General features: G+C 40.5%; 2 protein-coding genes across 2 annotated transcripts; one reads left to right on the top strand and one right to left on the bottom strand.

Annotated features, from left to right (window-relative positions):
* The first annotated feature begins 42,296 nt into the window (after window positions 1-42,296).
* On the top strand, window positions 42,297-53,167 carry MRAP2 (melanocortin 2 receptor accessory protein 2). The gene is made up of 4 exons (XM_010565736.1): window positions 42,297-42,376; window positions 43,542-43,675; window positions 48,975-49,074; window positions 52,603-53,167. Exons 2-4 carry the CDS (start codon window positions 43,549-43,551, stop codon window positions 52,994-52,996), a joined length of 621 nt encoding a protein of 206 aa, XP_010564038.1. The 5' UTR covers window positions 42,297-42,376; window positions 43,542-43,548; the 3' UTR covers window positions 52,997-53,167.
* A 6,865-nt stretch (window positions 53,168-60,032) lies between these two features.
* Window positions 60,033-107,428, bottom strand: CEP162 (centrosomal protein 162kDa). The gene is made up of 28 exons (XM_010565735.1): window positions 107,265-107,428; window positions 106,211-106,296; window positions 105,260-105,350; window positions 100,090-100,228; window positions 91,350-91,502; window positions 90,895-91,081; window positions 89,845-89,897; window positions 87,598-87,713; window positions 86,594-86,624; window positions 86,079-86,201; window positions 85,196-85,387; window positions 84,930-85,011; window positions 83,821-84,088; window positions 82,399-82,666; window positions 80,496-80,638; window positions 80,010-80,237; window positions 79,148-79,285; window positions 78,126-78,238; window positions 77,232-77,337; window positions 75,582-75,708; window positions 74,560-74,723; window positions 72,928-73,032; window positions 71,587-71,811; window positions 69,755-70,425; window positions 68,722-68,863; window positions 65,874-65,972; window positions 62,742-62,876; window positions 60,033-60,276 (listed from the first exon to the last, which is right to left on the bottom strand). Exons 3-28 carry the CDS (start codon window positions 105,317-105,319, stop codon window positions 60,058-60,060), a joined length of 4,287 nt encoding a protein of 1,428 aa, XP_010564037.1. The 5' UTR covers window positions 105,320-105,350; window positions 106,211-106,296; window positions 107,265-107,428; the 3' UTR covers window positions 60,033-60,057.
* Between the last annotated feature and the right edge of the window lie 36,751 nt (window positions 107,429-144,179).

The raw sequence follows: 144,179 nt of genomic DNA, 5'->3' as shown, positions 1-144,179 counted from the left end.
TTTACCTTACTCTGGCTGATTTGTAATAAAGTGAGCTAATTTTCCCTAAGCTGAGTCTGTTTCGCCCGTGATGGTAATTAGTGAATGATCTCTCCTGTCCTTATCTCGACCCGCAAGCTTTTTGTTATATTTTTCTCTCCCCTGTCCAGCTGAGGATGGGGGAGGGATAGAACGGCTTTGGTGGGCACCTGGCGTCCAGCCAGGGTCAACCCATCACAAAATGTTTTACCTTTGAAAACTTGGGAATGGTTGCTGTTGGTAATTAGTTTCTGATTCATTCATTGTCAGTGACTATCAAGCACTGAATTCAGAAGTGTTTCTGTTCATAACAAAAATGGAATATCTAAATCTGATGTAGTAAAGGGGAGAGGTTGGTGATTCCTGGACAAGATCATCCATGAATCAACATAAAGTTATCATTTGGACCAGTGCTCTGCGAGGATCCCATTGCACTGCGGGAGAGAAAAAGGCTGATGATCCTGGGGTGTGACATCTTGAGCGTTAAACAGTGAGTTAGTGTTTGTGCCTTCTTTTAGGATCATCATGGAATCACAGAATGGTTTGGGTTGGAAGGCACCTTAAAGATCATCCAGTTCCACCCCCCTGCCATGGGCAGGGACACCTTCCACTGGACCAGGATGCTCAAAGCCCCATCCAACCTGGCCTTGGACACTGCCAGGGATGGGGCAGCCACAGCCTCTCTGGGCAACCTGTTCCAGTGCCTCACCACCCTCACAGTGAAGAACTTCTTCCTTACAGCTAATCTAAATCTGCCCTTTTTCAGTTTAAAGCTATTACCTCTTGTCTTATCACTATAGGCCCTTGTAAAAAGTCCCTCCCCATCTTTCCTCCCCTTTAGGTAGCGGCAGGCTGCTGTAAGGTCTCCCCGGACCCTTCTCTTCTCGAGGCTGAACAACCCCAACTCTCTCAGCCTGTCTTCATAGGAGAGGAGCTCCAGCCCTCTGATCATCTTCGTGGCCCTCCTCTGGACTCACTCCAACAGGTCCATGTCCTTCTTATGTTGGGGTCCCAGAGCTGAACGCAGTACTGCAGGTGCAGTGTCAAGAGAGCACAGTAGAGGGGGAGAATCCAGCTTTATAGCTAGCCGCTGCACACTACTCATAGTGAAAAGGGATGATAAATTTTAACAATAACTTGCCAGCTGTATTTTTAAAAACTCAGCTTCTTGGGTTTTCTTGTCTTTACTAAATGTGAGGAAGACAACTGCTTATAGGAAAATCCAATTTACAAATATATCAGTTCTAGTTCTGGAATACTTACATATTCAAAGCCTGATTAAAACAAGGAGGAGCTGATGTGGTGTAGTTGATCATTTCTCTGCTGCTGCTCAAGGGGATGTTTGTATGTTCATTAAGAGATAATTGTTTATAGAAAAGCATCCTTAATAAAACCACCCAGTATATAAGGAATTTGAAGAATGCAATCAGTCAGTAGGTCTTCATTAACCAAAAAACAGATTCTAATGTTTTGTTTACACAGTGTTTATTATTTCACTGCATCAGTCATTCTGACTCTTCTGGAGGGGATTCATTACATAGTAAGGTGCAAAAATTTGCTCTGTTGTCTCCTCCCATGCATTTTTTTTCTGAGGTAAACTGATTTTTGAGAGTAGCCACAGAAACCTCCATGTAGATGTATCTTTTATCATACTAACCCTTAGCTGCTTTTCTAGAAAAAACCCTGCATTAAAAACTGTACAAAACACCCACCTTATTTTAAAAGATGGTCATAATCTTTACGAGTCAGTGACCTCTTAACATCAGTGGCTTACGCTACATGCGGTTGAAATAAACAGTTTCTTCTCCTCCTTCACGAGAAGGTATATTATCAATATCTTGGAAATATATCTTCTGCCCTTTACATCAGACTGCTGCATCCTGATTTTGCAGTTTTAAAAAACAACCAACCAAAACCTAAGTTAAAACACAAACAGACCACACAGATTTGTGGAAGTTACATGCACAAAGTCTCCACGTTGAATCACAATTTGAATGGGAATTTTCAGAAACACACTACTTTTTATGAACTCACTATCTCATAAAATGCTGTTGTAGAAGACTGACACATTTCCCCGCTCTCATTCTTCCCTTGCAGATAGGTCTGTAATGTGGCTCCTTGAGCTGCATGGTTTGGAAAAAGGAGAATAGTCCCCAAATGTTCAATTCCACCTACAGTCTTCATTGCTCTGACCTTGTTAAAGATGGTATCCCTATGGTGATTCCTTCTAGACCACTTCTGGAAGACCTCTGTAAGCATGGCATTCTACATTTCCAATTGGGAAAATACCTATTTAAGCATATTTTTGCAACAATCGAAATCCAGATCACATCCAAGTGTGTAGTTGAGAGCAGTCATAATTTGGCATCTGTAGTGGAGTTGAGGAACACTCGTTTCCAAGTTTCGAAGTGGACTTTCTAGTGAGATGAGCAGAGTTCCTTGTTTCCCCCAAGATAGGCTCTCAAAACTTCAGGCACTTTCAGGATTTTTAAGATGTAATTTAGGATGAATTGTCATACTTCTAAAAGCCTCTGATTTCCTTTTGAAAGTTTTGAATAGATCTGTTATTACTCATAACTTGCTTTGCATGAGTAGCTTAGCAACAAATGGCCATTTGACATTATTTCAACTTTCTAATCTAGATATGACACTATTTGTTAAAAGTGGTTGAAGTGTAACTTTAAGTTTTACTTATAATGTTCTAATACTTGAAAGAGTTGTTGCAGATTATAAGTTTTATAAAAAATTCCTAACATGATGGACATCAGGCTGAAATCTAAAATCAAGGCTAATTTTTATTAACAAGTGAAAATGGTTTTTTGAAGGCAGTGATGCTTATGGTCTGCCTGTTTGCATTAGGTAGCATCACAGCCTTATGTGGCTGTTAAAATGGAGCTGCTGACAGTCTGGTTTTCTCTTGTAATTAACCTTTATTGCTGGTCATGCGATCAAACAGGCACATTCCTGCAACTGTTCTGCATTCCTCTGTGAGCTGGTGTTTATAAGATATATCGCAAAGCAGCTTCTGTGACTTATAAAACATGCCAGAGAAATAGAGTACTTCAGATCTTCAGACAAATGCTTCCAGCACAGTTCTTGAATAGTATTCTGCAGAAACTTTGGCTGGAAGAGCCTGCTGGAGACTTGATGCATTCTTCGCCCTCGGGGGCTTTCCAGATCTGGATACAGCCCTGAGCAGCCTGGTCTGGACTAGAGACTTCCTGAGGTTGCTTCACACCCAAATTATCTTTTGATTCTATGAATATGTGTGCAAACTTACTTTTTCATGGTAACAATTCCTGTTAATCCATAGTTCAGTTTCATGCAGATTCTGTTGCTGAAGAGCATAATCCACCCATCATATTCTGAACACTACACACCTCCTCTGTTTATCATGATTTTCACATGTATATTCACTTAACCTGTTGTTTTACAGTAAGGACGACAGCAGCAGTAGCTGATTTTTCTCCTTGAAGCATACAGCCATTGCAGTATTGTAGCTATATGTGTGGTTTTGTAAATAAATAAAAAGCAGCTTTGCCTACAGTATTAGATTACTGGACAAAATTTGTAAATTTGGATACTGGAGTATCCAGCAGTTTTCCCATACCATCCCTTTACTTATGGTGTGGTAGCTAGTCTGCTTAGGAAAAAATACATTCATTAAAAGGGAGGAATTCTTATGATTTGGAGTTGTAGGGATATTCAGTGGCTGTGTCTGGCTTGTTTACTCTTTTTTAATACCTGCGAATCAGATTAAGACTACATATCATATTTAATGGTTTTAGAGGTAGAAATAGTTAATAGAAGGTAGAGAAGTACTCTTTAGGGAAATTAAAAAAAAATCAATTCATTCACAATTCGAGTCATTCTTGCTTTGCTAAAAGTAATAGAGTGTAGATGCTGTTTATGTATACTGACCACAGGTTTTTACAACAGGAAATCCTAATAGACCAGAACTGGGTGATTAGAGATGACAGATGAAAGCTTGCAGAGACAGTAATAATCAAATAATATACCTGGAAAGCAGTGTGTTAGTTTATATGAAACTATACTCATCTAATACAAATAAGGGGGGAGGGGAAGCCTTATCAGTGAAGTCACTGGACTCAGCCGAACAGTTTTTCTTAGATAAAACAGTGAAGGATAAAACGTGTGCACTTTTAACGAGTAGGTGAAAGCAAAGATGACCATTCGTGGCAACCCATGGCAATGAGCTGCAGCAGGGGACCGGCTGCCCGCGTTTACTCCCATGGCTGCGCTGAGCCCATAGTTGGGTGCTGGGGAAAGGTGCTGTCCCCCACGGCCTCACCGGCAAGCTGTGGACAACTCTGCTTGGTGAAGCACCTTGAGGAGGTCATTTAGCTCCTTAAACTAGTGATTTTTCATCTGTTTCTTTTCCTGGATAAGTTCTTACCACCTTGAGTCGATTCAGCTTGCCAAGAGGAGTGAGATGAGTATCAAGGCTGACACAAGGGGAAGGGTGAATTACGTAGCTGGGGTTGCTCAGATACTCTTAGTGTTTGTTAAAAAAGAAAATGTAATTTAGTGGGAACTTGGCTTGCAGTGGGGAATTGGATCTCCCAGCCGGGACAGTCGGTTGCTGACTGGATGGTGACAAGAGTCTCTGTTGCAATGGGCTTTGCGGCAGCATTAGCAGCTGGACCAGGTGAGGCGCTCGGAACTGGTTCTGCCCAGTTCTTGTAACACACAGTCCCATGTGAACACTCCAGAACGTGCATGACGCATTGCCGTTGATTGTATTCAGTACAGACAAAGCATCTCTTGAATGTCTGAACTATGCAGAAAAGACTCTCCTTGGTCTTACGTTAGTGTTTCTGTAGGAATAATTTATCTTAACTATTTACAAACATCTTATCTATGTATAAGTTGATCAATTCTGTAGCAGGGACCACCCCTGATGTTAATCAACACATTTAAGCACACAAACAGGATGAGATGCAGTGGGAGCTGCCTGGGGGAATTTCGAGAACTGTCCCAGATTCTCATCCAGTGAGCTCCCATAATGACGAGTCAATTAATTGTGCCAGTTCAATTACAGAGGGTCAAATGCACTGGGTGTGCACACAGGTACTGACACCCTGCTACACCACAACTGTAATTAAAAAGTGAATTTAATTTTCATGCTTATAACTCAGAACTGATGTGCTGTAGCTCTTGCCAGCCCCCGGTCAGGCAGAACCTGTCCTCTTGGCAGTAGCCAGTTTTTAGGCAAGATGGTCAAGCTCATCTGAGGCTTTCCCAGCCTTAGGATCCATGGTCAAAGTCTGATGGTTCATCACAAGCCCAGGAACAGTGTAATTCCAAAGAGGAAAGGAAAACTAGGCAGGAAAAGCCTGCCTTACCAAGGGCAGGAAAACTAGCAGCAGGCAGGCAAATTCAATGCCTGTTCTGCTTTTTAGTTGTGCTCTAATCGATTTCACTTTGTGTGTGTGTGTGTGTGAGATGTTCTGTAGTTAGATATATTTCAGCATGTGTTTTACACACAAAACAATTATATCTGCTCATATAAGCACTAACTTGTAATGATTTTTTTTTTCTTTGTAGGATGATGTTGGAAGTACCATAACTCTTTTTGTCAAGTTGAGATATTTTTCCCATTCTTTCATCCATACACATTATTAGATGTTTAAAAGTTACGGGGCAGGAGGGGAATGACAGAAGAAACATCATTAAAAAAATGTAAACGCCTTACAGTTCAGAGTTTTCATAGAATCATAGAATGGTTTGGGTTGGAAGGGACCTTAAAGATCATCCAGTTCCAACCCCCTGCCATGGGCAGGGACACCTTCCACTGGACCAGGTTGCTCAAAGGCCCATCCAACCTGCCCTTGAACACTGCCAGGGATGGGGCAGCCACAACATCTCTGGGCAACCTGTGCCAGTGCTTCACCACCCTCACAGTAGAGAATTTCTTCCTAATATCTAATCTAAATCTACCCTCAGTTTTGGCTGTCTATTTTAACAGTCTCCCCAGAGCAGGATTTAGCTTGAAACTGAGATGCCTAAAATGAGGTGCCTGCAGCTGAGCTAAGTGTCTGAGCTCCCTTTGTAACCACTAGAGCTCAAATCGGCACAGCCCGTGCACAGCTGAGAGTTGGTTCCGCCAAGCTGGGTGTGGGGTTCAGGGTGCCCAGCGCCGTTTGAGATGTTTGGTGGCAAGCCAGACCTATATACGGGGTCTTTTTTTTTTTTTTTCTTCCATTCGTGCCTGTCAGACAATATTTTCTATACATCTGAAGTTGGTTGCCTAAATCTCCTGTCTCATTATTTAGGTCTTTGATCACTAGTGATACAAAATAATAATATCTGATTAGAACTGAAACAGAGATTTTTCCAAGTGTAGCTGGAATGTTTCCTTTGGAGTCTTTCTATGACAATACTTACAAAGTGCTGCAAAACTAGTTTTAGGTTTTCTTTTTATTTTTTTTTTCTTCAATGCAGATTTTTCCTGTATATATCTTTTTTTTTTAATGATACACTACTAAAAGAGTAACAGTTTTATGATTTTCCTGATCTTACTTTAAACGATCTTATTAACGTACATGTTTTCACACAATCATTAGCAAGAATAATCTTGCTTCATTGTATTGCTTTTTACAGGTATATGAATCTACTCAGGGGCTATGTGATTTTCCTAGGCTACCAGCATAAATGTAGAGAAATTTGGATTGAAAAAACCCAAACTCTCTGTACCCTGGTCCCATATTTCAGCTTCTTGAACAGATATTGTAACTATTAAAGTTGACGATCACTGCGGGAAAAAACTCAGTTCATGTTTTTATAGAGCTGTCTTAGTGTGTGTGACATCAGTAACTTGACATTCTAGTCAGAGTCCGAATTTACTTAGTCCTGGGCCAGAGTAAATGTTCCCTGGCTGTCTCTCCATATAGTCCTATGCGTATGCAATATGGATTCTCCTCTTAGTTAACTACCCGCCTTTCATCCCTTGATTTTCCCTTTATTGGCCAAATTTCATGTTTTCCCTAGCCAAAGTTTCAACGCAGGCCTGGATGCTTTGTTCTCATGGAAACACATTACTGTCTTCACACAAGCTGGGCATGCTGAGTTGCTGTGGCAACACAGGTAAGAAATTCTAGTAGGTGCAGAAAAGTGTCAAGCCTGTGCTGGCTGCTAAGTCCAAACATCTGGCATCTGCCAGGAGCCGGTGCCGGATGCCCCAGAAGGGAATGAAGAGATCCCTAGGATGCAGACGCTGGTATGAAACCTTAAACTGGCAGACTATTCCTCCCACCTTCATATCCTTCTGCATTTAACCATGAGGGGTGCACTGACCTGGTGTGTTTTGTAGCTTCTCAAGGGATTTATTGATTCTGTTATTGCTTGGGCTTGTAGAGGTCAAAGAGGAACGCCTGGGTTTTGTCATCAACTTGCAAATGTTTCTAATTGAAATGTACGTGCTGGCAAGCCTGTCTGTATTTGCATCTGCAGGTAGAAAACAAGGTCCTGTGGGAAATATTTTCTCCTATTTGAAATAAAGAACCCGTTTAAAATGCACTGAGATGAGGCGAGGAAGATCTAGTCATTGTGAATTTAAAAGCAAGTAAAACAAAAAGTTCGAATCACTTGTGGAAGGTACACAGATACGTATATATCCACCTGGCAGAAAATGGGGAGGTGGGCAAGAGGCTCGAGATTATGTGGCAGAGGAATAACTTCATGCTGCTCAAATTGACTAGACTGTTAGTCATGCAAGAGAAGCTGTTGCCAATGCCTGTTTGTCCTGGTTTCAGCTGGAATAAAGTTAATTTTCTTCTTAGTAGCTGGTATAGTGCTGAGTTTTGGATTTAGGATGACAGTGATGTTGATAACACACTGATGTTTTAGTTGTTGCGGAGCAGTGTTTATACTAAGTCAAGGACTTTTCAGCTTCTCATACTGCCCTGCCAGCAGAGGCTGGGAGTGCACAAGAAGTTGGGAGGGGACACAGCCAGGGCAGCTGACCCCAACTGGCCAAAGGGATATTCCAGACCGCATGATGTCATGCCCAGTATATAAACTGGGGGGAATTAGCCAACAGGCACCACAGCTTGGGGATTGCTTGGGCATTGGTCAGCGGGTGGTGAGCAATTATATCGTGCATCACTTGTTTTATATATTGTTTCATTATTATCATTATTTTCCTTTCTTTTTCTATCCTATTAAACTGTCTTACTTTTTTTTTCCGCAGTTCTCTCCCGCATCCCACTGTGGGGGGAAGGGAGGGAGGAAGCAAGTGGCTGCGTGGTGCTTAATTGCCAGCTGGGGTTAAACCACAGCAATATCTAAAGCCAGATATGTTAGTTAAAGCACAGTATGATACAAACTTTCTGCTCGCTAATTCAGAGGAAATGCCTGACTCATTCCCAATAAAGATGCAAAAAAGTTGCTAAACTGCTTGACCAGCTCAGGATGGGGAGAAGGGGGTCGTCTTGCTTCCCCTTCTGGCCTTGTTAATCTCTGCTTTCAACTGTGTCCCTCTCGATCAAAGGTAGGTCAATGCAGAACACAAAGCAAAACGCTGAGCATCAGCTCCAAAAGAGGTGGAGACAAACCATTTTAGACAAGAGTCATCTGCTTCAGTTAAAGTTGTGAAAACTACACCCGGAATGGTGACCATAGCAAGGAAAAGCGTTCAGGAGAAGCCAGGGTGGTGCTGCTCCAATGCACGCTCCCAGATGGCAATAAGGGAGATACGAGTGACAGCTCTAAATGTCAGCTGTTTGGGAGATGAAAGAAATTATGGCCAGGAAGGTTATAATCTAGGGGCTTCTGTGCACTATAAAATGAAAAAAAGCCTTTACTGTGTAGAATGTTCCATACAGTTGTTAATGCTCTTAATGATGAAAGACCTCTGCAGATGCTGTTAGACTACTGGGAGGAGGGAGAAAGGAGGTTACATAAAACGTAACTGTGTTAAATGTTGGGAGTGAGACTTCTAAAAATTAGGAACCTGAAGGTAGGTACCTAAGTGCAGGGGCAGGAAAGCTAACTCCAAGAGGCACAAGGAGCAGCTGAGTGCCTCGGTGCCCACCGGCTTGAGCAATTGTCATGTGTGACTTAAGGAAGAGCTCTCTTCCACCACCGCAGCAGGCTGAACCACTGTTCAAAAGTGCATCCAATGCCTCTGGTAACTCAGACTGTTTGGAGCAGTGGGGTTTGCTCCTAAATGCCACAGTTGCTCTGAGTTTCAGGTAAGGTGGTCTTCACCAACCCTCTGCCCTTAGCCATTCAACAAGATGAATGACTAAAAGCAGAGTAGGTTATACATGGCAGCACGTTTAAATCCAGAGAAGTATTTAAATAACCATCTTAAATCCATCTACTGTCCCTTCAAGATTCTACATCATTCCTTTCAGGAAAAATAAGTCTATTAACAGGACTTCAGTACACTTGCTAAATGAACAATGTTCTTTTTCAGTGCAGAAAATCCTGTGAAATTATTTTCCTGTAAAGAATACTGAACATTGAAATCTTAAATAATAGATTTCCTGGGTAGTAGGACTTACATGCAGAGATTCTTCTGCATATTTTGAAACCAGTGAAACAAGTTTAATAATTTAATATGTTCCCTATTGTTTTTTCACAAACTGTAGAAAACTTGCCAGCAAAGCTTCAGAATTTACATACTGAATTACTGCTATGTCCTCTTCTTGAGAAACAGCCAGGGACTTGACCAGCCCTCCCAAGCGTGCAGCCTGGAAGCCATGCAGCTGTGTGGAGGCTGCTTTGACTCTGTTCAGGCTCTTAATGTGAGGGATACTGGTACTATAGGACAGGTACTCCACTAACTTTAGACTTTGTGAATACAGTAAAGATGGACCCTGCCAAAATGCTTCTGCAAGCCTTGCACCTCCTCTTGCATCTGCCGAAGAGTGGTCAGTTGTGTGAGAAGTGCAGGGCTCGTCTCGCAGACCGCAGGGGCTACGGGCCGATGCGTACTGGAGAAAAGGTGGAGTGTGCCAGCTCCCGCAGAGAGCCAGCTTGCAGAGCAGGTGTTTGACCCACCATATGCTCTGGTTTAAGCAAACCACTCATCCCTCCAAAAGAGCAGACCTAATGGATTTTCAGTCATATAGCTTTGGTCTTCCGCTAATTGAAGTCAGCTCATTCACGCATTTCTCTTGGTTGATGATGCAAGCTGCTACCAAGGCCTTATCAGGTGTTATATTCACATTAAAAAAATACATCTGTTATTTCAAACGTGAACCTATGAGGTTTTGTTTGTCTTTTGAACTCATCTCCTAGACTCTCACAAGGACAATTGGAGAGATGTTTTACAAATTATACTGTTTACCTAATATTAAGTGACAAAATCTGGGGAATTTCAGTAATAGGCTTTCTTGACTCCTTGGATATACAGGACTGAATCCTCTTAACAGGCTAAACCCAATTGGGGTAGGCAAGAGTTGCTGAAAGGGCTTTACGTGCTGCGTGGGAGAGGAGGCAGACTGGACTGGCTGGGCAGTCCACCATGGTTTTGATGTTGTATCGATCCCCTTTCTGAAGGAAATTGTTTACCTTGCTTCTCCTCTTTTTGCAGGAGAGTAGCACCACATTGAAAGCAGTTAGGATCTTCTCCGAGCTTTCGCTTGGATGGAAAGAGTTTCTTTCTTTATATTTGAGACGTAGCCTCTCAAAAACTCCACTCAGGAGGAACTTTGATCAGGCCTTCACAATGGCGTCCTGCAGAACCACAAATGGTCAGTGAACAAGGGCAAGGAAGGAAATTCTGTATCGATAACATACCAGTTTCTGCTTATACAGGATGTTTGGTGAGTCATTTTTCAGACTTGTTGTTTCTACATCAATTTGTCCAGTGAGACTAATCTCTAGCTTAGCTTACCTCATCAGTGCTGTTGTCTCAAAATGTCTCTCTGCACCTACTCCCTCCAATTTAAGGGCTCCAACCACCTCATATACATGAACGTAGCCCAGATGCTCAACGGCACTAATGACTTGTGTGTGTGTCTCCGTCCCCTGTGACTAACACAGTGCTCACCGTTCCTCGCGGCAGCGCTCTCCTCTGCTCCACGCTGCTCTCTTTCCTTTCCCCTTAAGCTGAATAACTGGTGAACAGAATCAGTAAATTCAGATCAACCATCTCAAATTTCAGCCTGAAGTCTGTATCTGTTTCAGACATAAAGCTGGTGTGCCCTTATTTTTTCTCCTATTTCAGTTTGTCTAAGAGAAGAAATAACATCTCCCAGCAAACTACATCTTGTTAAGATTAAAAAAAAAACCACAACCCTTTAGCACATGTTGAAGACATAAGAACATGGTGTCTTGCCTATGTAAGGGAGAGATTTGCCAACCTCTCTCTTGATAAGGCCTTGTGATGAAGATGTAACTTATCTTGGTGAACACTTAAATGTGTAGCATTCCCCGGCATTCTTTTAGTAAAATAAGAATAATTTTGTAATAAAATGCATTGGTGTATCTATGGCTACTAAAGAGCTTTTCCCAGCCCATAAAATAATTGCTTTGGAAAATAATTTCTTAAACATTCATAACTAATAAAGATCTGGCAACAAAATTTGTAAGCAGAGGCTGAACTTTTATGTAGTCTCTTCCTGATTATTACTATGACTACTTCAAAGTGACTGCAAAGAAAAATTCGATGCGGCTCCTTTCCTTTTTCATCCTTTGCCAGAAGTGAAGAAAGCCCATGGATCCTGTGCATAATTGCTTATTTTTAAATTACAAATTCTAATTTTGTCTATTCTTTAAGGTAGCAGAAGAAAATAATGAAATCTGTATACTGCACACTAAGGTTGATTAAAAATAACTGAACATCTTGAGATCAATTATTAACCTTTTAATGAATACTAGTACTACAAAGACACCTGTTTCAGCTTCATCAGCCCATCTCTTGCCATTGAGAGAACTTACGGTGAAATCTACTTTGATATCCCAATGTGTCCTCCAGCAAAATTGGGCAGCAGATTTAACGCTCCTGGTTTTGTCTGTGCTGCGTCACAGGGGTTGGGTTTGTGGTGTCACTGAACTGTAGTTGTTATACCAGAAGCCATAAACTGAGACTGATGGACAGCTTGGATTGTGCTAGAACAGTTTAATCTATTAAAAAGCCAAATGGTGTATCAGAGCAAGACAGTGAGGTGTCCTGATCTGACAGGCAAGCTTGTTTTTTAAGGTGTCTGGCTTTGATTCTCAGTATTAGTTTCTGTAGTCCAACCCTGAAACCAAGTTTAAGCCATGAACCTGGAAAATGCACATAGCCTTGCTTCTGCGTATGGCAGAGATCCCTTTGACAGCATGGGATGTGGGTTTCTTGCAGGGTTTGTTTTTTTTTTTTCCTTTTGCAGGCATGGATATATAAAGGTTCAGTAATTAGTGAATATCTATGCCCCCCCAGAACATATGTAGATATAGCAGTATAAGCAAGAGATCCCTTTTTGAGGAAATTAAGAAATAATTACCAAAAGTGATTTGCTACCCTAATCCTGTAACAACTGGATAGTTACCATAGTAATGAAAGCGTTGTTCAGTATAAGAGAGAAAATAGCTGAACCATGCCATGGCTGGTTTGGAACAGCACTTAGTTCAGATTCCCCTCACTGGGAATAAAGCCAACAAGAAGAATGTCATGTTTAATAAAACAGGACACTGACAAGACCAGAGTATGTCTCAGGTGGGCAAAATCCTACAGAAGGAGGCACAGAATACAATTTTTGTCTGTATTCCGCACACAGTTGTATTGCTAATGGCATGCAGTGGTTTTGGCAGTCCAGCCAGCTTCCTAAGTGAAAGCATGTTTCTTTTATTTCCTCTTTCAATAGACTAGTATCATGGCAGTGTTTGCAAATAAATTTTATGTACTCAAGAGAGTATGAGTGTGAGGCAAGTTCAGAATTTACATCCTTTTAAGCTGTATACAATGAAACCCAAAGACTGAATTTTTACTCAATAAATAATGACTATATACATTTTTTAATGCAGTGGAATCTCCTCTTGGTAAGGCTATTAAGAGTTAATCTAATTCTAAGCACGGCACCAACGGTTGTGAATTGTGTATTGGGATGCTCACACAACCTGAACGCTAGAAAAAGGAGCTAACAGACCAAGACCCAGAGAAGTGGGGTTGTCTGGGAGTATCTCTTAATGTGTGCTGCTTGACAGGTAAGCGTGCGCCTCGTGCAGGATAAATCCATCATGCAGGCACAGGGGTTTCTCTTTTCTTGTTATACATTGGAGGTGACTGACCCTGCAACCACAGAAAGTCCCCTCGTTGTTTAGGCTGGGGCTCTATGCACATTCAGCTCAAAGCACATTGAGTCTTGGAAGCAAGGGTTATCCCCGCTTTGATGGGGTTTTCTGACCTTGCTGGTCTTTGGTGAGGCCACAATGTCAGCAGGACATTCCACTTTCATCCTCAGTCCTGACCTCCTTATATCTCAGATTTAAAGCTGAGAACTTGGTTTAATGAAGATGCTTCAGTCTCCTCATACTTCCCTCATGAAGTCAGCTACTTGTTCCTGACAAAATGGAAAACTGCTGGCCATCCCTTGCCCAGCAGGTACTGGGGAGTTTTGCCAGGATGCCAAGAATGTAAGAGCCCTCTGACAGCATGCAGGGTACAACTGGCTTAGCCTACTTCTATGTCCACAACTCATGCAGAGTGGGACCTGCATCCTGTCAATGAACTTACATGAACATCTTGGGAAGCAAACCCCAGGCAAAGATTTTAGTAGAAAGATGACGGGTAGTCTCTTGGGAAGAGGGTCCATGAAGACAGCCCTGTTGTAGAGAAGGCCTTTCCCCTAGGCTTGTTAAAGACTGCTTCCATTAGCCCAAAGAAGATAGTCAATGCTGTTGCTCAGGAAAGCTGCCTGTCCTGTTTTTGCTGTAAATACATAAATATTACTCAAGACTTTTGTAGAGTAGCTGTTGTACTCAGTGCTCTATATGATGGAAGATACGGCTGGCCCACACTTCTTCTTTGGCACTGTTTTCGGAAAGGGATGGTCCTGACTAAATAAGGATGCAACCTATGTGTTGGGTACCTCAGCAGATGCTTTGGCTTCAGACTTTTGGAAAAGCAAACTGAGGTACAATTGGCTTAGCCTACTTCTATGTCCACTAGTCATCCATCCCTTTGGAATTAAAAGATGCTCCTGATCATAAGGTTTAGTGAGTGAAATTTTCTTTCCAATCCAGGTTTGTGTGTTGCAAAGTGTTGAAAATAGTTTTAGCAATGGTGGCACCAGCAAATAGAATGTGAACTCCTAGGCACTGGAAAAAACTAATTCTGGCTGATGCTGTGATAGTGTCTATCCTAGTACTTGTGAAACTGCTCAGTTTGAAAAATGCTCCTTCTCTGGGGTAAGAAACCTATTAGCCACTAGTGAGCAGGGCAGTATCCTTAAATGTGGGAGACCTTCAGTCCTTTCTGCTTGTGGACGAGCAGGATCGGCATGTCCTGCTTCTCAAAGTAGTCCTGGCCACTGAGCTTTAGGGCAGCAGTGACTAACCTGTGACCTTAAAACAGTCCAAGTGTGGCTTCTGTCCTGGGACTGTGCTGGCTTAGACACGGAGAGCTACGTTCAGGTGAGGCACCATGGCCATGACTCCTTAGGGGATGCAGTGTTCGCTCATTTAGTGCCTTTTTGAGAGGGGCTGGCTTCATATGCATCTATGGGATCATCAGCCAGGTTGTTTCCTGCTGAGCACACTGATTTTGGTGAATCCTTTTTGGAGAAACACAATTGACTGTATAGATGTCTGTTCTGGGACTGAATGTACTACCCAGCCTGAGTGGTAGTTAAAACTAGAATGAACTGATGAAAGCTGCAGTGCCCTTATCTGAAGTTGACTTGGGCTCTTCAGTATCTGTCACTTAGGAAAATGTGGACTTGAAAATAACGCCCGTTGTCTTATTACTAGCTTGGGATGATTTCATGTGTTGGTGGAGGTGAAGAGCAGCAAATGCTTTATTCCCTCTCTCTTCCTCCCTCACCTCAACCTTCACTGAAGAGAAGGAATGGCAGCATAATAGAGAAATACACGTGTTGAGGAAAACATGAACTTGACACAACCCCCAATTGCAGAGTGCCTCAAAGCACCTCAGAGCATTACTTGAAGAAGTGCCAAGCTAAATAACCAGAGAAAAGAGCTGAGCTAAATGTAAATGATTTGACCGGTGGGTGTTATTTTGCTGACATGTTCACAAGGGTATTTAGAGATGGGAATGTGATGCTCTAAGAAGTGTTTGAAAAAAAAAATAATGAAACCGGCATGAAATTCTGTAATATGCCTGCAGAAATCCAGAGCTGATGCCAAGGTGCAAAACATTACCTTCTTTTTTCCTTCGGTTTCAGTGAGCCCGAGGTCAGGCCCTGAATGCATATTCTCCCACTGTCACCTGGCCCTGCAGGGGACTCTTTTGATGAACATAAGCAGTAAATGTATGTCTCCTCCTTCCCCTCTTCCCATTGGGCAAAAATATATTTGGCATGACAGAATTTAATCAAATTGCTAATTTGTTTCAAATCTCCCCTGCTTCTTTTGTAAGCATGACTTTTTTTTCAAGTCTAGGTTGCTATTGAAAACAAATCCCGAAACTGTTTTTTAATAAAAACTATCTTGTCCGTGAAAATAATATGTTCTGTATTGCAGAGGTATAATTACCACAGACACTGTCACAATTGCATAATTTAAATCCTTTAACTCATGGAAGAAAAGAACTAATCATTACAAGCATTCCTATGATTTAGGAAGTACAGACTTCTTAAAACAAATTCAGTTCTTTGGTGGCAAGTGACTTATCCCAAGGAGCATTGCAAAGCATACATGTACTCCTTTGTGTGAACCCTAGGGAGATGTGGGTGCAGGGCCTTGGTTTCAGCTTTTGTTGCAGGTAAGTGCAGGGATCTGAATGTGTATACGGTGTTTGCAGAAAACAGGCTCTATGTATATTATCTTCTAAAGCAGAGTCTCTGCTAGTGCTCTGAGATCATAGTAAACCATGTTCTCCTGGAGCAGAGGCAAGTAGGCAGTCTAGGGCCATAGCTGCTTGTAAGTCATGTTTGGGCTGAAAGATGGAAGATTTCATTAGGTAATACATTCCAACTTCCCTTCAAATCTATTGTTGGAAATTTTATTGTATTGCTGCTGTCAAGAAACTCTGATCTGTTTAAAGTTCTGAGATCTGTTCTGGAAGTCTGAGGTGAGCATCTTGTGTCCTGCCTGTCTACCGTTGGTCATTGGCCTCTGTGTCTCCACGAGGGGCTAGGTCCAAAATGTCTTCATTCTGCCTTTCGGCTACACCTTGTGGAAAGCTGTCTTATATTTATTCCAATTACTCTATGTGTCTCTCCTACACTCCTCACTCTCAATAAGGTACTTAACATAACAGAGCAAATTTATCAAGACTGTTTGTGCAGCTCTTTGCTTCTACAACCTGCCATTGAAGAGTTATGCAAAAACCAGGTCATAGTGACACTATGCACTTATCCTCGCTGTCTGTGCAAGTTACTTTCTGAAATATCGGTAAATAAAATTACTTGGCTGGTATTGCCATTAGTTCTGTTCAAGGAGCACCAGCTTGATATTTATATTTAAATTGTTGTTTTATCTGCTATGCAGCATGATACTCTTGTAAACCAGACTCTGGTAGGTTGCTGCTGAAGAGTGGCAATAAGTTTCCTTTTAGCTAATTTTTTTCTGTCCTCTTTCAAGACAAGATATTTTTTTTCCAAAGTGATCATTGCCCTGTAGCATAGACTATTGAAAAATTCCTTATTATTGACTCTTGCCAACCTGGTGCTAACTGTTCTGGAAGTCTGTTCCCCAGTGAGCCTTCAGTGACAAGGTGACCTTAGTTTGGGGTAGATCTTCAACCATCAGGGTTTTCCTGGAGCTTACTGCTATTGCTTCTGGTTTCCATGTTCCCTCCTCAGCTGTAATTTTTACAATCTCCAGAGTGAAAAGAGTAAGTACAGAACAGACTGGTCTGGACAAGGAGATGGGATGTAGGCAAGAAAAGGCTGAAGTAGTGAAAATGTGCCAGGACAAACACAATCTTTTTATCATCTGTTTTTGACACCTTCGAGATTTTTCTTATTTTTTGTCATTTGTATCCTGTAGTTATTTCTAATGGCTAACACCTATAAATCTGCCATTGCTATATGTTAGGCAGTACCCAGACACTGTCCATTAACTTGGTTGATAAGTGGTCATATTCGGCAAGCACATGAGTAGACAACTGCTGTTTGCTGTTAAATTGGAAAGATATTTCTGTGTGAAACTACTAGCTGAAAAGCCCAATCTGCAAGATTTAAATATCTGTGAGTTAAAGTTGGCATTGCTGGATAGGCAAAAAAGATGCTTTTGCTGTAATAAAGCAATGATTTAACAGAACTATAGCTTCTTATTCTTTACATCACAACTTAAGAACAACTTACCCTCCCTTTGGGATGGGAAAATTGTACGCTGTACAACATACCCTGTTCCTTTTTAAGTGTTACAACATCCCTAACAGTAGCAGGGGGAGTGGGAGGGAAGGCTCATCCAGGAGTAAATCTAATAGTACTCTCCCCTTCTGGGAGGGTATGATTCAAACTTTAAAACTTCTTCATCAGTTGCATAGCAATGTAATCTGCTTGCTATCACACAGTGTGTGGGCCTGAGTTTTTCATTCAGCTTCTGATTATGAGTGCCCCAAAACAGGGACAATCTCATCGTTAAGCATGTTGTAGGAAGTGCAATTTCTTCCACCCCATGCATCTGTTTTTTCAGTAATCACCATTGTTGATCTGCCTTCAAACAAAAGCATCAATGAACAAAAAGATGTTCTAACTTTATATGTAGCTGGGGGTGACAGAAAGGTGAGAGGCATGATTCATCTTCCTTAACTATCCAAAGCTAAGTCTAGGGTATTCAGCTCTTATAGTCAAGGGGAAATGGATGGGAAAGGGCGCCCACAGAGCATGTTTCACCTGATTGCAGATGGACACATTTCCACTAGACAATGAGTGCCATCTTTCCCTCCCCTTTCCCTGTAGGGCAAACCTAGATCAACTGTTCAACTGTTAAATGCAGGATTTAGATTAAACCCTTCCAGAATACAGAAGTATTAGTGCTTGCTGAGATCATACCAGTGTTTCAGAAATTTAGATAACTCTATGCTTCAAAAAATAAGTTTTACATTTACATTTACTTCAGAATTTTGTTGTCGTCTTCTGTTCTTGTTAGGACACAATGGGGAAACAGAGGTTAGAGATACAGAGTATGGATCGTGGTAAGCTGAACAGACCTGGCATGGGAGCTCTTCTGGAAGACTAATGCTAAACAGCATCTTTCCAACATAGACCCCTTCAAAGTAACACTCATCTTGCATGGTGTACTGCGTCTGGCTGGAATTGGCTTAATTTTCTTCCTAGCAGCTCATAGGATGCTTTGGTTTGGATTTGTGACCAAAACAGTGTTGATAACACAATAACATTTTAGCTATTGTTGAACAGTGTTTGCACAGCATCAAGGCCGCCTTGGTTTCTCACTCTGCATATCCCCCCCACCAGTGAATAGATTGGAGGTGGGGAGGGGACACAACCAGTCAGATGACCCGAACTAACCAAAGAGATATTCCATGCCATATAATGTCATGCTCAGCAACAAAACAGTCAGAAGGGGGTTTAGGGAGATGAGCCATCTTTTTTTTTGCTCATGGCTGGGCATGGGTCCACCCGTGGGAGGTAGTGAGTGATTGCCTTTGCATTGCTTGTTTTCATTTGTTTTCTTTCTCTCTTCTTCCACTTCTTCACTTATTAAACATTTTTTATCTTGACCCACAAGTTTTCTTGCTTTTATTCTTCCTTTCCTCTTCCCCTGCCCCACTGAGGGTGGGAGGGGGATGCGAGCGAGCGGTTGTGTGGTGCTGAGCTGCCTACCAGGGTTAACCCACAACGTATTACTGCATTGAAAAGACAGCTTCCACTTCAAATCAAGCTGTATGAGTTTCTGAAGCCCTGGCTGTACACACCTATACAAGAATTGAAACAAGTAAAAAGAAAAAAGAAGCTAACAATGTTGATCCCAAGTTACAAGCCCTCCATCACCATGTCTCCGCTGCCCATACCAAGCATGTTTCAGCTAGCACCAGCTGAGCTGGTAAATACACAGAGCACTAGTTTATATCCCCAAAGCTGTGTCTGTGTGGCCCTGCAGCTGACTCATTAGCTATGTCTCTTACTAAGGTTCATTATTCCTAACACAGAGCCACACCAGCATGGCTGCAATGTTTTCATCTCCCAGAGGTAACTCATTCCACCCCTAACAGTATATATTCTCCACAGCATTGGGATGTTATAGTAATCCTTAGCATGTATATAGCAGATCCTTAAAGCCATTGAAGCCAATCAGCTCTTATAGGGTGGATCCTACCAGTGCAAACACTAAGCAGCTGTCTTTGGTGAAAGTCATAGAGCTTCTGAAAATAAACAGGCATGAGCATCTAGGTACATATGCATGGGTCTGGGTCCTATCCACAGCTGTAAACAATGACTTACAAAGCCCTGGTCTTCTTCTAGTGCAAGCTGCTTTGGGATGACCAGTCTAGTCATGCCAATATGTAGGCCAGAATCATGTAGGAGCGAGAAAGGATGGTCTCAAGTGCCAGTTGGTTTCAGCTCATGGTTTCTCAAGTACCAGCTGGTTTTGGGTCCTGGCTTAGCCACAGACTGCTTGGGCGAGACCCTTCAAATCTGTGCCTCTGCTCCATGCCATCTGCTCCAGTGCTGTGGCAGTGGGAAACAGCCACAGAAAACCTTAGTATCAGGCTCAAATAACCATACACATTGTGGCTACAAATCATTTTCTCCTGTGCTTTGTAGCTGACTTGCCCAAATTGAATGCTGAATGAAGGCGGATAGAGAGCTCTTTATCTCTTTTCCCCAGTCCAATGATAAATTTTCCCCCTAGGGTTTCATTTTTAAATTAAGGCAATTTTAATCCATTGCTTTCTCTGCAACTTTATTTCTTTTCCAGCCTCTTGGCATTTTCCTTTCACTCTTTTCTTCTTCAAAATTTGTCATGATTTTTACTGTCTGATTAAATTTATTTAGGGCTCCACCTCCACCCCTTGTTTATCGTCTGACTCACTTGCTCCCTTCACTCCACTATTTAATACTTAGTACACATTGTACTTCCCAGCTTTAGCAATCTTTTCTCCATCTTTCTTGGCTGTTGTCCAGTATTTTGCTTATGAATAGTTTTGATAGCATAAATTCTTCCCTGTATTATCCATCAGTGTTGGAAACCTTCGAATCAGCTTCTCAGCCAAGAAACAGACATTGTGCCACCACTCCGGCAATTTTCAGGACTAGCTACGACTGTGGTGGCTAGTTCAGCTACCATATTTGTTTCTTTTCTGATACCAAATGCAAGGTTTGAAAAGACTGTTCCCAAAGATATACATGTATCTCAAAAGATATATATGTCTCAAGTAAGAAAAATAAGTTCAAATCAGGTCTCGGTGCAAGAGTATTTTGGTGGATTCTGTAACTGGCTGAACACTTGCCGAATACAGACGATGCCTAGAGACATCTTAAGAACCGTGAAAAGTCTCCGCTCTTGCCATGCAACGCGTGGAGCTTCATCTGTATCTTCTTACTGATAAGTACATTATCCTGCAGACTGCATGCAAACTACTCACTCTAAGCTATATCTATGTAATTCCTAAGAGATACTAGCTCATGTTCACTGATAATACTATCATGGCCAAATAACTTCTGGTCGACTTAGTGAACAGGCAGAATAGAGTCGTTTTTTGCATGCAAAAAGCATGTGGACATGCGCTTAACTGGCCTAATCTTCTCCCCATGCATACTGGTTTTGGCTGGGATAGAGTTCTTCATAGCAGCTCGTACGATTCCATGTTTTGGATCTGTGACCAAAACAGCGTTGATAACCCAGGGACGTTTTGGTCCCTGCTGAGCAGTGCTTACCCAGAGCCAAGGGCTGTTCTGCTCCTCACCCCCCCCCACCAGCGAGGAGGCTGGGGGGGCACAAGGAGCTGGAGGGGACACAGCCGGGACAGCTGACCCCGACTGACCGAGGGATATTCCATACCATAGGACGTCATGCTCGGCATATAAAGCTGAGGAAGAAGAAGGAAGGGGGAAACATTGAGTTATGATGTTTGCCTTCCCAAGTCACTGTTACATGGAATGAAGCTCTGCTTTCTTGGAAATGGCTCAACATCTGCCTGCTGATGGGAAATAGTGAATGAATTCCTTATTTTGCCCCACTGGTGTTCACAACATTTGCTTTCCCTGTTAAACTGTCTTTATCTCAACCCATGGGTTTTCTCACTTTTACCCTTTCCATTCTCTCCCCGATCCCACTGTGGGGGTGGGAGCGAGTGGCTGTGTGGGACTCAGCTGCCTACCAGGGCTAACCCACACATGTTGACAGTGAAATTTCAAGTGAACATTTGACAGGCTAGACAAAGCTTTCATGGTCCAAAGAGACTCTAAAGTGAGCTTAAGGCTATGCTTCAGACTTGGAGTGTAGAGGTCAGTGTTCTCAGGTTTGAGGTAGTCAGGCTTACTGAAACATCAGGCTTGGCTCGCAGCAAAGGCAGCTTTGTGTGTCATCATTTAGATGAGAGAAAGGATGGCCTGTCTGCCCCCAAAATCCGAGAGAGGTGTTCTTAATCATGGGGTTGTGCTGGTTTCTCCAGCCTTATGTTCTCCCAATGTACCTTGCTTTTGTGCCCTTATTGCTTCTGTAAAGATGGTAAGAAAATGAAGTTTAAATATATTGTATTCCTATATCTGACTTGTTTTTTCTCCTGGAAAGTCACATAAATATTTGGTGCCAGATGAAACCAATCAATGTAGCACAGTGACAGGATACATCTATCAGCAATTCACCAGAGTTTATTTTCTCACTGCTAATGATGGAGGATTTAATCATACTCACAAGGTAAGATTTGGGAACAGGCTTTCTAGTGCATTTTTATACTTCCCCCCTGGGATTGATATCTGCGGTGTCTTTGCTGGACACAAAATGTGACTATATTTTTCTACTTTGGGCTTCTCAGTTCTCTCTTTGGGCATCTTGCTATAACATCCCCCCTCTCCCATTTAACCTCTACATGCTTCAGGACAGGGCCTTCCCCATTATATGGACTTGTACTATGCTTCCTACAATGAAATTTCAATATCTGGAGCTACTGCCAAGGCCTATGGTAAAAAAAAAAAGGAAATGAAGAACTGATGTTCTTCAACTTTATTTGGAGTTCCTTAGATCTCTTTTCTTCTATGTCAAGCTTTTTTTCTGGATGTTGTACTCTACAAGCTCAGAGGACATGGGTGACTTTTCATTATCATAATTAAATTCATTACCATTATTAAAAGATGATAACTTGATTACCAGGAACTTGAGTTATAAGAAAGATGTGAGGATGTTATCAGTTTTGTTTTCATTCCCTCCCATGTAATCCAAAAACTATTCTCCCTGAAGATATGCAAAAGTGGCAAGAAGTTAATAACCAACTCTTGCTAGAGAGAAACACCTCAGCATTAATTGTGTCTCTCATGAGGAGACTTCAGGCGTATCACTTCCACCCACACTAATCATAAAACCAGTACTGTGAATTGTTTCACAGTTATATCCCTGTCAAGCTGATACCAGTTTATGACTGTTATGTTCTTTTTAAATACTAAAATCTTATTTTCTTTTGATGAATACAGATACAGCCTGTTAGTTTTGTTATGAGGTGTATAGTATGATTCTATAAAGCTGCCTATTATTTATATTATTGAGCTGTTTGAACTTCACTCCTTTCTCAAAGACCATCCTAGCACGAGAACTAGCATATCAGGCCTGTCGTCACTGGAGGGCTTTTTTGTATTTGACAGTTTCAACATAACTGGTGTTCAACTTTTAGCTTAGCTTTCTAAACCATATGCTTGACTATAGTATGTTCTTGCAGCAGTGGTTTTTGTTTTACTCTTTCTTGGGAACGGCCATGCACGCGTTTGTCCAGAGTACACAGAGGGCTGAATGGTGCTTGAGCCTGGTGGTGCCCACCTCTGTCCCTCGCTCTTCCGTCCCATTAAGTTCCATCTGAGAACAAGTTGCCAGTGATGATACCAGGAACGTGGTTGACTTGGAAACACAGTGTTGCTTGTATTAGGTCCAGCAGAGTCACTGGACTCAGTTTTGACCTAAGTAAGCCGAAGAGAGGTGTTTTTTCCCTACCAAAGAAAGATCTTGGATGGATACAAAAACTCCTCATTGAGTACAGACTTATAAATTCCATACTTGTATAGCCTCTGACACAAGGGACTTTCACTGAAGTAAGGCTGCATGCTACCTATTGAGGTTTTTCAACACTGCAGAGCAAAACTTTTCCATACTGTGAAATATTTTTTGAACTGTTGGATGATCCAATTGCCAGACCCTCAGTGAAGAAAGGCCTGCAGGTTAGCAAGTTCAGCCTTTTTGATTTATTAGCAAGCCTTCTGTGATGGGGGTAGCCTCATTCAAAGGAGCAGGAATGAATACTCCTCACTTAGTTGCTGGTAAAAAGTTCTGACCTCCCACCCTTCTGCTGGCCATCAGGATTCCTGTATGGATCATCCTTGTTCTCCATGCTTTCAACCTGCTGAGATTGTTTGGCCTCTGGAGCACATTAGTTCTCATCATGCAGAAGATAAAACAGTGTGTGGTCTTCTCTGACACAGTAGGCATCTTAAACATACTCTGCTGAACTCAAGAGTCAGATTTGAAGCTGGCCAAAAGTCTGAGGCCTCCAGATGAAAGGTACTTTGCTATTTAAATAGCACTTACTTAAATATTAATAGCTATTTCTGAGCTCTATCCTATTCCAAGCAGAGAGATTATTTCTTTGAAGAAACATGACTCACAAAGATTAGAGGCTAAAAAAACCCCATCATAGTGGAAGTATATGTAGTTTTATCAAAGCAAACTTTTCAAAGCTGAAGGTGGCTAAAAGCCAGTATGTTGTTACATGCAGACTTCAGTGAGCTGTGGTATTATACCAACCGAGATTTGAAAATGAAATTTTTACAACAGCAAACCCATTAAAGAGCAGAATTTTCATTGGAGGTTAAATGAGAGATGAGTTCTAAAGTTACGTTTGGTATTTTAAGTACCAAACAGAAATGGAAACTGTTAAAATTTTAGGAGTATCTATCGATCACTTTGAGGGAAGGAGGCAATTCCTTCCCACCAAGGATCTTTTCTTTCATTATAGATGATGATTCACTCTTGATTGCATATTTCTTCCATACACTCACCAGTTTCGGTGCTGTGTGACAACTGTGCATGTATCATAAACAGGGTTTGTTTTTGTAATATAGTAGACTCTATTTAAGGGGCTCCCCAAAAACGTGATGTGTTACCCTAGAGGAACATCCTTCTTAAATGAATATTGTCGTTACAGTGACTGTTCAGTATCTGTACTGCTTTTGTTGGACAGTTGCTGGTTTTGTAGAAATGGGTGTGTTGGTCTATGAATTTTGAAGAAACCAAATTGCTGCTGTGCAATCAGCACAGAACAAACACCTCCTAACTGTCATACTGTCAACATTTTCAGAGAAGTGCTCCTTTCACCTGTCACGACCCTCAAGGTATTTACCTTAACCAGAAGAGTCCGGCAAGTATAGTTCTAAACTGTACTGCATACTGAAAACCACAGACTGAAAAGAAAGCTGGGTTTGTGGTATATACTGCTTCTGCCTACTTCCTCCCCTTGGTTTACCCCTTAGAGATCTACTCTGTAAGGAGTAAATGACTTCTCTTTTTTTGGAGCTACCAATCTTACAGCCTTATGTCTTTCTAGTATCCATCTCTGCTTTACAGGTATCAGCCACCTCTTCTTTCAAACCATTTAATAAATTAACATAAATCAAGTTAAAATCTCATTGAAATTGTACTTAGCTTTGAGGATGTAGCTTCTCTTTCAGACCAGAAGAAGGGCTGTGTGCATGTTAGTTTGCCTGTCTGATTATATTGGTTTATCTAATAAAAGAAATTGTCTCTTGCAGCAAATGATAACGATGCCTCAGAAAGTATTGTGATAATTTTTTATGGTGAGTTCCATCGTGGTTCAATGACGCTGTTTCTCAAGAGGTGCAGACCTGATTGATCAAGATCCTCTCCACAGCAGTGAACAAGTGACTGTGAATCTTCTAAGAGCAAACACATTTCTGGCAGTGAGTGATACCCAGTGTAGGTTACCTAAGGAGGAGCCAGCAGGAAGAAAAATACTACCAATTCTAGGCTAAACTGAAGCTTCACAACCTGCTTTAAGGGTTCAGCATAAGACGACAGCCTTTGTATAGGACCAGAGAATGAATACGTGAACGTCATCTCTCTTATGTCTAAGGGAATGAGGAATTATTTTCCTGCCTTTATGGTCTCCACCTGTCTGAGCACATGCCCATTTATGCCCCGTAGGAGAGAATGCACCACTCTCAGGCCCACCTGAGCTATGACTTGAGCTACAAGAGGGAGAACATGGACTGAGCAGGGCAGTGGGTGAAGTAAAGCCTATGACAATCTAAACTTCTGTGTCAATACCTGCAAGGTATGCCAATATCAATATGCTAGGCAGGTCATCCCTGCCTAGGGAAGAATATGGATCTGTGTAAAGAGCTGCAGAGAGGGCTGCCCTTGCTGGGAACTCTGGGGATACTTCCAGTGGAAAGATTTCCTTTCCTCCAGCCTCAGAGCAGCAAGTTCCTTACAGACAACTTCAGAGACACTTGAATTTCAGTGCAAGAGTCTGTGAGCACTTGTGAGCCCAATGTCTGAAGGCAGAACTGAACTTAGGGTCCCTCCTTCTCTTTCAGTACAGAGCCTCTGGAAAGACACAACTGCCTTGGCTTCCACTGCAGAACTGCTCCTCTGCACAGCACAGCAGAATCCATGCAGTAAAAGCAAATTAGGTTTACCTGTTTCTCAGTCTGTAAAATAAAGTATATGTAACCTGGAAGAGCTATTGCTTAGGGCAGTGCTTTCCAACAGTTGCCACGGCTTGCCAAATACAGAGGGTGAACACGGCTTTCTGATAAGGCTTTGAACTACATGCTGTAGCTTATCAAATTTCAGTGACATGGAGCAAATTTCTGTGTTGTTACTTACTAATGCTGGGCTTGGCAGGCACTGCAGATTATTTTGCTAGAGTACGACAGAATCATAATCTGTAAAAAAAACCTAGGATGTAATGCCTGTAACTCATGAGTAGTTTTGTTGCAATGAAGCTGCTTCATATCCAACATAATATTTAGAAAACAATACCTGGAATTTATTGGAATGAAGTCTGCCTGTGCCTCTCTCCTTGCTTTGTATACAAGAATGAACAGGAAACCTCTGAGGGTTTCTTTTCCCCTCAACTCCTCCCAGAAACAGGAGCTGTTCCAGGAACAAGAAAAGATGCTCCATAAATTAGGGTGAAACTTGATAGCTGAAAAGATTTTATTCTGTGATCAAAATACCAAGAAAAAGGGATGCTGTGCTAACACATTAACAAAAGGACTAGATGAGAGGATCTGTATAGGCACAGCCCAGATAGCTTGCCACAGGTGGGCAAAAGAGTGTTAAGACTGGCAGAGGATTAATCTAATAAAAGTACAGACTGGAAGTACTGTGGGCAATTTATTCTTTCTTTTCAGAAGATAAAATTGACTGAGAGGTAACTCCAAGTGTTGGGTGGTAGGACAATTGTCCAAGAATCTGATCACCGATATTTGCTGGCTGTCAAGCTAGCTGTTTGTTTTAACCACGGACAGTAAAGAGAGGCATGGGTTTATTTGAAGCCTAAGTATCACTTCGTATTTCTAAGGGAATTAGGGTATATCTAACAATTATAAATCAGTTTTTAAATTAGATTGCAAGTCTGACATAAAAATAACTGGAAGTTACATGTAATACCTGCACTGTGTTCAGATAAGAAAATTAATTGCATTAAAATGCCAATAAGCACATATCAGATGGTGTCAGTGCTGGCTCAGATTTTAAACAGCTATCAGTGGCAAGCTGGTATAGACATGAGCTTACTTGGATTTATTTTATTTTTTTTTAATTATTAAAAGGTACTTCAGAACATTCAGTCCACAGAGAGAGGAACACAGACTGGATGTCTCACATAAAGTAAAAATTATATGCTAGAAATTTGTGATTCTGAAGAAGTTTTAAAGGACAAAACTGTCAGTAAAGGACAGAACTACTGTTATGAAGGAGTTACATCAGCTTGATGCCTTACTTAAAAGAGGAATACTCAGGATCAGTAGAGAGGTGATATTTACTTCTCATGTGGCTGATGCTGGAATAATGCCTAAGTTCTGATCTCTCTTTATTGAAAAATTGAAATGGGTTACCAAAAGGAAAAAAAAAAATCACTCCAAGGGATGGAGTGTTCAAGACTATGAACCTTATCCAAAGAATGTTATTTATAATTACACAGTTACCATAAGGATACACCAGGAAACAACTTGCTTTTTGACACAGAAATGGTACTAAGAGCTTCAAACTCCAACTGGAAACGAGACAGCATTTTCAGTAGTTGAGCGTAAGAGCACTGAAAGATGCTCCAATGGAGGAAGGTGGGATCTCCTACTGCTACTGTGGGCAAGGAGGCTCTCTCAGAAGCTATTCCACTTGCTCAAAATGGAGCTTCCCCACAGTTTTTCTGCAACCTCAACTTAATATTAATTCCATCTTAATAATTATTATTTGTGAAAGTGATATGGCTACAAGATATGAACACAGTTCATTACTTTCCCACTTTTTGTTACTGTTATGTATATCTGTATATTTGCATCTAGCCTGCACAGGTGGCTTCTGTTAAAACTTCACTCTCCATTCATGGATGTTTTAGTTTTAGCTTTTAATTTAGTTTCATGTTGTAAAGTGCATAATATACGCTTTCCCCTATAATATTATTTCTTTCAAAATATGACAAACAGAGGAACTCAATAGAGTTTGAGAGAAAATCAGAATCAATTTTTGGCAACTTTGGACCCTGAATTTGTAAGTACATTTGTCTATCAACAGCACTGGGAAGCCGACTAGGGCAGCCTGTTAATAGATCTGCAACCTTGAGAAGTTTTTTTGAGAGTGTAGTACAGAAAAGTGGTAGATATGCTAAAGTTTGTTTCTTTATACCATTTTTAGTAACATACAAATGCAACCAAACAACTTTATTCTTGTAATATAGTCCTACTTGTCTTAAGTGGTGCAGGAAAGTCCCTCTGTTGCCTTCCATTTAAACCACCACAGATCTGGAAGAACTGCAAAGCTCTAACTCTGTAAATAATGTTTCTTTTCAAGACTGCTTTTTTTTTTTGTCAATTCTAACTAAGCTACACTGAAGAGGTGGGTGTTTTTCTTTGCTATTTCTTTCTAGATGGCTGCGAAAACCCAGGCAGCTACTAACTATATATGAATCTAAAGATTTGGCAAGTGAGAAGGACTGGTAGAATGAATTTCTGCAGAATTTGTGCTTTAATTGTGTGCTGGTTTTGTCTGGGATAGAGTAAATTTTCTTCATAGTAGCTAGCATGGGGCCGTGGTTTGGATTTGTGCTGAAAACAGTGTTGGTAATGGTGAGATGTTTTGGTCCCTGCTGAGCAGTGCTTACCCAGAGCCAAGGGCTGTTCTGCTCCTCACCCCACCCCACCAGCGAGGAGGCTGGGGGGGCACAAGGAGTTGGAGGGGACACAGCCGGGACAGCCGACCCCAACTGACCGAGGGATATCCCAGACCACAGGACGTCATGATCAGTGTATGAAGCTGGGGAAGAAGAAGGAAGGGGGGACGTTGGGAGTGATGGCGTTTGTCTTCCCAAGTCCCCATTAGGCGTGATGGAGCCCTGCTGTCCTGGAGATGGCTGAACACCTGCCTGCCCGTGGGGAGTGGGGAATGGATTCCTTGGTTTGCTTTGCTTGTGTGTGCAGGTTTTGCTTTACCTATTAAACTGTCTTTATCTCAACCCACGAGTTTTCTCACTTTTGCCTTTCCAATTCTCTCCCCCATCCCACCTGGGGGGAGTGAGTGAGTGGTTGTGTGGGGCTTAGTTGCTGGAAGAGGACAGTTCCTGCAGATGAAGTGTTGAGGATTTCTTGGCTGGGCAAAGGAATGTGAGCAATCCAGCCGCTAGGTGGGAAGGAAGCATAAGTTTACAAAACGCTGGAGCAGACAAGGATGCTGTGTCCTTGTACGCTGGGAAAAAGGAAGATAAGAAGAGCCTGACAAACAACACCTGGATGCTGAAGAATGAGATAAGTGACTGCTGGACACCTCATGAAGAAGCTTGCTCAGCCAATAGAGAATAAGATAGTGTCGCGTGAAACGGGGTATTGTACCAGTTAGAGTATTGTATAAGGCGCGTGCCCAAGCGCATAAGGTATATAACTGTATCAAACGTTGTAGTAAATGGACTTCACTTGATCACATTGGTCTGTGTGTGATGTCCCTCCGCAACAGTGAAGCTCCATCCTCATTCTGGTCAGCTGCAATGAATGCCTGGCGCCTTTCCCCTTTCCTCAGCTGAATTCCTTTGCCTTTAAAAAATTCCCACTGCTGTCTCTATTAGGAGGAAGAGACATCAACGATGTGCATGAAGAGACAGAATATGAAATGACAAGAGGAGTGGAAAAAAGATTGTGCAGCACCCTTATCTACGCTTGGAGTTTGTGCACCTGCAGTTCCACACGTCATTGGGAAGGAACACTACATTTCTTCCGCTGCAATCTCAGCCACATTGCTATTACTGAATAGTCATTAATTCTGCATTTTCACTAATAATAAGTGTTAGAAATGAAATTAAGAATCTTGAGAAAATGCCACAATTCCGTTTCATTAGTCTAGCTGTGGTTTGTTTTTGTTTGGCCTCTTCTGCATTTTGTATAAAAGCTCTAAAATCTTTCCTTAAAGGACAAAGCACAAGAGATGTGGCAGAAGTGGGGTATGGGCTACTTGCAGCTTCTTTCTTGTACAGAGAATGTGAATGCCTTTTTTTTTTTTTTTAAGGTTAAGAAAAATGAACAAAAGCCTGAGTCATTCTGCCTTTTCAACAGCAGTGGAATTAGCAGGAGATGGGAGGTACCCAACTTGCCATTGTGTTTATTCACTTTTCTGATCATAATAATGATGATGCATAAGCGTCAGTTCTCTATTTTTGCGATGAAGAGGACAGCATTGATAGCTTTTATGACTGTTGCTGGAGAGAGACAGTACTGTCCAAGATCACAGTCCTGCCTGGAAAGAAATAGATTAAAAACAGTGGTTTCACAGATGCCCTTACTTGCACACGACCTGCATTCTAGTGCAAGAAGACAAATGGATATGAACCATGTAGAGAGGCTGATGGTAAAGAGTAAGTGCCAGAGCACTAGCAAAGATCCACTATAACATTTGAAGGTGGGTATTGCAGCAGTGTCCTGGTTTCAGCTGGGACAGAGTTAATTGTCTTCCTAGTAGCTGGTACAGTGCTATGTTTTTGAGTTAGGTATGAGAAGAATGTTGATGACACTGATGTTTTAGTTGTTGCTAAGTAATGTTTAGTCTGAATTCAAAGATTTTTCAGCTTCTGATGCCCAGCCAGCGAGAAAACTGGAGGGGCACAAGAAGTTGGCACAGGACACAGCCAGGGCAACTGACCAAAAGTGGCCAAAGGAATATTCCACAGCATGTGACGTCACATCTAGTATATAAACTGGGGGGAATGGGGGCAGGGGGATCGCCGCTCGGGGACTAACTGGGTGTCGATCGGTGGGTGGTGAGCAATTGCACTGCGCATCATTTGTATATTCCATTTCTTTTATTATTACTTTTGTCATTTTATTAGTGTTATCATTATTGGTTTCTTCTTTTCTGTTCTATTAAACCGTTCTTATCTCAACCCACGAGTTTTACTTCTCTTCCCGATTTTCTCCCCCATCCCACTGGCGGGGGGGGGAGTGAGTGAGTGGCTGCGTGGTGCTTAGTTGCTGGCTGGGGTTAAACCACGACAAGCACGCTGGTGGTGTCATTGGATAGGTGTGTGAGACTTGTTCCCTAGTACTGGATTGAAAAATTAAGTCATGTCATTCATTACAGCACTTGATTGCCACGAAGATGATTAAAAGCGATGAAGAAGGTAGAGAGACTGGAGCATGTAACATATGAGAAGAGACTAAGGGAGCTGTGATCGCTTAGCCTAGGGAAGGCTCAGGGTGCTCTTACCAATGTGTATGAATAACTGATGGTGGGAGTAAAGAAGGTGGAGCGAAATTCTTCTCAGTTGTGTCCAGTGGCAGGACAAGAGGCAATGGGCACAAACTGAAGTAACAGGAACTCCCATTAAACATGAGACAAATAGTTTTTTTGCAGTGAGAGTGATCAAACACCAGGACAGGTTGGTTGCCCAGAGAGGTTGTGGAGCCTCCATCCTTGGAGATACTGAAGACAACTCATGTCCTGAGCAACATGCTCTAGCTGACCCGGCTTCAGCAGGCCTAGATGATCTCAGGGTGTCCTACAAAAAGGCCTCTTAAGTTTTAAGAAGCTGCGGTTCATAGGGATGGAAATGGTCCAAGAGGCCACACGATCCCCGTAGATTTAAGGTACTGCCCTTCACCTCCTGTCAGCTGAGAGCACCTCTCACAACCGGCCGAGGGCCCCACTTGCAAGGGCTCCCCATGGTGGGGGGCCCTGGGCCTACCCATACGCAACCGGGCTGGCCCCTCCATTTCCAGCGGGGGCAGGCCATCCTTCTCCGCTCTCCTCACCCTCCAAAATTAATGCTCCCCCTTGTTCCTTGGGCGTGCTCCTGCCAGGCAAGAGATGCACGGGGATTACTCCCACCTGGTGCTCTGCCCCTGCCAGAAGCCGTGCAGCTCCCTGCTCTCTTACGCCCGCAGATGCTCCCGCTGGCCCGGGGCGGGACGCGAACCTCTGTCCCTCCGGGCTGGACGCCTCACGGCGCAGAGCCCTACCCGCTCCGCTGCCCGCACCTGCGGCCACCCGCGGGGCCGCTCCCGCCCACGCTGCCCATTAGCCCGGGCGCGTCACGTGACCGTGCCATGCCGCCCGGGCGGGCTGGGTTGCCGCGGCTGCTGCTGATTCATTGGCTGTGGCGGGGCGGGGCGCGGTCCGGCTCGGCTCGGCTCGGCTCGGCTCGGCTAGGTTGCGCTCGGCTCCGGTCGCGGCGCGGCCGTTGCCGCCGCCTGGTCAGGTAGGAGGGCGGAGGTGGGCGTCACCCCCCGCCGGCTTCATCCCGCCCGGATCCCCCTCAGCGCTGACTCGCCCGGGACGAAGCGGCGGCTCGGGTGGACGTGCCCGGTGCGGGTAAGCGCGGTGAGGGGACGGCGCTGCGGCGGGGGGTGAGGGAGCGGCGGGCGGTGCTGCCCTGCCTCGCCTTGTCTCTCGCCTCGCCCGCTCCGCGCTGCCCCGCGGAGGGACCCGCCGCGGCGAGTCGGTGAGTGGGTGCCCCCGGCTGGGCGGCGTGGAAAGCTCCGAGCGCGGCGTGGGGTGCCGCTGCCCCGGGTTCCTGTAGTTCAGCCCGCATTAACAGGCGGCGGGGCGGTTTCGAAACCGACTCCTGGTCGACGTTCGCAAGCCTTCAGGTCTGAGGTAGCCCTCTGATTTTTACTTTATTTGAAATAATAAAAAAAGCTTGAGGTGGCACTGTTCGTTTGACGGATGTGGAAAATGCCGCCTGCAGAAAGCTTGTGTCACGTTTCCGAATTTGTAACGGGGTGGTTTCTTCTGGTGTTGGGAAGTCTGTGTATTCAAAAGCATATAGCTTGCCTGGAATACGTGGAAATTACTTTCGGTCCCCCCGGACTGTATGTCGTGTTCTGCTTTGACTGCTGAGCATTTGAATGAAGTTAAAAATTTAATCTAAAACGTTTTGGGGGAAAAAAAAAATTGGGGGTGGGTTTTTTGGGTGGTTTTGTTTTGGGGGCCCCCCCCCCCCCCCCCGATGACATCTCCCTTTGTGCTTTCAGACTGAAGGGGTGAATGTCTCTTCTCCATGTAGCCTTAGATTACTTTTCCTGTTCTCAGTTTTACCCACTTCCCTTTCCCCTGTGTGCGCTTCCCTAGTCTTCTGCTGAGTCTCATACTGTTTCCCCCCCCCTTCCTTCGCACTTAACAGCGTCTTCTTTCTTAACAAGTCGTCGTTTTAGCAGTCTCCTTCTCTGGCGAGCAGCCCCTGTTGATAGCAACTGGTATGGTAGGCAGTTCAGGTCCCTCTCCTGAGCTGTCTGCCCTTTTTTTTGCTGGAGATGATCACCTCAATGACAAGCCGGCAAAGCTTCCCTCCTAACAGCCTCTGTTCCCTGACATTTGCTTTGCTTGTCCTGGCATATCAACCTTGTCCAGCGCTTAACGCTGGACAGTGACTGGAAGCATAGGCACACCATTACTTTGCCACTTCTCCTGCAACAGCCGTACCTGATGGAGGGATGGGACAGCAGTGCCAATGCTGTCTTAAACTGCCTTGGCAGGGCTGGTTGGGGTTTTTTTGCAAGAACATTGAGGCACTTCTATTTCCAGGTGTGTTTTCCAGCTTACTGCTCTGTTTGGAGCTGCTCCTGTCTGTTACTCTCATTTGAGCCTCTCCCCAGAGGCTGTATACACAGGGATGCAGATTTACATAACCTCTGTGGAAATAAATAGATGTTTTGGTTTCTGCTTGGAGATAATTAGGTAATAGTCTTAAATACTGCTTGTTTTTTCTTGTCCATTTGTGGTTTCCTATTCAGGTTCCTAATCAGAGAGTCAAGATAATTTTTTACCCCAGGAGTAAATACCTAAAAAGATGACAGGAGAACTCTCCATTGACTGAGGACAGTCTGGCTCTGTTGTTGCCGAAAATAATGAGACATTCTGGGCGTATCAATCACAAGCAAAAATGTATAAAATAAATCAAGCTATTGCAAGAGAATACTTTTTTTTTTTAAGAAAAAAAATAATCCAGAGTATTAAGAGCTGGACAAAGTCATTTAGTACCTATTATTTTGCTGGTTGTCCACATACACTTCGTGGTGGAAGAAGAGGTTTTAAGGTGAAGCACAGATGACACTCTTGCAGCTTGTTCAACCGTTGAAATCAAATTTCCAGTCTTTGAACCAATAATATGAGCTATTACTGGTAAAATTTTAGTACAAATAAATGAAGACTTTATTTAGCATACTCGCTGCAGTGGGCCTTGGTTGTACTTTTTAATGATGTTTCCTTGGTCCCTAGTTACTTTTTTATAGCCTGGTGTAGCACAGAGATGTGGCAGGGATTAATAATGGGAGAATTCAGATGTGTGCTTGTGAGTTGTGTACTGCTGTCTGATTTACCTGAAAAGAAATTTGTATTTGAGGCACTACAATAAATTGTTTGCTGCTTCAGCAGCACTGGAGCAAGAAATTAGATCTAAAGACAGGAAAAAAAACAGCTCTGGGTTGGAAAAATCCCAAATCAGTTTGACTTTTAATAAACAACTCCATTTCAGTGACTGTTTGAAATTCTCACTGAACAGATTAAGGCAAAATTTCTGCATCATGTTACAGGCTAACTACAAAAGTTCAGAAAATATTTGTCATCCAAGTGTGGAAGTTTTCAAGAAAAGCTGTATTTTTTATTTTATTTTGTTAGCTCTTGAGGAAATGTAATACATAACTGACTTCCAATTGAAAAGCTCAAGCGTTACTTTGCATCTAAGAGATTATGGCTTCACAGACCCTGTGTGGGTGAGAGTATAAGCTGAAGATTTTTCCACCATAGCACAGTTAAACCATGGTGCTGAGATACACAAGTGTGGGAGTAGCTCTGAACAAATGGTCTATTGTACCTGTTTGTTTTTTTCATCTTTGCCAGTTTATCTTCCCCTGGCTTCAGTGTAGACTAGGAACAAAACTATTTCTGCGGGGAGAACCACTGAGAAGTGAAGAGGTGCTACGAGAGGTGTGCTGTGGCCTGTACTTCAAACCAGATGGACATTACATGAAGATTAGAGTCTTATTTTGTAATGGGAGAGAGGAAATATACTCAGCTTCCACTCTGCTTGTCAGCCTCAGCACTTTGGTGGTTTTTTTCACTGATGCAAAGCCAAAACAGAGCTATGAAATGAGGCCTGAACACACTTACCCATTTTCTGGGCTGTGCAACCCTTTGAACAGCTGTTCCATATTTAAACCCGGGGCTGGCATATTGCAATAGGGCACCCTGCAGGTTTGGTAAGGGTGGCCTGTGCAGCATCACCTCTGCTGCTTGCCACAGGGTGTCTTCAGGCCCAGGTAACTGACACAAAGGGAGCCCAGGTAATTTCAGCTGTTAATCAGTGCCGAGTTGCCTAGAAGCAATCACACGAGTAGTTCCTTCTTTCAGCCTTGCCCCTGTTACAAATGGTCAGCCTGGGGTTATTCAAAATACTCCCGGGTGCCTCTGTTCTTGGATTCAGTTGTTCTTTTGGCTACACTGAGCTCTATGCTTCCAGTGTTTCTTCATGACTTGCAGACTAGCCAATTTGAGTAAATCTAGTCTAGTAACCCTATGCATAGGGTTATGTGCATTGACATAAATTCTTTTCAGAGTAAGATTTTTTTTTTGCTTTCAAATTTAATGTCACCTTTTAGTTTTAAAAAATGATAAATTATAATGTTTGTTTTGTCCCTACTATGGAGGCTGATTTTTTTTAAAGCTTCTTACATGGTAACACAAATAGAAGGTATTTTAAAAAAAACTCTTACAGCTAACTTGTATTCTGATGGAGCCATTCTGGTTGACCTGCAGTGGGCTGATAGCAAGAGTGTGGAGGGGGGGAAGATTTCCTTTCTCTCTACTCAGAATAAGCCATCAGATTGACAGACTTCAGGGTTAGCGAGGAATCCAAAACATCCCCATTTTAGCACTGAGCTTTCTGTGGGAATAAAGCTAATAAAAAGAGACATTTAATAAAATAAAAAGGACTACTTTGCCAAGCCACAGAAGTTCAGGAAAGTAGTGCAGCCCAAAAGCAGAGGCATTCAGGGCAGGCCAGTTGCAAACTTGCTTTATGGTTTACTCTTACCTCATTAGTGGATATGCCAGAGCTCTTTCATTTCAGGGTTTTCTATGACAAATCAGCCTGGGATATTTACTGTCTATCTGTGATATTTACTGAAAGGTTAAAGGTTAAAAATTTGTAGCGTGAAATGTTAAAATTGGTGGTAATATAAACAGCTGAGGGAAAGGCAGCCTTTCTTTTGGAAAGTGTTGAATATACTTACATATACCATTGATGTCAGCATTTGTAACGTGACAGGACTGAAAAGGTCTCAGTACTTTAGTGCTTACTGATAGGATTTCTTCTAGTCTGGTTGGTCTTGAGGGAACTTGGATTTTCAAGCTGCCATACCTGCACATCTAAGAGGAGGTTGGCTTTTAGCGGGGAGGGGAAAATAGGCTCAGTAATACCCAGAGCTCTCTTCTGACACAGCCTTTCCTGCTGTGTCCAGAACTAGGTTCAGCAGAGGTTCAGCTGGGGCATGTCTGGAAAAAGGCTGTTGAAAGCATAATCTTCCTTCTTAAAAACTGCTCAGAAATTTAAACCTGTTATCTTCTCAGAAAAATAGACTTTTCTTTGCTTAAAAGAAAGGTTTACTCTTGTTTCCTACTGTGACTGTAACAACTGTCAACTTGTTAGGGTTTTTTTGTGTAGAGATGTATTATTTGGGTGGAAGGGTGAATTCTTGTAATATCAGTTTTTGCCATGCTCAGTGTCAAAATGAAATGTTTTCTGAGCTCAACTGAAGCTCAGCTTCATACATTGAAGCCAGATGATGGATTGATTGTGTAATTCTGACCTAGCTGCAGGAAATAAATGGAATTATGGCTACCATATCTTTATTATTTGTAGATAATACTGTCTCTTAAGACTGTATATTCTGGCTGTAATTTTTAAGGCTTTTTGTACTGGAGTTAAGCTAAGCTATTTGCTTCAGTGTGTTTTGGGAGCAAGTCCCAGTAGCTCTGTACTAACTGTTCCATGTCCCTTTACTGTCAGTGTAGGACTGAAACTTTTCAAGAGCAAAAGGAATACATAGCTACTGTGATGCCACGTTGGGTATAATTTAGCTGTCTTCTCAGACAAGGCTTATGAATGAGCTTGTATAGTATTTGCTCTGTTTTCAGATCCATATAGTTGTCTGTGAACTCATAGTACGGTATGATTTCATATTAGTTTCTGCATAACTTCCAGGTGGCCCCTACTGAGTTGACCTACTAAGTGGGCGCTAGTGTTTGCGTATATCATTATTATATTTAGGAAAATATTTGGCAAGCTGTTTTGGTCTTTTATTTGTTAAATTTTACTTTAAAGTCATAATGTCATTGCTTTTAAACTAAGTACAAGCAGTAGCTATACAATTAGCATGTAAATTGTATACAATGGTGTGGAGACCTCCTTTTACACTGCAGCACACAGCGCAAGATATTAAGCGTCAGTACATGGAAAATAAGACATTTTCCTGAGAATTTTTGTGTGGTGTATAAGTAGTTTATTGTTGGAGTCTAGTTTACATTGCACAGTTATAAGGATGATAAAATGTACGTTATATCATGTGTAATACAGTAGCATGAGGCACAGATGTCTGTAACTTTGTCCTTTCTCATCCTTAGTTCCCAGGATAAGCAGTGACTAAGCCAGCATTTTTCTTTACCGTTGTTATAAAATCCGTTTGTGATGAATCCAGCATCATTCTTGTTATTTTAGTGCAACAGCTTATGCAGATGATGCTGTTTGCGAGCATCAGTCACAAACATAACTACTGCTAACATTGGTACTTTCTTTTCTCTCAAAGAAAAGTCCCAGGTACCATGCACTCAAAGTTGGCATGTATGATTCATTTTTAATTGTACAGTCAGTTTTCAGGTATCTTTCTATTTTTCTTGCTAAATTTCACTTGCTTTGTGTAGCTTGCCTTCCTTTCTTTTATTGTAGGTGGGAAGACTGGGTATTCCCCTGAAAAGACCACAAGTTTGATCTCAAATCCTGCCCATCTAGGATCTTGAGAATTAGCAAGAATCAAGGACCATTTGGTTAAGTATTTCCTGCAGACTTCTTTCTAGTCGGTCTTGGGAGTGGCACAGCTTGTTCAGTGCAATAGCCATGTGGTAGGGCTGTAGAAAGGTGAGATCTGTATTACCTTTCAGCTGATGCAGTGCAGAGTAAATAAGTTTGTGTTTTTTTTATTAACCTCTTTTCCTCTGATTTTACCTTTTAGTCCTTGTGCTTTCTCAGGGTAGGACTTCTTATAGTTTGAAATGTAGCTAGCTTTTTTTTACCTCCCTGACTTCTGGGATCTTCACAGTCTTCGAGGGGCCAACAGTTTGTTCATTTATTGTATGAAGACTATAAAGTGCTTAGACTCTATGGCAGTAAGCAGAATGGAAGTATGTGGAAAATAAATATAATTTTTGACTGAAAATTTACCAAGTTGCTTGTGTCTACCATATTGGTAGTTTCTCTTGCTTCAGAAATGAACAGTACATTGACTAGTCCACATGGATTTATTCTTGTGCATGCAGGTCAGGTTTGGAGGTAGTTGTTGCTGGTTACATACAAGGCCAGTTTCAGATGTACACGACACCAGATTTGCCTCTGTGGCCCCAGTGATGGTGTAAGCCATGAAGCTGTGCTTCAGGTGTGTTGTCATGGTTTAACCCTAGCCGCCGACTAAGCACCACAAAGCCGCTTACTCGCTCCCCCCTGGTGGGATGAGGGAGAGAATCAGAAGAGTAGAAGTGAGAAAACTCATGGGTTGAGATAAAGACAGTCTAATAGGTAAAGCAAAACCCATGCACGCAAGCAAAGCAAAACAAGGAATTTATTCCCCACTTCCCATGGGCAGGCAGGTGTTCAGCAATTTCCAGGAAAGCAGGGCTCCATCATGCCTAACGGTGACCTGGGAAGACAAACGCCATCACTCCGAACATCCACCCCCCTTTTTCCTTCTTCCCCCAGCTTTATATGCTGAGCATGACGTCATATAGTATGGAATATCCTTTGGTCAGTTGGGATCAGCTGTCCCAGCTGTGTCTCCTCCCAACTTTTTGTGCCCCTCCCAGCCTCCTCGCTGGTGGGGTGGTGTGAGAAGCAGAAAAGGCCTTGTCACTGTGTAAGCAGTGCTCAGCAATAAGGGAAACATCTCTGTATTATCAACACTGTTTTCAGCACAAGTCCCAAACACAGCCCCATACTAGCTGCTATGAAGGAAATAACTATCCCAGCCAAAACCAGCACAGGTGTGTGTGCAGCTTTGCCTTTACAGTGACTTATTTTGAAAGGTAAGTGGCTGTGAGCTTTGTGCAATGTGTCAATAATGTCCAGATTGAAGCAAATAGTCCAACCGCAGCAGTGTTTGATGCCCTACTGCCGCAGTTCAAAGATGCGGATTTTGTGCAAATATAGCCCAATGGTCAAACTGGCAGGCAAGCTGTGACCTTACAAACTTTCACACAGGTTACAAATGAGTTCTCATTAAGGTATAATTCAGCTCCAGGAGTTGTAGTTGTGTCGTGTCTCCATGGGGAGTGTCTGGGTACCTGTTGACATCCTTTATCTGCAGAGAGCAACCCGATGCTCTAGAAGAAGGCTGTGAGCACTTGCCTTTTTTAGTTTTCGAGAAGCTGACCTGCCTCAATCTCCTGGTTGGCAGCACTGAACACGGCCCTGCTTTCAGGTATCTTGACTGATCAAAGTGAAGCTTTTTGTTGCTCACTTACTTGCCCCTGAAGGAAATGAGCCAGGGTGAGGAAAGGCTATCTGCATCCATACACATCAAAGTCAGCAGAGGGGCTTTCATGTTTGCCTTAAACTCCTGTGCTCCCCAAAAAGCCCTCAGCAAGGTCAATGAGAAGAGCTTCCTGTCATGCCTCAGAGCATGTGGGATGAATCACTGCTGTCCATTCCTGGCAGAAGGAGCACTTGAGTGTGTCTCCTGGGGGAATTCCTTCCCTGACCCCCTTATCTGGAACTTGCAATCCTTCCATGACCTGCTGCAGCCTGGCAAATGCACCTGACAGGCTGCTAACATGCCAGCTCACCCTGCTTTGCTTTGCTCTTCCTCAGGATATGGAAGGTCTTAATATTCAGTGCTTTTGCTGTGCTGGTCCTTGTTCACCATGCTAGGCTGGCTTTTTAAGTAGAATAAAATACTGGTTTTAGCATGTTTCAGGCTGAGGTTTTGGAGGCATTTGGACAGACAAAGCTTACAAGTGAGCTGTAAGCTAGTTTGAGACAATGCTTATGCTTAGCTGTACTGGATGATTTAGAGGCATATTTTATGTTCCACAAAGCCTGATGCACAGGTTAGCCTGGGAGCTGGTGACCCAGGTTTCAGTTAGCACCTCTCCCTCTGACAGTGGCTTGTCTACAGTGAAAGTAAGTCTAGAAATGCTTGTAGTCAGTGGTGAAACACTGGAGCTTCTAGTCCTAACCTAAGACTAAACCAGGACAGATTCTTTGTATCCTACAAGTGGCTATTCTCCCCATAAATCATAAATGGACATTAGTGACTAGATTGGAAGAGAGATCTGCAGGTGGCCCAATTAATCCCATCTGCCTGCACTTGAGGTGGAAGAAGAAACACTTTTCAGACTGTTCATAGACCCTATTCTGATGTTTTCTGCCTGCGAATTCCTGTTCAGCTCTTTATATAATACTAAAAGTGAGGAGGTGATGATGAACATTGGTGATGCCATATGAGAAATATTTAAATGAAAGACTCCTCTGGAAGGCTATAGGAGAGAAAAGCAGCCCTTAAACAGGAATATGCTAATAAAATTTGTCAAGAGACAGACACGTCATCAACCAAACATTAAGGAGATGGGGAAAAAAGATAGTGGGAACCCTGTGCAGCACCATGTAGTCTCTTAGGGCCCAGTCACAAAATGAAACACAAAATCTTGTAAGAGACAACTGACAGAGCTGAGATGGGAACAAACTAGGACAGGAATCTTAGTTTTTTCTATGTGCTGTTTGCTTTTCGCAGAGGCAGCAGTTGCTTTAGTTGATTAAAAAAAAAAGAAAAACTCTGTCTAAAGCTTAATTAGACATTATCTCTGATTCCAGGAAATAAGGTTTTCTAGTTATTGGGAAGGCAAAGGAGGAACTTCACTGTTAACACAGGCACTTAAAGTTAGACTTACGTCTTTCTGTCATGTCCTTAAAGGGTTGGAAGTAGAGGATGGGAAACGCCCTCAGCCATGAACTGGGTTGTCCCTTACAGCTATCTTTTTTTCTCCTTCCTGTGTGCTTCAGGCTATTTATTCTCACTGGGAGCTTTCTGAGTGGCCAAAGGAGGGTGAGGGTAATGTGAAGCTCCTTATCCTTACCCAAGAATGGGGTTGGTCGCTTCTCCCTGCCCTGTTGGCAAGTTGCTCGTTGTGAAAACTAAGCTGGTTTGAGTTGAAAAATAGATCCATTTCTTGTTTTAAAGGATTTATCGCTTGCCAGTCAAGTTTTGCTATGTGTTTAAGGTTCTGAAAACTGTAACTGGGTATGAAGGTTACTTTTTCAGGCATACTTCACTATTTATTTAAAGTTGTTTTGAGGCATTCCTGCCAGCATTTGCTGATGGTAAAATAGTTGCAGAAAGAACTTTTTTACAAATTTGAAATGCTATTCATATTTCCTGGGTGAATTTGTGTTCCTCATTTTGTGCCTGATTCTTGCTCTTTATGCATGTCCCTACTAGCACTTGAGTGATGTACTTGCACAGCCTTAATCAATCTAATTATCCTTAGGAAGGACTGAAGTTTCAGTTATTTTGAGTGACATGGGTACTTAGGGGCCCTTCTTTTCAAGAAAGTTTATCTGGATTTGACTTTGTGCTCTGAGAAGTTTCATTGTCCACAGAACAACTGATAGCAATAGTTTTAGGAACTGCATGAAGTCTTCACCCTGCTGAGTTTTAATTGAATGCAAAATTACCCAAAGTTCAATTTGCTCTTACAAAAAGTATTTTGTAATATGTTTCAAGTGGGATGTCCTGACTCCAGCTGCTGCAGCAGATGTTTTGTGCAGAGATGCGCTCTCTTTTAGTGTGCATAAAACTGTCTAATATTCTGAAAAAATTACTCTGCAAAATGGAAATCGCTAGTGTGGTGTTATGGTAATGACAGAAATATCTATCGAGACGATTTAATGATGCTTCATGTTGCATTGCAGTTTTTGTTAATCTGTGGGGAAAATCACTCCTGTTTTATTTTCCTTCCCTAGTGGCGTATTGAAGCTGTTCATTAGCACAGAGAAATTTAGGTTGGAAGGGACCTCTGGTGGTCATCTGGTCCAACCTCCTGCTCAAACCATGTTCAACTAGATCAGGTAAATTTTTCTTTGTGTCTAACTTAAATTTCCTGTTTCCCAATTTGTGTCCATTTGCCTCTTGTCCTCTTACTGTGCACCTCTGAGAAGACTCTGGCTCTGTCATCTTTGCACCCTCTGACTGTAACTGTAGACAGCACTAAGGTCTTCCTCGGAGCCTTCTCTGGGCTGAACAAACCCAGTTCCCTTAGGCTCTTGTGCATCCGGTGCTTCAGCTCCCTGACCATCTTGGTGGCCTTCCACTGGACTTGCCCCAGCATGTCTGTATCTTTCTACTATTGGGGATACCAACTCTTGACCTACTGGGTACACTCTTGTTAATTCAGCCCAGTACATACTTGGCCGCCTTTGCCACAAGGCATATTGCTGACTCATGTCCAGCTTGTCCATCGCAGGTCCTTCTCTGCAGAGCTGCTGCCCAACAGTCAACCCCCAGCCTGTACTACGGCATGGGGTTATTCCCTCCCAGATACAGGACTTCGCATTTGCACTGGACATCCTCATGAGGTTCCTGTCACTCCCTTTCTCCAGCTTGTCCCGGTCCCTCTGAGTAGCAGTCTGCGCTCCAGCCTCTTGACTGTCCCCCATGGAATCCGAGAACTTTGCTACAACTGCACTCCATTTCATTGTATCAGTCCTTGAGGGGTACCACTGACAACCAGCTGCCAGCTGGACTTTGTATGGATAATATAACCCTTTGAGCCTGGTAGTCTGGCCAGTTCTCCACCTGGATTTTTATGGCAGCATTCATCCTAAGATGCTGAGGCTGGTGGTCTTTGGTATTGACTATTTTTGAGCTATGAAAGCTATATTCAATCTGAGGAGCCTGGGTTTGATACTTTGTATGCTTACAGGCCTCTCTGGAGGTGAACATAGGTTCTCTTCTTTCCATGGAAGAGAAGCTCTGTGTTGACTGGTGGTTGGTCAGCCAAGACTGGGGAAGTAATGGGAGGGGATGTGATAGCCTTGTCTGATGGGGCAGTGATACTGGATTTTGAAGGAACAGGTGAGAGAGCCTTTGTAAGCATGAGTGGCTGCTCTTGGGAACAGTGATGAGGAAGAGATCCTGTAAATAAGAAAGGATTCTTTATAAAATCAAAAGATGTGCTAGAAGTATGTAGTGTCTATTAATGCATTTCATATCCACAGGTATATGTTTACTGAGGTGCAAGATGTCTGCCCTGAGGCTGATTTCTAACAGAACTTCCCAGCAGGCCTCGTCTAACTCTGATTACACCTGGGAGTACGAGTACTATGAGTACGGACCAGTGTCATTTGAAGGCCTGAAGGCTCATAAATGTAAGTTCAGTAGAGACATACTTTATTGCAGCTGAGCTTCCCCATCTTAATGTTTCTGCTCTTCATTTGTAACTGATTATTGTACAAAAATATCTCTTTCCTAATTTCTTGGATTCTCAGCAATTAGAGGTATTACTCTGTTAGATTATTATAATCGTTTATTATTCTGTGTCCTTTGTCGACTGCTTTTCTTGTGCAGTTGAGAACCATGGATTTCTTGGCTGTGGTAGAAATTTGTCAATACTGAGGAATATCAGACTATCAGGAACAGTTTATAACAGCAAATACAGCCAGTGCTGCTTCTGGTGACTACTTGGTGTGATCTGTGTTGCTTTGTTCTTGTTCCTATTAATGCTAAAAAGGCAGTGGTGGGCAGCCTTACTGCTTTTGTTTTTCTTGATAGAAAATAAACTTAAGGCTTTTAAAAAGATTTAAAACAAAAGAAGAAATTTCTCCTTCTGAAGAAACTTTTATCATTGGGACTTTCTTCATAGGAGAAGTGTGCTAAATTCAGTGTTCTGCTAATACTGGAGCAGAAGTCACAAGTGGTGGACAGGAACCAGAGAGATGAAAATTATGGGTAGGAATTGACAGGAAATTTAGCTAGGACAAGCTAGTACAGCTGGACCAACATTTATTTAAAATTTAGACAATAGCTTTGGCTTCTATTAAAATTTTTTTTTTTTTAGGGGGAGATGGTTGTGGAGGGGGAAAACAAAAAAAGAAAAAAAAAGTAACAGAGACAAACTCAGAATTATTGGACGTGTTTTGGAAGCACTTTGCCAAAGAGAAGCAAACCATCTTGTTTCTTTGTTTCTGAGCTGGATGCACTGTGAGAAGGTTTGAGCATCAGTCTTTGAAGTATTGGGGAAGGGTCTCCATGCAGTGCTGGAGTGCCTCATTTGTCATGCTGAGGATTCAGACTAGGAAAGAGGAGTGCCTGCAGTGGAAAACAGCAGCCCAGAAAGGCTGATCTCCCATGGCTCTGCACAGTCAGGAGCTTTTGGGGAGGCTCTGTAAGGGACAGAAGAAACTTCTTGAAGTTATTAACGGTTTTAAAAAAACTAGAGCTGAATTTGCTTCTTAGCCTGAATTGTACTTTACCTTTTTTCTTTCCCAAAAAAAGTCTGCTGATTACTGTCTGTATTTTTACAAATGTTAGGTACTTGAAAAATGTAGGTTAGCTTTTATCGTGTTTCTAATTTATATTCTATTCATCCCCTTAATCAGAGGCCAAACCTGATTACAAAGATTACTGATTACAAAGAGCAGCTGCAGTGTTATATACATGCCTTCTTTTTAGTCCAGTGTGTCAAAGAGCGTGACAGGAGAAAAAAAATATAAATGATAGTTACAGAAGTTATAGTGGCAAAACAGGTCTTGGATTGCCATCGAAGTGATTGCCATGCTAAGCGTAGCAGCTCAGCTTTGCTGTCTGGCTGTGCTGTTCGTAGAGCAGGAGGGTTCTGGACAATTTATTAGAGAATGGGCCAGAAGTAACAACTGCTTTTCAGGTGCAGCTTGACGTACTTATGAAAGAGGTTAGGAATGGTATTGAATCAGTCACCTAGGAAGTCCCTTCTGTTTGTGGTGGTAGGTTTTTTTTTTTCTTTTCAGGTTTTTGGGGCGTTTTAACTCACAGATTGGAATTGGCTCTGTTTACTTTGGTGTTACTGCATACATTCTCAGAGGGCTGAGTTTAATCTAGTAAAGGAACGGTCTATGTCTGTTGTGTATGGCATGATGCTTCTTGACATGGTTATGTTCTTTGTATGTTTCTTGTTCTAGCTATTTCTAGCTGAGTTGAGACTGTCAAAAAGTGTGGAGGCAATGCGGTCAGACATTTAACTTCACTGAAATCCTAAGATGGGGAGGAAGGAGGAGAGGAGATTACACTGGGGTTGTATTAAGAAGGAGATCTTGAATATTGACAAAGAAGGGGTGTTAATGAATGCCTGTAACTTATGTTGGAGAGCTTAAAGGGGAGTGGACTCCAGTTTAGGTGATGTAGGCTGGTAGTGACGCTTGGACAGCTGTAAAACATCACTGGCCCCTCTTAAAATTACAGGTGTGTGATTTTTTTTTTTTAATTATTATTTATTCATTTATTTCTGTTACACAAGGTATTTCACCCAAAATGAGAGGGCACTTTTTTGAACCATAACATAAGATGAATTCCACAAGAGAAAGTTGGGGACTGCTTTCAGGTTAATGTTGATTTAATTAATTGTAGGGAAGGGGAGGTTCCTAATAATTTAATGTATATACAAAGGAATTCAGAAGCCTGTTTTCTGAAAGCAGAGAAAAACTTATGCAAAGTCACCTGTGTAGAAAAGTATTCACAAAACAATCTAATACACACAAATATGTCTTAAAAAAAAAGTGAAGGTGGGGAGAAGATGAGGTGTTCAAATGCCACACTGACTTTTCAAATATATGCCTACCAAAAAAAAAAAAGCAAGCTGTTTTGCAAGCAAAAAGTGTGTTCTGCCTGAGGATAAGTGAAGACAGGAACTAGAAATCAGAAAATCCAGAAGAATAGGCACCAGATGTTTTGTAAATTAAAGCTTCAGAAAGTAAATAGATAAAGATAGCCAGGAGAAAATCTGTGACTGGTAGAGATAAGAATAAAATCCTTTTTTGTGCCTTTGGAACAGAAGAAACATCAGTAACATTAGAGAGAGGTAAAATAGGTAGGAATGATCAGGGGAGTTGGAACTGCTGCCAGGATGTTACGAGTCTGTGTTAGGAAGAAAAGGAAGGCTGATACTGCAACTTGAGAAAGTGATGAGATACTTTCCCAATCAATTTGTAACTTGGGACAGTATTATAAATGTAGTCCTACGTGCCATATTTTTTTAATAGATGTGTTATGTACTGTTTATTTTGAATAAATGTTTAGAAGTTAGTAGGTTTGGATAATTTGCACTTAAATGAGTGAGACCTAAATGAAATATTGAAGAGAACTCAGGCCACCTGCTTTAATTTTAAACAAATCCAAAGATTTGTTTTGTAATTGATACAGCAGAGGGTTGGAAGTGCGTCAGGAGCCACAATAAAGCAAGGGAGATGTAGCTTTAGGCTCAGTAAACTTAGGAATTCTGTTAGTGGGGGAACACCAAACAAACCACAGGACAGGCTTGTTATTCAGCACACAGTGCTGGCAGGTGTGATTTTTGTGGGGAGTAGTAATTCATCAGAATCATCTTCTTTTTTTTTTTTTCTTAGTTGATGAGTTAAGTTTTGCAGCTTGACCAATATAATATGTGTGCATAATTTTTAGACATCTTGATCAGACTTTACATTCTGGTTATCAATGCAGTTGCATATCGAAGCATGTCTGACTAATTGGTAGGTACTAGTAGCTGTAAATGATTAAGTGGTAAATTTTTTAATGGGATTGTTTCTTTTTAGATGAAATTTTCAGGTACTACAAAGTCCGGTAGGATGGTAGATAATCATGAGCTATTGTGTATTAGTAAGGCCAAACACAGGATGCATCTTGAGCCACTAAATTCAGGCTATACTCTCAGAAAGATGCTGAAAATGTTTTAGGGCTCATAATGCATGGAATTACAGAAATTAACTCATACCAGTATGCTTTAAACAAAAAGTATTACAAACTTCCCTCCTGCCCATCCTATCATGGAGACCTGTACTTGAACTACCCTCTAGTTGTTTTACAAAGGGGGTTGAGTGGGGTAGATGTGGCAGATGAGAGATGGAATAAATGTTGCAGTGGGAGACTTGAAACTTAGCCTCCTTAGCTTACCAGAAAAAGGGATTAAGGAGTGACTTGATTGTGATAAAGTATTTTCACAGGGAGAAAACCTCAAATTGCAGCAGGCACTTCGACTTCACAGAGAAAGAGCAAATGGTTTGAATTGATTTCCAGTTTCCAGATCTGCCTTTTAGTGGGGAAGATACTTCACAGTGGGAGTGTGATTAACTGTTGGGGTCAAGCACCAGGCAGGATAGCTGATTCCTTGTTTTCTGGTATCTTCAGTTAGTCCTGTAGGAGACTGAACAGGCTGGCTGAAGTTCTGTGCTGTGCCTGCTGCGCTGGGTCAGACAGATCATCACGTAGCTTTACAGCCAGCAAGGATCTTGGAAGTTCAGTAGTAGCTGTGTAATGAGAGGTTAAGGGGAGATAGGATACCTGTCCTGACCAAGACTTCCCTCTTGCATGTTTGTATGTTAATTTTTTGAATTTTTACAGTGGAAGTTTTGAATATTTGCATGAACAAAAAGTAACTAACTGAAATGACAGGTGAAAAAGTACCTGTATACTGTGGGTCCTGGACCAGGTCATATTTTGGGTTGGTGCTCTGTAACTTTGGGCCATGCTTATCAATTGATTGTTGTCTGGAAATAGGTTTGTCCCACTTGGACCTCTTTTAATAAGTTCCTGAAAGCAACTGTGGATCAACTTTGAAGTCATAAGTGGACATAGATTTGTTTTAAGTAGGACTAGCAATTTATCTGTGGGTCCATTTGCTATAAATGAGAACAGTAGGTACATTTTTATGGCTTTTTGCCTGTGTGCGTGCTCTTCCCAATTGCTTCTATATTTGGCTATTGCATTGGTGTTTTCCTTTTAATTAACCGGTGGTTTGACTCTTTTTTTTTTTGTCCAAATCCATTTGGCTCCTCTGACGTTGTATTGCAGTTTTCTGTATGCAAGTGGAAACCCAAATTAAAAATTATTCAAAAATGTCTTGTATATGTTGGTTATTTATATTTGTTGAGGTAGCAGATAGTTCTATTTGTGGTTCTGTTTATTTCAGAACCCTATTACCGCTGAAAGAAAGCTAGATCCTCCTAAACCTATTGTGTCAAAGAAATCCATCAAAATGCAGAAACCTAATGGTCAGGGGCAGAAATAATTTAAAATAGCAGAGGTTCTGTTCTAAAGGGACAGAGGTTTTTGCTGAAAATCAAACAATCCTCTCTCCTGAGTTCTAGCACTGAAATTGTTTCCAAAGCAATGCTTGGAAACAGGCCAGGCATCATAAAGGGAGCTGCTCTTATTTTACTAATCAAGAGAATTCAGTGTCTTCCCTCTTTCAGCTTGTTTCTGGTTTGTCCAGACGTCAGTAAAATTTGGGCTAGAAATGAGACCTTCAATGGCAGCTTTCTGTTTAAAAATAGAAAACAATAAATCTGGTTGTCCTCCTTCTTTGCCACCCAGGAATAAGCTGCAAAGTCTTTAGGGGCTTGCAGTCATGCTGCATGTGGAAGGAAACTTTCTGCATGTGTAGGTGAAATACTGATCATCTTGTTTTCTCTTTTTCACCAGATTCCATTGTGATTGGATTTTGGGTTGGTCTTGCGGTTTTTGTTATCTTCATGTTTTTTGTCCTGACCCTGCTGACGAAGACAGGAGCACCACATCAAGAGTGAGTCTGAAAACTGGAATAACAAATCCAGCCTGCTAAGTGGTGTGTCTGTTCTTTGCAGCCCCCAAACAAGCAGCGGCAGTGCTGACATTGCACTGGCTCAGCACCATCTTGTTCTAGTCCATTCTTATGAAAGGGTGCAGTCTATCTTTGTTTCAAATAATCGTTCCAAGCACTTCTAGGAGACCAGTTCTGTAGAACTGTATTAATGTGTTCCCTATTTAGCAAATAGTCATAGGCATGCAGTAAGAGAAGGGAATAGCTGTATGTATGCATGTTCATGCTAGAAGGCAGTTGGTGGGTAGGCTGCCAAACAGCTGGCTTTAGATTACTGTTCTGCAAATAAATGGGGTCATTCTAGTTAGGGTCACGCTATGATGGAGTGGAACAGAGAAATGTGAATATTGACAGAGCATATACAAATAAAGTGCAGTGCAGATGTTAAGGAAGTTGAAGTCTGGCAGGCTTCCACGTGTTTGTGTGTTAAAATCCAAAAGGTAGATCAGTAGTAGTTACAAAGTCTTCCCTTAACTCTGTAGCTCCCCTAGTCTCAGAGTGTCTTTGTTTCTGCTGAGAAATTCCAGCTGATGCTGAAGTACAGATCAGCTCCACATTTAACACCATGGGCCCCTGAAAGTCACAAACTAACCTTTTTTTCTTGTTCTTTCTGGCTGATAAGTACGTGCAGACCATGCCTTGCCTCAACCATTTATCTGCATTTGCACAGCACGCAGGCTGTGAGTGCCCCTTCCTCTGAGAAAGTTGAACCCACCTCTCTCAGGCTTGCATGCCAAAAAGTACAAGTAAAAAGCCTCTCCGGAGAGTGACATTGCCTGCAGGCAGGTAGCAGTGATGAGAAGTTGATTGTGAAAGGCAATTGTTAGTGCTTATCACTTCCTAAAGCAGCCAGCCTATCTCTGCCTACTGAAAGGCCCTTTGCTATTTAGTCATATGTAGACTAGCTCTGAAACTTCATGTAATAGCACATCTCTAGAGACCGGGCCATATTAGAGAGGACATAACATACATCATGAGCCTCTTCTGAGCTCCTAAATTTTTCCTTCTGTGAGAAGAAAATAGATGCAGAAGAATTCATCTTCCCAGAACTGACTTGCTGGTATTTTTGCCTCCCTTACAGACTGTCATAAAGTAGCCAGACCTTGCTCCCAAGTATATTTAAAGTTCTTGTGAGTGTTGGTGTGCTGCCTCTTCCCTGAAGATCTTGTTTCTTAACTGAGCATCTGAGTCTGTATCCCACATGAATAATTTGAGAGGGGAAGAAGTGATGAAGTCAAATATACACAAAGAGAATTTAATATGGATATTTGTCAAAAGTTTGTACACTTGTAAAAGTGTCCTTTCAGGTAGCAGAGACCTGCTTGATATCTCCCACTGTTTTTCTGCTTTCTTCATCAATTTTCTTGGAACAGGTTGCCTAGAGTTTGTGAAACTTCTGTCTTTGGTCAACTTCTACATCTAGATAACCTGATCTGAATTCAGAGTTGGCCTTGCCTTCATCAGGGCATTAAGCTAGAAACCTCCAGAAGTCCCTTCCAGTCTAACTCTTAATATAATTTTTCTTCATTTGCTGAAGAGAGCCCAGTTATTCCTTTCTGTATTTGTTTTAAACTTCCTTTGCAGCTTTGGGAGCCATGTGCTTGAATGCTTGCCCAATTACTATGTATGCTGAGTTGGCACCTTTAACACATGTGAGCAGGTTTTTCTGAGATTTGATAACCCAGTGTGTATGGTACTGGAAACAGATCATCCAGGAATATGCTAAGGGCAGTGAATACTGTTGTTTGCTCTTATTTTTGATACATGTATACAAAAACTGGAGAACATAAATACCAACCTGTAAAACCAGTGCAGACTGTGGTTTTAGTTTGCCTGCATCTTCTGTCTTTATACCTGACTGGATTCTTCATGACTCATCATTTCATTAGTGGGCTGTCTTGCAGCCCTTCTTTAGAAATAGATGTTAATGGGATTCCTAGGTCTTGGGAGAAATTCAGCCTGATTGATGGACGTGTCTCTGACTTCAGTAAGTCAATTTGGCTGTTCTTTAAAGTACCATTAATGTGAGAGGTAAGTGTAACTGGGTTCAGATGGATGGATCTAAAGTAGAATACTCTGATTTTTCTAGTATGCTTTTCTTGGCTCACTATAAAGGGGTATGATAGCATGTACTTCTCAAAATTGTACAAGATGTTCAAAATTGGGTACATTCTCAGACCAGAAGAAAAGGGTCAGGATATGGTCAGGGAGAGGTAGAAATTTAATTAGTTACGGAAATGATGCCTGTTGCACTTTTCTTTTGTTTGCTTGTGTATTAATATGTGTAGAACATTAGCTTGAGCAACAACAAAAAAATGTGTTGACAATCTTTCTGAATTTCTGCCTGAAAAGTACTCTCATTCATCACTTGGGAGAAGACAGTACGCTATGTTTCTTTCTGCATTTAAAAAACATCCTTAAAAATGCATTTGTGCAACACATGCATGTGCTCATGTAAACTCTCTGTACAAAATATCAGCTGATGTAATGTCAAAGCTTCATGCAGCTATTGAGGCAGGTTGTAGAACTAGCTGCAGTAAAGGTGAAATGACTTTTTTTTAAGGATTCTGGGGTGAAACCCACTCAGAGAAATGCAGATCCACTGAAACAAAAACTTCTTCTACAGAAACATGTATGTGTTTGCTGAAAACTTATTCAGGAAGGTTTCTCAGGCTCAGGGTTGCATTTCTGGATTGGTACTAAGGATCTGTTTAGATTCCCCCAAGTTCCCTCTGGGATGCTAAACCCTACTATTTTGGAGGACTGGCTACTTACTCCTTTCCATGGTTTGCCAAGTACCACAGGTCACTTCAGGGAGTGTTGAGAGAAGGGGTGTTAAAGCTATAAAGGAATCTTGAGTGTCAGTCCCAAACCAGTGTGCCCCTGTTAGAAGGGTATACTGGGCAAAATGGTCTGTACCCTGACAGTGCACTCAAGTCCAGTGGGCAGAGTCCAGAGCTTAATACTGAATCCAGCAGACCAGAACCCAGCATTGTAGGCTGGGAGATTCCCAGAAAAGGGAGCTTGGATTAGTTCACTGGTAACTGCTTGTTTTTGCTGTCTGTGTCTCAGAAAGACTTTCTCTATCAAAGATTTTTCTTGGAAGTGTTCTATAAGCCATTTTAAAAAACTTGTTACTCCTTGATACTACTTGATACCAAGAGGAAATACTGAAGAGTATTTCTAAGCTCATTCAGTGAGCTGATTATCACAGTATATTGATTACTAGAAGTGCCATTTGAGAGTGCTGGCTTTGATAACTTGTTCCCATGGAAAATTATCATGACAAATCAAGACTTAAAATAGCTTCAGCAGAAAATAATAAATAGTGCTGGCTTTTAAAGTTTGTTGTAGATAAGCTGTAGGATTTCCTTTCTTGCTGATCACAATGGTTGTTGAAACCAAATTTGGTGTTAAGAAGTCAAATAGTTCTACTTTCATGCTTACTGTATTTTTCTTTTTCCTCCCTAGCAATGCAGAACCTTCTGAAAAAAGATTTCGCATGAATAGCTTTGTAGGAGATTTTGGAAGACCTCTGGAGTCGGAGAGGGTCTTTTCTCGTCAAATAGCTGAAGAATCCCAGTCACTTTTCCATTTCTGTATTAATGAAGTGGAACATTTGGACAAAGCAAAACAAAGTCAGAAAGGTCCAGGTCTGGAAAATAATGTCCACTTCCAGGAAGTTCCCAGGAGCAGTGGAATGTTTGAGGAGGACGTAAATTGTCTTACAAAATTTAACATTCCTAACTTTGTGAACACTGAGCAGAACTCTTCACTAGGTGAGGACGATCTCCTCATCTCAGAGCCACCAATCATTTTAGAAAGCAAATCAATCATGCAATCTTCCCATCGGATCCTTGACTGAAAACTCTTTTACTTTAAGGTAAACATTACTGTTATTGCCCAGTTTGAAGTCTTTCTTGGCCTTCTAGTATTTTGATAGAAGGTATTTCAGACCTGTGCTTTTTATTGTATGTAAGACTGGCTGTGCTGACAGAATTCAGTTTAAGCAAGAAGTAAAATACTAAATGCTTTATTCTGATGCCTTCTGTGGTCTAAACTTTTTGCCCAGCATTATTTTTGCTTCCTGATTTTTTTTTTTCTTGTTTTCTTCTGTTTTTAAATGACTGCTTATGTCCAGCTTCTGAAGGATACCATATTAATTTGTGGGGACTATGAGTCTGGAGCCTGGCATTGGGAGGTGTATGAAAACTCCTTGGCCAAGATAAGTGTAAACCTTAAATTAAGACTTATGTAAGGAATAAACAGGCAGCCTCTTGGGAGGTTCTGCAGCTTTTGCCACTCCCAAAAAGGACACCTGAAACTAAGCAGCACAATGGATATCTGCTTGGTGTTAACTTCAGTTTGTGATTTCTAACTGCTTTTTGGTGCAGGTGAAATCCACTTACAAAGCTTCCAGAGGGAATACCTGGCATAACTGTTTGGTTACAGTGTTTACAAAATGCTACCACCACCTGCTGCTGAGTAAAAGCAAATTGGTGCCTGTAACTGTAGTACTTCAGAGTGACATTCTGACAGCTGCCCAGTGGTGACCATGACCTGGAATTAGTGTTCTACACACAAACAGTAATTTGACTTTTTTTTAATTGCTGATGCAAACTTCCAGTTTGGCAAGTGCAGGATTCAGTAGGTAAATCACAGGAAATCAGATAAAAACTATTCTTTGTTTGTCAATAGAGTTACTATATGCAAACGGTGGTTGTCTGTTAAGCTGGTGTTATGCTTTGCTTATAGGCTGAACCTCCTATGCTTTTTGGCTCTATAAACAGCCCTTTCTTGCCAGTAGGCCAGTGAAGGGGTAGCAGGCTTTCAGTTGTTCAGAGGACTAGCTCCAAAAGCACAGCTGAGGTGCACTTGCTCCATCTTCTTTTTGTACTCAGTTGGGATGGTGTTGCAACCACAGCTGTTCTCCTAGGCAAAGGTTTGTTAAGGAATTGAATAGGTGTAATTTCAACCTTTAAGTTTATTTTTTAGAGAAAGAATAAGGTTCTGAAACTTAGCCAGTACTTAAATTATGTTTCAGCTTTCTTCAAAAGATTGTAACTAATGGCCAAATGGTTTTAGATGCAGAGGAACCAGGTTGAAATCCTTTGCTGGATTTGGAGTAAGAGTGCTCTGCAGGAAGTTCTTAACTGAAATGGAACTAGGGGATTCAAGATGCTGTGCCTAACTGAGTTTTCTTGAAACTAGCCTGCTTGGTATACAACGTTTGTGTCAGAGTGAAAATGTAGCAAGGGCCTGCTGATACATTCTTCAGACACTTAAATGCTGATTAATTCATTCTTCCTTCATGTGACAAATAGAAAAATTAGTGAATGTGTTGTGCATTTAAAGAATAGAAAGACTGAGGGAAATCTCTTTTGTTTTTATCTCCTGTGACCTTACTATAAACCACTTATACCTAAATTTCCTGTTTTCAAATTTAATTCTTGCACTACTTCCTAGTGTTTAAAGTAATGAGATTATACTTAAAGCAAAGCAGAGACTGCTTAAAACTAGCAGATTATTGTTGAAAATAGTTCCCAAGAGAAGATTGAGGCAAACCCTGTTACAAATGAGCATAGCTGCATGGGTTGCAATGTAGGTCTCCAGTATGCTGCTTCAGGTGCAGAAAAGACCTCCTTTTACAGTAAGTACTTAACCACAACTATGAAGGCTGTAGCTGTGGACTTCCCTTATCCCTTCCCAAATTAAGAAATTTGGGAAATCTGCCTTCTGAATGTGGCAACTGCTTCCTGCTGAGGCACCTCAAACAACTGTTGGCTATCTGATGGTTGAGCTTTGTCTGAACTGAAGCTCAGTATTTTTCTTGCTAACAAGCTCTGGGACTGCTACTAAAGGTAGCTTTTATAGCCTACTTCTGGATGAGTTAGCTGCCTTCAGTGATGTTTGATCTATTCTTTTTTCATTTTTTCCCTTTGCCATGCTTGAAAACAGAGCATGCTGCTTAAATGAGGAGAAAATCTCTGTAGAATCCATCCCCCCTGCAATTGAGAAATGAAGCTTATTTTTAAAGCATTTGAAACTTAGTTTTAAAATAACGTAGTCTGGTTTTAGAAAAAGAAAAGCTTGCTATTCCCAGTGGGCTAACCTAAGGTTTTCTTCTGCTACCGTGAATCTTTGTGGCTTTTGTTTGCGTGCATAACTGCTAATTTGGGGAGAAAGAAGTATCCATGTGTATGGATGCTGGTGACAATGCCTAGATGAAAGGTATTTAATAATATGATCAAAGGATAACTTAACTTACAACACACTTGAATTGTAATCTTAGTGTCCTTCTGAAGCATGTATTAATCCTCTAAAGATATTTAAGTGGTTTTGGTTCCTGCTTTTTTTCTTCCCTGATGGTTCTTCTGCTTTTTTCATCTTATCTCCCTTCTATCTTTAAAGAAGTTCTTCATGCTGTTTTTTACAGAAAAATAACCTGGCAGTCCCCACTGCACAGCTCCCACATGACTTCAGAAGCACTGTAGCAGCAATACAGTCTGATTCAGACTTTTGCTCTGCCTCTCCATTAGAGCAGAGTCAAAGGCAAAGGAGAATCTTTCTGCAGTCTTTAAAAGCAGTTATGTTAAAGGTGTTCGTTCATTCTTTTGTCTTTTTAAGAACCAATAGACATTAAATTTTGCCTTCAGGGAAAGGGGACTGGTATAATAACCAACTCTGTATAACATTTAAAAAGTTCATCTCTTCCCAGAAAACCAACATGAATTGGTTTACTATGAATTGAATAGAAAGTGCTTTGACTAGGGTAATCCTTCAAAAGGAGTACTCAGAATTTAATGGTGTTTGAAAATCAAATTATTGCAAGTTTTCTTACTGCTTGGGCTGTCTGTTTCAGAGCCTTTTCTCAAAACTCACTCTAAATGCATCACCTGTGGTAGATTTAACCTCATGTAGAGTTCCCCTAAGATAATTACATGTGTTTGCACAAACATGTATTGTGTTCTGTAAGAACTTACTAGGTCAAGTTATGTATTCTAGTTTTCAAGGGTGAATATTTGTGAAATATTCTTCTGTGTAAACAAGTTTCAGTTGTGTACCTTTTTTAAAAAAAAAAAAATAAATCCCTGAACCCTACAATGTAAAATCAGAAAAAGCCTGCTCATAGAGAAAAGAAAGGGAAAGGTAAAACCATGAACTTTTCTAAAATCCAGTGATACATGGTCTCTGAGGCTAAAAGGTGAAGTAAATGATGTGTATTTGTCATGCAATTTAGTATTTTTGCACCTGAGCTGTAGCTCTTGAATACTTGTTACTGACTTTTTTTGCCACTCTGTGATTAAAAGAACCCCACAAAACCCTTCACAAGCCACTGGCAAAGGAGGAAGTGGAGTGTGCTTTTCCCCTTCTACTCTGCTCTATCCTCCTGGTAGTGAAAGATGACAAAGCTAAATAAATCAGCAGGAGATACTGTAGAGCTGGACTGAACTTATTTGGTAGCCTCAGGTATTGACAGGTAGCAAGGACAGCACAGAGGCAGAGCCTTTTACCACATGTTCTCCAACAAGAGCAAGAGTTGGATGCCTGTGCTTTCCTGTGTTTGGACAAGAGATATGTAGTTAGCTGTATGAAAGGCTAAACATTACCATTCCAAGTTACCAGAGGGCTTTCTGTTCAAGAGAGTCAGGGCAGCACTTGATGCATGGCCCCCCTTCCCTGCAGAAAGGTATTTGCACTGCTGTGCTAGTATACAGATCTGTTTTCTTTCTTTTTTCTAGACTAGGTTAAATACTGGATATAGTGGCAGACTCCAAAATGTATTATGTACTATCAATGAAATAAAGTCTTCATCCATGATAATTTATTACATGAGCAGTTTTGACATGTATTTCTGAGAACTTGAACATAACACTTAATGTCTCTGCCACCAGTGCCAGGATCAGACCTGATAGTCTTCTGCACACCCTGTTTTCCTCTCTTGAAGCAAATGTCTTCTCTGTAATCCAGGTCACTGAGTCACCCAGCCAACTGCTCACTTGATTTCCTAAAAGCTTCAAACATGAGAATTCAAATTACAGCAAAGCAGCTGGAGTATAATAAACAAATGAATTCCAGCTAAACATAAGTCAATGATTCAAAGAAATGATGTTTAAGATTCTTTTAATCCATCCATTATAACACCTTCTGGAAATGCATAATGAAATAGTATGGCATAAGAAGAAGAAAAACATACACCAGGAGTATATAATTCTATGACTCTGAAAGATACCACTGAAATCCTCAGTGGAATACAATAAAAGCTAATGACCTCTTTTGTTAGTCTTTGTTCTGTTTCAGGGTATTTTCCCCCTTTCTGTACTGTTAAGACTGCTGGAGAGTCAAGAACTAAAAACTTCAGCAGGGAGGTTAAAACTTGGACCTTAGTTCTCCAAAAAGTGCACCATTATTACAGCCATTCAAGACCAGAGATAGTCTGTTACTGTGTAGAGTGCCCACTTCATGGTCAATGCCTAAAGACCATGCTTCAGTGAGTGTACAACTACATAAATACATGTGAGAACACAGTATAAACCATATTATAGTTTACACTAATGGTAAATAATGCTGACCCTGGTCAGTAAAATAGACTCAGAGAATTTAATTTGAAATTTAATTCAAACTATGTAAGATACTATGGCTTACAAACTATGCTGAGAACTGAATACCAGAATTTTAAAAAGGTGTTTGAATGAACTGCATGAACACTAAGGCAACCCCTCTTGATGACCTAAGGATTATACATGTGAGAGAGAGAGTTTCCAGATGATGGAAATGCTTCCTCTAGGCCCTCCTGTCGTAGGCAGTGCCCTAGCATACCTACATGCAGGACTTGGCCTCTCTGGGAACACAAGGGTTGCTATAATTTAAAAAAATCTCACTTCAGGTCACACACTTCAATACAGTGTTACACGTATAGCAAATTGTACAGGAAATAAGTAAGTTGAAATTATTCAATTTTATCCTTTTCATTTGCAAAACAGTCCCAAATCAAGAAAATACAGCATATTTACACATAGCTGATATATACAAAGCATTATTGTATTTACACATTTTATGAATACAGACTAATACTTCATTATTGGGGGACAAAACATCCATACTAAAAATACTGAAAAATACCTGAATATGAAACATCATGATTACTATATTAATTGCCAACTGACTGCCCTTTTTTATACATGTATATATATGTGTGTATACACTCTCTCTCACTTTATGTTTGTGTATGGTTAAAAAAAAAAAAAAAAGCATCCTTGCACTGAATTACTGTCTGTGCCTATACACAGTGTATAATTTGTTACACTATTTTGTTCTTTATGCATGCTCAGTCCCATGCTTAAGATAAAATGCGTATTTACCACTGGTCCCTGAAGAAGCACGATACATAAATAAGTATATACAGACTTGAACTATTTCATGTTTGACTTAAATGCTAGCTTCAACCAATACTACAGGGATCCGAGGAGTACAGTCTAGCTTTTGTCTTCTCTTTGCCCTAAATAAGTATAGTTGATTGAGCTACCACCTCAGTATATGTGCTGTGGAATTCTTAAGGATTTGCAGTGCTGAGACTTCAGACTAATAATTTACTGATTTGTTTGAAAACCTGTCCTTCCAGCCACCAAATAGCCAACTGTCTTGAATTTTCTTTAATTTTACTTACTGCTTCTCCTTCTATCCTTTTAGCGTCAGGTTTTTCATACATGACAAGCGTAACAGCCATCCTCATCTTCCCTCCCCAGTCTCTTCTCTGGAGCAGGGCAGCCCCTACAGGTTCCGTGGTTCCTAAGGCTACATTTTCTGGACTGCTGATTGTTCTTTTCCCTCCAGCTGGTCCATCTCTTTCTTGAAACAAGGGACTGAAAGCTTAGCACACTAAATTACATGTTGGTGATGCGTTAGGAATTGTTCCTATGGTGTCTAGTATCTTACAGGCTCTACACTTAGGTGTATAACTCCAGCAGGGCATAAGAGGAGAGGGAGAAGTAACCGTCTCTAACATTCAGCTTGTTACCTGCAATGATGCCAGTCAGTTCAGCAGAAAGTTATATCCACATTGAGTATTTGGGTAGTGGATTATTCCTGCTTAAGCATACTAGCCTCCTTTGTCACTCCACAAGACTCTAGTTGTTTGGGTTTTTCTTCTGGCCCCTTTTCCAAATTGTTCAGAATTTTAACTCTAAATTTGCCCACCAACATATCCCTGCAGTCTGAGCTTTAGTACATTGTCTTCATGTTTGGCCTCTTTGTTCTGTCAAGATCATCTATAAAGATACTAGTGTGTCAGATCCAGAACAGCCCATTGTAAAAATCTTACTCAATACAGCCTTCTCTTTTAAAAGGGATACTATTAACTACTCTCAAACTGTATTTTATAGACTTTTTTCGTATCTATCTGCCCCATAACAATTCAGCTAGACCACTCTGCCATCATTCTTACCAGCACAGTTGGAAATACCTGCCAAATAAACAAAAAATAGTTTGAATTTTAGCATCACCAGAGAATGCCTGCTCTGCTGCAGCCCTCCAGTCATTCACAAAGTTGAAAGGGGTCTTAAAGATAAAGGAAGGAACTTTTTATGAATTGGAGGGAGAGAAGGAAAATGTTGGAAAAAGAGGATTTTCATGCCCCACCAAATGAAAAGTAATAATGATACACTAAAAATACAACCCAAGCAGCATATTACTCAAATTGTTCACAAACGAATCACTATAAGACAAGTTACAAGTGGAAGTTCTATTCAGGCATGTTCTACAGTATCTGAAAAAGCATCAAATGGAATTTTTCAATGGTAATTGAATTTATCGAATAACCTCAATATTACTAATATTTTTTAAAAATTGCATGTAACTTTATTACTAACAAAATATAAGACATACAATACGACTGGGGTGTTGCTTCTCTAATCAATTCCTATCTAATCATGTCTTCCAACAGCTGTCTGTTGTGCCAAATCCACTGGAATTAGGTGCAGGAATAACAACTCCTTGTTTCTGCAGTTCACGTAAAACATCTAATATTGAATCCAATTCCACTCGGAATTTCTCCAGTTCTTGATTCTTCTGTTGTGCCAGTCTTCGCCACTTCTCAACCTCATGGGTTTGCCTTGCTTCAGTAATACATTGTGTTAGTTGGGTTGCCTGCAAATTAGAAGCAAATCAGCCTTGTGACTTCCTAGTCAAATACTCAGCCAACGCTGCCCCTTTGCAAAAATACACCATTATGTTTGATGCTCGGTCTCAAAGCCCAAGGCTCATGTTAAGTGGAAACAATTTGTTCTGAATATTACAAAAATCATTCTGATAGCAATGAATTCCTTTAAATAGTTGCATTAATGACAGAAGGGTAGAATCCATCACTGACTAATGAGCCTCAGGAGAATTTAACAGCAATTAAAAGTTTGATTATTTAAGACAGAGCTCAGCATATAACAAACCCCTCTATAATCAAAATGAACCTTTTGAATTGCCATTTAAATGTGTTTAAAGAACATTCTGCAAGGAAAACAAATCAAATCTGAATGACATGTTCTGGGCTACTACTGTATTTTTAAAAACCGCAAGTTCTATGAACTATCAGAAAATATCCTGTAGTCACAAAGGTCTGAAGCTGCTGCAGACAGAAGTTTGAATTAATTTTGACATGAATCCATGGCATAATCCTCTTAGATTACCCAAAAGAAAAGGTGTCACAAGGTATCAAAATCACCACACCACTATTAATTGTAATAGAATCTTTAAGGAAAGCTCTATCACTTAAAAGCCATAATTACTGTATTTGTAGTTTGATACTAAGGATAACCTGTTACTTCCTTGTTCAGCAATTAAGTTTTTCTACTTTGTTCATTTCATTATCATTCATTTGGGGGACTGCTCAGTGCCTCACTGCAGATAATTAAAGGTGGAACACTAGTACAAACAAAACCCAAAGTTTAATACATAACAAGGCTAGTAGCACCAGGAAAGATGAAATTACTTAGCAGGAATTGTTGCATATACTATTACTTCTAGTATTTTTTTTTTAATATATTACAAAACATCTTAGTAAATACTATAGGTCAGGTAATGAATTTAGTGGAGATAGATCATAGACTAGGCAGCAGCAGACACTTTACAGAAATGGTAAAATTCTCATACTATACAAAAGCAAATATTACGGTTGCCTTTAGCAGGACAGAAAGTGAACAAAAATAATAATCATCACTAGTGGCAGGGTTTGTTCTTAATCCAGTGACTTGTTTTATGCACAGCTCTTTTGAGGAGGAAAATTAAATATCTGATGTAGAAATGTATGAGAATAAAACCTTCTACCATGAACAATTCTGTACATAAAAGTGTATTCCTTGAGATCTGGTTTCAAAACTGTAGAACAAACTCCACAAACAAAGAACTGCTACAGGTTTGATGATCTTCCAGTGCAACTGCCCTTCTCTGACTTCATATATTTATGTAAAACCTAAGTTAAAACACTAATGAAAGACAGTCATATGTTTAAGTGATGAAAGCATGAGAACAAAATCTATATGAACTAGAAAACTGTTTCCAGATGATAGAAGCTCCCCTGATAGATGAAAAATCAGGATGGAGGCCGTGATATATAAGATGAAAAAAATCAGTGCAAAATTGTTTTACAAGGGATACAACTGTCAGATACAAGAAGCTGTATCACAAATATCCAACCTTCAAAATCCAAAATTTTTAGTTTGTGGAGGATAAAGCCTTTTTTTTTGTTGTTGTTTGGGTATTAAAACCACTATGTGGTAGACTGCTACAAGACATTTCTATATTTTTAATGCAGCTTTTCTGAATGGGACTTCTAGAAAATAAAATTACAGTTCAGTTGAGGAATATCTCATAGCTTAACAAGCTCTGCATTACAAACTCTTGTCAATTTTTCAATAGCCAGCTTTCATTGTGTAGAATCATAGAATCATTTAGGTTGGAGTCCAGCTGTCAACCCAACACCACCATGCTCACTAAACCATGTCCTGAAGTACCACATCTACATGTTTTCTGAACACCTCCAGGGATGGTGACTCCACCACTTCCCTGGGCAGCCTGTTCCAATGCCTGACAACCCTATCAGTAAAGAAATTTTTCCTAATATCCAGTCTAAACCTCCCCTGGCATGACTTGAGGCCATTTCCTCTTGTCCTATTGCTTGCTACTTGACAGAAGAGACCAGCACCCACTTCACTACAACCCCCTTTCAGGTAGTTGTAGGGAGCGATAATGTCTCCCCTCAGCCTCCTTTTCTCCAGTGTAATTGAAATATGAAATAACCGAATGACAAGGGACTTCCAGAGGTCATGTGGTCCAACACTCTGCAAAAGCAAGGCCTCCTTAGATCAGGTTGCAAGGAAGTTACGCACTTGATACACGAGTCATACGCAAGTAATCTTAATTACCGCAGCAAGGACATGCTGACTAGGACTGCAACTACGTTCACTTGCATCAGCAGGCACCAAAGACAAAACCATGGCTGTATCAAAGAAGTACTTGCCCCCCTGCAGTGTGAGCTAAATGAGCCTGTGCAAATACCATAAAATTACAGTTAAACCAATAAATTGCTTTTAAGAAGTAAATGCAGATGTATTCTGGTTTACCTTTTGAATTTCTTGCTGTCTTTCTGCATATCTGGTCTCTATATGCTTGATTTTCTTTTCCAGGCACAAAAAATGTTTCATTTCAGGACTCTGGCTCTCCTTAGCCTCTCTCAGTTCTTCCAACAATTTCGTCACCTACAGTTAGAGAGAATTGATGAAAATTGTTGTCATTGCATTAAGCAGTGTATAAAACAGATTCATTTCAAAGTGTATTTGTTTTGTTTAATCATTCTATTCAAAAGCTGCAGAAAGGAAGACATTAAAGGGAAATCTCCTTTATTCAAAAGCTTAAACAGGGGCTCAGGGACTTAGATTAGGATCTTTCATTTGTAAGAATTGGCCTGAGCATGTGAAAATCTAGTTCTTTTTGATAAATCCAATCCTGTTCATAATATGTTATGAAGTGATTATTCACAGTCAATTTTTATACTTCTAAATGTACTAAAAAATTAATAGAGAATATTATGATTAGATGTTCTTATACAATCCCTTCTCACTCCTTGGATAAAGATCAAATATAAAATGTACCAGTGTATTTCTAAGGAATAAATTAAGAAAAGACATGCTGCTAACACACATGATTACAAACCCCCTTTGGTCTAATAACTGCCAGGTCAAACCAACTCTACCAATGACTGACTTACAACTGATTTCCTAATCCTCCAGAAATTCAGGTAAGTTTTCTTATAAAGCCCTACTGATTTATTCTCATTCTTTGCCTATTTTAAGTAACTTGATATTTCTTCATTTAACATCTTAAGTCTTTTTTTGGTCACTTTCTTAATGTGTATAAGTAAACTAAAGTGAAAGCTTTGAAGTCTTAATCATTTATTATAACCCTTAGTTCCCCTTACCCAATATATTTGAGAACTGCTAACCCTCTTCAAGCACTCAGCCATCCCTGGCTCTCTGCTGCTGAATTTAAGTAGATGGAAGCATTGTGTCCTCATAAGATGTTGTCACTCTTACTGAGAAGTGACTCCAAGATGGCTTACTATTAATTTTCATTTTTTAACATGGTCTTCTAAAACAGTGAGGCCTACGTTACTACACTTTTGCCTGTCCATAGCTCCAGCAGCTTTGAACCTGTGGGCCGCTTTCAGCCCCATTTGTCAGAGGAGCAGAAGTCTTGGTTGTGTAAGGTCTGTGAAACTGAGCGTCCGCTGCTTGGCTGCAAAGTTGTCCCACTGAAGGGAAGGGCTGATGCATGATCTCAAGTACATAATGAAACACCTGAAACATTCATGAAGGAAAGATGTTATGAGGGGAAAAAAGCCCCAGGAGAAAATGGGCTCCATATATTTTGCCAGCAACAGAACTATGCTAAATACAAAGCTGTGCTATGTGGAAGCTGTTATGCAAAAGAAGTATATAATTAATGGAAAACATCCATAAACAGCATTTCTGAAATTAGTATTCAAATAACAAACTTCCTGGGAGCCTCAGAAAAAAAATGTTTGCCTTCTTTGAGGTACAACCATTTTAGACAGAAGACTCAATCCTATTACAATGGTAGTGCTTTTTCCCTATCATGACTAATTCTATTTGCAGGTTTGGTTGCCTTCTTTTTTCAGTTCTACTTATTTAACTATTTAATGCTTAAAATGTATTTCATAAGCAGTGCAGCAGTCATGCTAGAGGGCAAAAGCAAGACTTGACTTTGACATTTCTCTCTGTATAGTCTTGCAATGATTTTTGTAACAAAACATTACATTTACTTAAATGCCAGCACCTTGAACTTGGCCTGTAACATGTGGGTCAGATTATAGGATGATCATTCTCTTAACCATCACTGTAATTAATAATCTGTAAAGCAGTCATAGAAGAAACAAATTAATAACATTTGTCTCATTGTACTCTTGCCCTGTTCTCCCAGGAGGAAGTATAATATATACTGAGATGACTGGAGGGAAACAAGCTTTGTATGGAAAGGCAACATCTATCATTAGATTCATAATAGGAACCCAAAGTCTCAGCCTTTATTTTGCAAATAGAGAGGTTGTTTAATAGACCTTTTTTCTCTCCCTGCAAACCCTCACTTTTCTATAAATACTTCAAAACAGAGGTGGAATTTTGCATGGGTAGGATGAATACTGAATGAGTTTAGTGAGATTAAGAATAATGATATTAAGTATGTATTAAACACATACTGATACTTCTCTCATTTCTTCTAAATAAGGGCAACAAACAAGATTAAATGTCTGGAGTTCTCAGTCCCTTACAGAATAGGAGAATTCTTTTTAATAACTCTTGCAGGTTAATTACTGTATTATCAAAATGAAGTTAAAATTAGCAATCTTCATACATCAAGGAGATGGTGAATTAAGCATAGGCACAATGCTAAGACAGGCTAAAACCCCCCCCTGAAAAGGACATGATTAAAAAAAAAAAAAAAAAAAAAAATCATCGGCGACACTTCAAGGACAACAAAAGCATAGCCAATAGTTCAAAAAGCTTGAGCTAAAAGACAGACAGCATAACATAATATTAACCCCAAAATGAAAACATGAACAAGTGTAATTTTTAGACTATATGCTATTAATAGAAGATTAGGAAAAGCCTAGATACTTCTTTCAAAACCCAGTGAATTTCGAAAGAACTATTACAACTAACCTTCTCTTAAGAGAGCTTAAGTTTCACAGATATCAAAGGAAAAAAACAAGAATATAATTGCCTAAGTCAGTTTTATGGCAATGCAGGAGGAGAAAAGGAAGGCTTTATCTGAACAAAGAATTTGAAAAAATAATAAAATATCCTTTTAATAAAGAAAAATCCCGTGGTCTATTTACTGCCCATCACAGCTCTCAGGGAAGAGGCTATGAATGCTTGGATTAACCTGCTGATCAATTTTCATATGGATGTCAGACATTTCTAACTAATTAAAATGAATAATAATTAAAAAAAATATAAAAAAAAATCAAAGGAGATCAAAGTTCCAACTTCTGTTCTCTGTAGTTCTCTTGTTCTCATTAGAAAAATATCTTGCATTCTCAGGTATAATTGATGTAGAAGCAACTGACAAAGATGCTGTTTTCTAAGACTTATTTTACTACATATTATTTGAGGTTTTACAAGGATGAAAGTGAAAAGTCTTATTAGAATAAGGTACCCCCAATCCAAATTTAAATATACCTCTTTTTGTAGGAGTTCCTCTCGCATCTGTGAAACTAAAAGGGCTTCCTGATGTCCCTGTTGTTCACCAATTTGTTCTTGGAGATGTTTTATTAATATCTACAAAAAGATTAAAAATAGTTTGTCATTAACATAAATACCCACAACATGTGAAAACCTATGCAGGAAAAATACACCAAAAATATCAGTATTGTACTGCTGCAGGTATATGTGATGCATGTATTAACATACTACCTCTAACACATGTGCATGTGTGCTATTTAACAATCCTCTACGTGGATGGTTAAATAGCACACATGTACATATATATTATATGAAAACAAGTCTCCATCTTCAAGTTACTTTCCTCAGTTAAAAAAAGTTCTGAAATAATCTAAATGCAATAGCTCCTTCTACTTTCATACCGTGTGTATAACTTCTCCCAAAATTTTAATGCACAAATACAATCGCAGGCCCAGGTCCTCATGGGGGACTTCAACCACCCCGATACCTGCTGGAGGAACAATGCTGCACGGCATAAACAATCCAGGAGGTTCTTGGAAAGCCTTCATGACAACTCCCTGACCCAAGTGATAGAGGAGCCAGCAAGGAGAGTGGTCTGCTGGGCCTTAAACTCACAAACGAGGAAAGGTTTGTTGGGGTTGTGAATATCAATGACAACATTGGCTGCAGCGACCACAAGACAGTGGAGTTCAGGATCTGAGAGGAAGGAGCAGGCTGAAAAGCATGATCACAACCCTGGACTTCAGGAGAGCAGACCTTGGCCTCTTCAAAGATCTGCTTGAAAGAGTCCAATGGGATGGGGCCCTGGGGGGGAAGAGGGGTCCAAGAAAGCTGGTTGACCTTTGAAGAGCACCTCCTCCAAGCTCAAGAGCAGTCCATCCCAACAAGCAGAAAGTCAGGCAAAAATGCCAGGAGGCCTGCATGGATGAACAAGGAACTCCTGGCAAAACTCAAACATAAAAAGGAAGCCTACAGACCATGGGAACAAGGACAGGTAACCTGGGAGGAATATCGAGACACTGTCCGAGCATGCAGAGATGTGATTAGGAAAGCCCAAGCCCACCTGGCATTGAATCTGGTGCGACCGGCAAAGGCAACAAGAAGGGCTTCTGTAACTACCTAAGTGGCAAACAGGAGACTAGAGAAAATGTGGGCCTACTGATGCATGGGGCAGGGGCCCTGGAGACCCAGGACATAGAAGAGGCTGAGGTACTGAATGCCTTCTTCACCTCAGTCTTTACTAGCAAGACTGGCCTTCAGGAATCCAAGGCCCCAGAGACTAGGGGACAAGTCTTAGAATACGGAAGATACACCCTTGGTGGAAGAGGATCTGGTCAGGAAATACACAAACTACACATACGTAAATCCACGGCCCTGAAGGGATGCAACCATGTGTGCCGAGGGCAAATGTCACTTCTACCTTCAAAAAGGGCAAGGAGGAGGATGCAGGGAACTACAGGCTAGTCAGCCTCACCTCAATCCCTGGGAAGGTGATGGAGCAACTAATCCTGGAAACCTGGCAGGCACATGAAGGACAAGAAGGTGATCAGGACTAGTAAGTATGGATTCACAAAGGGGAAGTCATGCTTGACCAACCCGATAACCCTCTATGATGAAATGACTGGCTTGGCAGGTGGGAGAGCAGTGGATATTGCTTACCTGGATTTCAGTAGTAAGGCTTTAACAGTGTCTCCTCTAAGATCCTCATAGAGAAGCTGACAAAGTATGGGTTGGATGGATTGCAAACTGACTTAAATGCCTGGGCCAGAGGGTGGCGATGAGTGTAATGAAGTCTAGTTGGAGGTCAATAACTCAGAGGGTGTCGTGTGTAGAACTATCAATTCTGGGTCCAATCCTGTTCAACTTCTTCATTAACGACCTGGATGATGGCGCAGAATGTACCCTCAGCAAGTTTGCTGATCATGTAAAACTGGGAGGAGTGCCCGATACACCAGAGGGTTGTGCATACATCCAGAGGGTCCTCGACAGGCTGAAGAAATGGGTTGACAGGAATCTCATGAACTTCAACAAAGGGAAGTGCGAAGTCCTGCTCCTGGGGAGGAACAACCCCAGGCACCAGCATATGCTGGGGGCCACCCAGCTGGAAAGCAGCTTTGCAGAAAAGAGCCTGGGGTGTCCTGGTGGATACCAAGTTGAACAAAAGGCTAACAGTATCCTGGGCTGCATTAGCATCAATGTTGCCAGCTGGTGGAGGAAGGTGGTCCTTCCCCTCTACTCAGCTCTGGTGAGGCCACATTCTGGGTTCCCCAGTGCAAGAGACATGGAGCTACTGGAGAGAGTCTGCAAAGGGCCACTAAGATGATGAAGGGACTGGAGCATCTCTCCTATGAGGAAAGGCTGAGGGAGCTGGACTGTTCAGCCTGGAGAAGAGAAGGCTCGGGGGGATCTCATCAATGTTTACAAACATCTGAAGAGAGGGTGCAAAGCCAACAGAGCCAGGCTCTTTCCAGTGGTATCCAGCAACAGGAGAAGCAGCAAAGGGCACAAACTGAAATATAGAAGGTTCTGTGTGACCATAAGGAAAAATTCTTTACTGTGAGGGTGTCCAAGCACTTGTTTGGGTCTCTAAGCCCAGAGGGGTTGTGGACTCTCCCTCCTTGGAGATATTCAAAAACCATCTGGACATGGTTCTGAGCAAGTGGCTCTAGATGACCCTGTTTGAGCAGGGGGTTGGACAAGATTCTGTGATTCTGCGAACACAGGGGCACAGGCCCATTTTAAAACAATAGATCCTACTTCACAGAAAGATACAGTTTACAGTAATATAGAAGGAAATAACTTTAACAGATACCTATATGTAATGAATGTATGTACTATATCTTACCTCTTGTTTTGAAATTCTTCTGTTTAGTTCAGCTACTTTAGAAGTAGAATGCTCCTTTGCATGCTGGCAAAGAATCTTCTCCATTTCTCTCTCATGGGAAGCTTTCAGAGATGCAATGCATTCTGCTGTGTCTTCCTGTATCCTGAACAGAGTGAGAGGAAAATAAGATGTAGTAAAGCAGCTACAGACAGTTCTTCAAAAATGTGGCAAAGTTTCTCACTTGAACATATAAAATATCAAAAATGTTAGAGGTGGCATATCTTTGAAATTTCATCACAAAACTGTGTAAGACAGCACCACCATTACTTCTACTGCTCTGGAAGGATGACAGGGTAGGAAGCCTACAATGCTGGACATGTGCCTCCTTTAACTAGAGGCAGCTAGAATACAGAAAACTCAGCCAATCATCTTTTTTGGCTCCTCTGATTAAAAAAAAAAAAAAAAAGGAGAGAAAATAGGTGCTTTTAAATCATAATGCATCTGTCCTATTTCAGGTATCTATTTTAGAACAGAATGCGTTGCAATCTAAATATGCCAATTTCCTCTACTTTAACTATGAAGAGATCTAAGGGCCACCAGGTGAAGTGTGAAGTTTCTGCAGCTGGTCAAGTAAATCCCACTGAAAGCATACCCCAGTTCGAAGGAAAGTACCTGTACCACATCTTAATGCTATACAACACAAATACAAAGCATCTAAGATGCAACAATTTAGACTGAGATCTTTTTACTCAAAACCATAATGAATTGTAGTATTAATAAGAAGCATCAATATAGGTTTGCTTGTAGAAAGAATTGTGACAGTGCACTGCTCTAAAAAACAAAACAAAACACAAACACCCACAACAAAACCCAAACCCAGAAAAAAAAAAAAACAAACCCCAAACCAAAAACAAACAGTAAAAATTAAATTTACAGAGAACATTGGCCAGGTATAAGCTAGCTTCACTCATGGCTGACATGTTAATGTGTCACTTCAATCCTGTATCAGCTAACACTGCAACAAGGCTTTTAAATGAACATGTTGAGCATTTACCTTCGTGTGTTATTTTCAGAATAAGCCAGGGTTGCTTGAGACTTCACCCTCTGCTGGTTCATTTCTAGAGACAATCTTTCTAGCTCTTCCTTCAGCTGTGCATTTTCTTGCAGAACTTCCAAGAGATTAGAATCAGAAAAGGTATGTGGTTGGTATATTCTGTCATTGTTGAAAATGCTTAGAAAGGGTTCACTGTTGCTGGAATTCCTTTTATCTGTTGCTGAGGTATTCTTTTTCAAGATCTCTGTAGAGCTTCCCTTATTATTGGTTTTATTTCTCAAATTATTATCAGACAACATCACCATCCTTTCTTTTTGAAGTTTCTCTACAGTTTTTGTAAGGTCTTGTATTTCTCTATTTTTGGTGACTAGTTCTTCATTTAGTTTTAACAGTCTGTCTTTTGTGTTACCTTGTTTCATTGGAGAATCTGTGGACTCTAAGTCTTTATTATCCTTTTTACTTCTGAGTTTTAATTGGGAATTTTGACTTTTAAGGTTTTCAATTTCTGTCTGGAGGTTTTTAACAGTGATCTGATGGGTCTTCTTTAGATTCTGAAGCTCCTGTTCAAGTTCTGTAGAACTGGCTTTATCACCATTCAGTTTTGGCGATTCACTCATAAATTTGTAGGCAAGTAGTTGCTCAAGCTCTACAAGTCTTTGCTCATACTGTATCTGAGGGAGGGGAGTAGGAGGAGGGGAAGAAAAAGTAGTTTTCTCAAGTGTACTTTTATTATTAGCTGTTCCTATTATTCTTTGAAATTACTGCACACCTGAAGCAAGATTTCACAAGACAGGATACACATCAGTATTACTAACAATGCTACTCAATCAGTTCAGAAATTAGCGAGTGAAAAAAATTATGTGAAGCAGACTTAAGTCTGCTATAAAACATAATTACTCAAAACATTTACTGCAAAGTAATCCTCTACTCAAAATGAATGGAGTTAACTACAGGAAAGAAAATTAAATTGACAAGAAACTATTTCATTTTTATATAATTGAGTTCTCTTCAAAAGTAACATTTTAATATAGCAGGAATTCTTTAATTTTTTAAAAATGTCATTATGTATTTGCCATGTGTCAGTTTGCAATCATCACTGTCACATGCCTCAGAATTGTACTTCACATTTTTAAAAACATCTTAAATTTTAACAGGACAGATTTTTTATTTATTTATTTGTAAGTATGAATATAGAAGTATGAATTCAGAGAGACAAAGAATCTTTCTTCCTAATGAGCTGAGGAAAACCTAACCCTTCTTAATAGCCTGGATAGCCTCTGAGGAAAGTACGATGAGTTATTCACATGGAGAAAAGGAGGAACAACTGGCCAGGGCTTTCCTTTCCTGCTCATTAAGCACCTGTGCAGTTCACCTTTTCCTTGAAGTAAAATGCCAGACTTCCATGCTTCCCAAGACTTGCATTAAGACTCACTATCATGTAATTTTTGGATAGAATGTTTAGTGTTCCCAGACATTCCCCACAGAAATGCTCGGTCAGCAGACCTTTGAAACCACAGCCTTGGGTACAGCAAGGAATTAGGCGAGTAGCTACTCTGACCCACAGGATGAAACCCACTTTTCTTAATTGTAAGAATTAAATTATTATGCCTCAAGAACTTGTCCTCTCAGTTTCAGTACTACTATAACAATTTCAATGCTCTTTTTATCTTAGGTGCTGAAGCTACTGAAATTCTGGCTATAAATCCTTCAAATATTTTTTCCCCTGAATGTGGTCTTTGCCTTCAGTTTTCACCACTACTCTGTGTGAGACCCCAGTAACCTTGTGACTGTTACTTGTGGCATAGACTACTCAACAAGCCTCCAACTTTTACCTTTATTTTTTGAAATTGTTGTTCCATGGCACGGAGACTTTTTTTAGCTTCATCATCTTTACCTTCAAGTTCTGTTTCTAACTTTTTTATTCTTCTCTCCAAAAAATCAACTGTGTTTGTTTTAGCTGAAAGATCATTAGTTTTCTCAGCAGCAGCAGCAGCATAAATCAAAGCAGGCAAAGAATTTGGATACCTTCTTTTTAGAATTCCTTCCATTTCCCTGATCTATCAAAAAGAAAATTAAGTCAGAAGTCAAAAAGAATAAAGTTCTAATGAAAAGTGAACTGAAATAAGTGACAGAATGTTAACAAATGTCATCCACTTAAGCTGGGTGAAGAATGAAAACTAGAGACGCATATGTTGAGAATTTTTAAAAATTGTTTACATTTATGTTATTGTTTACAGAAAAGCAAGACTCATCATCTCTTACTGATTGACTTATACATCATCGTAAACAAATACTGCTCTGGTCTTCAGATTGTCTTATGTCAAATGGGGTCTTCAGATTGTCCTATGTCAAACGGACCTTTTATTTACTTTCTTAGCACTTAAGTGTATATGGCTCTTAACGGTGTTAAAGTATTTGCTTTTTTTCTGTACTTGCATTCATGTTCTACTTTTCCAACTGTTACAGAGATATTTCATAATGGTATTGAAATTATTCTCCCAATAACAGATTATATGCCTTTTATTTTGGAGTCCGCAATAAAATAGTCTAACACCTTGCATGCAAGACTAATAACAAGCCCCTCTTATCTACAGATAAGATATTCTTTGCATTAGGATACTGCAGAGGCTCTTTCCCATTTGTCCCACATCCCTACCAAATGCAGCTGCCATCTCCTAAAATTCAGAAAGGCCCACTTCCACCTGTCTTTTCCTCAGTAGAAACATGGATTTTAAAGTCTCTACTCCCCCAGTTTTCATGAATCTTGTAGGAATCCAAGTAAAATTTAAACCCCTACTCTTGAATCAACTTAGCTGAAATTGGTCATAATGTTACGGGATTACTGAAAATAGACAGAAGGAGTCTTACAAGATAAACAGCAAGCTTGTGTGTGCTTTTTCCCTCTTGCCCCTTTCCAAGAAACTCTAAACAGTATTTTAACATTAAAGGATTTTAAAAGGGATATCAGTAAATAGCTTAGTAGAACATAGTAGCAGAAGAGTCCTTTGTAAGTAAATAATTGCAGCTTTTTATGTTAAGAGTGTTCCATAGCACAAGTTACTTTATCATAGGGCTTCATTCAATGCTTTATCCTTATGAAAGGGCTGGTAAGTGTTTTAAGAGACCTTATCTGAAGTAAAGGTTAAAAGAAATAGAGTTCTATTATTGCATACTTGTCGTTCAAGATCCTGAATTCTTTTAGCATCTGCTGCTCTGTCTTGCAAACGTTTCTTCTGTTGCACACACTGATCTCCAGGTTCAGTTCTGAGCTTCTCAACCTATCCAATTTATGAAAAAATAAATTGAAATATATATTCAGAGACATTGTTTTGTAGTACAAAAGCAAGCATTTCAAACACACACAAATAATGGAAATTCTGCAACTTAAAACCTGGTAATAGTAATTTCTGTACTAACTGATTCTTCAGGTTCTTAAACTAAGTTACAGCTTCTTCAAGCCACTTAAGATCAAAGGAGCTGAAACTAGCTATGGAAATCTAGAAGAGAACTTCAACTCTGGGACATTCTTGTCTTCAGACTAGTAAATCTGCTTCTTTCTCCCATACTTCCAGTATGCAGGTTTGGTTAATAAGCTATAATGGAAAGTACTACAGTGCATTACATGAATTCAGGGTGAGTTAAGGAAATAGTTTGTGATTTGCAAGGCTATGCTCCATGATGAGATACAGAAACAGCCAAAAAGCAGCATTATGTTGTGCCTAAATAAAAGCTGACTCCCAGGATGAGGGGAAGGAACTGGATAGTTAACACTCCTGCACTCCCATAAAGTCTGGTCACAAAGACTCAAAGCTTTAATCTAAAATTGAACTTCCTACCTTTATCAGCCACTACAATCACTGTACAGAAAGAGATACTACACCTTGTATATTTGGAAGTATTCCTATCTTGATTTCTCTCTCACATTGGCAATGTTAGCATAAGTAATGCTTTTGTGCCAGCATAGTTTGACTAATTTGATCGTTTCTATGAAGTCAAAGCTCTTAATTGTTTTTAAATACCAGTCCATCCTGGAGAAAATGCAATTAAAAATATTTTCTCTCCAGCAATGATATGTCGATCAAAGTTTGATATAGTGGTGTTTAAGGGATCTCCTTTCCTGGCTGCTCCTTCAGAAGCACCTCCTTTCATCTGTGATCTCTCTAATAAAACACGATGAAAAAATTCCAAGATCAATTATATTTTATCACTGGTAAAATTCTTTATTTCTGTGAATCCTAAGTTAAATCTACTGACAAGTAGGCAATGCAAATCTCAGAACTATTCAAGATTCATGTATTAGTTTTGCTTGCTTTATATTTCAAGTGTTTTGGCTTTTTCTTCCATACTAAAGCAACCAGAGAATTTTCAAAGAAAGAATTTAAAATCGGTACTTTAAGAGAAAAAATAGGTGCTGCCTATGCCACCATGGAGTAAAAAGGAAGAAAAGAGAATGACAAGAGGGAGGTTCCAAGCTGTTAATGTAACAATGTACTTCCTTTTCTTAGTCAATAAATTTGCAGGTTTTAAGGAAACACATTACTTCTGTTTCCAGAAGCATCATCAAGAGGTCCAATAGAAGCAAAACCAGGTTTTGAGCATTCTCCACTTGAAACTCTCACTGCATATGCAGTAATGTCAATTTTGCATATAAAAACTCCACATTTGATTTAAAGGTTATAAAGGGTTTACATGTTTTTTCTTGAAAAAAATGGGATTATTACAAAGGACAGAATTACATTATACTCATCACTAGAAAAGAAATAATTTTAAGTTCCAACTTATTAGATAAAGCTAGACATTATCACCTCTAGTTTTAGTTTCTTAATTTCTTCTCTTGCATCTTTAAGACGGGCTGCATCTTTATCCAGAAGATCTTGATTTTCTGCATACCATTGAAGTCTTCTTTTTAAATGAGCAATTTCCTGTTTGTATGATTCTTCCATAACTTTAAATTCATAAGACTTCTCACCTACAAGAATAAAACTTCCTTAGTATTGTTTTATTAGTAATTATGTATTGAAGAAGTAATCAGTCAACACTATCCTTCTCAGCACATCTCATACATTTACTTTTTTGACAATCCTGTTACTGCAGTGAAGTTTTAAAACCAGACCCTAATTAGGATTTTAAATGCAACAGTATTTGAAAAAACCCTTTTTTTCTCTCATACCTAGTAGTACTCAATGGTTCAAAGTTTACCATGGAAAGTATTTAAAACAGAATCCCAGAGGGATCTATTCTTGATCACGTTCTAGTAAACAAATTTTCAGTAACAACATGGATGACAATATAGAATATATGCTTAGATATGTATTGACCATACTCCTCCCATTTAGGGATCAAGCATTTTGAGAAGAGACATGGAGCTAAGTATTACAGCTCTTACGATTTGTGATGCCTGATATTGGAAGTTAGAGAGTCCAATTTCTGGCCCTCTCATTAAGAAAGCTAAAATCAGAACTCCTTCCAGTTTGACAAGAATGTTGAAAAAAGTCACAAGGCATAAATTATAGATAAAAAATGGGCAAGATCTAAATAAATGGAATTGTCTGTTTTCCACGCCCAGTGGAAGATGGGCAAGAAATCAAACTTAATAGGCAATAAGAGAGAGTTGGCTGGATACAAGAAAAGGCTTTCTAATACAGTACCAAAGGTACTGTAGGGTGTCCTTCGCTGTATGCTTTTATTAGAAGTTGAGATGATATTTGGAAATGGTCTAGATGCATTTGACTAAGTAATATTTTAATAAGAAACAAGTTTTAGTTACATATTTATTTAGCAAAGCACTGAGTAGGCAAAATTATTCAACAAAATGAAGGTGCTTTACCTGATGTGGATGCAATCTGGACTTTTGCTAAATCTCTCTCCTTCTTTGCTTGTCCCAAGTCTACCTCAAGAGCTTGCTTATCTTGTTTGAGACGTCTTATCTCTTCTTGTAATTTAGCTTCTTCCTTCTGAGTTTTAGAGAAAACAGTAAGACAAGAAAAACTAAACATGCATTGTCATACAAAAAAACTGAACATACTTTTTCACCATAAAATGACTAAATCACAATAGTTGCGTCAGACCACAGCAGCAATGAGGTTTTCTAGTTTTGGTATTATTCTCAGGCCTTGCTATAGCAGAGCATGGGAAAACTTAAGCTAAACATAAACATTTTTTTTTAGTAAGTCTTACATAACTGTCTTAGAAGTAGAAAACATCGGCCTTTTGAGAGGGTCAGTAAAGAAAAATGGCTTTACTTATTTCTAAGACAAGACTGTAGCTTAAATGGACAGATGCATTATCCAACAGTTCATCTTACTACATTCTATTTCTCACCATTTTCTGCATGCACTCTCTGTTCTGTTTGTGTATGTGTGATCACTAGCAAACTTTAAGTAGGATGAAAAGTCTCAGTGCCAGTGCCACGTCTGGAGATGGAGGTCCTTGGTCCTATGGACCCACAGGTACAGGAAGCAGCAACCAGGGGACTGAGATTTTGGGGCCAGCATGTGCACATATGTGTTACTGCTAGCAAACTCCCATCCTGTTCTGCTGAACATGATCAGGCCATATGCGCTCCTTGTGTTTCCAACAGTATTGTTTGTATTTCTGTGGTGTGAGCAAAGGCACTGCTGTCTGTGTTATCTGTGTGCCTGACCATGTTACTGCTGTCTGTGTGTCTCTCTCCATCTTTGGATCTTGTGTTCAGTCTCATTACAGGCTGGACCTAAGGACAGGGAAGTGTAGCAGCAGCACCTATGAGGTTGGAACTAGGGGAGCCCCTGGAGTCTTAAGAGCTCAGTCAGCTCTATCAGACCAGGAATGCCTCTGCTGGTCCTGAAGCTCACTGGATCCAGATCCTCTTATCACCTACCTAATCAGTTGTGGTTTGTTTGTTTGTTGTTTTTTTTTTTAAAACAAACAAAAATGGAGGAAGCAGCTTTTAATTTCTGGTCTAACTATCAGAGGAAGTGTGTACCAGAATAGTCCCCCCACTTGCAGTAAGCAGAGCACCAGAAGTTCCTGAAAACCTTTAATTTTAACATGAAGCTTACTAAACATCCTCCCTCAAAACCACAAGCATCTGTAGGACTACAAAAAATGTTACATGAGTGAGTAACAAAAGACTCTTTTCACTCTGATGTTCTTTCCTAGAACTTACTTGGTACAGAGCAGGGATAAATATTCTTCTGAATTTGTCTTACATGGGAAAGCTATAGAGGTATCACTACTTTCTGCAAGCTCTCACAAGATATTTCAGACTTGCCAGTAAACATGGCAACAATGCACTTCTTTCAGTGAATCTATATCTCATGGAATTACTTCTGGAAGTTCATTTGATGAGACATTTGTGATATACAAGTGTGGCAAATAATTATCACTGTAGAAGAGTAGCATGCTCCACTACTTAATTTACATTATTAGTCTACAATATGGATGGTTATGCATTTTTTATAAGAACACATGAAAAACAGGCTTGGTATATACCTACCTGTGCTGCTCGAAGCTCTGAAATCAGTTCTGTGAAGCTCTGGTTTCTGGCTGGTTCAGAATCCTGCATGACTCGTGACTGGATATTAGGCTTCTCTATCTTTTCTCTAAACCGCAACAGCAAAACCAGTTACACAATGTGGTGACTTGGCATACTAACAGTGGCATACTAAAAACCAAACACAACCCCCCACCCAAATGGTACCACAAAGCCAATCTGTGCAGGCTCAAAACAAAGAAAGAAGCAACTATGCAATACATCTTTATACCAAAAATATTTCACCTGTAAGGTGAAATCTTCTCACCTCACCCAGACTTGTTTGTTGGGACTACACAAGGGCAGGAAACAAAACTTACTCTGCATCAGTGGAACTCATCTACAGGCCTCTCCCAAAGATTTGTAAATTAGGAGTACAGACAATTGCTAGGTTTTTTCCTCATTACTAGCACAGGATGCAAAACTTACAGGACCTACAGTGCAGTGAATCTAATGGTTCCTCTACTACCAGGATCTCTTGTAGCCCCTGATCTACTGTGTATCTTACAACAGTTATCAAAACATTTTGACATGTGAACAGAGCCACAATACCAGAACAAGCGTAGTATATATATTACACATTCTGATATGAATAAGAGTATTAGAATTTTAGCATTGAAATATTCCCCAAATGGAAGACTCTAGTCTTCCCGCAGGTCTGCAACATCAGCAAGAAGACTAAGAATTAAGTGCCCATAATCAACATAAATCAATTCTCAAAAGAAAAAACAAAACCACAAAGCCAAGAAACACTAGAAAACATGTACCTGACAGACTCTGCAGTGATTCTTCATAAATAAAATAATAAACACAGTGAAAATGCCAGAGATTTTAGGTCAGATGTTTAAATGAACCTACCTTAGGTCTATTAATTCAGACATTAAACACTGATTCTCCTTAAACATTTGTTCCTCATTTTTTTTGTTTTGGATTTGTAGCTCTTTCATTTGTTTGTATAACCTCTCATTTTCCTAAGTTGAGAGAGACAAAGTATGTTTATAAATTACTGTTCTATCGAGTTCAAAAACAATTGTCTATGACTTGCATAGCTTGCCTACGGAAACAGTGGAAGCAAATTCTAAATATTTTATTACTAGGTTTTTAAAATGGATATCTGCTTTTATTATCTTTACACTAAAGTAGTATACAGTGACCTCTACAATCTTGTCCAAGAATCTGCTCACTCTGGAGAACCTAGGCCAGTTTCTCTACAAAGCTATCCCAACTATATTCTAAAATGACATACATGGATGGGTGCTGACAGACCAGAGCTCAGCCTGCCCATGCTCCAATCCTGCGGACACAAACCATCACCAATTCGGGATGCTCACAGCCATACCAGCAAGACCTTGTGCCTACACCAAGGAATGCTGCTGAGCACCAGCTGGAAGCTGGTTAAACTAACCTATTTGATTATACAGCTGCAAGCATTCAAAAGGATTATTAAGCTTGCATTATCTATTTCTACACTTGACTAAGTAATAAAAATCAGGCACACTAATAAGGTTTCCTTGAAATCATCTTAAAAGCAGAACGCTCCAGATTTCTAATATTGCTTAATAATACTAGTTTTCTACTACATTTGGGACAAAAAGTTTGTGGTTCTTTATCGGCCATAAAGTATTTTCCCAGTTCTCAACTGAGAAGTTGGCATATTTTTACAATTTAGAACAGCTACATGGAATTGTGGAAAAACTTAGCCCAAACTAGACATATGTGAAATACTTTTTAAACATGCAATACATGTTTGCGCTTCACACCTAAACTTCATCCACTTTTTAGATAACAAAATAACGGTTTTCAACAGAGAAGTAGTAACCATTAAACAATTTTGTTTCTGGAACTGGCTAGAACAAAGCTCAATATGCTGTGTGGTATACCTGTTGATAACCTTGAATAATGACCTCTTGATCTTCAATTTCTTTTCGTATTTGTGCCAGTTTTTCTTCAGTGACAGGAATTGTTGCTGTATGATGGGTCCATCTCTTTTCTTGACTCAGCTCTTCCATACTTCTTAACTTTCAAAAAGAAAAAAAGACACACAATTAATAAAGTTTTGTTAGCAATATGGAATTCTCTACAAGACTACACTTTTATAATATAAATAGGTCAATCTTTTCATTAAGATATGAAAGGAGACCAATGAGCTAGTCTTCTTATTGGAGTTTTACAGAAGCATTATGAAACAGGAACAAAGTATAAAAAGTTTGGGAAAAGTTAAGAACAGAAGAGGGAGGGTAAAACTTTGTTATGTATCTAGACAGGAGGGTATAGTGGAATAACCCCAGGAATATGCCATATAGATACAACATTGAAAAATGCATCAAAAAAATAAACAATACCTCAACATATAGTACTTATCTATAACAAGTGGTATCTGTTAATCTCTTGGTTTTTTGGTTTGGGGTTTTGGGGTTTTTTTTGGTTGGTTGGGTTTTTTTTGTTTGTTTGGTTGTTTTTTTTTTTTTTACGGAAGAGTGAGTTAAATCTTTGCAAAAAACCTGCTGCAGAACTCTCAAAATAGCAAACTAAAGGAACTCAGGATAACATAGTTTATCTTTAGGAAAAAAAGATCATGTCTTTTGGGCAATAAATGTAACAGCTGGTATGCATTTACAAACTAGCTGTGTGTAAATCTGGATTTTCTGCTCATTAACAACCTATGTAAAATACCATTAATTTAATTTTCAGAAGCAACGTTTCTTCTGTTCTATAGTAATGGGATACAAGATGATAAAGTACCTTACTCTGAAGAACATAGTTTTCCTGACCCAACTGAAAACGCTCTTTTTCATGCTGAGTTTTCAATTCTAATATCTTTGTCTCTATTTCTTTCTCTTTTTGTGAAACTGTGCTGGTTAGCTGTTGAATCAAATCATGAGCTGTGTTCAGGTCCTCCTCTGCAACTTGTACTCGTTTTAGCAAATATAGTTCTCTATCACAACTTTTGATAGGAGAAAATGATGAATCCTAGTGAAGAGAAAAATTCAGGGAAACATTACATCGAGCTGATTGTTTACCAAAAATTCCGCTCATTAATTTTATTTAACTGGCTTGTCTGGCTCTCAGCAACCACACAAGGCACTTGAAAATTCCCCCCCCCCCCCCCCCGCAACATTCTAATAACAAAACATCCTGCATTGTGATAATTATTAACGGTCTTGACAAACAGGCTTGCAAACCAAGTTGTACGTACCATAATTAGGAGCATCACTGATTTTTACTTACATGCTGATATTGCCTGCAATAATCCACAGCCTGGTGTCCAAGATTATTAACAACTGGTTGCCCAGACATAACTCTGTTAATACTTCCCGTCAGAGTTGATTCATTTGTTGCAGATCTTATTATCCTAGTAGCAAATAAGGCTTCTTCATTTAGGCAGAAAGTACAACAGAACAAAATTAAATTCAGAATTTAATGTCCTTTCAAAAATATCTGTTCACGTGATCCACCCCTTAGGCATATAAATTAAGTATTCTACAACCAGAATTTTGAATTAAATATAGCAGCTTGAGAGCAATGAGACATTATGGAAAATGTAGCTGCTGTTTTTTAAAGTAAGGAACTGATGACAAGATAAACCAAAACCCAAGGGAACAACAGAAACAAGTAGCTGGATAATAAATCCTTCATAAAACAAGGTTAACCTCAGTTCTCTGTTTGAGAAGTGGCCAGGTATCTAAGTATTAGATATTTCTGTATATAGGAACACAACATATTTCAAAGTATGATGAAGATAAGACACAGCAATTTTCAAAATGGACTTTGGAGTGCAGACAGCATAGAAAGACATGCAACATCTATTTGTTGCATCAAAGAGCAACTTGACTGGAAATTAAAAATCATGGAAGTTTGCCTTAGAGAGTAACTAACATACATGGAACTATTCATGTATTAGTCTTCTGCAACACAGATAGTAACTACAACTGCCATTTCATTTCTGCCTATAGCAATTTAAGCTAAGAGCTCCTGCTTAGGAATGTTACACCTGAAAATGAACAATGATAATTTTCCAAATTTTATACTTTTTGCATTTCTCACACTACGCCCTCACAAAGATCCTCCCTTAACACTGACGATTAGGGGATTATTTGATTCAATGCCATTCTCTTCCTAGCTCTAGAGGTCCCTGCAGAATGCATCCTGGTGACATTAACTTCTGAAGTCACGTGAAATTGCTATGGAGCATGGTTATAGCTAGAGAGGGAAGAACATCTTTGAATGAGGCTAGTGGCCTCATTTTCTCAGGACTAGTTATTCACCTCACGACCTCCATCTGGCTGTACACCCTCCTTTTCTTCAGGGAGCGCCACAGCAATGCACTGAGGAACTAAGGTCCCTTAGTTTGACAGCTGCCACTGAAGCATCTCCCTAAGATGGGCAACATAATCCTAAACTGCTTTTCCCAACACTACTTACAGAGTTTTTAAAAGCATTACATGCTCAAAGCGTGCTAAAACCTGGGCATCTATGGAGTTATCTTCCCATGCCTCAGGGATAGCAAACACTGTCTGCAAAGATGCTAAGCTGAATTATCTAATGAAACTCTTTAGGCTTCACCCAAAAATAAAAAAGTTCAGTCCTTTACTTGTAACTCAGCTTTCACAGGACAATATTGGTATTCTCCTTTCCTTAGTGTTACAAGAGATGTGAATAGAAAAATAAAGGTTTCTTTTTAGTGCTTTCTTTGTATTCTAGGAAAGCAAAGATAAAAAGAAGCTGAGAATAGAAACTTGGCATCACACACAGAAGTTAGTGTGTCAGCAAATCTTCGCATTTACTGTAATGAAAAATTTAACTTGTAGATACTTATTTCTATTTCTCTTTTTGTATTGTTTTGGTCCTACTGGTGAACAATAGGCAAGTCTCAAACATAGTGGTGGTATATGTGAGTAGAAATGAAACAACACTACAGTGCAAAGCTTTATTTAAAAGTCTCTCTTCCAGCAACTTCATGCTGATACAGAAAAAATTCAGTACATAATTGCATTTGGGTTTAGATTTCTTCTACATTTTGAATTTTTTTTTTTTTTTTTTTTTTTTTTTTTTTTTTTTTTTTTTTAAATGTGACGCATGAAGAGTAAAGCTCTCTGGCTCTTAAAACCCAGGCTTCTTATGATAGACTTACCTTTAGATCTTGCTCTATCTGCAGGACTTCTGGCTTTCACACTGGTCTTTTTGAAAGTTTCTTTTGGTGCTTTCTTTTCATTAGCTGGAAAAGACTGTTTTGAGAGTGAGCTGGGTTTCCCATACCCAGAACTTCTAACCACCCCATGAGGACCATATGAAGATTTCTTTTTATGTAAAGGTGCTGGACTTCTGATATTCTTGTGTAACATTGGTTTAGTTGTCATTGATTCTGATCTTTCATTCTTCAAGGAACGAGACCAAAGAGCCTGTGATAAGAGCACATTTCTTTAAAACAAGTTTTAGACTCTAGTGTGATCTGAAGGTAGCTTTCACTACTGAAAAAACATAGAACCAGTTACCAGAATTACACACCTGTAAGACTCGGGGTGGCAGGAAGCATTATTTTAAACCAAATTAATAGTATGTAATTTTGCAGAGTTTTACTACTTCGGAAGTATATGTAGTGCAATTATTTTCTACCAGCTCCATTTAATTGTTCTGGGAAGTTGTATTACATTACAGGATCTTTAGCTTACCAAAGCAGGTAGCTCATGACTAAGGGCTAATCACAGTGAACACAGAAACCTAGCGATGAAGAGAGGAACAGTGGTGGGCAGAGGAACACTACTATACCTAATCATTGAAAACAGAGCATGCAATTCCTAAGACGGGCAAATGAGGAAGCTTAGCCTGTTGGCCCTGGTAGGAAACCCACCAGGATGAATCAAACAACCCCTCTCCCTGCAATGCCTTGCAGACAGAAGCAGTGATTGCCTAAAGGAGCGGGGGGCTAATTTAGGGGATGCAGGGAGAAGATTTAGGATCGTGTAAATCTTGTTATGGAATGTTTGAGAAGATTGTGGAATGTGCAAAACTTATGGGATGTTTAGGGAAAGGACAAAAACTAGGTGGAGTGAGAGATTAAGGTGGATCAGGTAAGAACAAGTGTGGGAAACAGAGGGAAAATAAGATTAAAGTTTGTGACATGACCAGGTTGCTGGTCAGTACGATTGCCTGACTAAGCCCTACATTGATCACTGCAGTCTCTCCTATATTCTTATTAAACTGTATTTCTAACTGTCCTCTCCACAGGTATGCTCTCTATTCTGAGCCTGTGTGTGTTTATACATGTACCCCCAATCGGAACACATGCTCAGACTTGCTACTAGCTTGAGCTGGAGACATGGAACTGCAGCAGCCTTGTGTGTCTTGGGCTGGGACAGGAAGAATCCCGCTGGTCCCAAAGTCCACTGGATTTGGCTACCTCTAACAATAGCAATGGTAACATGAGAGTTTCAAGAAAAACAGCAACAGCCTCTCAATTTCTAAACATCAGAGCATAACCAAATGACAGGCAGTCTAAAAATATATAAATTTTAAATGTATTTCCATATAATAAAATCTGGTTGATATTACTTACTTGTTTAGTTTTGCTGCCTTGTTGTGAAAGCAGAGAGTCTTGTACTATTTTTTCTCTTAGTACATCTGGCTGTACTTCACTGGTCTGAATTTCTTTCTCAGTCACCGTCTGAAAATTATCATCATTCACAGCTGTCTGCAGAAAGATGCTCTCTTCTCTGTTACATTTTTCAAATAAGTTTGTCTCCCAAACCACATTATTCTGGTGCTCTTTAAAGGGCAAGTGGCTGATGAAGTCATTTGTTGTGCTGCCTACCAGTTTCACAGGACTACAAGAGAAAAGAATAAAGTCATATATAATAAGACTTTTGCCCTTTGCTTTTCTATTACTCTGGAAAAAGTGGGCCATTTTTCCTTTAGGTATCAGCTGTAAAGACTGCTGGAATTTGAAAGAGCCACTAGGCTCCTTTTAAGAACAACCTTGCAGATTTAGTTATACAGATTCATTCCCATGCTGTGGAACAAAAGCCATTTCCCAGTAGTGACTGTTTTTGGAGGTAACAAACTCGGCTACAAGAGGAACACCTGCAAACATGGAATTAATGCTAATAAAACAATGAATGGTAATCTCTGCTGGGTGCAGCTATGTGACAAGCTCCCCAAACTCATTTGCTAATGAGCCCAGGGCCTGTGCTTTCTGCTCTAGACACAACTGTTGGAGCAAACTAGAAGAAGGTATGGAGCACAGGTTAGTAAAAATCATGAGAGTAAGCAGAATAAGAGGATTTGATCTTAGATTATGGAGGCTAGAGAGCAAGGATAGGATGTGGGCTGAAATCCCTGTATGGGGGAGGGGAAAGAGCAGAAGACTAGGAAAGGAGAGATCCTTGCTATGGTAGCTGCGAGAGTGACAACACTCCTCCAAATGATTTGGCAAATATTGCTGCTTATCACTCAAACAAAGTTTAGGAATCCCTGGTATAAACAAATTAACCCTGCATATTAATTTTGCAATTCACTGTAAATGCCATAATGCCAGTGCAATACATAATGAAATTTCAGTATTTAATTAGGGAAAAAGACAGATGAGTAATTTACTAAGCTGTTTTTCACAAATAGTTAATGGACTTAAGGTACTACAATTCTTAAAATGCATTCTGAAATAAATACCTTTCAGGCTCCACATCAAAACTTCTGGTATTACATGAATGTCCTTTAATTGGTTTCATCAATTCTTCCACAGTAGGTAAATCTAATTAGTGGGAAAAACCAAACCAAAATAAAACAAAACAAAAAAACAACAAATCAAGCCTTAGAAAAAAATCTTTAAAAAGGACAACATTTTAAAATGTTTCATGAATGGAGTATTAAAGATATTACTAGTTCACTCACTTTTACGTGCTTGTGCAATACATGCCTGCCTTTGAGGTATTTACCTGATTCAATAGTTGACATGTTTTTTGAATAGATGTCATTATTTTGTGAAACACCTTGCACTAAGCATTCTGAGACCACCATTGCAGAATCATGCAGTTTTTGCTCATCAGTGTCTCCCAAAGACTGATCAATATGATGGTATGCTTGGTGTAATGCTTCAATGTCACTGGTGGTTTGTCCATAGGAAGTGCCTGTGAAAAATGCAGGCTCATAAGAGACACTACAGGATTTTCTGTTTTGGGAAACATCCCACTGGAGCCCGTTACTAGCTTGGTCTATTATGTGGTGAGAACAATGATTTTAGTTATGAAAAAAATATTTTAAAATCTCATTTTTACTATAAAATTAAACAGTTGCCAAGTTAATCAGTACATACTAAATAGTCTCATCTACAGTTTGCATGACTCTCTACCCTGCCTCCCCCACCTCAATATTTTATCAGTACTAAAACTAACAGTGTATGCAATATAACTATTTTAAACAGATGCCATCAGAGCCATACTCTGGATACAAGTGGCATACACTGTTGTACAAAGTTTGATAAGAGAACGCAGTTTATAATTGTGTTCAATGCTGTCAAAGAAGAATTTTAGCTATGATGAATAACCAAAGGAGATGGTACTTAAAATCAAACTGCAATGTTAAAAGTAACTTTACAATAACCAAGCATAAAAAGGTGTCTTTTTAGCAGAAACATGACTTTTTCCTGAAACATTTCTTCCTCCTTTCAAGATTTGTTACTAAAAGCCAAGGGCTTCATGTTCACTGATAACCTAAGAACAAATGAAGACATCAGAGCCACCTATTTTACTAAAGTAAGATTTTGGAGTTTGGGTTTTGTTGTGTCTTTTTTTTTTTTTTTTTTTTTCAAGCAACCCTTACCTGCTTCATTCATTTCAATTCCACTGACTTCTTCAGGCAGATAATGTTCACCTAGAGCTACATCTGATGTTTCAACAGCCTTTTGAAGTTCTGTAGTTGAATCTTGTGAATCAAGTAATACAACTAAAACCGAGAAGATAAATGTTAAAGAAAACACAATTCTCTTATTTATACTCTGTCTACACTGGAATTAGAAGTATACCAAAGCTTATCTTGATGTCCTAAACATGCAAAAAATGCTATATAGATTATTCTAATGCCATTAACAGTAAACTGATTAACTCTGATTGCAAGCATCAAAATCCAAGTACTGACTAGATGTAGTAAAATAAAAAATTACGCTGATGATCACTTTGAAGTGCTAACATATAGATTAATTTCTAATCACTTCAGTCCAACAGACTTTCAGTAGAACACAATAAAATCAGGTGAAAAATATCAAAATAGTAAAAATCAGGTACGAAAGTTTCAAAAAGTTACATTTAGTATTCTCCTACTTAAAGTTTATATTTTACCTTTAGCCAGCATGCCAGTGTTTGCTTCTTCCTAACAAAAATAAAGAAAAACAATTACTTTTTGAATTTCAGGAAAAAAAAAAAATCTGGAAAAACTTCAAAAGTTGGTCCAAAACCTACGAACAGTTCTTAGAACTAAGCAGTTCTTGGTGCTCCAAGAATATGCGCTTCTCTAAAACTCTCCATAGCATGCCAGAAGGTCATCAACATCCTGTACTCTATAAACCCTCTCACAAATGTCTGGGAACTAAATGCTACTATGCAAAAATGGAATAATATTTTTGAACCTCCCTGGTTCTCTTATACTGTAATTTAAGGAAAGAAAATAATGTAGTAGTAAGTACATTACACTTCCATTCTAGTTGGTCTCTTCAAACATTTATTAGAAATATTACCCTAACAAACTTACTTAAAAAGAATTGTAAAGAAAACATTTATCTGTTATAGATGAACACATGGTGCTCTATAGACTCCTTTCAACAAAAAACAAATCAGAACGTGTGCTTCAGGAATGCACCTGATGTGCTCCAGCCACATGTGCTCCACACCAAAAGACCTGACTAAGCTACTTGACAGTGATACCTCCAAAGCTCATACAGCATAGGTTTTGGGTCCTCTGTCCAAGCTGCTTCTCTGTACAGAACTACTTCCCTCAGTCTGTGTGACTTGTTGGTGTAGACACCACCTTAATAGCTCCAAGAGAGAGATTAATCACTACCAATTCTGGGGCTGAGGTTCCAACCAGAGCTCATCATTTATGCACTCCCATCCACAGTTCTTAATTCAAAGGAGAAGTAAGCAGGAAACCGTGTGAAGAACTTAATCCTTTCAGTGATTTATCACAGGAAAAGTGTATATCCTTAACAGAACAATATAGTCCCAGGACGACTATATTATTTTCTTTCAGCTAGCACTTACTATATAAAGGTTTACTATATTTACAATTACATATTGCAGAGCTATTACAATTCATGCAAGTAATATAAACATTTGGTAAGTTATACCTGTTCTTGAGGACTTAAATCAACTCCCGACGCGATGTTCTGATTCACCTGACTTCCCTCAGTTTTAAAGGCAGGATTAGCATCTGTTTCTTCTTCAAAATCTTCACTGTAGCTGCCTGAAGAGTAAAATAGACATCAAATAGAATGAATCTTCAAGGAAGATAAAGTAGTAAGGGAAAGCTATTTCCTCTTCCCCAATCTCTCGTCTAAGAGCTACTGCCACTATTACTCCTTTCACAAAGGCAACAGAAAGGCTTTGAAACTGGGTCTGGTACTAAAACTACAGTAAAAGTCACACATAATATCTCTAAATTTGAATGAAGTTTGTCTTATGATCAGATATACTTTACCTCTGTCTCCTCAAGGTGTATTTGAATTGACCCCTTTTATTCAATCACTTTCACTTACGGGTGAAGTGATGCAATTCCCCCCATAGTAAACAAACTACTCTGTACATCCACTTTGACAACTCCAGCAGTTTTTAGGCTCAAAAGCTGTAATTCTGCTTCCTCTGACCTGCGTTGATGGCCCAACAGCCGCTCTCAAGAGTAAGCATTATTTAAAAACACAAGTGTGTCAGAGAATGCATTTTACAAGCAAGCCAAATGTTTTTCCTTCAGTTATCTAGGTCCTTCCACAATTTCTAATTCCCTGTTGCCACATCTCCTCCACTCAGCTCCTGTGGTTACAGGCTTCAGTGTCTGCACTATCTGTAAACCTTAAATCTAGAAGCATTGCAAAACCCTGGTTTATAATGTGTTCTTTCTGTGTTTTGTCACCAATACAACTGACACACAGCCTAACTCATATGTAAACACTACTCTATGAAAAGTAACTCCTTCAGCATTCTCTCTGGGTTTGGACCATGAGAAGTCTGATGAGCTGAAAATAGCTTTCTCATACTGACTTAAGACATACACAATGCTTATACTATTGCTGTACATGTATTATCCACTACTTCGTTTGCTATTTCATGAAACAGCACTTTGGCAAAGACTAAACCAAACCATGCACAACACACAGACTGGGCATTCCAGGTATTCCATAGAAACTGTTCTCCTAAAAATCAGAAGTATCAATTTCATAAAACTGACTGTAACAATCAAGTAATTTCAACCATTTTGTTCAGAAAAAGAGTACCAAACTGTTGTAGCATTTCTCCTACAACTATCATGATCTCTTGCAATCTACAGAGTAGTCAAACTTGCAAGGAGAAAAGATTTCCTGTGATTAAGGTTTACAAATACAGCCTCTTTACATTTGGGAAATTCAAGCCTGACAACAGGACCTCTCAAAAGTTCAGCTAAATATATGAATTTGAAAATACAATATGTTGGTTAAATTACAGGAATCCACTCTATCATATTTTAGCAATGAAGAGTGAAATAAAGAGAGACAAGTGAAAGACAAATAAGCAAGATGGAAGGAGTGTAGCATGGAAATTTGGGAAAAAGATCAGGTAAGAGTAATACTGCAGATTACAGAGATTAAACTCAGGTATGAAAAGACAGTACAAAAATACAGATGACAGTTAAGACACTGGAGTAACTCAAACATTAAGATGTAGTTCAGCATCAAGGTCATTTTTTCTTCAGTTTTTGATCGACAGTTGCTTGGGGGTTTTTTTGCTGTTTTTCTTTAAGACGCTGGTCACAATAGATTAAAAATACACTTCAAAACAAAAAAGCACAAACCAAAAGCAAACCCCTGAAACCCTCTGTCTGAACACCAGCTGCACAGTCATAATGCAAAGGCAGACTAAAAGGCCGATGTGAGACTACAGATAAATGCAAATAGTTAATATGGAAATTACAGTAGCTTTCAGATAAATAAAAGCTTTACCCACAACACTCAGGGTGATATGGGAACAGAAGTCAATCGGTTTACATATTACTCAGAACAAAAAAGTTCAGTTAGGATGCTGGACTATCTTGTGAATCTGAAACCTAGAAAGAGTCAAGTCTTCTGACTAGCTCCAAAGGCAACGCAGAGTACAGAGCAAGCTATGAGGCTGTAGTACTACCTCCTCTTTCCAGATCTTTAAATTACATCCCACTACAAACATGAAGATCCTTCGCTATCCTCTGACACCCTGCTGTGATGTTTTCTGAAGACTTTGCATTTGAACTGGAGCACTAATCCACAGCTTTCATTTCTGTTATCCTGTTTCATGAGGTTCTTACAATTCTTAATGTACACACATTAACAACAAAAATTCAAATTAACAATTTAGAAAGATGGTATTACCAGATTTCTCTTCATGTGAGGATTCCTCTTCTCCTTTTTCATTTTCTTCATTTCTGAGAAACAAAATGAAAATTTTACTCTCTTCTTGGACAGCAAATAAATAGTCCTTTTTCTCCAATTCCAAACTCTGATACTTCTCGCAATTAGCAATAAAATTAAAAACCTGAATTTGTCTACCATATCAATCATAGGTAAGAAAGGCGGATAAATGTCAGCAATTATTAAAATAAATATTTAAATTTTTACAACTGTCCACAGTTAAAATTCTCAATCTAACTCTTAAAATTACTCCCTTTCTGCACTCCCTCCAACATCTGTACTAGCTTCTCAAAGAAATTATCATCAGGTTTGCTTCCTGTTCTGACCTTCTCATTCTGCATTAACAATAACAAAAAAACAAACCAAACCCCCCACCCTCTCCTTTTTGTCCCCTTTTCCTGTAAAGTTAAAGCTTTGTCCTTACCTAAAGCCTCTCGAGAGTTCTGACCCTCCAACTGTTTGCATATTGGAAGTTGCCTTTGCACTCAGCATTTTTGGCAACAGCATCCTGAATTGCCCCTTCATCCATTTCACATATGTTTGAACTTATTTTCACATAACTGATTGTAAATGGATTGCCCTAGTCTCTGAAGATTTTGTATCTTTCCTCTAGATTAATTTGTAACATCATGTCTAAGGGGACACAGAATCTTTCCTGATCTACTTCCTTGTTATTATCAGCTGTTAACTTTTCATTTAGTTACACCTTACAATTCAGAATGTTAAATCGACTTGTAACTATTGAGTTATGTACAAGACTGTGTAGCTATCTCCACTCATCACCAAGTCATGCTCTCACCTTATTCCTTTCTTTTATTTAAGCTCACTTCTGTCCTTGTCTTCCAAAAAACCCAAACAACCCAGAACAAATAAACCACAATAAACAAACAAAAAATTGACTGAAATCATATAGGATCTTGTCCCACAAAATCTCAGTGGCCATGGTATTCAGATACCCAAGTCACATATGCCCACTAATATAGTCCACAACTTTTCTTCCCTCTAAATTACCGTACAAATGGTGCTAGTAATACAGAATCATTGGAATCCAGCTCTTTATTTAATCTTGAATAATCAATAGTAGAGGAAGCTTCTTGTTCAAGTTTGGCAAAGAAGATCTCTTTTTCTTCTTGTTCTTCCAAGGTATCCAATCCAACTCCCACAATACTTTGATTAGGCCCAGAAGCTAAAACTGAATCTAAATTTCAAAACAAAGAATAAACTAATTGTGTCTGTGCTGTACATCCACATAGAATAGTCATAATAGTTAATAACTATAGACAGACTCACAAAATATTAACAGTATCAAACAATCACAAGTTAGTACCAGGAGCCTTCAGCTCACGAGATGCAGCTGACAGAAGTGAAGAATCCTGACTTGCAAATTAATTAAGGGAAACAGTTTGTAACAATAGTTTATTTAGATCTAGATAACTTCACTAAATGGCTGCACTCTCAGTTCTCACCATTTGTCTCCAGGCTGTCTCTACTTAAGGAGACAGCAACGCCATTACTTTTCTGAAGCTGCATTTTTTCCACATGTGTATTCTCATCAGTTTCCCCCACAGGTTGTGAAGCATTCTGTATCTTGACAAAGCTTCCATTGGCTCCAAGCATTCCTAGGAAAAAAGTTGCGATAGTCTTGACTATTATCTAAAAGCTATTTGTGTTACACTTCAGTCTTTTAGTCATTTTCCAGAACCACCGATCTTAAGCTCATGTTGCAACTGCGAAGATACCCAGTCTCACAAGTTACATTCATCTAACTTCAGTTTCTAATATGAGATATGTAAACCTTGTTTAATTACAGTTAATTAGTCTATTATAGACATTTTCTTCCCATTCTTCACATTTGCATGCAAACATATAGTTCAGCATGGGGCAAATATAACAACTGTAAAAATTGACTTACTGTAACCATTACTTATGGAGGACAATCACATACACAAATCCTGTACAGAAATTAATATTTCTTTGTTAAAAGCCAATTAATTTCGTTTGATCTACTACCCACAGGCTTTTGAAAACTGTAGCCATTGGCCCAGCAGCTCCTTTTCATTTGTTGCAAATTAAATGCTTCAAGGAAAAAACTAGTAACCAAAGGTCACTGATGAACACCCAGTGCTTCTATTCTGTATGTTTATGCAACTACAACATGCAGTTGCTCTCCTTACTGTTTTTTCATTGTTGTGAGGGTTCAATATCATCTTACCAACCTTATGTGTGAATTCTGCTCTCAGACAGAACGCTGCCTTATCCACTTCCTTATGGAAAACTAAAAGCCAAATATTCCAGTACATTACTAGTTAAAAAGCAGTACCAAGTTCCTTCTACCTGCCCTTAACACACACGCACATTTATACTTCAGATTCTTCAGAGGTTTTCTTAGGAGAAGGGCTAGGAGAAAAGCTGCATATGCATTTTATCCAATGACATATGAAATGATTTAACAGTTCTCCCAGAAGGGAGCAGAAACCGTGTCCATCTTTTCCAACACGAATCTCCAGTTGGTAAAATAAACTCAAAATTTTTTGTTCTGTCTGGCCAAATGATGTTTGAACGGTAGCTGTGTCCTGGTACTGAAAATACCAGGAGGGGTGAAGACAATGAAAACAGCCCATTTCCTGCTGGCAGGGGACTGCAGGAGATGAGTACATCAATAACCCCTCAGATCAAGAACACTAAACCAGTCTCTCACATGCTGATCAAGTGCTTCAACTGGGCTGTTACTCTGTCCTCTATACAGGTCCAGCCAAGTTCCTTTTAAGAAATGCTATACTTGCCTAGATCATGACAATGGAGAATCCTCTCCCTTCAGTACTGAAGATGTACCCAGACTGAGGCAGGGTGGGGAAAGTAAAAGTCTGAACACCTTTTCCTTCCCTACTGGGCAGCCCTTAGCATGTGCATTCTGATTATAAGAGCCTCTCTGTTAAGAAGTAGAACAGGTTTTTTTTTTTCTTGACTTCAATGACAAAGTCCCCTCACGCATTTTATTGGGAGGCTAAGTGTATAAGATTCTACATCCTGGAAATGACTTCCACATTCCTGTATCTAACTTCAGCTCCGTCCCCAATACAGAGCTCTGACTGACTTGCCTTCCATGCAACAAATAAATGTCAGAGACATTGTCTAAAGGTCAAGCTCCACATGTATATACAAAGTTAATGCCTACTACATTGAAAAGTATAAAATGAAAAGCTCAAAGTGCTGAACAGAAGTAAAAAGCACTAATAGTCCTTTTCTCTGGTAGCTAAGTGCAGTAATTTAGAGTAATTTACCCAGATGGTGCTCAGTTCTAGCTATCAAGACTGCAAACAGAAGTCTGTCTGCAGCTGGGTCACAAAATTTTTGCAGAGCTTTAGATTAGCCATAATCTCACCAGACCTCCAAGACCCTATTTTTCAGTGAGAATATGTTAGTAGACTCAAAGATAAAAACTGTTACTGCCCTCCTATCTAAGATTTGCAAGAAAGGAGATGGGAATATACTTCAGTAAAAAGACAATTAGAACTTTCAACAGAACAAGATTTTAGAAAAAAACATTTTCCTGAGTTGTTTTATTTAAATCATCTCAAACTCAATGAACTTTGTCACAGACTTTACACTGATCTTGCAGGTTTCATGGGATTTATGTAAGCTATCGAATATTTTTTAAGTATTTTGCCAGTTCAAACCAGACCAGAGCTTTTTTAAAAAAGCACCTCCCATAGTAATCTGAAAATCAAATACTGCTTTGCAGCCATTGAGTTTTGCAACTCTGCCACTCCCAATTCCCAGATTACAGGGGATACTACCATTTCTAATGAAGGCAACAATGCCTTTTTTTATTCGCCCTACACAATCTGAACTCCGAGAAACCTGTTAAACTTGGAAAAAATATCAACTTGGATGGATTTCAAAGTCTCTTTTCACTGTGTTTTTTGGCTGTTTGAACAGTCCTACTGATTTCTGTGGGGCTTGCAAGAGCGATTTATTTTTTAAGGGGTTGTTTGTTACTTTTCATAAAAACTTCTTGAAGCAGCAGTTTTCTTAACTCCAAAGATTTCACTACCCATATCTTCACATGCAATATTTTGTAAGGCTAATGATATACAGTATTCTTTTTTAAAGTCCTGCCACTTGAAATTAATTAAAATAAGAACCTGAGTTTCACTTAGAAAAATATTTCTAACCACCACACTCGCAGAGAAAAGTTTAAAAACATAAATACAAAGGATACAAACCTACAGACAATGACAAACATCCATTTAAAAAGTAACTTCTTTTGTCCTTAATCTGTCCAGGACTGTCAGAATTGAGCCATTTTACCTTTTTAATATCATATAAAATACAGTAGATTTGTTACCCTCAGAATTGTCTGGACTGTCAGAAGCGAGGCTTCCTTCTTCTTTGTTTAAGTTCAAATCTCTCTTGTCCTTATGAAATTTTTCCAGCATTTTGAATTTAGACAAAGCCTTGCTGCGAGATGCACTGAAGGAAGCTTTAGGGGCAACTACTTTTAAGTGTACACAAACATTTATAAGTTTTTATACATAATGGACAGGGAATAAAGAGAAAAATAAGATGTGAGATTGCAAATTGACACTTCTGAAAGTAATGCAGTTCAGCTTCTTGTAGACTGAATTATCTATAGTTTTCCAGCTATAACTAAAAATTAAAGTTAATACTTATAACTTCTGAGAATAAAACTCTTTTTTCCCCCTCTTTTTTATTTTAAAAAAGACAAATTCCTTCTTGCTCCACGTATACCTTGCATTCAAATACACTGTCCTAGGAGCTCAATACATTACCAGAAAACAAAGAAAACTAGTAAAACTACTTCAACAATAAAAGAAGTTTTGTACAACTTTTGAAAGAAAGCATCTAGATCGGTTCACAAAAAAGTGGAAAAACATAGGTACATAAATGTGAATTACTACTGTTTTATCACTGTCCGGTACAAGAACTGCAGGTTGTTTGCTCAAACCCTTGTGAGGACTCGCTTAGCAGCAAATACAACCAAACACCTTCCACTCACATTAGTAGAATTAAGTTTTAGATAACAGTACCTATGCTGAAAACTCTGCTCTCTCATGATACTTAGCTGATAGTCACACTGCACACTTTATATACCTTAGGCTAGCCAGATGCACTGTAGTAGACTTTTCCTTGTTCAAATTGTCAGGGTTGAGGGGGCTTCTAAATTGGCTAATTCAGAGAAAACTCTTAGTTACAGGTCTTTTGAATTTACCTTGATACAAAAGAGAGCAAGAGTAGTCTAGGGGATCAGGCCAAGTACTTCTGCTTCTAGAAAAGGGACTATGGGGTATGTGACCAGAAGCTAACACAACTCAGAAACATCCAAGATGACTAAAAGAAGCTGGTGAGAATATGGCAGGTGCATTGCAAAAGAGAAATGGTATGAAATCCATTCTGATACAGTGCATGGGTCCTTTATTCCCTCATCTCATGTCCAAGTCCACTAGTGAGGCATCACTTCTCTAGATTTATATTCTCCCACATTTACTGCAAAACTAAAAGTGTTGACAGCATGCCTTCCATTGTAAATTATACAAACACCTGATGCCTTTTAAAACAGTAATTTGAAACAACTACAAAAGTCCTCCTATTGCTTATATTTCAAATATTAAGCCTAATTTGAGAAACAGATTCAGTTTTAGTGTTTATCTCCCAGACCGAGATGCTTTATAGCTATTCTATGCAAATGATGCTTATGAAAACACGGCAGCATATACACTCTAGAAAACTAACATAGGGAAATGTTCTATAGGCTACATAGCAGGTCACCAACATGATCTAAAGACCAAGTGCCAAATATTTCTTTGTCATGACTCTCCAAAATATTATTGATCTGCTTGAAGTTAACACCAAAGCCACACTTAAACTACTACATACAAGTTAATGGCTATTGTCATATACACAAAGTATTTAATGGATCAACGTTTATAACTCTTAATTAGGAGTTTCTCTTCAGATAGCATAAAAAGTGACTTCACATAAAATGTTGAATCTGAAGTTACACTGACTAAAATAATCCTGCAGATTAAACAACTTAGTTTGTCATTATTACACCAATTGTACTGTTTCCATTCCAGGGGCAGCATGCACAGAGCAGCCTACTGGTCAACAGAGAGAAAAGAATCACATCAACAGAAAATAATTAGAATACTTATCTGACTGCAGTCTTTGAAATTGAACAAGTAGAACAGTGAATATTAATATTTCTTGAGTATGAAATACAGAAAGCGTACGAGATTTTTCTGTTTACTAAACATACTGATTTTTGTTTAGATTTTCAAAGTTATTCCCCTACACACACTGGCTTACATTCAATACTGTCTGTCCTACTACATCACTACAGGTAGTGATGTATGATGGAACAACAAGTGAGCAAAAGTTCACACAGTTATTAGTTTATTCTGGAAATGACAAATGAAGTAAGTGGCAGCTTGCTTTCAGTGACAACACATCAAATGGATGATTGCAAAGGATTTTCTACAGGAAATGCACTAGTAATACAAAGCTGATATTGAATAAATATAACAAAACCTATTTAATCAAATACCAGACTGGGAATCTGAATGGGGACTCTTTTGTTCACTATTTTCCGCTATTTCAGCATGGCTTTCCATCAGTTTCTTCTCTTTTCTCAGTTTAACAAATCTTGTTTGAAAATCTTGAAAAGTAAGACAAACAGCAAGAACAGACAGGCAAGCAAGACAGGACAGGAATTCTTATTAACCAATTTCTTTTCATCATTTAAATGACAAAAGTAGAAAGGACATGAGTTAGTGGTAGGTCTTTAAGCTGTCAAATAGGGAAGACAATATTCTGAATCACAGTTTGCACATTTCAGTTTAAAGCTGAAGAACAAAGAGTTCAAACATGCCTTGAATAACAAGTTGAGTTATTTTAAAATGTACTTTATACTTCTCAGCCAAATGAGCAGAAATGGTCTACACTGTTTACCATTAATTTACAAAACCAAGTGAAAACAGGCTATTAGTTTAAATCTCTACCTATTTCCTGGCACTCCTGTAACAAGATGCCTTGGAAAAAACAATCAGGCAACAAATACATGTATAGCATATATTTAGTCTTCCAGTCATCTCCCTGTGTCTTTCAAGAAAGCATGATATAGATACCAAAGTAATGCAAAATGAAAACCTCAAACTGGAAACAACTTATCAGCTTGATGTGTTAGTATTATTAGTATTCTATTATTTGTAATGCAGTGCCGCACTGTAGGTAGAGGTAAGATTTATACATTTACATAAGTTTGATTCATGATGACAAAACACTTAAAAAATAATAATTCTATTAGCTGACAGCCTGTTAACAAAGTCCTGTCTGCAACTAGTGTTGTGGTTCAAGCCTAGAAGAACACACAAGGCTCTCCACAAAATTTCAAAGCATGCCAATGTTACGCTTTTCAGAAATTAAATTCGGCTTATCTCCGTATTTATTATCATCACAGCAATATCATATTTTTTTCGCAGGACAATTATTTTGCTATGTAGGGCACATTTAATAACCTTATAAAAAGCAACAAATCTAAATCATCATCTTCTCAGTCATTCCATGCAGTAACTTCTGTTGCAACGCTGCTGTGCCTTCATCCATTATTAATACATCTGAGCAACATACTACACAACATACAACTGCTGAAGAATATTAGATCTGGCAAAAATGTATTTGACAAAGTACTTGGAAGCATGCAAGACAAACAGAGAGACACACAGAGGAAAAAAGGAGCAGTTCTAGAAGCCTAGCCACACTGAATTCCTTACAGTCACCTGACCTGCCATTTTAAAGCACTGCAAGTATATCTACATGAACTAAAATCATAGCATAGTTTGTAGTGTGTACACACATGTATAAATCCCCCTTCATGTGTGGGATTCATCATTCTCAGTTATAGCCACGTAAAAGTTACCTACTTTTGCAGCTGCAGAAGAAAACTCAGTTTATACTGAAGGCGGCCAAGTTGGCCTCTGCAAATGGCTCTCTTTTGTCTCCAAGTTAATTGCCCTACAACTAGACTTTAGTTAGCAGAATGGCATTCATCATAGTACAGATTGCTTCTGTGCTGTGCAGTTCCTAATCTATCACAGCACATGTCAATACAACTGCTACCATTTGCAAGTGTCCAGTGTGACAAATACAGCCCTTTCCTCATGGGATGACACAACAAAGAGCTCTGCTTCATGCCACAGAGCTATCGTCTTCTTGCCAAGACAGAACCTGGAAAGCCCTCTGGTAAAACTTAAAGGCCTCTCTGCTTGCCAGTATTAAAGTACTAGGTGGCATATGGCTTACTGCGTGTGTCCCACAAGCGTGGAATTCTATGCAGAGAGTGATGACGGAGATGTAGATGAAATAAAACTAAATCTGGCTGGCAAAAATGGTGCTTGGGGAAGAATTCAGTGCACAGATCTAGCATATTTGCCCCATGTTCTTGTATTCTCAGTTTTACTATGTCCAACTGCCAAGACATGTTGGACCTTTGGCTCAAAAAGCATTACACACAGATTACTTTCAACTCCTGCCAAAACAATCCAGCTTCTCATCAAGAGTATGAATATGAACAAGATAGCTTCTTTCGCAAGTAAATAGATTCCATACTGGCAAAACTGAGTAGGTTCACCTTCTGAATGTTTTCCTGTTAACGGAGAAGCTTTTTTTAAAAGACACCTTAAAAAGTTTACCAGAACTCTCTTTTTATTTTATACCTCAATAAACTGCAGATCAGCATGTTTCAGCTCTAATAGCTTTACCTCTGGTTAAACTACACTGCTGATAAGATATTCTTAATTTAAAAACTAAAAGTGGTAGAATTGGTGTGGATGGGAACAACTTGGTACAATCACATTAATTCTTCTGATTCTGCTTTGCATTGTACTTAACCTATACAAGCACTGTTCTCTAAAACTTGTCATCACCCTGCCTTTCAAGTACCTGTTCCAGTGCTTTTTGGTTTAAGCAGCATGAGAAGCATCAAAGTGCTTTATGGGTTGCCTCAAGCATCTCAGAAAAACCATGGAAGAATGCTGAACTTCTGAAGTCACCTGAAAATTTTCTTTGATAGTACGTAGAAAAAGGAGGTCATGCTAACCGCTTAATTCTCACATTTTACCCAGCAAGAACACTCTGTCCTTCCATTTTTTCAAAAGCTGCAAGGAAATCATAATATCTCATAACTACCTGATAGGAACTCTCTCATATCCATCTGAGTTTTCCAGCAACATCTTAAAAGGACAGAGACAGATAAGCAGTCCAGACGACACCTGTTAGGGTTATGCCTAAATGGCACAACTGCTAACTAAGATTTGACTCCTAACTATGACAACACTGACAGAAAGAGCTACGCTTAAAATTGGAGACTACCAGCAGTATCTTAACTCTGTCACATGAAAAACTGGTTTCTGGAACTTTCTGTTAAGCTCCATTTGTAAGTTACAAAAATCATGAAAATAAGAAGCCACCAATTACTACAAGAACAAGAGGCAATCACCCTGTGGAAACTAACTACTCGTAGGCTTTACTACTGAAAAATAAAACAATGAAGAAATGGAAAACTAGAGGTGGAAAGCTTGCAAACAATAATATATTTTCTTTCAGAACTATGTGACCAAGTCAATATTGAACTAGCAATCATGTCATCACAGCCCTTTTCCCCTTAAGCCATGGTTCTTGGCAAGGAAAATGTTGAGAATACTGACAGACATCTTTGAACCAGCTGCTGTTGAAAAGTTTTTCTGTGCTTCCCCAACCTATTACAAATGTTTTAACTAGCATAAGATCAGACAAATTGGTCTTTTCCCTCTCCAGTTTTGAAAACAGAAATCTGTAAAAAGTCCGTATAAGGAACAGGTTGGTTACAAAACACACCTACAAATATTTCAGCAGAATTCATATGTTACTTTTTCTAATTATCTTACTATTTATACTGTTTACTCTTTACAAGTTTTAATAACTTGAAAGCTACAGGAAAAAACAGTAGAAAGCTTGCTTACAGCTTGAATACAATCCCTTTTAAAAAAACACAATTACATTTGAGTTTTATACTTTAGAAACTTGCATTGTAATGTTCTAAAGCACTTGAGTGGCATCAACTTAATCTGAAACCAGGCCTACATGAAGTATGAGAAAGAACTAGCCTGACCCCCTGTGGCCAAAAATTTGCAAAACTACATTATTTACCACTATCATCCAAATCTTCCTCAGATATCCACCATGGCACTGAATCCTTTTTCTTCGTTTCTTTTTTCCTGGGTTGTCCCAATGTCTCAAGAATGCTGGATTTTTTCTTTGAATTTCCAAGTGAATCATCTGAAAGAGACTGAGTCAATTGCATACAAGATTAAATACAGCTTTACATTTTCACATTGCTAACTGTCTTTCAGCCACTCAGTCCTGGACTTCTGAGTTCAGATGCCTCTCTTTACTCCCCACTGTCTGCCTTTTTTGTATATGCATGACAAAGTTGAGTAAGAAACAATAACAATATTCATGTGGCATAATACTGTATATTATAACAACCCCACTGCCAGAATCTGGGTATGTTAAAAGTTAACTGCTTAGTAGAGTAAATGTTCAAATAAACAGCATAATCAGCTCTTTTTCAGTTAGTTACAACATATAAGAACCAAAATCCCGACTACATCCCTGAAGAGAATGAAGTAGAACAGAAACAGTTTTGCCTTAGCCTTCCTTTGTACATGAACAACACTATTAATATTCTAAAAATAAACCTTCACAAGCAACATTCTAGCAAATCAGATTTCAGAAATTAATTTCATACTTTGTGTTCATGGACATTAATAGAAATGCCAGAGCCATTCCTACCCAACTCTGTGTATTAAGCTTTCATATGTGCTAGTTACCCATGCCGATTTTGACTGATGGCTTAAATCAATGGAGAAAAAAAGTCTATGAGTATGAACATCCTATGAATTTAAGTTACCGAAGAGTAATGGGAGGGAAAAGACCTACAGACACTTCATAAGACAGCATCACTTTTTTTTAAGTGATGCTGCTTTTTTTAAAAAAAAACAACTAATCTCTGCTCTTTTCCTTTAATAAAGCTCTTTGTGGCTTACAGCAGGCTTAGAGCCACAATTAGCTTTCCAGACATTGAACAAGGAAATATATTCATTAAGCTAGCACTCTGAAATCTTATGTGCTATGTATTCTTTGTACTTAAACTCAGTAAACATGGGGTTAAGGGCAATGACATACATTTTATTTTTATCTAATGTTTTAGCCATAATTGTTGAAACCAATTGTCCTGAAGTGTCTTAAAGAACACTGTGAACAGAGTTAGCAAAAGCCATAAAGCATAAGAAACAAAGAATTCACATATGAAATGCATCATATGGAAAAATTTCAAAAGCTTCACTTTCGTAATAGTCACAAATAAGAAAATGTGATAATATAAACAGAATACTAGAGGCAACAGGACTGTGAGTACTTAATATGTAAAACACAAGAGGGTATTTTATCAAAACAAGCCTCTGCAGTCCATTGCCTGATCCTATTGCATAAAAAGCACTACCATAAAAGCCTACCTTTACTACATATCTAACGCTTCAATTTATATGGGCCTAACAAGAAAATCCATAAATCAAATGCCAATTATCCAAAACTACCATTTCAGAAAATAAAGAATTATAAGAAAATAATATTCTTATAAATATCACTGGCCAATAACATCTTCAGAGCTTAGAGTTTCACTTGAGAAAACTAAATGCCTGTCATACAGTCTCAGAAAGAAAATTTAAGTGCTCTGAGCCTTGCACTTTAATAAAACACAATTTTAATAAATTATGAAACTGCTAGACAACAGGATGTATTGCAATTTCTTTAAGTTGGCTCAGTGACATAGAACAAACCAGCTTTACATTCTTAATAAATGTCCTATAAATAACAACTTCCTTACACGAGTCACAACACGAGTACTAGTGCCATTGTCCCCAAAGGTCGGACTGCCTCCTGCTAGCTAGAAGTACTAACAGGTGCTTGATGCAAGCTCTGTTATCGCTTGCTGTTTCTTTTATGACTAACGGTACCCTCTACTCTGCAAGCAGAACTTCAGTGATGCTTGTACTCCTTAGAGTATTGTAACTAAAGAAACTGAAACTCCCACAGGTTGTTCTCAAGTTCTGGAAACTTTCTATGTCCAGCCATCTTGTCAACTGCAGACAGTAAAGTTGCAGCAGCTGGGAAAGAAATGCTGACACAAAAATACTAGTGCATTTTTCCCAACATGTCAGTTGTCTCAACAGTGAAACTTACAGATTTTTTTCTTCCTTTGAAAAAATGTAAATAAATTAGTCAATCAACTTTTTGGACCAGTAATGGCTTTTCAGTGCCACTAAGTGGCACTGATTTCTTCCTTCCCCTCCTCTATAAAACAGCCTGTCAGCCTTTCAGGAGCACAGACACAGGGTGGGGGGAGGATGGGGGGGAAGAAGTGTCAGTTGTTTAATCTCAACTTAAATAAAAGCCCAAAGAGTCAGTTTTAAGAACTGGGACAACTACATGGCACATAATCAGCTTACCACCTCCTATACACATGAAGGAACTTAAGTAAATAGGTAATACAGAATTGGATCTGAAACACTTGGACTTTCATGACCAGTTATCCTCATTATTTTACAAAACAAGTCTTTTTCAATGAAACAAGTCTACTCCAAATTATATTTTTAGTACAAAATAATATGTTAATATATCTGATCTTTTAATAAAAATTAAAAATGTTTTTCAAACATGGTTTAATGTGTAGTGTTACTCTTCCAGGTGCTATACTACAGATTTCAATAAAGTTGGTGTAGCCTTTCCATTTGAAAGTCTTCCTTCTCAGCTGTCCATGAATATCAAGTAGAATGCAAATCAGCCTAGAAGACTAGAAGAAGACAATGGCTTTTTCATAACTTTGCTTTGCTTGAAGTGTCATCAAAAAAGGAGTTAATTGAAGCACTGTGTATTAGAAAGAGCTCCTCACGTTGCATGTCCCAAGGGAACTTCACAGCCAACACTCTGAAAACCTAGGAGCTATACCAATATGACAGATGACGCTTAAGGGAAATTAAAGTGACAATAGGGGAAGCACGCTAAAGCAAGATATTGGTGGTGGGGAGTGGAAGGATCACAGGCACACAGACAATGGAGGAGGAAGAGAAGAATCATGGATGACAACAGGCTGTTCTGGCAAGGGGTTGGGAATAAGCATGACCATGCAGAGGAATTGTTAAAAGACCTACCCTACATGCAGTAATTGTTAATGCACATTGTGTTTCCTTCTGTTTAATGATAAAAGGCTAGAAAAACCTCTTCACTGATAGGTTTTAAAGTTCAGTGCATATGCCAAAAGACTTAGTTTAATCCTATTAGACCTGCATCATCCAACTGTATATACAGTCTTGCTTTTAACTTTGTATGTTTTAATCGCTAACATACATACAACCCTCCCAATAAAGGCAGTTTCACTAACTATGAGTTATTTAAAAGGAAAAAACCATCTTGCTCCATTTCTTTTCTGAAAGATTTGCTTAAACAATATTAAGTCTTCCTCAAACTACTAAGAAACAGTTTTTGCTATTCCCTCCCCCACTGTTACACTCTCAACACAAACATCACCTACGCAGCAATTTCAAACAATGGAGCACACCAGTTTCTCATCTTTCTAACAATAAAAGGCTGCACACTTTATAAAAAACAAAAGCAAAGGGAGGGACATAACAGAAGATGCATGCGTATAAAGTAAGAGAGTAGATAATGTCATTGTTTAGGTCTGTATCTAGCTGGCAAAACAAAACAATGCATATTTTTAACGATTGGAGTGGCAGTATATGTGTTTAAGCAAGCTTAAACACTTTACATACAGTGTTAATTGTTTTTTATCATTTCAAAGTAAGACATGAGTTGTTAAAAGTTACGTTCTCTGGAACACACCAAATACCACTTAGAGTAATTCAATACAGCTATTTTGACTTTTTTCTAACTTGAGCATTCTCAGTGTGGGCAATAGCTGAGGAGCAAGGAGAGCATGTCAAATGAGGAACAAAATACTAGAAGCGATCATATGCAGAGTTTTGACAGATGCACAAAATAAAAGAATAAACCTGTTTCTCTTCCCCAGAGCAACTCCCTTCATAACAATAGTAAGTAAAGAACTTTTGACAGAAATGCAGAGCCTAATTTTCTATTTTTACTAACATTAGTAATTTCAGTGAATTCAAGAATTTTAACTCAATTACATCATCAAATTTAAGTTATTTGTGAACCATACATTTCAGATGGCATTTTGGTTTTCTATTCTCTCAATTTAGTATTGCTCAGTGAAGTTACATTTACTCTGTATCTGTAAAAATACCTCAAAAGCTGCATGGTCAAGGCAGAGTTACAGACCTACCTGGAAAAGCTAAAATCTTCTTGAAAAGAAGCTTCTGGTTACTACAGATCTTTACTACACAGTACAAAGTGCAATTTTTATATAATCTAGCACCTACATTTTTCACAAGTAATCAAATTGTAGCACAGCCTCTACATCAAAAAAACTTTAAACATACATTACATATAACAAGAGACCCCAAGAATATTCTCTGCCATGATCAGCGACACTTATAGCCAGTAACAGAATCTAGTAAAGTCCTTATGTATGCGGTATTTACACCTTAGGGTTACCACGCTGCCCTCTGGTATATCAGACACACAAATTCTGAAATTACAGGTCTATTTACAGTGAAAAAAACATACCAAGTTAGGGCATTTGGACCATGTCTGATAACGGTTAGCTTAAGTCACAACTCGCAGACTTGTATGATTTTGCCTGTACTCAAAATCATCGAGCACCATGAGGAATAAAAGGAATTGAATTAAAACTCTCTAATCACTACAACATACTTTATTTTGTTAGGATTAATACCAGAATTTTTAAATAGAATTCAGTGAAATTAGGTATTGCACAGAAAAATAAGGAAATTCTTAAAAAATAGCTTATGCCTACATCCAGGAAAAGTTTTTTATCTCATTTTCAATTATATATCAGTCTGAAGCTTCTGCTACTAAATAACACACACAATCAAATTGAAACAAAAATCAAGAAGCAAGGGCTTTCTGAAGATACAACCTAGCAGTGACAAAAAATTTATTTAATCACAAAACTGTTCTCTTGATTTCAATATAGCAAAATAGTATGAATTAAGTTTAGCAATGAAGTTAAGACCCTGCAAAAGACCCACACCTAAGACAGCTATGTCAATTATGTGATAAAAGCACAGCTGCAACTTCCATTTCATATTATTCCATACTCAATTTTTGCCCTGTATTTTAATAGGGAAAAGGGATGTGACCTTGCTCTGAAACATACCTCTTTCAGAAACTCTTCAAACTGCTCATCTAAATCTTCTTTTGAAAATCGATGAGCCATAATCTGCAACTGGATGTTACCTTCCAAACAACTGAGTTTAAAAACGAAGATTTAAAATGAAAATAAAGTTAATTAAAAGCATTCTGAAATTAGAAGTGCCTAGTGATTTGCTGCTTTCTGGAGAGCTATAAGCAAAAAAAAAAATCTCAAGAGATGCCAAATTTCATTCCTCCCACCCCTAATCTAAATTATTTACTGAATGAGACAATCAATGCAAACATACCTGGATTACCCAAATTCCTTATGATCAAAATACTCATTTCCAAAACAACAGTTTCAGCATTTAAGCTTTGAGGGATAAATAACATATGATTCTCTTCACCATCTTTACATTTTTCTTCAAAAGACAGCTCTCTTAGCTACGCATAATTAAGCATTTTGTCAATGATCAAACAAGAATCCGCTGCAGTAATACTTCCCCTCCATGTTAAGGGCTTTTAACTCCTTTCTATGTTTCTTCTCCAAAACTGGAGACATCTGGCATTATAAGTTTTGTTTCATAGTCTCTGCCGTGCTTAGGACTCAGTAAACAACAAAAACATGGAAGTCTTTTAAGATTAGAGGATGACATTTGGTTTGATCTGTCCTGACACAGAAAGCCAAAGGCACTTGCCCCTCTCCCATTCCCAAAAGTCTGAGTTGACTTCTCAGGTATAAAATATGGCCGGCCCCCCCCAAAACACTACAAAGCTTTTGTATATCACACTGCTCAACGCATATGGCTACCTTCAAAATTGCATACGTATAGCAGCATTAAACTACCCTAGCATCCTCCTAGCTGAGAAGTGCTATGTAAACATAAAAGGGCTAAACATTTGCAGAAATGCTCTTACCATTAAATAAAACTTCTCCCAATATGGAGCCCTCTCAGTACACAGGACTGTTACCTACCTAGTAAATTGATTTTGACAGGCGAGTTGTGACAACTGCTTCCTGCTTTCACTCCTTATTCATCCATAGACCACCCAACACTTTGGCTTTGGCAGTTAAAAAAAAAAAAAAAAAAGTTATAGCAGACTGCCCAGACTTTGAATTGAGTAGGATATCCTTATGTAAGCACTTGGACAATATCTCTGAAAACACGGTAAGAAGATTAAGAATGTTACCTCTCATGACACACATAATCCAGTGTCCTTTTATACTTTTACATCAAAGAACACTAGATGCTAAACGTTAGGTGCTTTAACAGTTTACTAGCTGTGCCAACTACTTCAGCAAGCAGAGAATACTTAATTCCAGCCTTACCAGAAAAACAAACTGATTCTTCTGACATCACCTGTACTTGTCTACCTTATAATTACAGCTTTTATAAAAACTAACCGTATAAAACTTTATTTTTCAAAAGGACAACAAATATGTCGGACAATTTCCCTAACAGAAGATTACAGACAAACATTACCCTTACCAAATACAGCCATACCTTTAGAACCGGAGGCTCGCAAATGACTTTGTACATAAAACAGAGAAGTCACTTGCTGGGGTATTTGCTATAACACAGTGCGGAAAGCCGAAGTTTTGGGAAGATATGGCTAAACCACAGGGCTGAAGGAAAGCTTCTACAGCCTAACACGTTTCAGGTAATCTTTTAACCACCCCAGCGCTAGGACCAGCCGTCACCCGGTCCTCCTCCAGCTTCCCCTAAAGCAGACGCCGAGCTGGCACAGGCGGCGGCCGGGCAGCAGCCCTGGGGCCGGCGGCCCGCGCTCCTCCCAACCCCAGCCGCGACTCCCCGGCTCTCGTCCGGCCGGGAGGAAGGAGGGAGGGAGAAGAGCAGCCCCCGACGGGGCACCGCCAGGCCGAGCCGGCGGGTGGGGCTCGGCTCCGCGGCCCGAGGGGACGCTCCAGAGAGCGGCGGGGGACCGAGGAGGAAGCGGCTCAGAGCCGAGCGCTACCCTGAGGGCGGGCGGCCCGACCGCTGCCCTGCCTCGGGGCGCCGGCACCGTACCTGGCCCGCGTCGGGCCCCTCTCCGTCATGGCCGCCTCCCTCGCCGGCGGCGCGGTTGCCTAGGAAACCCTCCCGGCCACCGTACCGCCCGCCAAAACTGACCGCGGGGCGGCGCGTCACGTGATCCCCCCCAATCCACCCGGCTTTCCTCTCTCCCCCGGCCGGCGCCGCGGGTGGAAGACACGTGGCGGGGGAAAACGGGGGGGGGGGGTCCGGCGGCCATTACTACCGTGGCAAAGGTAACCTCCCCTCGGCTTGGCCAGGTCCAGTCCGGTCCGGTCCGTCCGGCGCGGCTTGGAGGCGGAAGTCGCCGCGCGGTGACGTGGGGGAGCGGCGGCGGCGGCACGCGCCGGGCGTTGGGGAGCGGCGCCCCCTACCGGGCGGCGGGAAAGGGGCCGCGTCCGCCGTGAGAAGGAGGTCGCGCCGGGATAACGCGGCGGCCGGCGAGGCCCCGCCCCCCCCTCCCCGCACCTGCCTCCGGGGCTGCCAGCGGGGCGGGGGGAGGTCGCTGCCGGCCCCGGGGGCTGCTCCGACCCGTCCCGTCCCATCCCGTCCCGTCCCCCACTCCTCCTCAGGGACGGGCTCGGGGCCCGCTGGGCGGGAGCGGAGGTACGGGACGCGGCGTTGGTGGCCCGGCCCGGCCCGGCCCGTCGTCCCCTTCCCCGGGCCGCTGTCGGTTCTGCTGAGGTTGTCGCGCTCTTTCTGTCCCCTGATCTCTAGGAGCTGCGCGGGGTAAAGCGGGGGGGATTACAATAGAATTCGGTTTATTTCTCCAGCCGGTGGCGATGCGAGGCCGGCGCAGAGGACCACCCCTGCTCCTGTTCGGGAAGCCTGCGTTGCCACCTGCAACTGAGGTCTCTTCGTCACGTTTCTGAGGCAAGCGCTTCTCCGGGAGTCCTTCAGCTAGCTGATCTTCTGGAAAAGCAAGATGGAAAGAGTTAATCGCTTCCCCTAATGCAGAGGTCAAAACCAAACTCATCCCTTATCGCTCTTACGCAGAAATTCCCTTCTAAAGCTTTTCTAACGTTTCAGCCTCAGATGTCGGCTGCTGTGCTTTTAACGCATTTTGGAACATCTCTGCAAATGTTTAAAATAATGCGGAGAAATTAATGACCCCTGTTTCCCTGACCGCTGTCTCTCAAATAACCACAGAACAATTGCAGTCTGTGCTTGCATGTGCTCTCCAGCTAGGGTCTGTCAGTTGTGTTTGTTGTGAGAGTCACGTTGCTTTAGGAATTTTTACGCCAGCATTTAGTAAATGGCAAAATAAAACAAGCTCACTTAAGAATACAAATGAACGTTGTTCACACACGCGCACACACACGTTTTGATTCTCTGTTGGGCAGACTTGGAATGAAAAGATTTTGAAAGAAAGTTTTCTTCGGTGAGTGTTGGATACTCATTGCAAGTGAGAAACTAGTTAAAATCCTGTTACTGTCTCTCATTTCCTGTTAGCTTGAGAGATAAAGACCGTGCTTCCAATATGGCCTTTATGTATCCCAGATTTTTTTATGCAAGTATACATTACAGTTTAAATTCATCAAAGCAAAGAAATGCAGGCTCTATATTTTCCACCCAAGTCTATAGGATTTACTTTGCTAAAGGTGCTGCAGTGCTTCTTTCAATCAGAATGGAGTATTATATTTTCATTTGCAAAGTATGGGTCATGCATTTCGTCTTTGTGCTCAACTTCTGCTGCTGTCTATGGGAAATGTGGGAGCTGATCAAGGACAGGATGCCCACATAAACTAATATACTAGAACAATTTGTTAAGCGTGACAGCCTACTGCTGGTGAAAACATCAGTTTCCAGCGTTTGCTCTTTTCTCTCATCTCATGAAAAAGCATGGAGCGAGGCATGAGCATTTAAAGAGAAATATGGAAATGAAGGGATGTCAGTCTGATGCTGCATGCCTTGATCCTGCTCAGATTTAAGCCAATGCAAATTTTGCTGTTAACTTCAAAGCAATAGCTGTGACATCATTCATTGATCATGAGAGTTACTTCATATATAATCAAATAATCACATCAAGGGCTCAATCCTGCAAGCTGCTAAAAAACTGTTGCACATTGAAGCCTTTCTGTTTGGAGAAATATGTTCAAAGAGGCTTGTACAAAGTATAGAAAAATGTGTGGAGTGATCAATGCTGTTAGAAACCTCAGTGCCCATATGGGAAGGAAAAAAACCCAAACCACTCTTGATGACTGTGGTGGAGAGGAGGCATTGCCTGGTGTTGAAATGTCATCCAGTGCATTCAAATAACATGCACAATAGCCACTTGAAAGATTTTCATTTCCTTCTAATGCCAACCAGTTGGAGCAGTTTTCTCAAGAGCTCTTGACAGTGGAGCTGAAAAAACGGAGAGCAGGGCTAGCCATGAATTTCAGCCAGGAACGTGGCAATTTGGGCGGCAATGCTAATAAAGCAGAAAGGCGGTCACAAATTCTGAAATAGATCCTGCTGGACAGAGCCCCAAATTATAAGGTAAAATTCTGGCTCTGCTGACATGGGTGGGAAGCCTTTGTTGACTTCTGTGAAACAAGATTTTGCTGCTGTAGTCGTTGGCTTCTCATTTAAATGTGTGGCATGTGTACACTTAACACATTTTTTTTCTCCAGGTTGCTAAAATATAAGGCTTCATGTATTAGAGTAATAATTTCAAACAATTAATGGTGAAATTAAAAGGGATAAAATATCCATACTTTTGTTTTTGCTCATCTCATTTCAGATTCGTATAATCCATAGATGTCAATGGGGAAAAAGACATCAAATAAAAAAAGAAACAAAATGTCTGCCACATCCACTTTGGCTGAGGCATTGCATTAGATAGTATTTCAGTACTGAACTTGCAAATATGTGAAATATGAGATTATGATAACAAATATTGAGCCATATTCTTGATTATGTTTTTTTAAAGGTTAACAGTTTCATACTGAATGAAAAGCAAACAAACACTGGTGAATTAAGAAGTTAAAACTGCATTCTCTGTGCATGCCCACTGTGATAATACTTCCTTACATGACTATGCAATAAAACCCCTTTCCAGTATACACATCAGAAAAAGGAAGAGCCTTCCATAAAAGTACAAGTTGCACAGAAAATGGAAAAATTATGTGGAACTGTATTTTGTGTGAGAGAAAACAGTGGTCTGTCATTGTTAAATTAGGATTTGTTATAGTTCACCTAACTATAATTTCAGTTTAAAAGATAATTTTTAATACTTTCACTTTTGTTTCACTGCAGGTCTTATTTTGTTCCGCCACTGATTAGCTGTAGTCCTGAGATCCCGAGGGCCAAATTTATGGTCGACTGTGTTACGGTAGCTAGCCTGAACTCAGCTTAGCATCTCACCCGCTGGGTCTTTTCCATCATGCAGTTTCTCCATGGGCTGAGAACTAAATTCTGCGTCATGTTTCAAATTATTCCAGAGGCTTAGACCTGTTGCTAATCTTCTGCTTCACGCTTGCATCTGTTGAATGGAGCTGCAGGTTTAGAAGCTGGGTTGTCATGTTGCTGGCCATTTCCCAGTTTCTGGAAGTTAGACATGCACCGTTTCACAGACTTTTTGAAAACGGATCATCCCTTTGGCTCATTTGTGTAAATGCTTAGTTGCCTTAATGTTGTGCCCTGTGCTGCCAACTTTTCAGTTCCTCTGGAAGAGGGGTGTTGCAAAGTTGCTGTAATTACTGGCTGCAGGAGTAAACCCTTCCCCATCATAGAGAAAACTGTGCTATCACCAGCAAATATAACCAGTTAAAATTTCCTTCAAGAGGTTAAATGTTTGCAGTCAATAATTATAGCTGCTTCTCACTCTCTCAACTTAGAAGAAGTGCATTTGCCAACATTTAATGCTGCTTTTTCTTCCATTTCAAGATTCTCTGTAAACTTGTTAGGAAACTTTGCTCTGCTGTGTAATCCAGCCACTAGAGCAAGATTCCTCCTGTTACGAGCTTTCATTTTTGACAAATCCTGGGAAAATTATTGTGCAAAGATAGATACAAACATGGCTGCTTTGACCAACTGTAGCACATTTGAACTAGCCTAATGATCCTGTCCCATGCCTACTGCTGGTCCTTCTTTGCCAGTGAAAATTCTCAGTGCTTGGCATCGGGCGACACACCTATGACTCCTACTCCACATGGGGACTGGAGAAACAACTTGGGTCGCTCTCACCACAAAGTCGTTTGAACTGGAAACCCTCATCTGCCATGAATATTCTCCTTTGTATATAGAAAGTTTTATAATAAATTTTTCTCTTTGTGTGAAGACACACCCTGTATCTTCAGTTCAGAAAAAAACTAAGGTAAATATTTTTATAAAAAATTCTTAGTAGCTTAGAAAAGATTAAACTCAGAAAACTCAGCAAAGAAAAATTAAGTGTTCTGATTTATTCAAATTTTTCAGATCAGTAAAACCTCTCGTTAATCCTGACAACATATCTGCTTAACACTGGCAAGAATATTAGCTTTGCATTTCAGTTTTTCTCTTGGTTATTTTTAGTTCTTCTGAAGCCTGGGAAATAAGAAATATAACCGCTTTGAACAGTCTGAAAGAGCCAACTCTAGCAGGGCCTCTGAATCTGATTAGATAAAACAACAAAGAGGTTCTGTTAGGGCAGAGGCAGGAAGAACTAAGGTGGGTGGCAATATCTGTCATAACTCAGGGGAAATGTAGCCTCAAAGCACTCAAAAGTGGGTGAAAAAAATAACATAAGCAATAGACAACTTTCCCACATCTTGGGTCACTCTCCAAATGCAGTTTGAAGAATTTTCTCTGCACTCAACTTTTTTTTTTTAAATTTTTTTTATTTTTAAACTACAATAAACAGCACATGCATGTGTGTTTATCTTAAAAAGCTAATTTAGGGGAACATCGTTTCTCTGCAGAGAAATATCCGAAAAAGCGCAGTATGGCAAGTGCGATTACATTTGTCAGTACAGAAACAGCATAAGATCTCAAGTGATAGATTTGGAATTTTCAACATTTTCCTCTGAAAGTAAGCTAGCTTTAGGATTGCCACAGGAGATTTCTCCCTAAAATACAGCGAGTCATAACATCACCTTTTACCCTACTGGCCAAAAAAGGATGTAACTGTTCTGTTTAGTGCAACTGGGAGGTCTTCAGGTTTTTGGGGGGTTGATTTAAAAATGATCTTTTATTGGAGTGGTGGGAACATGGAACACCCACTTGGCCAAGGATCGTGCTTCCCTACTTTTAGTGCAGGATGCTTATTTTGCGTTGGAGTCTCTGCTGAAGTGAAGAGGTAGAAAGAGAGATTTGTGCGTCCTCTCAGGAAGATCAGTCAAAATGTTTTCAAAGTTGGCTGCAGCTGAGGAACATGGTGCTTGTTCCTCGTACGGAGGCGTATGAGACCAGTCCCTCCAACGTGTCTTTTACCTGCATGTAACTGCTGGCATTTCTCCGGTAACTCTAGGTCTGTCTTCCCCAGGACAGATGTGGGACATAGCGGCAGGTGCATACAAGTATAACTGGTGCTAATCCGACAGCAGTTTGTTATTGTTCCAGTGCTTCAGCCCCCCGTGCCGGGCTGAGGGCTTCCAGCATCCTTGCGTGGCTCTTTGCACTGAAATGGAGCAGTGGAGCTGTAAGCACCAGAGTTCAAGCTTGATGGGCAGGGTCTACTCGACTCTTGGGGGCTTCTGGCAAAAGGCTTGTAATTATGCTGCTGAGGTAATAATTTCATTAAGCAGTTAGTTATGGGACAAGATTGTCTTCTGGCTTGAAAGGTCATTACTTTGTTAATGAATCACTTGCTTTGCCATATACTAGCCTACATTTTTAGAAAGAAAATTTGGAATGACCATTGATTTATTTGCCAGGAGTTTGATTTAACTTTTAAACCAATAATGTATTCCACAGTTTTTCTGACTTCACGTCTGCTATAAACAGTATTCCTGTGAACCAAGTGGCTTGTTAGTGGTATTTCTATGGCATTTTCAGCAGGCTAAAGGTAGTTACAGTGTGCATTTGGACAGGAGAGCTGGAGTGTGACATTTTTCCCACTTACCCTTTTCCTCAAGCTTTTTTTCTCATTATAATTTCATCCTAAGCTAATCTGCTCCACATTTTTTATTTTCTTTGAAATCATGCTGTGAGGTTCAGCCTCACAATCCTGCACAGGGTATTGAGCATCAGGTCTTAAAAGCTGAGGGGACAAAATCAGATCCTTGCCAGGAATTGTTGCCTATAGAAGCTCTGCTACACCGGCTGATCCATGGACTGCCCAGCTGAACGTGTAGGAAGCCCTTTTCCCCCAGTGAATGGAAAAAAGGTAGGTGACTGCACATGGATACCCTTTTTTGTCTTTGGCCGGTGAAGGAATAAACCCCCCCAGAACTCAGGTTCACACGTAATAACAAAAACCCTGGGATGCGTTAACCGGTATCGGTGGGGGGGACGGGGTGAGTATTACAAGTCTGTTCTCTGTGTGAAGCAAGTTCACGTGTCTGTCAATTTAATGTAGCTGTCTCACTTGTCATCCTCTTGCTCATGGAGACGCAGGGCCTAGTCCCATGCTGTTTGTACAGATGCTGTTAGTACAGAGCCGGGGGATGGGGAAGTCAGAGAAATCTGAGGTCTCCTTCTCTACAGCCACATCCCCAGCACTGCTGGGGGCCGTTTCAGCTGGGTGCAGATCCCTCACCTCCAACACATCTATAGCATGCTGCCTTTGTTGCCCGGTGCTGGCAGCGCTTGACAAGGAGGTCTCAATTCTCCACCAGGGAAAACAACCTTTCTGGAGTCAGCACGTGTCCTCCTCTTCGGTATATTTTTTCATACCTGGAAATAAAGATAATCTAAACTGATGTTCTGTGTACAGAAAACAAGAGCCAGCCACCTAGGTACTATGGAAAGGAAAACCTCACCACTCTGAAACTCTCAAATGCGGACAGGCAGAAGATTTATTTTATTTTTTTTTTTTTCAGAAACAGTGCTTTAGGTAGGGATACAACCTGTCATTACTTAGAGATTTCCAGCAGCTGAACAGTTGGTGTCTGTCTGCCACCCACCTAGTACCAAAATTCCACCAAGAGATCTGCTTGTTGAAGGACTAAAATGGTCCTTAAAGCTTAGCCTCAAAGGACTATGACACCTGCTTTCCCGTGTCTTCTCTTTCTCTTCATATCTACCCCACTAATCGCCTATTAGCTCCTAAGGTACCAGAAGTAAACACCAGCAGCCCCAAGGTTCAGACAGTGTATATTAAGACCTGTGAAAACTGCCTTTTGCAAGCATTTGTCTGGAAAATAATACCTAGATTAAGGATTTAAAACCCAGTGAGGTTCTTTGTTGTTTCAGGCTTCTGGGAAGTGGTCATTTTCTTAACGTGATAAGAAACTGAAACGCTTTCAAAGAAAAGACACTTAGATGTGTGGCCTGCGTGGATTAGTAAGACTGGAAGCTGCTGTTCCATGAATCCCTTAATCGCAACAAACCTTCCCTGGTGAGCTGCTATATTTACTTAATAGAATATTAAGCTACAATTTTTACATAAATACTAAAGGTATTTAGGTGTCACTGTTTTCTTGAAGTGTAATAATATTTGATTTGATTTGATTTAATTTAAGTTTGGATAAGCTTGGACTTTTTGTTAATTTCCTCCACTCTGAAGGATAAAATAGGCCGGTGCGAAAGCCTTTTAAGATTCAACAATATTGTTTAAGCATGGCATCTGCAACTAATAATAAAGACTATGAAACTTTGAATGAAAAAAAATTCTAATTATCATGGCAACGGGAAGATGGTTGACTCATCTTCGGCAGTTTGGATTACATGTGTGGGATTGTGTTTTGGATGGAGCACTCCAGAATAGCAACACTCCATCAAAAACACAGTCGTGCACCTGTACTCCAAATGGCTGAATAAGGCAAAACACATGTCATCCGAACACTGTGAATCAAATTAAAAAAAGAAAAGAAAAGAAAAGAAAGCTGGAAGAGAAATAAAGACAAGCACCATAACATTGGTGTTTGTGAAGACTTGTTTCTCTAAAGCTCCCTGAGTGATTTATTTATCGCTAAACCTCTGTTCGCAAGCCATGTTTGATTTTGCTTGATGCTGATATAGACACTGCAACCGGATCTTATGGAAAGGGCTGCCAGCAACTGTTTGATCCTGATAAATTACAACAACAGGCACAATTTGCAATGAGAAGCTATTGCTGCTTCTCGCCCTAATGTGCAATGAGGTTTGAAACATGGTGGGCCAAAATTCTCCTTACCTGGTGGCCCCCTCAGACCACTTACAGAGGAGCGTAAGAGAGCCATTGAGCAGAAGAAAATTACATTCGCAGCAAGAGCCAGGCCTGATTTCATATCAAAGGTGAACGTATATGTGTATGTGTATCTGCCTGCACCTGGAGTGAAAGAGATCTTGCAGGGAAACGAGGTACAAGAAGAGTGTATAATCCACATGTTTGGGAACATGTGCGTTTGCTGAGCAGCCCATTGCCCCGGTTCCTTCTACATGTGCACACACACACCAACAACCCCTCCTCCCCCAACATTTATGCCTGCGACACATATGTGTTGTGAATATTGAAGTATTTGCTTTGGAAAGTTAATTGATGACTGGCTGCTTATTTGATCTTCACAGTGTCGAGTTCAAAACGTAATAAGCGATAAAAAACACCCAATAGTTGGACATGGAAAGAGGTGCAAATTCAGAAGGGGATGTGACCCCCCTGCGTATTTTCTTTGCAGTAGCATTCCCAGACACCTGCCCCTGATTTCAGAAATGTATACAAGCCACAGTCCACACCCAGGAGAGTCAAGCTGGATTTCTTGAGATATTTCATTGCCTAGAAGCTTTTGATAATCCCCTCAGATGCTTTTTTGCTTTTTTAGTGGACTTTGAGTCTAATCAGATCAACATACACATTCTTACTGATGTGCTAAGAGTAGCTGCCCTGGAGGCCAATGTTAGTACTCCAAAAAAAGATACATACTAAAGAATGAAGTGGAGTGAAAGGGGTGTTGCAGGGAAAAGAGGAACAAGAAAAAGGTATCAACTACATGTTTAGAAACCTGTGTGTTCTCTGAGCAGCTCATATTGCTGGTGCCTCCTGCAGGGAAGTGTACAAGGGCAAAAAAGACAATTTAACACACTTTCGCTAGTGAAATGTTGAGACAGGCTTCAGAAAGTCTCTAGGAGTAGTGGTCACATTCAGTGACTCTGAAGGATTGTTACTAGACTTCTGAAGGACTGTAATGCACCTTTCCTAAAACTTGGGAAGCGTTCAATGAACCAAGACTGTACTGTAGCTCTTGCCCAACCTCATCTTCTGTTAGTCGTCTCATCCAGCTGCTTCAGGCTCCCATGGCATGTGCCCAGAGAGGATCAGGAGAAGTTTTTCTCTATTCACAGCATGATTCTCCCTCACCCCAACATGTATGCACACTTGCATATGAACAGCAGAAGCTGTCCCCAGTTCTCCTATATCCACAAACCCAATTTGTGTCCTTTGCCTTCTGTAGCCTTTGACAAATAAGCTCTGCCATTCCTTTGCTTTTCCCACCTCGCTTCCCATTTAAACACATATATATATTCCTCTAACCATTCCTCTTCTCCTTTGAAGAAATGTATGTATACGTGTACCTATTACCCCCTCACCCTGCCTCTGCTCTCCCAGCTTTTATATAGTATCAGTATTTCCTACGTCATCTGCTGGAGAGAGGCAGGCAGAGCTGCTGCACCTATTTAAAAAGTGAGTGTGTGTGTGTGAACACACAGATGTGCACACACATGCTCTTGTGCATAGGTGCACCCCTGTCTCAAGGGGCGTATGGTTGCCTGGCTCATGGCAAATGAACTGGGAGAGGTGAGCACAGACTTGTACCTCTATAGCATGGAGCACAGCCTGGGTGCAAAGCTTTAGAGAAGGACTGAGTATGAAATATAGGTCTTGAGTGCAAAGGGGACAGGGTTTGAGGACAAAAGAGGTACATGTTTCTGTAATTCTAAATATAGGCAAATGTTTAATGTCAGTACCTATGGTCTCTGTGTGAAGGGGCAAACTACCCAAGAAAAAGAAGCTAAGAATCATTGCTTAAGAGGTGCCCATTTGAATTAACTATTCTGCAGGAAACTTGGGTGCCAAAAATTGGGTTGGATAATTCCAGACCAGGTTCCAACATTATATGCCTACCAAGGAGGTATATATTAGAAATTGGAATTAGACATGACAAGCTGATCATGGGAGAAAAAAGAGTTGAAGTAAAAATATTCTGGAAAAGGAATCAGCCTGAAATTAGATTAATGGTTGCAAAAAGTGGCCTGAATATTCAAAATGGGGACACTCTATGGGAAATGCCTTAAATGAGTCTGGTTTTTCTGAGCATGACTACTCAAATTGCCAAAAATCAGGAGAATTTAAGTTTTTTTTTTCTCAGTTGGTCCCTTAGGGGAAGAAGCAGCAGCATGACTGTCATTTCCCTACACTTTTGGGGAGCGTAAGTGACATATCCACAGCTTGGTGCCTTCCCAGAGTATACAGGGTGAAGGTGACTACACATCGTGTAGTCTGATCTCCTGTCCATTGGAAGTATTGCTGTACTGGGACTGATAACTTGTTTGACCGTGACCTGTCTTCTAGGAAAGCAGCCATAAAGACATCGTTTCCTCTAGTAACTGGTTCCGGTCAGTAATAATGATTATTCCTTTTGTTAAAAACTCATCTAATTCATCACTTAAATGTGTTTGGCTTGAGCCTTCCTCTTGTGAGACCATCCTTTGCTAGATTAAAGAGCCCTGGAGTGCACTCTATTTTGTCTCTGTGAAAGTACTAATAAATTGAAGCCAAACCACTTCTTAATCTTCTTCTTGACCAGTTGTGACTTGAGGCAAGCAGTCTTGCTTCATACAACCATGGGAAGCTACTCGTTTCATTTCAAACCAGCCTCTACGATAATAGAACAGCGGGATGTGCAAGTCGCTGGAGTTTACCCTTCCACCTGCTTGTGCGGACTCCAACAAGCAAACACAAATGATGAGAAAGCTAATGACCAGAGACAGTAGAGCTGGCCCCATGCAGTCCCCCCGTATGTCAGCTTTGCTTCAGCTGAGCCGACATTGCCACAGCGGGTGTCGTAGGTTTTAAAAGAGAGGTTTCTGCGTGTCCCTTCTGCCTTCTCTAGGCAGTGAACTACCTCGCATAGTTCAGATTTCATTGTGAGCTGTGTTTACCGAGTTGTCAGAGATAAGCCTGGCTCTGGAGGCCAATGTTAACATGGGGAACAGAAATGCCAGCACTAAGCACATATGGCACTGTTTGTACTCTTAAGTTTGAAAGAACTAAACAAGTTAACAAATACAGATGTTTAAAATCAGTAAGAGTGTTTAATGAAAACAAACAAAATACTGTAGTCTATAAAGCAAAACCTGTTTTTCTTTTGCTCCTTTTGACCAGCTGGGATTAGTGTTTTTCTGAGCGTATACCCTCCTTTGACATATGGGATGTTTCTGAGGGACATTAGTCCCAGCAGATGCTGGGTGGCGCTTGGGTGGATGCCTCTGATTTTTAGTTAGTTAATAAATCAGCTTTTACAACCATGTGTATCCTATGATTTAACACATGCGTAACAATAATACTGGATTAGGAAGAACAAACTGTTTCACTGCAAAGGATATTTTATTTCTCAGTAATATTGCATACAATATGAGCTTTTCTGTAACATAAACAAAGGATTCATGCTATTTTTTCATTTAGCCGGTGCCCTTCATCCCCATGGGTCAAATTGTACTCAGAATTGTATTAGTACAAATGCAGAGTACCTCCGCTGAGCTCAGTAAAACTCTTTCCATTCACTTCAAAGGGTGCTGCTTCAAACCTCATGCAGCCTGCTTTCCACAGGCATCAGCAGCCACTTCCTGCTTAGTAAACTGCTTAAGTGACGTTCCCTCAATTAAAAAGACTCATGTAATGCTTTACCTAATCAGAAGGTTAAATAGTGTCATGTTGCTTTCCTACAAAAGTCTTTTTCCTATGTGTCCTGCTCTTGTTTTTGCAAGGAAAACTTTCTTTTTAATCTTCAGGCTCCCACTGCAGATATGTGCTAAGCTACTAGCACACATGACATCATCCTTGGCTTCAGCCTTTGAAAGTGAAATGGTATTTAAAAATATGAAATTCTGGTAGCAATGTCACACCCGAAGTTGAAGTTTAAACAAAACTGACAATAAAATCAACTGCCAGGAAACGGACTATTTTTTAAATTAGACATCTATCATGTCAGCTTTGGGTTAATCTCTGGAGCCAGCTCAGGGATGGATGAGGTAATATTTGCACATGTTGTGGATAAGATAGAATGAAAATGGATTTTCTCTCTCTTTTTTTTTTTTTTTTTTTTTGGCTAATGTGCTACAAAGATTATGAGCCTGATGGTTGGAATCAGTACGAGCTGTGATTGACGGGTTATGTGTGAAGCAGAAGATTAGAATGGTTTTAATATGTTGCATGATGGTCTCTGAAAGTCCCAGGCTATGTACAAAGTGTTGTGAATAGGGGCACTTGCAGGAGGTAGGAAGATAAGTGATAAGTGGAGGGTTGACATAATTCTGGAAAAAGCTCTCAGAGCCAACACATTTAGTGGATAAGTTTAAGGACTTGGTCTCGTTGCTTTAGTTATGAGTGCCAGAGATTGAGGCTTAACAGGGAGTCAGGACTTGGTGACAGAGCCAGCTAAAAGATGGCTGGATGTAAGTTAAAATGCATAAAAGAAAATGAAACGTTGAATCATAACCTGTTACAATAGCAACCGCTTTTGCTATTACAGAAACTATCTGAGAATTTGTTTTTGTCTGCGTTAATAGTATTCAAAACACACGTGAATTACATCTGGGGAAGGGATTCCATTAATTCTTGTTTTCTGTGCTTTTTGTGAAAGCTTTTCTTAGCCTTTGTCCACGCCATTCTCTAAAGCATGTTCCTGGCAAAGGCCAACATTTACTCAGCATTTGCACCAAACTGCCTGTGAAAGGTTGACATGTGCGGAAACTCTCAGAGGCGTGCCTCAGAAAGTGTGGGTCTCAGGTGGCTTCAATCTATCTTGTTCTCCTTTTTTCGTAGCCTCAATGGTCTTCTGCCTAATCTTGACAGTTCTGGAGACCCTGCTAAGTTCAATCAGTCCTTTCCCAGAACCTGCCCAGGGGTCCATGCTGCAGCCTTGTCTGTAGTGAAAGAGCTATGAATTGCTGGTCCTTTGATCTGTTTCTCCACACCACCAGAGCTGCTTTGCACCTCCTAGAAGTGTGCCGGAGGAGAGGCGGGAGATGACTACAAGGTAAGGCTTCACCCAGCCGCAGGCAGTGAAATGAGTTTTATTGCACCGTTTGTGCCTGTTGCCCACATCCTCCACTGGAAGAGGACTGAAGGACATACAAGGGATGGGGGGAAAAAATGTGCAATTCCTCAGGAACGTGAGGGCCAGGAAAACAAGGAAGATGTTGCATTGGTCTTTGAATCGGAGAAGAGAAGGTCTGTCCCACAGCCATCTTCATTCCTCTTGAGAGATATGCAGGCAAGAGGCAGGTTTCAGTCAGTAATATCAGGTTTATGAGTGTCAGAGCTGAACTTTCTCCCAGGGATTTTTGCCATGGGCAGCTGTGAGTTTGTTACAAGCTTCTGGAAACTCCACAGTCAGGGAAGCTGCAGTCTTTATACCCAAGTGGCCATTACGTATCCAAACATAGTATTTATATGGGTAGTGTTGTGTGCTTGTCCATGAACGATGTACCTGATGCTGCAATATACTGCTCAAAACATGTCAGAACAATGGAAATATTTACTTTCTTCTACATGCCACCCTACTACCTTTATTTCCACCAGACAACTGTGAAGAAATTAGGAAAGTCCGCTTTTAGAGCTGTACTTGTAAGGTTATTGTCATCATCACAAGAGATTGCCAAGAATACCCAAACAAACCATCAAGAAAAAGCAAGAATTAGCCCAGACAATGAACTGAATGACTGAAGCCCACATTTTAATGTCAAGTATATTAAAAGTTACATATCTGCTCTCCATCTGAGCAATGAGTCTGAAAACTGATTAGCTGTCTTTGGGGCAAGGACATTGTGCTGCCTAAAAATGCCAGAGGATGCTCAGGCGAGAACCAGCAAAAGATGAAAGGACTTAATGGCAGCTTTGGCTGTGGACGTGACTCAACTGAGAAGCTCAGCTTTCCCCAAAGAAGAGCACACTGAAACTTCTTATAGGACCACACAGAACAGGACACAACAGAGAGCATTTTCACAGCTAGCTGCTACTCTGCAAATGGGTAGAGACATAAAATCATGAATAAAAAGAATCAGTGGTTGTGAAGGTTTTGGCTTTTTTGATGGAATATAGAATGAGTACACAATACTCACTACTTCCAAAAGAGTCGCTGGAGAAAATGTGAAGTAACCATGACTGGGATTGGGAAGGAACGGAAGTGAAAAGGTTTAAAAAAAGTTGCCCTTCTCTATTTTTTATTTCTCTAAGAGTCTTGCGTTTTTTCTGCATTCATTTTGACTTGTGGAAAGCTGTTTACATGATATATATGTGTATACCTCTCTGTCAAGAAAGTTATGCAACATATACATTAGTCTACACAGGTGTTTATAACTGCGAATGTTACTTTTGTAGTTTGCCAAATGGAAAATACACCCAACGGCATCTTCTTGAACCTGTAAATAAACTGTTTTCCAGAGCAGCCATCAAGCACATCATGAAAGGGAATGGCAGAGCAATTCCACTGACAATAGCATAAGAATTATTATGAACCAGATGTGAAACAATACAAATATTAGTGAAAATAATACTTTCTGTCTACCCGAGCATGACAAGGCTTCATAAAACACGTTGATACTGATTGGATATGAAATGAAAATAAGTGTGCGATTCTCTGACTGGAACTGCAGGCTGAAATTCTTCTGGCTGAGCTCATGAGTGACATGTCATCAGTATGAACACCAACGAAATGCTGCTCATCCCTTCAAGCAGGGCTGAGCTTTTCTTACAACTCCAGCACGCTCCCTGTGGGGAAGGAGCCACGGCGTCCCGCCAGGGCATCAAACCCACAGCTCCTCTCTGCTCCCCAGCCACAGCTCTGTTACAGGTCCCTACAGAGCCTGATCCCGAGGTGGCTTAGCAGGTTTACACCACAGACATAGGGGACTTGGATCAGCGCTTCAACCTTTGGCGTTTTGCGCTGTTTGCGATGCCGCAGGGCGTCTCCCCGAGGCAGCTGGCTGCCCCTCTGGAAGGGGATGCAGGGATGTGGGGGGCAGTGGGTTGCAGACCACATCTGCCAGCCCATCGGGGATGTCTCAGACATGTCAGGGCACTTTGAAGGGCACCCAGACCTAATTTTGGGCAGCTGAATCATGCCCTAGGTGTTTCACATGGTGGTGAGATGCAGCCAGCTTGGATGGGAATATGGGCAGCAATGCTGCGCTATGGGTTATGGCTGAAGCTTGGAAATAGTGTAACCCTGCATTTCAGAAACAGAAGATAAGGTTTCACTCTGGGATTTACCAGGATACTGGTACTAACATGTAAATTATGCAGAATAATCACGTTTTATCTATTTAACTAAGGTTAGAGCTCTTCCTTATCAGCAGATGAAGTATTTACCAACTGACCAGGTTTCTGTTGAGCCTGAGCAAGGGCAAACTGATATGATTATAATCTGACACTTTTTTTTTTTCACCACTGATGCTTCATGTGAGAACTTCAACAGCCCATCTGGCCTCAGTTGGTGGTTTTCTAACTTGCCAGCTTTACTTCAGCATATTGTGATAATATTATTGCAAAATACCCACATCATCGAGTACTTTTCAAAATGTGAAATGTTTATAAAAATATATATCCCTGTTTCCGTGGGTTTTTTTCCCTGCCATCCTTTACCTACCAAACTTGTGTCATGCGAGCTTTTATTCAGTTATTAAAAGGGAGATGTAAAGTCATGTGGCCATCCTATCACAAGCTTCTGCCAGCTGTAAACCTCATCACAGTTCCTGTAAAGTACATTTCCACAGATCAAGTTACTGCCAGGGAAGACTTTAACAATCTTCTACCCTACTTTCAACCAGCAACAATTAGTATTAGCAAATGGTCCAGGCCACTGCCTGGAATCACATATGATTTCTATTCAAGAAAGACAAACTTTTATTCAAACCAGACCCATAAGCTAAACACATGAGTTTCCCCGCTTAAAATAATGAATCTGAAGTAGTTTCTATCATTCATTTTAAAAATCACTCTCACATTTGAAATCAAGTTGGCTATTTTCCCTTGTCTGTATTAGCCATCTGGTAAGGGTGACTTTTCTAACACTGGTGTCTAGGGCTAGGATTTATTCTTTTTAGAAAAAAATACCTTCCCCCTTCCCACCTTATTTTTTCATTTTTGGAGCTTGTCCTTGTAATATGGGCACAACTCATCCTATCTTTGAAAACAGAGGAAAAAAACCCACACCTGGCATAAATTCCTCTATAAGATTCTTAATATATTTTACAGTCAAAATGTAGTTTTGTATGCGATGATTTAAGAAGGCACACACATGCTTTCAGGTCATTAAAGTGCATTGTAAAAATAATAGAGACACAAAGGCCTTATTCTCAAGAAATGATGCACACCCTCTTCTCCATGGAATATTGAAGATCTGTTTCATTTTTCAGTATAAGGCAAGTTCAAGATGCTATTTCCTTACCACATACCTCAGCGGTGCATGACCCCTGAAATAAAAAGTGAGGGGATTTATATGCAAAAGAAGAATCTTGGCACTTCTTAACATTTTGCTCGTCTTCCTAAATAAAAGACCTTCAGAACAAATCCTCTTACTGCTGTTGCAAGGGGGTTTCTCTGTCGGACAGCATGCGCCTTATTCTCTGTGGGTGCTTGGCTGAGTGAGCCAGGGAGTTTGTTGGATGCTGCTTTGTAACAAGCACTAGTGAAACAAAGTGTAGTTAAAACTGCCCTTTATCTGTACCCGATGACTGCCTGTCCACAATGAGGATGAATAGCAAGCACACATGTAACAGCAAACTGTTGCTGATCCAAAACCTGGAAAAAATACAGAGGATGAGCCTCTGAGGTAGGAGGCACCTAAAAGACAAAACTGAACACTATATGCGGTGGAAAAACATGGCATCTCCCAGGAGGAAACACCTGGTTTCCAGTGAAAAGAACTCCCACAGATTTTACTCAAGGATTGCTTTGGCCCAAGGCTGTGTTAAAAGCAGCCAAGTAAAAGAACAGGCTGGAAGTCGCTGTGTGCAGACATCTGCAACCGGGTGACGTTCAAGATGCCCAGGATTGCTAGTGACAGTCTTTCCTCTGTTGTTGTCACACGGAAGTGAGGGTCTGATGAAAACCCCAGAGGCTCAGCCTTTTCATGGGAACATGGTCCACCTTGTGACGCTACAGCCTCCAGCTTAAGGCTGGTACTTTGCAGAGCCCAGCTTTGGTCCACGTCATGATTGACAATCTGGAGGAAACTCCTCCTCCCTATTGAATGGAAGAGAAAAACACAGATATGAAAAGGAAAAGTGACAAAAGGAAGTCACTGGGAGGAAACTGAGATGCTTACATAGCTGCGGAAAAGAGATGGTATGTGTGGCCTTGGTGCACTAACTCTAACAGAATTGGAAGTAAAATCCAAAAGCCAGTTCAATCAGAACGTATTTCCAATTAAATATAGCCCAAGATCTCTTACCAGCTACGTTTGGGCAGAAGGAGGCTGTCTGTATTTTTTCCACCTCCTTTAAAAATATAAAATGTCTTGATACACAGAAACAGGGCTCAATAAATGCCCTCTCCTCAACAGTGTAACACACACAGTATTTCTGATAGCAGTTGGTCTTGATTTACTGTCTGTCCTTGCAAAGGTTCAGGTCTGCCCTCTGTGAAGGTGTTGGTTCCCCCCGGGTGAGTGAATGGGAAAGATTTCAGCTTTTACCATAAAATCACCTTTGCCTGTATCCCTGCCCTGTTAACAGCAGACCACCAAGACAAATTCTATGTCGTATGATAATCTGAGAAAGCAGAGTGTAATGAAATTTGGTAACAGCAGTCCCTGCAGGCATTCCTGGAGGTGCAGCAGCCTGTGAAGACAGGTAGCCCTTAGCTCAGGTGAGGACCGTGCTGTGGGTGTGAAGGAGTCTCTGACAGTCCTCTGCCTGAGTATCAACACAGCAGCTTCCACATGTCCCACCGCTTGTCCTGGTGACGCCTCCCGCTATGCATCAACTAGCAGCAAGTCCAGGATGAGGACAGCAGGAAAGGGCAGCCTGGGGCTCACAAGGACCAGTGTGGAGGAAGGAATAGCCCACCCAGGATCTTTGGCGCATGGTGAGAGGACACTGAAGCCTCGACCTCCATCCCGCCATGGAGGGTGTCCAGCCCAGAGACTCCAACGGCCGTTCGTGTTTCCCGCTGGTGCAAAAATGGGCTCCTCTGCCACAGGCTGGAGATAAGTAGCCGAAAGTTTCAGGCAGGAGGATGTCAGTTTGGTTTCTAGCTAAATGAGGACATGCCTCTACCATAGGTTTTTAAACCTGCCCTTCTAATCTGAATAATAACGCACTGCTGGAAATAACATTTGCAACATTTTGATCAGTCAACAAAGCAAGGTTTGTAAGGGGAGGCAATATCTTTTATTACAGTAGTCTGAAAAAGCAGACAAGCTTTCAGCAGACAAACTCTTCCTCAGGTCAGTAAAGGTGTGCCTAGAGAGCTATGAACATTTTGGTTTTGTAATCACTTTTCCGGTAAAAAAATGGCCTAAGGCTTAAGCAAAATTGAAAGCAAGCTGAAATTGCACAGTGCCCTGGAAAGCATTTCTTTAACATTTATACCACTTACTGCATTTGGGGAATCTGAAATTAACTGTCATTTTAAAATCTCTCAAGGATTCCTGATGATGTGAAGAACCATTAGCTCACCAATTAGCAAATACTTAAAAAGTGTTTAGAAACTTGAAAAAATATTTTTAAAAAGTGAAATAGTAAATAGACTTACTGTTCCTCGAGATAGATGTGGTAAGAGTAGGAACGACAAGCACTTGCCACCAGCGCTCTTGAGCTACACAATGGTTCTTTATTGAGCAGCCATTGCTAGCTATGCCACATTGTTTATTTATGATGATGTAGTCCACACGTCCCTGCAGGAAGATGCTGTTCAACTGTTCTCACCATTGTTACTGGCATTTCCAGCTCCAGAGCTGTCATGGATGGGAAGGGAGTTGAAGAAGATCCACCCAGTGCACACTTCCAGGGAGGACCCTTCTTCTTAGCCTGCGACTGCTGGTCCAGAGCATCAGTCCCACCTGCAGAGAGTTCTCTTTGACATGGCAAATATATCTGCCCACATCCTCCCTTGTGCTCCACTCGGACCTGGGGGGAATTAGGAGTCCGGGGCAAACGCCATCACACACAAGAGCCTATTTTCAGGTGTAGCCATCTAGACCATTTCCTTGTGGCTTTGGCTCAAGAGGAGCCTTTTGATTGGGATTGCTGGAGCATGCACACGGCAGAACTCTGGGCTCCCTGCAGGTGATGCTTCACGAGGTGGGCGTGCATCGCATGGGGTTCCCGAGGATTGCGCATCAGAGTATTTCCACTAGAGTCCTCTTCATTTGTGCTTTGCTGGGACATTAAGCCTTGCTATTTGCTGCAGAGCAAGGGGTTTAACAGTCACCACGACCCTGGAGAAGTTGAGAGGCAGCGTCCCCACAGCGGCCGTCACCCCACCTCAGGGCTGCTGCCCTGCACGGGAGTCAGCAGAGGGTGCTCCTGCAGCAAGGCAGCCCGCTCCCTCTGCCATACACCCCTCCGTTAAACAATATACCCAATAGGAAGTATTGGTTTATAAATTATTAACCGCAGTCCTCCGACACACTAGCAGACTCACATCTGTGGACATTTTATGTAAAAGACAAGTAATGGGAGAAGGTGAGATCTTCAAAGTGTCTTGTAACCCAAGAAGGTCTGTACTGTATAAGCACAGGAGGCAGCGAGGGATTACAATAAGTTGTGTTTGGGCTACAGCGAGAGCCGCTGCTCTTCGGCCGGCATTTGATTCCTGGGGCCAGCACAGCGCCTTTGTCAGCAGCGAGTTTCCTGATGGCAATGCTTAAGGGAAACCCTGGAGGGAATATTTCGATTGCTCCCTCTGCTTTTGGGTGGGCAGGCCACGGCCGGCCACTGAGTATTTGCTGGCGCTGCTGGTTGCTGCAGGACGTATGGGGATGGACGGGGATGGACAGGGGACAGGAGGAGGGCTGCGGCAGAGGGGTAGTGCGGCTAAGGGGTGAGCACAGAAAGGGCTGCTGCCGGGAGGAGAGGGAGGATAAAAGCAAAAGAAAAAAAGCAAAAGAATAAAAAGGGAGGAAATACTCCAGTGTCTCCAAACACCTGCCAGCTTTGTTGCATTTTTTTTGTTTCATACTGTGATTGCTTTTCCGGGCGTTTTGAAAACTACATGCATGCCTTGTGTGTACGTGCAAAGCGGAGGTCGTAGGGACGCTTTGTGATGGGGATCTCAGAGCCTGCTGTATGGATACTGGACTAGTGTGATGACGTGGAAGTACCCCCACCTTGATGACCCGGGAGATTTGCTGTAGACAGCTGGATTCTAGGTACTTTGTCATGTCATTAAAGCCAGTTCAAGCACCGGCTGGGTCATGAGTACTTCTTTCTGGGTGACATTTTTCTACTCAGTTATTTGCTGGTGTCCAAGAGCTTGGGAGTTGAGGGAAACAAGACTTTTTGTTTCTTAAATAATTTTTGCTATTAAAACTCTCACTCAGCATGTCCTCTGCTTGTCATGTTGAGAAAACCTAGTACAATTACCAAACATTTGGGTGTAGGCAATAAAATAAAATAAAAGCATTTTTGTACTATCTCACACAGTTAGCTCCTGAGGGATACTCTCACAACAATGAGGATGGAAACGGACATAAATTAGGCTGTAACTACAGCTGACTAAATAATAGCCCGAGTTTTTTGTCAAGTAAGTTGTTCAATTAATATTTTTGCCGTCTTCAGCAGGAAGAAATTACTTGACCAACATAGACTTTTTTTCTGCTATTAAAACAACTTTGATAAAAACGGTCTCCTTTGCCTGGAGTGACTGGCTGACTCTGCCTTCATATTCTTTTAACCATTTCCTTAAAATGCACTTTTCCTAAGTAAGTGGCTTATATGTCTTCTTTTCAAAAGAGGCATTTACAGGTCAGAGGAAAAAAATCACCCAGACTGGCTTCCAGACCCTTGTAACGAGCAAGGCTTATTCCAGCGCACTTTTATTTCCCCCTCTCTTGACCCCTCTCTTATCAGGCGTGTAGCTGCACTTTTTTTCAGTTTCTCCGTACAGGTAGACCTGTCTGCTCCTCCTGGAGCCCTCTGACTGCAGGGGGATGCAGGGTGTGTGTGAGAAGATGCATCTGCCCCTGCAGACAGGGCCTGTAGTTGGAAAGCTATTTCAGCAGCGACCTTTTCTTCTGCTCCACGGTAGAGCCTCCAGCCAGCTATCAGTGCTCTGGGAACAGCAATAGCCACATGCTCCGAAATTGAGCTGGGTCAGCACTGATGTGTAGCAGCGTACATTGAAAAGTAGCTGCAAGTCAAAGAATATATGAGAGTTGGGTAAGAACAGGATTGTCTGCTGGATATGAGGAGGCTCAAGTCCACTATATCCATTGCTGTTGACAGTCTTTATAGGTGCAGACTTTTAAAAAAAACCCCCAAGGTGTAACCAGCTATCCGTTAAACCAGGGACATTTCAGCTCCTGTTTATCTCTGAAATTCCTTGGATTATCTTCACCAGGGACACTATTAACTTGTCCTGTCTTCAAACAACTGCAAATCAGAGCATTTCCCCAGACCTAATTCCTCTGGATATTTCATTATCCAGAGGAGCCAGACTGTGTGAAGTGGCTTTGTGTTCCCTGGATTCACGGGATTAGCCAGGAGGATGTATGTTGTGTGGAGTTAGGAGAAAAAGGCATTTTAAGCCTTTGCAAACATGCGACACCTTTAATTTGAGTAGTTTCAGTTTTACCCCCACTTTCATAGTGGATCCAAGCAGACACTTGCAAAGACTGTAATTGTAAGATTACAAAGTGAAAATGCAGATTTTGCATGCAGAAAACTTTTCTGTAGCAGAACAACAATGCTGGGTTAAACCACACATGACACCTAAAAGCATTTTTTCCTCCATGTAGTTACAGAGTTGATCTGTTCCTGGAGTATCCCCACACACACCGGTGGAATTCAATGGCAAAATTCCCAGGTACTGGCCAGGATGGGACACTTGAAACCAAAATCTCTCAATTGCTGCAGTATTCCCACTGAATTCGAGGACTGCTCACATGCATCGAGGTTTGTTTAATGGAATACATTAAAGGACTACTATGTGCGCTCAACAAATTGCAGGATCAACCTGCCTGCCAAATTACTAACGTAGGATTGTGGCTCCTTGACTTGGCCAAATTTAGAGTGCGCCGGGAAAGGTTGCTATGAAATGGCAGTTCTTCCCTGGGGAGTCTCCGGGCTCTGACTCGCATGTGGCAGCAGATTAATATCGGGTGGCTGAAGGGGCTCCTGCCCCCGGCCGTGTGCTCCAGCCGGTCGAGGGGGCTGACTTCCCGCGGGAAGGTCCCACCACCAGCCCGTGGGCAGCTCCCGCCCTGCTTACGGCATCGAGGGGGACTGAAAGTCGGGCTAATTCCAGACTGGTTTGTGACTGGTTTGTTGTTCTGTTGAGCTCTTCCAGGGTGGCTGGTTTGTTTGCACTTCAAGGGGGGGTGTGTGAAATCAAGTTAACCCAAACCTAAAACATTCAGAGATTTTTGGTGGATAGTACAGCTAAAACTCTAAAACATTAGGGACCCTAGAAGTCCTCAGACTTCTTAAACTTTTTTTTAAAAAAACCTGATGTCACATCCACATTTATGCAAAAAAAAAAAAAAAAGAATCAAACAACTAAATTAAATAAACCCCCCTTTTATTCTTTATTCTAAAATAGAAACAATGCCAAAGAGCATTTTGATGTGCCTCATGTGACAAGTCCTTTGATCCAGCTGCAAGCTGAACTACTTAACTTCTAGCATTAGGTATATGTGTAAACATAACGACATTATGTAGTTAAATCTCAGCATGGAAACACAAAGTTAGGTCTTTGTCTACTGCTTTATCAGTGATGACCTGAAATCTTACCTCAAATCTTAGATGGATTTTGCTTGATATTTGCAGTGCATACTGTGTGTCCAGTCTGTAACCTGAAACACATTATGCCAGCTATGAAATTACATGAAATGAAAGAAATCAAACTACAGCCTGCTCATAGAATATTTCCAATAGGAAAAACAACTAAACTCGGTAACTAGGCTGTTAGCTAAGGCTACACCAAGGACTTTTAGTGCACATGCTTCACTGCAGGGCTGGGAGAGGCAGGATGACTTGAAAAGCATAGAAGCCTGCATCAGAGTTTCATGAAGAATGCAAAACCTTGAGTGTTATGCATTTTGAGGTTGAATTCATACCTATGGATAGATGGCAAAATATTATTTTGATGTCACAATCATTTTTTTGTAAAATTTCTTTTAGAGCTTATCTAGTATGAAAGACAGTAACTGAAATGTTTTTGTGTTTAATTCCATTCGGCTGTTGGTGAATTTTGTCTCCTGACAGTTGCAATTCTGAGTGTTTGCATGCTCTACATGAAATTGGCCGTTTTACAAAAGACTTCTACAAATCCTAAAATTCCTGGCTTGCAAATGGACTGGAATGAATTATGACCTTTTCCATAATAGCATGTCATCCTAGTTGTTGTGTATAAAATTAACTAAAACCCTGAGTACAGGAAAATGCCTTCAGCCAACCCTTTTCTGCTACTAGGATCTTTCTTAGAGATCATGTTGAATTAACTGTTTCAGCTCCTCGAACTTCCAAGAAATGTAGTGGCTGGCAAAGATCAACGGATACTTTGATTAATACAAAAGCCTTGGCTTTATGAAACTGGGATCCTTTTGTTTTAGGAAAACAATAGGAAGGCTTCTCTTTTTTTTTTTTTTTTCATTTTTAATGGACAGATTCTCCTGGGCTAAGCAGCTGAAGCCTGTGCAGTTGCATCATGGTCAGCACAGCCCAACAAAGTGAAAGGAGTTGGGTCTATTCCAAGTACCTTTATTGCTGGGGTGGTTATATGGAGTCTCCATACATAGGAGAAGTGAAGGATCACTGTGGAGCCTATGTGACACAACTAAAGATTTGGATTCTTGAGCCAAATCACAGAAGAAAATCTCTTATTTGGGGACAGATCAGAACTAAACAGGATATTTAATAACTGAACAGCATTAGATGCACCGAATAGATGAAATCTGTATTCTGGGGAATAGTTCTTACCACAACAAGAGATTCTGTCTTTATTCCTTAGAGACTGAGGGGAAGAACCGGGGATTATGTATCACTTAAATGTGCCACACACATTGTCTCTGAACACTCTGGTAAAGAGAAAACCGCTTTCTAAGGTCATGGCTTCCCCTTGCTTAGCTGGATAGCTTTCAAGTAAAAAAAAAGAATGAAAAATTAATAAAGGAGGGGAATTTTTACATGTTTCACATTACCTTTGTTTGTTAAGCTGGAGTATGATGTGTGGAAAAATTTTGAATCTTTAAGGCATCTTTTAATATTTTAGTTACCTGAAATATTAACTGATTTATTAGGTTCTATGATATTGGATCCAGGTCAGTACAGGAAATACTCAGCTGCAGTGAGTCTCTACAAAAAAATAGGTCAGACTATCCATATATCTTCTTATATTATTGGGAAATTGCTTCCCAGATAGCACTGTAGGTAGAAATGTGAGGTTTTTGCATCTCACCGTATCCCCAGTGATTGCTCTGTGACTTCCTGCACATGCTGTTCCAATGCCCCTCTGTCCTAGTCCATAAAAGAGCTCACTTCGTATTCCCCAGAATATCATGAAATATGGAGACAGTGATATTTTCCAATTTAGGAGCAGAACATGTTGTGACATTCTAGGAAAAAACCCTCTTGGTTACACATTTGTGGAGCCTTATCATCTCAAATGCAAAAGAGCTTCAAAAGCTAGGGATCAACTGTAATCTTTTAATGGGAAAATACAAATATTTTTTAAAACACTGTGTATTTATTGTACTAATAGAATGCAACTTAAATTCTACTACAGCTTTATGGATTTGCATGAGTCATTATATGAAACCAGACTGTACTATTTGCTCCAGAACCTTCTTCCATTTCATAGTATACATGCACACACATAAAAAATCAAGAGGATGAGTGAAAAATCTGAAATGTCAGAGATACAGTGCTGTGAAGGTGCAGGCAAGAGCTGCTATTTCAGGTACTGGATTTTGGAACTCTGTTTATTTACCTTAGCCCTTCTCACAACATCTGACCAAAATATCTCTGGATGTTCCTCCTCTCATTGCACTCAACGGAGGCTGCAGCTTTCTGCCCTGTGTTGCAGCCAAAATTGCAGACCAGCAGCTAGATCCAGAGTGCTAGAGTTGGAAGCCCTGTTGAAAGTCAAGTGGTTTAGTTAAGGCTGTTTGCAGGAGGTTGTTGTGTAATATGTTCTCAACCAGGACACTTCCTGCCTATCTTGATCATACTACAGAATAAAACATGGGAAAAAAAAACCTTTAGGAGTGAAAACCTACAGGCCTTGGTTCAGTCAGCCTCAATTGCCTCCAAACTCCCTTTTTTAGTGTTTTTGTATTGCCTTGGATGCCTGAAGGCCTAGGGCCAGCCACAGGAAACCCTAATCACAGGGATTTACGTGGAATTAGGCTGCCCAAAATCTGGACCAAGGAGCTCTAGGCAGCTCTTCCTTCTTAAGGATGTGCAGGAAAACTGTTTTTCCCCTGAATTGTGAACCAAGTTCAAGGTGTTGATGCTTGTTTTCAAAACAAGACAGGACCTGAGCTCAGGTTTTCCAGAGGACTGGCTAAGAGGTCTGGGAGGGAAGACCATGGATGGGGGCTGGTCTTCACCTTGAAGACTCTGGCAGAAACAGGGACCTTCCGTGTCCATGGAATAACCTATTATGAGAAAGGAGGACCATCCACACCTGACCAATGAGCAGGGTGTGCATCCGTGACCCATTCTCTCCAACACACCCAACCTCTCTGTGTACCCAAAAAGCAAAACACAAAAGGAAAAGCCCAAGCAAAACAAACCACTGCCATATACACAACTCTTGTCCAGACAACCAGCCATATATAACAGATATCATGCTAAAGAAAGGGGCTTCCATACTTGCATACTCTTGTGATGACCAAAGTAATGTTGAATCCAACAGATAAAGCAATTTTTCTGGCCTCCAAGTCCAGAGTCCCTGCATATTTGGGAAGTTACTTTGCTTACACCCTCACTGTGGCCCAGGAAATTTTGCATTCCTGTTATATTTGCAGACTGGGATGACCCGGTGCATTGTTTACACATTGCTATCTGAAACGCTTGTTTGTACAGTTTTAGTCACCATATCACAGGAAGAGGACATAATTTGTCTATTTCTAAAAGCACAACATGCAGTAATCTGAAGAACAGTAGGTCTCAACGAGACCTGGTGATAAGGAAAGGTTACAGAAGCTACATTTTTTTTTCTCAAAGGCAAAGGAAATCTTTGAAGTGGCCTTGTCTAATAACTCAATGTTAAAAAAAAAATTTAAACAGGTGACTTGGCCTACTACATTAAGCCCTAGCATAGCTCCATAAAACAAAGTAGGCATTATAATGCCCAAGTTTTAGACATTATCTAATGAAGATATTAGGATTGGTGCTTATGCAGTGCAGTACATGGGTCAAGTGCCTAAGAACAGAAACCACAAAATTCAATAGGCTGAACTGGAGTCATATAAACTAAGAAATGGTGAAGAGAGAGGTATATCTTAAAGACCCATCCTACTGTGGAACTTAGATTATTTACTCTGGACTCACTAAGACTTGTAGCCTTGAATGTCCTTTTGGAGTTAAGTACTCTGTCACCCTTTTTATGCAACATCTCCAGTTTAGTCATCCACACCTTTGTGGATTGGCCAAAGTAGTCTTTGATAACTTTGGAAAAATTTCTGATTATTTGCCCCATTATGGTTAATGTCTTCTAGGTGAGAAAGTGATTCTGCGGTGTGGTAGATTGGTGAGGTTTGGAGGACGCAGGGATGAATGCATGTGTAACATGCTCTTTTTATCCCATAAGTTACTGGATTAACTCAGCATCTGAAACCACCTTGTCAAGCTGCTCAGTCCTTTGTCATTCCACCTTTCCTATTTAAGGGTATGCTCTTGCAGTGGAAAAAGGCCTACAGTGTCCTCTGTATTGGTGCTCTATTAGATACTTTTTTTCTCTAAAAGCTCAAATGAGAGGACTAGTATCTGTCCTTGAAGAGCTTGCCTGGCTCATTTCAGCTGAACTTTTATTATTATACCTCAACCAATAAAGCAGTGGTTACCTCATTTGGACAGGACAGAGTGATGCTGCTTTGTACTGTGGCTAAGGAAAAATGCAAGCAAAAGGAGTTTGCCCAGTTTTATTTAGGGCAATGGAAAGTTTGCCCACTTGGCAAATACACTTAGCCACTGGTTGAGTTGCCATTACTCAGTGGTGCTCCGCATGGCACGGCTGGAACCTCTCCAGCGACAGGACGTGTCTTCTGCACAGTGTCCAAGTCTCACACCTGCAAAGCAGCAACAGCCTAGCTCACCTTTTGTCTGGTGGAGAACTGTATTCCAGGCTGGCTCCACGCTCGCTGGGTGAGCCTGCCAGAGGCCGTACAGGCCTTTGGGATGCAAGAGACTACCTCTCTGTCAGTGCTGGCACGACTGTTTGCAACCATTTCCAAGCTACGTGAGAACCTATGGCTGTTAATAAGGAGCCTGTCCCTACAGACTAGTTCTTCAGCATCAGACAGCTTTCTTTTCCAACCCATATATCTCTTTTTAAAAAGTTGCATCTGAATCAGTCACTGAGAGCATAAAAAGGTTATTTCTATCTCTGGATGGACACATAATTAATTTTTATAGAAGGAAAGCCTGTTTTCTCTCGTTCACATTGCCAGTCTTCCTGCCGTTTTATTCCTCGTGGAACAAAGCAGCTGTCAGGAACGTGCATGTGTTTCGCTGCAGTTGCATCCATAGTGACAACCAAAAATAATACAGGAGGGAGATAATTAACATATTGCTACTTTTCTCTTTGTACTGTGCTGCTTACACATGTATTTACTAACATGCTGCTCTATCATGGCTCCCATTAGAGTTATAAAGTTTTCCTACATATGGGCTTTAAGCTTTTCTAAGCACAAATTTGACTTTTATTAGAGAAACTTGATATAAGACAGTAATTTCAAAACTGACTTATTGCACACTTATTGGCTCAATTTGTGAAGTTTTATAAGATGCCATTATTTAATTCCCAGAGCCTGCTTACAGCTGCTGCTGCTCTTCTTGGAACACCTTTTTGCCTTGGCAAAACTGCATGCTACAACCCCCTCCAGTTGGTAAACACACAAACAGACCATTGAGTGCTGAAACAAAGTGTTCTGTATGCTTCTGTAAGCGATCCTGATGCCTGCTTGAAGGTTGAGTCAACCCTTTCGAAAACCAGGGGCTTCTGTGCATGACTGTGCAGGCAACGGGTTATCTCCGGAGCCCAGATTGCCTGCAGCGTGGTTGAGACGGTGAGCGTGGCTGGAAGCGTGGTGCAGGGCAGACGTACTTAAGCTAGTTTTAAACAAGGGGCAGCCGAGCAGGGCAGATGTCGGAGCTGTGGGTGTTTTCTGCACCCCGTGCAGCTCTCTCTGGCCATCACTGTGCCTGTGCCGGTCCCTAGCCACAGGTCCGCAGGTTGGGGAGATTAAAGCTAGTTCAAGCATGCCCGTGTTGTCTCCGCTGAGTCTCCCAGGCAGATAGGGGTGAGGAACTGGTGACATTTAGTAAGGCTGGGGTGGAGTGGAGGGCACTGTGCTAAGTTGTAAAGCAGGAGTAAGCAGATCCTCACGAGCCTTTCCATTCTACATCCAAGTTTTCACTTAGTATGGAGAGATTTTAAAACTTTGTTCTGTGATGTTTGTCTTGTGTAACATCTCTAAGGCTGGACTGCTTGTAAGAGGTCAGTTTAACCTCCCTAAGTGTTTGGTGGAGACCCAAACCAGCCTGTGAAGAGGCTTAAATTTCTTTCAATTGCTATGATCTTGCAACATTCACAACGGGATCTTTAATTACTGACTGTCATCATAGGATTTTTTCCTGGAATTGCTTCCTTTGAAGAACTGAGCAAGCGTGCCCCAGCATTACACTGTTTTGGGCTGAGGGAGTTGATAAGGAAGGAGGAAACGCTAGTAGTTCTCTAAATCGTTCTGGCAGTTGGTTGATGTTGTCTTTAATCTTATTCACCTATCTCCAAGGAACCTGCAACAATGACTGGTAGCTTGCTCTTGCTGTAGCTGATTTTCTTTTCCATATGTCTCAGCATTCCTACATCTGGTGCAAGAAACCATAACAAAGCAAGCAAAACCATTACATTGCAAAAACCAAATGTGAAATGTTCTCGTGTGCGCTGTGTATGTGTGTATTTTAAAATGTGGCCATTTAGAGAGGTGTAAGAAGGCGGAAAACAGCCAGATTCATTTCAGCAGACATATGGAAGGGTGCCTTAATTGGGAGGCTGGTCCAAGGCGCTCCCTCGCTCTCTAACCACCAAGAGCTCCAGGCTCCTCTGGAGGGACGTGGAGAGCAGGACCCTGGAGCCCTAAGTCAGGAGCTCTGCGTGTAGCTGCACCCTCTGGAGCTGCCTCTCTCGGACCATCCTCATCACAGATTTTTTTTTTTACTTGATGAAACTTGTGTCCAAAATACACTTTTGAAACTGACCTGATAAAATGCAATTTCAGAACAAAGGTGCTGATATAACTTCAGTTATGCTTATATTAATGCTAGTGATTCAGCTTTGTTGAAACATTCAAACTTATTTCATTAAATGTACCCATTTATAGAGTGTACAGTCAGGGTAACCTGAATCTGTTGCTGCTGTAAGGGGAACATACCTTATTTTCTGAAGCTCAGGGTAATTTCCTCTGTAGACTTGCCACCCTTCCACCAGCTAATAAGTATGCTGGAGATTAAAAACACTGTTCAAGATACCAGGTGATAATTTGGCAATCCTGTGATGGGAACATGAGTTTTCACTGCTTATTCTTTTGTTTGCTTTGTAGTGTTTCAGTCTGTAACTTTAATATTTGAATTCAATACCTGGCAAGATGTCCTATGAGTTGTTAATTTCTCTGGAGAACATAAACATGTTCTTGTCATTGTGGAAAGCTGAAGATCACTCAAAGCCAGTATCTTGTTTCTAACGGTGGTTGGCAGCAGGCATGAAGTGACAGATTACTAATGCAAGGCATGTAGAGCTTCACCCAGCTTCCCAGCTTCTAGAAATCAGTGGCTGAGCGATGCCCTACACTGACATCCACTGTGATTAATAACCTGACCTAAACCTACCTCCCATAAATCTGTCTGATTCTTTTTGGCTTCCATAACTTAACTGCATGCAGTATTAAAAACTACTTCTGTACAGGCATTTTAAGCATCTGAAAATTTCACAGGTTGCACAGGGCAAAGGGTAGGTCAAAAGGCAGTGCGGCTCCCTCCAAACAGTAAATAACTATTTTTTAATCCATCTTTACCATGACACTTACAATACTGTTGGTCGCTCTGTAATGTCACTTTTCGCTGTCACTTTTCCAAACTGAGGACACCTAACCTAAGTATTCTCCTCTTGAATGGCAGGTGCTGTGTAAGCTGAGTGGTGAAGCTGACATTCCTGAGGGATGGGAGACCTGAACAAGCTCGAGAAGTGGGCCCATGTGGACCTCATGAGGTTCAAGAAGGCCAAGTGCAAGCTCCTGCAACTGGGTTGAGGCAACCCCCAGTATCAATATAGGGTGGGGGATGAAGGGATTGAGAGCAGCCCTGTGGAGAAGGACTTGGAGGTACTGGTGGATGAAAAGCCGTACATGAGCCAGCGATGTGCGCTCGCAGCCCAAAAAGCCAACTGTATCCTCGGCTGCATCAAAAGAAGTGTGGCCAGCAGGTTGAGGGACGTGAGACACTGGAACAGGTTGCCCAGAGAGGCTGTGGCTGCCCCATCCCTGGCAGTGTCCAAGGCCAGGTTGGATGGGGCTTTGAGCAACCTGGTCTAGTGGAAGGTGTCCCTGCCCATGGCAGGGGGGTTGGACTAGATGATCTTTAAGGTCCCTTCCAACTCACACTGTTCTATGATTCTATGATTCTGCCCCTCTACTCTGCTCTCGTGAGACCCCACCTGGAGTACTGCGTCCAGCTCTGGAGTCCTCAGTACAAGACATGGACCTGTTGGAGCAGGTCCAGAAGAGGGCCACAAAAATGGTCAGAGGGATGGAACATCTCTGCTATGAAGACAGGCTGAGAGAGTTGAGGTTGTTCAGCCTGGAGAAGAGAAGGTTCTGGACAGACCTTATTGCAGCCTTTCAGTTCTTAAAGGGGGCTTATAAGAACGATGGGAACAGACTTTTTAGTGGACCCTGTAGCAATAGGACAAGGGGTAATGGTTTTAAACTAAACGAGAGTAGATTCAGACTAGATATAAGGAAAAAATTTTTTATGATGAGGGTGGTGAAACAGTGGAACAGGTTGCCCAGAGAGGTTGTAGAAGCCCCATTCCTAGAGACATTTAAGGTCAGGCTGGACAGGGCTATGAGCAACCTGATCTAGTTGAAGATGTCCCTGCTCATTGCAGTGGGGTTGGACTAGATGACCTTTAAAGGTCTCTTCCAACCCAAACCATACTGTGAGTCTATGATTCTATGTGTTGTCTGTCTTTGTATTTTCTCTAATTCTAGTACACAGATTCACACCATTTGAGGATCTGGTCCAAAGATGTGTACTTAGCCATACATTTAACATGAATATGCAGGACAAATGCCTCAATTTTTTACTTGACTTTATTCCATTGATGTGTTGATCTCTAGGTCTACCTAATGGTTGATTTACCACTCTGGTGGATAGTACACATGCAAAGTAGATAATGAGTGCACACTTAGGAGCACGGCTGAAAAACCCAAAGCTTCTTCTAAGACAATGGAAATTGAAGTGCCCTGGTATTCCTTCAGCTTGCCTGATTACCTTTTGCCAATTGTTTTTTTGGCCTAACTTGGTAGTTTCAGTTACATCTCTGAATTTCATATGCTGTTCTCCAGCAGAGGTAATCCAAGTGTGTAAACATTTTCACAACACAGGACTGCATCTTCATTTTATTTGCTTTATTATGAATGCTGTTGCCGCTTTCAAGGGCAAGCACTGTGACTTTTCCAAACCTCTTTGCCCATGAGCGTCTTCTGGTCGGACATCAAGAGCTTCCCCTGCCATTGCCTTCATTCTCTTCTTCCAGCCATCGCTCTGTGGGAAGGCAAGCATGTTATGAAAGGAGAACTCATTTCCTAAGCAAAATCAAACCCTCTGCAGGTCTTCTACTGCAGTCTTCTCTGTACTTATCCTATTAGACCACTGTGAAGAGCTGCACTTATTTTTCCTCCTAACGATAGTATATTTTGGCACTTAAATACCTACAATAGAAACCCATCATCCTCAGATCCACCCCCAATGTGCTGGTCACGCAGTGACTGTTTTCTGCACTGATCGTGTTTCCACTTCAAAGCTATCGGAAAACTCAGGAAAGGATAAAGCTGGTCTGAGGACCGTGTGGATGACAATTTCATCTGGGAAAGGCTGGTTTCCCCTAGAGCTTTTTGGGACCTGCACCACTGCCCTTCTCTGTGCTTAATGAGGCCTGTGGGCATAGAGCTGATTTAGTGGAAACTAACAGTCAGAGTTTAAATATGCTCTGATGACAGCTGACTTTACTTGCTAGAGCTGTTGCACAAGGCTTTTGCTAATGATTAAAGCAGATGGACAGGAGGAAGAAAGCAGAAAGCTCGAATGTGTGAGAGGTGAAAGGGCAGGAGAATTAGCCCAGAGATTTCCTGTGGTCTGTGGGTGTTTTGTGTTGTGCGCTAAATCAAAGAATTGTTTTTAATGAATGAAAGCGCTATAGTTCAGCAGCTTAATTACAGCTAGCCTTTTTCTCCTGCCACAGTGGGAGTGGGTATTATTTTAGATGTGCTTGTGGCAGAGTTTAAAATGGCCTCGCTTTATCTTTCTGGGGTGTTATTCTGCAAACGTTTAATTTGGGGCAACCCTCCGAAAGGCCAGGCTGTGAAACGTCCCTCAGACTGAGCGGCACGGCATCGCGTGGGGCAGCGGGGAAGGCGAAGGGGAGACCCCGGCCGGGCTAGGGGTTAGCCAGCAGCCGCCTGCGGAGCATCTGCCGTACCGAAACTTTGCAGGATTTTTCTTTACGCTGTCCTTCACGTGGGTCTACTACCATACCGTTGTCTTTGGGGGCACTGAGCAGCTACCCCTGCCCCTGCCCCAGCGGTGTGCCTTGCCAGTGCCCCTTGTCCACCGCGGAGGGGAGCAAAGTAGGGCTCGGGGAGCACAGCCAGCTTCTACACAAGGGTCTGACCCCACGAAGGGCACGCTCTGGTTATGGGGTGTTAGAGGGATAAACAATCCCAGGATGAAGCTCCGAGGTGCGTGTTTCTCACCACCTCTTTCCTGAGCGTTACCCATTGCATTTCTAGATAGTCTTCTTATCTCTATAAAAACCCCATCTATTTTTAAACCTCATTTTGTCACCTTTGTTCATGGCCTGTGCTAAAGTACTCTGTGCCCTCCTTTTGCATCTTGCTCAGGTTTATACATCATCTTTGGATTTTCCTGACTGACACCCAAAAGGCCCTGATTCTACTTTCAGTTGCCAGAGTATCTGTGTAAATGAACTCATAACTACATCGTATTCTGCTTTACGTGGCCGTGGCAGTACCAAAATGTTCACCTTTACCCTCCAGTGATGAAAATATTAAATACATTTTAATTCTATCTCAAGAAAAATTGCAGTACAACTGCTGCTACATTTACTCCAGCATCAGCTGCATTACAAATTAAATTAAATGCATTCTTCTGTCAAGGAAAACATCTGCAATTCAAAGCAAAAATTGTGTTTGCTTTGGTGAATTTTATAATTCAAACCTGAAAGGAAATGATTTTGTATAAACATATGAGGAAAAAATGTAGTGCTACCTGCCCAAGTTGGTTAATTTTTGTTGTTTAAGATCTGGTTTTGTGAGGAGTTGGCTATATATCTGCATTAGCTTGAAGATAAGAATTTTTTTTTTTTTCAAATGAATTATTTCACTAGGTAAAAATTAAGACTACGTAAAAATATCAATGAAATGAGGAGAAAACTGTTTGCAACTTACATTCTCCAAAAGTATTCTGTCTGGGAAAAACCACTCCACTTGATGATTCCAAGTAATAACGATGAAGATGATGGTATAAGGAAGTGCTATAAATTTTGCAATGCACAGGAATTTTCCAGCATAGCAAAATTAGCCTCTCTTTTCTGCATCTTTCTGTTGCTATTTTATTGTTGCTTTCACTTGCCTATTCCCTGTAATTTAACATTTGGAATAGTAATTTATTTTAACCTCTCCAATAAAACCATGAGCGTTTCTCTCTCTCTGTTTTTGGTTGAGAGTCTCTGCATATTTTAGGCAAAAAGTTCTCTGTTCTGGAGAATCTATTTGTTGTGAAGAAATCCACCTTGAGAAGACTGTGAGGACTTCATACATTCTGGTGAAGATAGGTAAATAAAGATCAGGAAAAACCTTGTACCGAAAATCAGCATGATTTTCCATTCGTATATGTGCAGGCGGAATAAAGCCGCAGATAAAATGTTTTATGGAATTTGGCTCAAGATGAAAAAAGAACCAAACCAAAATAACATTTGTTCCTGTAAAAAAAAAAGGACAAAAACCCCAACAAGTTTTGTTCCAGTAATGTCTCTCTAGCTTTGATTTAAGCTTTAGTTTCATTCAAAAGAAACCACTTAGCTTTGTCTGGTTTGAGAGTCATAATCATACGAAACAATCATGTTTTGCCAAACACAATAAATCAGCCCAAGTTCAGTCTAAATTTGTCTCACATTTTTTCCAAATTCAATAAATATTTAGCAGGTTGGACCAAGGTTTGAGGTTTCTAATGGATTCCCTGACTGTGTTTGGCCTCCTTTGATGGTTTGATGCAGAAAGAAAACACAGTTCAGCTGAAATCTAGAAGGTGGTGACCAAAAGAGGCAGATGGACATCTGTGTAGACATGTTTGTCTGGTCCCTGGGAGTTGTTTAACCCATGAAAATCTCTGTCTAATGGAGCACTTTAGCGATAATTAGCAGTGCACCTCGTCATAGGCATTATGAACATTTTGATGGCATGCCAAGTCCCCAGTCTCCCAGCTGAATGAACTATTCTCTGAGTGATGCTGTCTAAGTTCAAGTCCTTTGACTTCAGATGATGATTTTCTTTTGTCTGGGTGATACTGTATAAAATTATGGATACTTTTAATCTCTTTATGCACAGGATCTTCTTGATATTACTGTATTTCTGTAACTGGATATGTATTTACTGAGCTTGGAGATATTCCTCCCTATCAATAGAAAGATTTGAAGTTTGACAGATATTCCTAATTTGTTGAGGAAATGGGGAACCATGGTGATCATGTGATTTAGAGATTGAAAAATCCTGATTTATAGTGGTGCTGTGAAGTTTGCAACACTATCATTCATTTTATAACTTAGTCCTGCCATCCATTCAGAATTCTTTCATTTTAGTTTGCAAGTAGAAATGTCTTTGGTGAAGTAACATTGTCAAATTTCCTTGAGTACACAGAATTGTGAAATTTTCCTCATGGCAATTTTAGAATTAGGGCGTATTAAAAACAAAATGAACAAACACGTGAAAAAAAGCGAAGCAGTATTGGCAGTAGTGTGTGAAGCAATCTGAGACAAATTAAGTACATAGATTGAATTTCATGTTGAACTTTTTAAGAATGAAATAAAGTATTTTTTCTGCCATATTAAGTTAATATTATTGCTACATTTGAGGAAAAACAAAAGAAATGTTATTTTAAAATGTGATATAGTCTACTTTTGCTTTAACCAAACTACAGCTAAAGGAAGAGACACAAATACGGCAGGGAAAATACTATCTCATTTAATATCAGTAGAAGCAGAGAGTTGATTTTAGCTACTTCCTATCATAAAACACACAACTAAAATATTTTTCCTAGTGAAAACTAGTCCAGGCTACTGATTGTGCATGTTTGTGGACTCTTTGGTCCCGACTTTTGTAGAGCTGTGAGAGACTCCTGCTCTATATACTGTGATGCAGCATAAGCAAACAACGAAAAGGATATAAAGCTATCTTTCAGTCACATTGCACGTAGTAACATATGATGGCAATTATGAAAGACGAGCTTGGACAAGGCAATATGAACAGGTACTTGAAAAATCCAGGGCTGGCTCCAACCCTCCTGGTTTTGTTTAAACCCCATGCGTTGCCTGTGTTGGGGATGCCAGTGGGACCTCAAGACGGGGGAGAGATGGTGTTGGGACTGTTGGGCACAGTCTGATTTATGTGCAGACTCCACCTGTGTTCAGAGCCGTGCTTGCGTTACTGGTTTATCTCTGGATATAACAGTAGGGGACAACTGAATGCATCCAAAGCCAAGATGAACTTTTTTTCAAGTTACCACATGAATCTACCATCTAAGCCAGGGAAACAAACAAACAAAAAAAACCCCACTCTCTTTGCAGCTGTCCTTTGCAGCTGTCTTTGGAAGGAAGAGCTATGTAAAAAGCAAAGCATTATTTTCCCAAATGTTCTTAAAAGTTTGTGTTACAATTTTTCTAAGTTGATCAGTTTTCTTACTTGATCACGG

The sequence above is a fragment of the Haliaeetus leucocephalus genome, unplaced genomic scaffold (genome assembly GCF_000737465.1).
Source record: "Haliaeetus leucocephalus isolate CR32 unplaced genomic scaffold, Haliaeetus_leucocephalus-4.0 Scaffold195, whole genome shotgun sequence".
NCBI classification, from domain to species: domain Eukaryota; kingdom Metazoa; phylum Chordata; class Aves; order Accipitriformes; family Accipitridae; genus Haliaeetus; species Haliaeetus leucocephalus.
Note: the sequence above shows the minus strand (reverse complement) of the source record. Positions and strands in the feature narration are given on the sequence as shown.

Coding starts and splice junctions, on each gene's coding strand:
- MRAP2 (XM_010565736.1), top strand. CDS start 43,549: ATGTCTGCCCTGAGGCTGATTTCTAACAGAACTTCCCAGCAGGCCTCG. Junction 43,676..48,974: donor AGGCCTGAAGGCTCATAAAT/GTAAGTTCAGTA, acceptor CTTTTTCACCAG/ATTCCATTGTGATTGGATTT. Junction 49,075..52,602: donor ACAGGAGCACCACATCAAGA/GTGAGTCTGAAA, acceptor TTTCCTCCCTAG/CAATGCAGAACCTTCTGAAA.
- CEP162 (XM_010565735.1), bottom strand. CDS start 105,319: ATGGCTCATCGATTTTCAAAAGAAGATTTAGATGAGCAGTTTGAAGAG. Junction 68,864..69,754: donor TCTGAAAATAACACACGAAG/GTAAATGCTCAA, acceptor CACTCTGTTCAG/GATACAGGAAGACACAGCAG. Junction 65,973..68,721: donor GAAGAATTTCAAAACAAGAG/GTAAGATATAGT, acceptor ATCTTTTTGTAG/ATATTAATAAAACATCTCCA.